Source organism: Abramis brama (genome assembly GCF_963993115.1).
Source record: "Abramis brama genome assembly, chromosome: 18".
In the NCBI taxonomy this organism is placed as follows: domain Eukaryota; kingdom Metazoa; phylum Chordata; class Actinopteri; order Cypriniformes; family Leuciscidae; genus Abramis; species Abramis brama.
Window position 1 is genome coordinate 31,785,668 of NC_139980.1, and position 144,179 is coordinate 31,929,846.

Below are 144,179 nucleotides of genomic sequence, written 5' to 3' on the forward strand. Positions count from 1 at the left end.
CCATGTGTAAATAATAGTAGCCAAGGGCATGGATTTAGTCAGCATACAAGGTCACAGCGGCAAAGCCAAAAGAAAGAGAGAGAGAGAGAGAGAGAAGAGAGAGAGAGAGAGAGAGAGAGAGAGAGAGGTTTGCTCATCTCATCAGAGTTTATAATTGTAATTGTATGTTCAACAGACTGTTCCAGTCAAACACTATAAAGCTCACCATAAGCACAAGGATAATATTTTACATATTCAAACAGTGGCCTATATTATATTGTGAACGTTCATTTTTATTTCCCCCACCACCCACAGAGGCAGTGTGTGTGTGTGTGTGTGTGTGTGTGTCTCTGTGTCTGTGTCTGTGTCTGTGTGTGTGTGTGTGTGTGGGGGGGGACATTCTAGAGAGAGATCACCAATGCATTAGTTAGACCTGCAGGCTCTCTGACACACACACACACACACACACACACACACACACACAAAAGCAAGTCCAGTGGTGCAGGTTGGGAAATGAAGTATATGCCTGAAGAGAAACACAGCACACTAAGACACCTGAAGCACAGGTGAGACATGAAACGTGCAAGTACATGTTCTGCACACAAACGTCTCTCTTTTTGTTTGAAGATTAAAGGAATAAATCACCCTAAAAATGATCATGTTGCTCCATATTTGTGCTCTTCTGCATTGAGTAAAAACATTAAGTGCCCATGAAGATGTGAAACTCAAAATAGGACAGAAAACCCATCATAAACATATTCCATAGGACTATACGCTATATATATTCCAAGTCTTCTGAAATCATATGATAGTTGTGCATGATAAGCAGACAGAAATTTAAGTTGTTATTCACTGATTATCTTTTGATGTTTTTGGTCCTTTTTGAAGCTCGACTGCCCCTGGTTATTGTCCACTATATTGAATAAGAATACTGGAGTATGTTTTACAAGAAAATACTATTTCAGTCTTTCTAAATTGTTACATTTGAAATCAATGCGTATTGCATTTCTTTGTAATTGTTTGTGATGTTTACTAGCATTTTCTAAGTGAAAATTGTTTCATAGTAAATCCTACATACATTTTTTGTGTAATTCTCTTTCTGTATTTTTGTATTGCATTTGTTGTTGTTTTTCCTGTTGTGCAATGTATGTGCGCTGCAATGCCTCAGTTTCCCCCAGGGATTGAATAAAGTAAAGTATTCTCTCCTGTCCTATATGCCTTGGTTGGATAGAAAAGACCAGGAGTTTGGAGGCCGCCAGGAGGGTGAGGAGATGATGACAGACTTTTCATTGTTGCCTACACTAATCCTTTAGATTGTGATGGCTCAGATTGTTTCTGTGTCTATGTTACTGAGAAGAATGAGTGTTTTCTGGATTCATAACCTTGACCTGTTTTTCTCTCGTCTCAGCAGCTGCTAACTCACAAACTTGCATGTAAGTACAAACACACACACATTCACAGACCTGATCACAGAATCAGCGCTATACATTTGGTAAATTCAACAGCTTCGTTTTTTTTTTTTTGCTCATTTAATTACTTTAAAGTATTGCAGAAGTTCATCTGAAAAATTAAAGGGATAGTTCACCCAAAAATGAACATTCTGACACACATTTACTCACCCTCAAGTTGTTTCAAACCACTTCTGTTGAACACAAAAGATGATATTTTGAAGAATGTTGGTAACCAGACAGTTGATAGCCATTGACTTCCATAGTATTTTTTTTCCTACTAGTGTTCAGAGAGAAACTCATACAGGTTTGGAACAAATGAGGGTGAGTAAATGATGACAGAATTTTAATTTTTGGTTGAACTATCCCTTTAAATATTTAGTTTAGATTTAATAGGTGGAATTATCTTATTCTCTCTCTTTTTTAAGGGATTTTAGTAGTTTTTCTGTTTATTTTTTTTTTAAATATCAAACATTTATTCATGACAGCTTGATGTGCGCAATATTTCAAAACCAATCCAGAGCCTTTGGGAAATTCAATGCCGTAAATGTTTCAGGATCAATAATGGATATAAGTTTTTAGTGTTGGAATTTTTGGGGCGAATTAATTAATTATTTTCTGATAATTCCACAAAGTTAATTGACAATTTAAGAGAGGAACTTTTGATGACTCTGTGTGTATTATCAGCTGAGATGCTGAGAATGACAAGTTTCCAAAGCAAATTCGAGGAGAAAAAGACTATAAGCTTGTTTATGATTGTGTGCGTGTGTGTGTGCGTGTGTGTGTGTGTGTGTGTGAGTGAGAAGAAACATCAAAGCTGAACTTTATCAATCATTTACTCACACAAACCCAATGATCCAAAACCACAAACACACATCAAATAAAACCAGTACCGCATTGGTAGGCATTACTGTGTGTGTGTATTTTTATGAGTCTGTGTTTGCTATACCTGGAGAATCGTATTGGAAAATTGCAAAACAAACGAACACCTTTATAGCCTTTCTTTGTGCTTAACTTCAATGCAAAATTTAAGTAACCCTTGAAGAATCTTAAATCAAATACATTACCTGGAGTGAGCTCCTTCATGTTCTTTGCTTTGAAACTCTCACAGAACCGCAGTGTGGAAGGAAGATGCAGAGCTGGGGTAAAAGCATGGTGAATGAGGAGGTCATGGGAGGTGTTTTGATTCAATGAAGCATTAAACAGAACTGAAGTTATGCATACAGAGACTGTACGCCACAACCATTAACAACATCATGCTCAGTTAATGAAAGATGACATTGATTAACCATTCTGCAAGAGGCCTACATTTACATTCAGTCATTTAGAGGATGGTGTTATCCAAAGCCACTTACAAATATTGCTATAGTTTATATTGCTATTCATTTGTGACGCATTAGACACATTCATCAAAGTGAACAATAACAACACCTAACCTTGTTGTGTTGTAGGCTATTATTGAATGTGCTGTAAAATGCCATTTTGCTAACTTTGATAATACTTGAAAAAAAACTGCATGTATCCATTTAACCTCTCGCCCTCTCACTAAAAATGGACCCTTTTCACATTTCCGGGTTTCTCAGAAGCGAAGTCGTCATAGTTGGGCAAACTTCTATAGCAATGAATGAGAGGCTACATTAAATATTTTTTTTGGGTGTGTGGTCCCATTTGCTATATATAGTATTTTCACAACTTTTAAAAAGAGGAAAAACATAGAGAGAGATTGATAACGGCAGTTAGAAGAGAGAAAGATGTCAACTTTACCATCACTTCCACAGCCAGTCTTAGAAACGCCCTCACAGCAGTGTAAACTAGTTTTTTTGTAATTTGATGCAAAAGTAATATAATAGGCTACTAAGTATAGTGTCATACATTTACATACATTTAAAAAAAAAAAGAGAATATAAAAAAACTTTTGCAGGATTTACATGCTGGCGATGACCGTTCAAACGCATCATCACAGTGTGTGAAAACGGTCCTCACTCACGAGGGCGCGCAAAATGATTGACAGATAGAGCGCGTTTATGATTGGTTAAAGTTTTCTGATTGGCTAAAAAGGCGGGCCGCTGCCTGAGGCAGATTTGCTATCTCAGGACACTTACTTCAGTGCTATCTCAGGTAGAGGAGCATGTGTTCGCTATTCCAAAATAATCGCTTACAGAACCTTTAAACTGCCTGATGAGACACTTTGCTTTTGATGTCCTTCTCGTCCACTGTGGACGCGTGTCATTGCCGTAGTAATCGCATATTTCCGTTTGTTTATCAGCGTGTTGTTTTGTCTTTCCCAAATAGTGACTGAAGTGGGGGTTATATTAAAAACGCCTCGATTTTTTCCACAGGCTGTGTCACGCTCAACGGGCTTTGACAAGCTCGCGCGCTGCTTATTATTCATGACGATCTCGAGCTGTTTCGGGATGTTGAATAGCCTATAATAATAATACACAGAGAGAGAAAAAACAGCTCAGGATCAAATGGGCCAATTCTCCACGCCTGACACCAACTGCCGCCGAACGGTCGGATCCTGCCAGCCGCTCCCGTGATAATGAGCGGGATTTGTTAAACAGTAAATTAATGAATAATGAAATATCCAGGTTGATCAGTTAGGCTCGCGCTGCCTGCGGTCATCCCGCCTCGAGCAGGAATTACGCGCGCCCGGCGCGTGTCTGGATAAACCATTTTTACAGTCCATTGCGTGACAGCGAGCACTGGGACCTGAAAGCCCAGACAAAGCTCTTCTTCCTCCTCTCATCCCGAAAAAATAAGATGATGAAAAATAGACCGCAATAGGCCTGTTCTACTTCAGATCCATTTTAGTGACCAAGTCAGGCCTGAGGTCTATCAAGCAATCGATATTTTATGTTTTGGCATTGTATTCATGCCATTGTGTTTTACCTTTCCCTCTTTTGATCATGAAGGATAAAATTGATTTTTAATGACCGATTTTCAACTTAGCCTACATATGGCTTCAACCAATCATGAATGTTTGGTTACAACTTTGGATAAAAGAGCTCAAAATTGTGTCAGTTGTTTCATACAATCAGGGAGCTTTTCTGTGGGCTATTGGTATTATAGCCCATTAGGCGTTTTGTTGATGCACATTTTATTTTTTATGCTCTGGGAAGAAACATCTATTGAATTTAGATGTGTAGGCCTATATGATTAAAAAACAGCTATTGTTTAAAGTCAATAAGTATTATTGAGTATAAAAATCAGTGATATTAGATAGGCTATGGGTTTGGTCTTATGGGCTTTTGTTGTAGCCTATTGTTTTGGTTTTTTCTTTTAGAGGTAATGAGAACCGAGTTCGAGGGAAGGATGAAAGATCTCGGCTTGTGTTGTTTCAGGTCCCGTGGGTAAGAGGGAGGCTAGTCTTTTTTTCTGCTGAAGAGAAATCTCTGAATCTCGTCGAGATCCACGTCGCTCGCGGACATGCGGGTGCTGCACCTGGGTCACAATACTTCACGCATGACGAGTCACGCGACGGAACCCGCAGGCCACGCGCTCCTCCGCATTAAATACACCAGCGCGAGCTGATGCGCGCGGGGTCTGACCTGCGGCCGGGATATGAGTTCACTTTACTGCCACGACCGCGGACACACACGCCTTCAAGGGATTGTTTTCGATCAATTTTGGCATTCTTTGCTTGCCTTAAAACGAGACAGGAAGATGCAGAATCAGAATTCTCATTTCCGTTTTACATTTACGATTCTTGTTGATTTCCGTTCTGTTGATTGCATTGTAAGTCAGTGTTTGATAATGAAAATATTACGAGATGTTTATATAATAATATTCACAATAATTTTAGCCTAAAGGTCTTTTAATGACCGATTTTTACGTTTTAATATATTTTTTTACAAATATCCCCTTCAATCTTTAGCTGATCCGTTTATGATTATAAACAACGCTTAAAGTCTAAATTCATATTCTGACCTAATATTTATTAATACAACTGACAGCACTGACATTTAATTGAATGCAGTTTGTTTATTTCTCATAGTATTACCTCCCTTAGTTCTGTTAGTTAACTAGGCCTATTAACAAAATAAATATCCAAGGAACAGTTTAAAGAAAACATTTATATAGGCTATGCTTTGGGTGAAAACATGTATTTTGGAGGTTTATGATTAAATAATTTATTTTCTAAATTCTGTAGGCTAATTACTAATTATAAAAAAACTAATGATATTGTTGTTTTTTCTGAAATAAAATAAAATAGCCTATCCTTTGCAAATCCAATGTTGTAAAATGATCGACTTTGTCTAAAAATGTACTTTTATGCAAATAAAATGATTACTAATGATAGGGCTCCGTGAACATAGCATATTATTAATCTGATATTTAATAGTTATTATGGACGTAGGCACTTTTTTATTAAAACTACTTTAATAAACGTTTTTGAACTGTCACATAAACGTGGTCTATGCATGAAACAAGAACATACGGGGTTAACCAACCACACTGCAACAACTACAATAAAACACGTTTTATTCTTATTTCGAGGTAAATGAAAATCACCAGACAAGAACCAACTTCTAGCCTTCACCACATAACACCGTATCTATGAAACAAAAAATACAAGATGCTATCTAAAACAAGCGTTCACCCACGCACAGAGACAGTCACAGATAGACGACCCAGTCTATTCCTATGTACATACGCCCATTAAATTAAGCATAAATAAATATATACAAACATAAATAAAAGAGCCTTCCTCGCACAGTAAACCAAATATTAACTTTGACAGACAGGCTATAATCCAGCTTGCGGGACTGTGAAAGTGCGCGCCCACGCCGGTTGAGGTGAGCGCGTAAAAGCTGCGCGTGGCCGTGTCCCAGCACGCGCGGTCACCTGTCCTTTCCTCAGTTTTATGCAGACTCTTTTTAAGTCTGTTTTCGAAAGTCTTCTTTTTTTTTTGTTGTTGACGCTGTCAACACCACGGTCAAAGCAAGCTTCCATTCAGCTGATGTAGGGTTGTAAAACAAATAATCCATATTTAGGCCATAAAATGTGTTTTCTTTGTCTATGTTGATTTAAGTCTGTGTAAATGTTAGTATACATTTAAAAAAATACATAAGCAACAGATGAAATGTCATTTGGTCAGCTAAGATGATTGCCATGTTAAAGGTAACCTGCTGAAAATGTCCTCACTCCTCACGTTTTTACAACCAAATGGCCAAGACAGACAGCACTAGCAAGAGCAGTTTCAAATACAAAGAAATACAACCAAAAAATACAAAATTGCTCTCATGTTCATTTCTCTTTCTTGCATTTTTGTAGACAAGCTATTCTGAATATTGCCCGAGAATATGTTAAATCTCAGAGTTTTGGTTTGTAATCTTTAAATGAATAATCAGTCTGAGGACTTCATTTGTAATGAATTGCTGTGATTATAACGTATATGTGAATCTTTGTCATAGATCATACTATGGATGTAATATCAGTGATGAACTGTAACGTAACTAGCGTGATGCTTTATAGTAGCACATTTACAGCCTCTTTTTGGCTAACACAATTTCATTGCAATAAATGCAATAAAATCTCCTAGATTTGAATAATTTGTCTCTCTTTCAAGCAATGGAGCAAATGTTTCACTTAACAACCACTTTAGTCTTTTACAGACAGATGTTTGTGTGAATTTGTATTACTGTAGTCTTGGCGAAGGCTGAATGGAATGTATTTAATATTGCAGAACTGTGCACCAATAATTTTGTATAATAAGAATAATTAAATATAGTAGCTAAAAGTGTCTCCACCAATGTCCCAAGCAAACCTGTCCTCTCATGTGCTGGCCATTACACTGATGAACACTCAAATATTAGGTATCAGATTCATGAGCATGTGTGTAAAGGACAGCCTGCGTCTAACATCATTTAAAATGTCAAACGTTTATACACAAAAACACACACTCACAAACACTCCTTGAATATGTTCACACTCGCACACCAATGAGATGAAGATGGTGAACGTGTCACAGCAGACTCGTGTCCTCCAGTCTCTCGTATCGTATCGTATCGTATCGTTCCTTTCGTTTTCCCGTGATCGCTTGTCCAATCTTCAACCCAGAATGTAAAACGCAATGTCATAAAACTAGAGTTTATAGAATCTCTGAACATCTCCAATGACTCCGCCTCCTTGATATCGTATTTCCACAGTTCATTTCCTGTGTTTTTCCTCTTTCTCTCCACCTTTGGAGCCGGGTCCGTCTACAGATGTGTGTCGGTTGGAAGTGGGGTTGTTCAGGAACATCTTGTCGAGGCCTTTAAGGGCTTCAGTCAGGTAATTCTGCAAAGCCGTGAGGGCGGCGCAGATGGCTGGAGAACCAAACCCGTGCGTGATGAAGCTAAAGTGTGACAGGCAGCTCTGGATTCCTGGCTCCAGGATGGGCGAAGGCCGAGAGTTTCCTAATGGAGTGCGATCCTGAGCCAACAGGTCCGTGAACTCCTTACACAACTGTCTGAGAAGAGAGGAAGACAGACGATTCAAATCACAGACCATCCAAAGAAACACAACTAAATAAATTTCTCTTTCTTGCATTTTCATAGACGAGCTGTTCTGAATATTCCCCGAGGTGTTGTAAAGAATGTGTGGTAACACTTTATTTTACAGTGTCCTTGTTACATAACGTTACATGTACTTACCATAGTAATAACAGTAAATTATGCATAATAACATGCAACTAACCCTTAACCAAACCCTAATCCTACCCTAACCAATCCTACATGTTGTTAATTAATATTACTGAGTACTTAAATATATAATTACACTGTAACAATGACACCTTAAAATAAAGTGTAACCGAATGTGTTAAAGTATAATCTGTTCATGATTAATCAGTTGTTGCACAGAAATTTGCACAAGAGAGACAATTTGTGTTTAATTACGAGGAAATCTTGCCGGAGATGGCGGCCAGAGAGTTTATTGAATACTATAAATGAATAATTAGAGGCTAATTTGAAGTGAAATACACTTATGAGCAATAATTACTTCTCACAGTGGAAAAAAATATAATGCTCCTTTCAACAATGCAATAATGCACTAAATTCATATGCTGTCTGATAACTTTTTGGTACTATATACTGTTAAAATAAAGCTTCTTTATTGGCATTTATGGTTCCACGAAGAACTTTTAACATCCATGGAACTTTTCCATTCCACAAAAGGTTCTTCTATAGTGGACAATTTTCTTTGAATTATTAAAATGTTAAGGAAAAAAAAAGGTTCTTTAGGGAACCAAAAATGGTTCTTCTGTGGGATCACTGTGAAACCCCCCTTTTTTTGGAAGCATTATTTTTAAGAGTGTATTGTGGGTATTGTTGTGTTTATTGTTGCTTGTCTCGTGTGGAGTGTCTGTACAAGGTCATGGATGAACTTATTCTGTTCACTCTAGAAGGAAAGGTTCTGTCATCTGTATTTTGTTTCAATTCATTTTTCAATTAAACAGCTCATAAACATTTTATCACTAGAAAAAAATAAGTGACCCATTAAACATGAAAGTGTTATGCAATCATCTGAGACATTTCTCATTGGATAGAAGGATATATTTTATATATTAAATATTTGTTTCTAAGTGTACACTTAAAAAAAAAAGGTTCCAAAAGTTTTTCTTAGCAAAGCCATAGAAGAACCATTTTTTGTTCCCCAAAGAACCTTTCAGTCAACGGTTCTTAAAAGAATTGTTTTCTTAGTGGGAAGAACATTTAATAATCAAAAGAACCCTTTTTACTGTAAATAACCTTTCGTGGAATGGAAAGGTTCCATGGATGTTAAAGGTTCCTTAGGAAACATTGCAATAATGCACTAAATTTCATATATGCTGTCTGTCAGGTAAAAAAAATTGTATGATATGTTTATTTTCTATTTGTATTGTAGAAAATATGTATTGTTGCTTGTCTCATGTTGAGTGTCTGCAAGGTCACTAGAGGAACTGCATTTCTTATTCTGAAATAATGTCGACTTAAAATGCCAATAAATGCACAACATTTTGCTAATGGGACAGTGTGGGTCTAGACATGCTCTGCCTATAGCAAGAGTCAGGTGGGTTTGAGGATCAATCACAGTTGCACTAGTATTAACTGTTTCCTATCCAATTCCTTCACCATCTACACAGCTGTGATCCAATCAGAGAATGTCATCACATTTTTCCTTGCACATCAAGCATGACAAATTCTTTATTCACATTTATCAGAACATATCAGAAGGTTTGTGCTTGATCTTCTGTATCAGTTAAGGAAAAGAGACCTGCTCGCTCATGGATTACAGTATACATTTTTAAAGAAATGAATTTAGGTCATAAGTTGAATTAAACAGTCAAATGGAACAGACGCCAACCCTGATTCTATTAAAAAGCCCACAACAGAAGCTGTCAACTTACTTCCATGGATATTCCTACTTATTTCTTTATATATAAATCATACATATTCTTTTAACTTTGTGTGAAATATTGATTATAAAGGAGAACCTCATACATAATATCAAAGCCACATTATAACTCTGAAAACCCTCATCCATAAATTACCAACACTGTGACTTTAGCATTTGGACATTTATGATGAAATAGATAGAATTAGAAAATAATTAATGAAAACTTTCAATATGTCAGACTCTCACTGATCAAACAGTAAAACACGAAAGATTGCAATTGCACTGTAAAATAAAAAAGATCAATCAAGTTATGACAACATGTTTTTATATTGCTTTAACTCATCGAAATAAGTGTTAATAAGTTTAAATTAAATTAAGTTTAATAAGTTTTACATTTTAAATGTTTAAACTTTTTTATGTTATACAAGATTCAACAATTTAAATTTACACCACAACAATTTAATTCAGTTTATTGCAATTTAAGTTGAAATTACTTAAACATGCAAGTTTATTATACTTAATTTAAGGCAGCAAACTAGCATTTTTTTTAAATGTGTATCAGACCCATGTTTGTGTCTCAATGTCTTGTATAATCATGATGTGATTGTTTAAGACATTCTTAATTACCTTGAGTAATAGAAAACACTTAGGAAAACAGGTGCTCTGACAGGTTCAGTAGCTCTGTTGTGTTGCTGGGAATCATGGGTAAAATACCTATTTCTCATCCCCCAATCACATTGTGACCAAAAGGTCTCCAAAAATATTTCTGCAAAATATTTTTTTTCCATTTTTTTTTTTTTTTTTACAAAAAGTGTAACATCTACTTTAAATGAAACTCCCCAGAGTTCATTGTCCATATGTAAGAGAAGAGATACAGAACTTTAGATCCTCAGAGCAAAGTCTGCATATTTCTGCTTCTGAGAGCAAAGCCCATAAATTAGAATAAAGCCATCAATTTAACTTCCAGTCTACTGGGAGAGTGTCTTTATCTGTCATTACAGCGGAATATGCCGTTCTCAGCGTGTTTCACTTCCTGAAAGAGGTAGTGCACTAAATATTCATGCCTTTCTTGCTTTGGGGAATCAAATAGGGGGGAAAAAATACAGGCAGAACTTTTAGCCATGTGCCCAGATGGCCTGACATACTAATGACCTTTCAACATTTGACCTCATGTCTGCTTACAGTTTAAATATGGATCTTGTGAGTATTGTGACCAAAGTATGATCCTATATTAATATTATCAGCAAGATCATTCATATTTTCTGCTCTTTAACACTTGCAGCGTTGAAGTCATTTGGCCTATACAACTGATTCATTGTAAATATTTTGAAAAAATGCATGACAAAACATGAATGCATATTAAATTCTTATGGTTTTAACAGCATGTAGGCTACCCAAACGTACTTGTGTAATCTGTTCGTATTATAATAATAATGCACTGAGGTGTAACGTATAAAGAATCCGAGCGAACGATCACACTTCAATCTCTAAAAGGTCATTTGTGACAAACAGTTCAAATGCCTCCAACTGGCAGTGTTGCAGAGCCCTGCTGTGGCATCTGCAGTTGTCTGGGCTTGTCAGATTTTTTGACCCACATTCGCTTTCACGTCTCAGAACCACAAACAGTCTTGTTGTCCAGTCGGGAGAGCGCAGCGCGTGAAGTGCCCGAGGCGCGTGCAGGGGCGGGGCGCGGGCGAGGGCTGACTGACGGGACTTTGACAGACAGACTGTGAAAGGAAAGGCGAGGGAGGAGGGATGACCTTAGGCAAAACTTCAAGGGGAAAGCTGGCACTTTAAGACTTGAAACATTTCACTTAAATATAATGAGTTTCTAGCTCGGTGCCAGGCTAAGATGGATAAGAGACGCGTGTTTCTACTGGGCCTGAACTGCCTCATTAGAAACCAGCTAAACGTGTCAAAACGCACCAGGCACTAAGCGGACAGCCATCAAAACGACACACTCCCCAGCAATCCGTGATGGATTCCGCATTCACCTCTAAATGTGGCTACACATTTGCTCAAGCGATTCCCAGCTTCCAGTGAAAGCAACGAATGCATAAATATCACTTAAGCATGCAACAAACACGTTGTGACACGTATAGTAGCCTACGTACTTTGTGGCGAGCAGCATGTTCTTCCTCGAGTGCAGTTCGTTTGGATCTGTGTGTTGTCTGTTCAGATATTCAGACACGGCCTTTGTAGGAAATTCAGTTTCACAAATGTAGCCAAAGTCCCGAGCCAAATGAACAGCTTCTCCTGGAAATGAAAAATAAATACAATATAGTAAAAGGGAATTACTGGGATACTGCACATTTTCGCATAAAATATATTTTATAGGCTACTAAATTACAGCCGTAGTAGCCTAGCTGCAATTGAACTCAACTGGAGGGAGATATTAACCGAATGAAAAATTGTGTTGCAGCATCAATAAGACAGTCACTCACAACAATAATTATATGAAATTAGCTATACTGGGTAAAATTTCGTTTTAGTGCTTTTCCATCTGTTAGCTATAACTATTTGCGCTGCATTAAGCAAGATAAGAAAATCAGATTATAGAAACTCTCAAAGCAATAAAATTGCATTTTGCATCATGATCGTGGTTCATTCGCATGTCCAAATTTTCATTTATGCTTAAATTGTAGCCTACAATTATTCAAGATGCACGATTAAACAGATACACGAAAAAAGAAATAGTTTTCCATTGGAATTGGTGATTATTTGATGAGGCTAAACTCCCAAACACAGAAAAAAATCGAGGACATGAAGAAAAGAATCAGTGAACATGGGATTCAGAGTCAAATGTCCTGCTTTACCTTCTACTAGAGACGTCAGTAAAGTGACATTCGCTGCTTTGCGTCTCCCCGCGGGCAAATTCAAGCCGATTTTCTCCAGCTTTTCCCTCAGTGATCTGCCGCCATTTTTCGACTTCGCTCTGATCAGAAAATGGATAATTAGATATGTTTCATTACGGATTGACAGCATGAAAATGTATAATTCAAAACTAGATATCTTATTGGCAGTAATAATAATAATAATAAAACTCTTTCTCTCTCTCTCTCAAAACAACAACAAAAACGCTATAAAAACAAAAACAAAGTCAGAAAATGCTAACAGCAGAAACCTGAAGTTTGAGTTTCTAATTGAATGTTGTTTTGTGTGGGTTTTTTTTTTTTTTTTTTTTTTTTTTCTTTAATGCATTGACCTCTACCACTGCTTATGGGTTCTGGCGGATATGTTGTTCTCACCTCCGCAAAACCCCGCCAAGCAGAGAAGCGTTCAGGCACTCTGGCGGAGACAGGCGTCGTTGGACCTCGCCAACAGTGACTTTATATTTGGATGTGGAGCTGAGAAGCGACAGGCGTCCGGGAACCGAGCAGAAAACCTCGTTCGCGTTCACGGAGATCCCACCGATCAGACCGTCTTTGTTCATCATCAGAGAAGCGACGCTCTTGTGAGGAACTGGAACTGTGCGAGAGAATCAAACAGAAAATTGAGCTATAGACCTACACTCACATAACTACTGGGAAAGATGACCGCTTTACACTTGCTGTGTAGCCTACTTGCTTCACAAAATGACCCCAGCGATAAAACAAGAGGTGGTACTATTTTAAAACAATGTCTAGACTAGTTACAGACAGCCTGTGAGAATATTATGTAATGTAAAATCTTGGCACATGAAAGCGCCGTGAGCTCGAGCCCTCGGCTGGCCAGGGTCACCCCGCACGCGCCCGGAGCTGCCAGCGCGTGCTCCTGTTTTCATACGTTAATTCCACGTTCAATAGAAAGCAAGCCAGAATTGTCTAGAAATTCAAACAAGCGCCGAAAGCCTGCAGTTTATGGAGTATTTTTTTAAATGGAGGTTAACGGTCATCAGCATCGTAAATCCTTTATTAAAAAAAAAAACAAAAAAAAAAAACATTTATGTAGCCTACATTTATAACACTATACTTTGTTACATTACCTTTGCATCAAATAATAAAAAAAAATAGTTAAGGGTGTTTCTAATACAGCGGCTGTGGGAGTTACTATCAATCTCTCTCTATCTCTCTTTTGAAATTTAATTGTGTAAACACTATTATTATAGTTTTTCTTTTGTTTTTTGAGCAAATGGGAACACGAAAAATATATTTAATGTAGCTAGTCTCTCATTCAACACTATATAAGTTTACCCAGCTATGACGACTTCCGCTTCTGAGAAACCCGGAAATGTGGAAAGGGTCAATTGTTATTATTCAGTTAATGATGTTATCTTAGCATGTTGACAACTGTAGCCTATATAGCTATCCATGGTCCATGGTCCAGTGTGTGCGGTTAGCAATAGTAGCCTATTCAATGTAATTGAGATTCGTTTTTTTTCCCAATTCAGTCACACTTTCCTATCAGCTTTTGTTTCCACATTGGCATTTCAACACTACTAGGCTACGCTCATTTGTTGTATTATCGATTGGTGATGGACACAAGCTAATAACATTAACCACTTATTTTTCACCCCCACAAAAACACACACTCTCACACGCTGACCGTCAAAGGACGTCTACTAACTTAAGCGCTAATGGGGTAACGAGCGCGTGCCCGTGGAGATCTCTACAGGGGATAATAGAGAAAACGAGCTGTAAACGAGCTCACGAGATCTGTGCTCAGAAAACCATCCATCACAGCTCCCACTTAAAGGCCTTCTCTTCTGGGAGGCCCGTGTTCCGTTAACTAAATTACCGGCAAACGTCCCTCATAACGGACACATATTAACACGAGCCCAGGGAGTGTTGCTGGAGCTCTTATGACTGCATGAACGCCTTATCTCAGAATAAATATGTCAAAACCTCCGTGGAGAAATTATGTCAACAAAGTGGTGCTTTGTGGTGATTTGCCCTACTGTGTTAATAATAGGCCTATGAATAAAATAAAAGAGACAGCTGATAAGAACTTACGCCTTCAACGATGGTCACATTGATTTCTAAATACGTTGTAGTTCGTTCCTAACAGTAGCAAGCCTATGTGATTTTAAAATAATATTTAATGGCCTCCAATTCCACTTGGTTTGAATGGGCGTCCAAAGTTAAGATAATAGCCAGGTGACATCATTTGAATACCAGATGTGGTTCAGCGCATGCGTAAAGGGGTGTGCTAAGGTGTGTTCACCTGAAATGACTTTTTGCCCTAAATCCATAAAGCAGTGATTATTTATATCTGCTCGTTTTCCAAAACGGTGCTGTTGATCATTGAAAAAATAAAAGTATCACATTAACGTAACTGACATAATTCTTCCAGCTATTTTTTCATTTACCTTTTTTAATGACTGACTGATCCAGGACGTTCATCCCGCCGTTTGCGTCCTCCAAAGCCTAAAAAGACATCATAATGTGAAAGCATTTAACGTTTGAAGAAAAGCCACAACCAATTATAAAAATTCAGATAACTTCAGGAAATTGACATTTTGTTTAGTTTAGAAAAATTAAAGTGAATTCGACCAGAGACTTTGCCAAAATAAATAAATAAAAATACATTTCAGAAAAAAAAAAAAAAAAAAAACTCGGATCCAAATAGTGACCATTAGCAATTGAACTTTTGCTTTTTAAAAATAAATAAATAAATAAATAAGTTTAGGTCTCATATTTTCCATTGTTTTGTCCAGAATTACAATTTTCCATTTAAGTTTTCTAAATGAGCGTTATTAATGGTCCTGCCTTCGTCAGGAAACGTAAACTAATCTAGATTTAATTGAAACAAAATAATACATTCTAAACAAAATCTCCCTTTGTCAAAAAAAAGGAAAGGATGGCAATTTTATAATTATTTTGGGAAGAGAGTCAGACAGTCATTATCCAGTCAACTGAACGGGGACAGGCCTTGTCTAAAAATTTATATTACCCAGAAACTTGTCAATTGACGAAATCAGACATGATGTGTGCAGAGAAATATTGATCAAAAAACAGATGGTTAGAAATGTGAACCTAGTAGACGAAGCCTTAACAGATTTGCTGTTTGTAATGTTTTCATTCCATTGCAACAATTCTTTTCAGTTAACAAGTTTTCTTTCCTTAATCCTTTTAAATATTATTTATCACGTAAAAATAACCAATTAAAATGTGTTTACCACGACAGCAAATTATTGAATATCAAGCAAGCCTTTAGGGTATTTTAAATATTAAGCTCCACTACTGCTACATATGTAGCCTATAAGATAGTTTGGACTCATTTTATTAATAGGATATTGTTCAGGAAATAATTCAATCTGTTAAAATATTTAGCTGTAACATGTCAACGAAAATGTCAACAGGTCAGAAAACAGCCTGAAAATATAGGCTACAGAATTGTCATAATAGAGCTGTACTGCAATTATTTAAAACAGTATGGGAAAAAAAATCAAAACTAAATGAATTCGTTAAATACAATTAGTAACTCATCTTAACTGCAAAAAAATCCCAAATGATTTATTCCACGTCTCTGTGCAATTTCTACACTGTAAAAAAATATTTTTGGTTTAACTTAAAAAGTAGGCTAAGTAACTTGTTTGCCTTAAAATTTTAAGCATACATTGAAATTTAAAAAACGAGTTAATACAATGAAGGAGATTGGTTTAATCAACAGAAACACAAAATATGATGTTATCTAAACCACATACATTATCTAAATTGATTTGGCAAAAGAAAAAATGTTGTGATAAAGCATGAAAACATTTTTTTTTTTTTAGCCTACAGTGTATCCTCAAAAAAGGATTGGTTGTCCAAGCCAAAAATCATAAATCATAACCAACCTGCACATCCTCCATGCCGTGCGCCAGGCCGTGAAGGGACAGCCCGTCTCCCATGCCCTCGAGCCCGTGATGTGCGGAGTGGAGCAGCACGTCCGGTCGGCGCACGGTCGAGTAGTCCCGCCGGGGGTCCAGACCCGAGAGTTGCGGTAAAGAGGCTCGAGGCTGCGGGAGTAAAGCTCCGCTCTCCGTGCCCACGTCCTGCCGCTGACGGGAGCCCCATGGGTGCTGCTGGGGCTGGTGGAGAGCGTTCAGAGAGTACGGGTCACTGACGTGCGAGTACGGATCCTGACTCTGGTGATACGGCAGCGGCTGGTACGGAGGGGGAAAGTACGGTGGTTGGAAGTCCGAGGACGGTGTGTGTGAGAGCGGCGGAGCGCTGGAGTACGGACCCTGAGAGACCGAACCCAGCTGGGACAGTCTGGAACTGTGGCTCGGTACCCCATCATGGCGGTCCTTCAAACGGGAAGAGAATATAAACACTGTTACATGCGAATCTATGCAAACATTTGTTTTAATGTTCTATTTGAAGAATAAAATAAACTTTTATGGATGTCATTGGACCGGATCCAACAATAGCCTATCGAAAGGATATTTAGCAACATATGGGCGTCCGTAGCGATCCTATAAAGCACATAAGCTTTTAAAATATTAATATTTTCCGACTGTAGGCTATATAACTCCTCAAAACATCACAAAAAATGGGGCAAAGTCATAATTAAACGGGTAACTAAGCTGCATGTAGGCTACTCGCAACATAATCAGTAGACTAAAAGCCACACGTCGCCTTTCCCACCGTGCGTTTTACAACGCAACAATGTTGGTGTTCTCAGACTCACCGTGGAGGAATACGTGTGCACTAACATCTGTGCGGAAAAGCGCGAGCCCGCGGTGAGCAGAAGGACACGCGACAGCACGATACACGCTCGCCTGAAGAAACGCGCTCCTTTCTCAACTCCTCATGACCACACACGGAACAAAAACTAGTTTTTTCAGCTCAAATGACTTCTCGTATAGGAACCCTGTTGCTCCAGGTCTCGGTTGTGCTGTTCCCGATCCAGAGTGCGCAGTGCTCCGTCCGTTCACTCGCTACACCTCCTCAGAATAATTGTTATTCATGACTCCTCTAATATTGCGGGAATACTTAAAGCAGTGGAGAGCAGCGGAGCGTGAAGGCGCTGCTGCTGTAAGTGACGTTCATTCAGGAGGAGGAAACACTCGTGCTCTGTTTTATTCCCCTCTCTGTTTGAGGTCCGGTATGCACGGGTCTAGACCTCTTTCTTTTGCTATTGTTGTCTTTTCTGTTATTGTTGTGTGTGCAGAGTCCATTTATCTCCAGCCAGAACAAACGAATCTCCGGAATCAGCTGCTTTGAACAGGGCAGATGGACTGAGGCCTCATTCACGAGCACTATACACTCACATACTTTAATATGCATTATAACCACTACATCAACTATAGCTATTCTGACACTTACACCATCCCAAACTCACAATAGCAAATTCAGATTCCACCATCATTTATAAAAAGAAGACATGTCAGTTTACCTCTTGAACAAAAATCCAAATTTGGGGGAAACAGTCTTCATACAACATTCACCATAACTAGCCAAATTATGCTCTTATTATTCAATCCTCAATAGTTTCACATCACAACACATGCATGAGTGTTTAAGCAGGCCCAGGTCTTTGACACACGCACTTATATGATAAAGCACTTTCGATGCATCATCGGGGTTTAGGCATCATAGCAAATTTGGTTGAACAAAAAAAAAGGTTGACGTAAAAAAAAAAAACAGAAGCAGGTTTAAAAATTTTACTTTTTGCACCGGGTGACATTTTAAAGTCCCCCACTAATGGAGCCCCATTAAACAGCTCGTATAATGGTCGATTTCACGGACTGGGGTCGAAGTGTTTAATTACGCGCGTGACGGTGACTGTGAGAGAAAAGCCATGTGTGACTCTCTGGGTCGGCATCCCGCGAGGCTTTTCCAAAAACCACCACGAGTCTCTCCCACGAGCTCGAGACCATTCAGGGGAATCCACGGGACTCCCACGCGTGACTCTGCGTCCTCTCCTTTCTGGACGCGATTCTCTCTCTTATTAATAAATCTATTGCACAAATGTCTCAAGAACATTTTTCAGTGCATAATTATGTTTTTCTTTTGTTTTTATGCCAATACTTAAATGCTTAAAATATCTAATTCAATACATAAAAAACAATACAAATGTGTAAAAGCGTCCCTCGATTTAAACACACAAAAAAAGCGGTTACAGGAGCCTATTTAACACATTTCTAAGGCTATCATTTACGTGGCTTACTGGGTAATAATGTTAAAAACTCTCCAGGAAACATATTAAAAATATTTTTTAAAGGAAATAAAGCAACCTGCTAAAAGTTACTACATAATAAAATGGTCAAATGGATTCAAGAATTATAGAAAAGACCGAAGTAAAATATGACAAAATGTTTTTATATTAAATATATAAATATATAGGCCTATCAATATCTTTTGTATATATATATATATATATATATATTTTTTTTTTTATTAAACCTTTATCATTTGATTTTCTTCATTATTGTAATAACCATCATAAACCCCATATAAAAAATAGACAAATATTTTAAGAAAAAAAAATCAAATCACGACCAAATGCAACGTAACTTTTGTCGTTATATAAATAAACCATACAGTGAAACAACACGGATGCGGATGCAGTTTGTAATATCTTCTCTTTACCTCGTATATATCTTCATACTTGACATTTTCCACCAGTTTCCACAGCATGTTCGCGCGCTGATCCCTGTATAACGAGTGCATTCATGTGAAGAGTGAAGATCTCAACTCTCTCTCTCCCTCTCTTTCTCTCTCTCACTCACTCACTGAAAACGTAAAGCTCATAGAAAAATCACCGATTCCCTTTCAGTGTGTTCCTCTGCGTGTGTGCTCGTGCTGTAGCGCAGTTGATACAGTGAATGTCTAATGTTAAGTGTGTTGACTTTGGGTTGCATGTAAAGCTGCTGCGGGGGGATTCGCTGAGACTCCAGCTCCATCATCAACTGCAAATGAAATGAACGTTTAACAAACGCTGCAGTCTGCCATTTTACAGGACTGAGTCAACGTGTGAACGGGGGATTTAAAGGAAGCAGAAGAAAAAGTATTAAACCACAAGTATTATAACCTCAAATAATCAATAGCTATCTACATTGTAAAAGTTATTTCAACTTAAATTACATTGAACTGACTTAAAAAAATTGAGTTAAATCCTGTATATCTTCTTAAAAAAAGTTGAAAATTGCTTAACTTATTTTAGTGTCAAAGCAATGTAAAAATATGTAGTCATAACTTATTGATCATCTAATTTTTTACAGTGTAGTTTTGATACATAGTTTCAGAAGTCACTCCACAGATATAGGCTATATAAACAGTTGAAAAAGGAAATGAGAGGTTGGTAAACTCTCAATTGAAGATATAGAAGGATAACCAACTGTTTATTCACTGAATAAGAGAAATCAGAGGCTTTTGATTGATCAGTGTTTTGCTACAACTATCAGATTTCTGTCAGTGCTGTAAGCAAACATTACCTCAAAGCCAATCGCATGAAGGGAGCGAGGTCATATGTCCACAGCTGCCTCTGATATAGGCCTTCAGATGCCTCGGTGAAGGTCCAGTGCGCCCCCTGCTGGTCACTGTCAAACTAATACTAGCCTACTTAAAGAGACAACAAAAACAACGCTTCGGGTTGAGGCTTTGACTGCCTGTAAATAGAATAACAAAATGTTTCAGAGGTTTTGCGGTGCGGTCAAAGAGTTTTACTAAACTTCATGATCTGAAATTTCGGACATCCAAAAGAACTCAATCCAGCTCCTGCAGAGTTAAGCCCCTGCCCTGCTCTATTACACACCTGCCTGCAACTGATCCTTCGCTAAGCCCCGCCCCTTGGATGCTGTTGATACTGAAGTTCATTAAGAGTTCATGAAACTAATCCACATGAATTGAGCTGTTTAGTCCAAATTTTCTGAAGAGACTCATCGCTTTATATGATGAACAGAATTTACTCTTTTATTCACATATAAACATCAATCAGCAAACATAAACAGAAGCTCAACCGAACCTGATTGACACAGGAGATCAAATCTCATTGGTTCTTGAGGAAGCTCAAACATGCTGCGTAATACCAGAATGAACCTCTGGTTCTAGCACATCAACATACCACAACTGATGTGTGAGTTGATGAATGTTTATATGTGAATAAAAGCCTGAATTAAATCTGTTCATCATATAAAGCATTTGAGAATCTTCTGAAAATTTGGACTAAATCACTCAATTCATATGGATTAGTTTTACGATGTCTTTATTAACTTTTTGATGCTTCAAAGTGATAGTTGTGTAGCTGTCAAAGGAGGGACAGAAAGCTCAGATTTCATCAAAAATATCTTCATTTCTGTTCTGAGGATGAAGGAAAGTCTTTGGAATGACATGAGGGCGAGTAATTAATGACAGTATTTTCATTTTTTGAATGAACTATCTCTTTAAATGTGGCTATTTGGTTGTAAAACTGTGGGTTGGATGTGACAAGCATTTTTTATCTATCCCTTTCCTTTAAGGAATTATTAAATTACTTAACGCGATTAATAACTGTAAATCAGAATTGAGGCAAACGCTTCTCACAGTCAGCTAGAATGAGAGAAGCACCATTTAGAACTGAATCAAGCGATTACTGAACAGAATTGTTTCTACCGAGGTACTGTGAACTTAGTTTTATCAAAACTACAATGGCCTGAATCAACACGCAAATGAAATGAAAACAAACATGAGTTTACCTTGAAGCAAGTTTTTACTTATTTTAAACATGCATAGACTAAACATAGTTAAATCCAAAACATGCATTAGTACCAATATTCAAAAAAATTAAGAATAGAGAGAGAGAGAGAGAGAGAGAGAGAGAACTTGCATCCTCTCGCTTGGCAACAAATTTTGACTATACTTTTTGGATAATTTCCGCTAAATTGCGTTCAAAACTGCGCAACATCACATCACTTAAACACATCAACGAATGACATTAGACAATGTCTGAACAAGAGCAAAAGCTTACCTGAAATGGCGGACAAAAAGTCTTTAAAGAAGTCTTTCAATTTATAAAACAGCAAAAATATTCGTGAGGTAACAAAAAATTATTGTGAATGGAAAACCAATTTATTATAACAATTACTGGTTGCCATTTAAATTATAATCTTGCTTCTAAAGATCAGAGAGCAATTTATTTAAACACAGACAGTGATTTAAAGTGTATCACCTTGTAAGTAGAACAATTCCTCCTTCCTGCACAAGGGGTCACTGGGTCACTAGAAATACCCTACAGTTTTCTATTTTGGAAGTTTTGTTACTGACAGTTAATTTGCATTGTCAACCTTTTTTCTACATCTCCTAATGTTTTCCAGAATGATTTAAAGAAACTAAACGTGTACTGTAGGACATTTTCGTCCCTGAGACTGTGAGTCTAACTGAGCTCACTGATCTTGACCCAATTTCAAGTGCTCTCAGATCTGTTGCATTGGCCACTGAGATGCTGCTTGACGTATGGATGAGTGAAAATAATCTGCGATTAATGTTTCAGGAGCCCCGCTGCCACAGAGAAAGTGCCAGACCCACACACACACTCACTCTGGGCATGTCTAGAGGCCATGACAGATGTCGGAGTTTGAGAGAAACTAGGCTCATTCTGCACAGACTGTGATTTGAATTTGAAACATAATCACACATTCAAATTCTCAGAGAACACAAACACACACACACACACACACACACACACACACACACACACACACACACACACACACACACACAGATTCTCACACGTGTGCACAAACTCACATCTCTGGCATTGCAAAAACATGTTTTACATAAAGCATAAAACTAAGAATATTAAACAATGACAAACAAAATAATGGTTTGTAAAGGTCTGGTTATGTTTTATCTGTGCACATTTTATATATAGCCTATATATTAAAATGTAATTTAAAAGTTATGGCATCGCATTGTCATTACACAAACCAGCCACAAGATGGCGCACGAGTAACATGAGAAAGATCCATTGAGTTCTTGTTGAAGACCTTCAGAAGAGGGCAAAAAGTCTTCAACAATGATAAACCTAATCCAGATGCTTTAGATTCGTCTTCTGGACACTGGACGATGACTTGTAAAAAATATTAATCTTCCCAAACACGTTTCCCATCAGACCTTCAAAGTTCTCTCTGTATGCGAACGTTTACGCTAAATCTGAGGGGGAAAAAATACTCACAAAGTGGAATAAAAAATGTATATTATTAACGTTATATTTGTAAAGAAAAAAAAAATGCGAATAGCCTAGTTTTTGTTATACCGCAAGTCTGTAGCCTAATTATAATTAGCTAGGCCTATATTTAAATAAAGCAATAATTAGCCTAGGTGTATAGGCTATAATATAAACATCTATCGTATGCGTAAAGAATACATTTAGACCTTCGTTTAATTTGAATAAAGTTGTATGTATGCTACTATTTATGATTTATTAAACTCAAAACCTGAACAGTTGGTGGAACAGTGACTCAATCCCTTGAGAAATAACGAGAAACGAGTTTCTTTAAAACATTGAATGTTTGTTTAAATAGGTATATTAAATGCTTATTGTTTGGTTTTGAGTTGCCTGGACTTTTCATTGTCATTTTACGTTTTGAACATGTAATGGTAGGCTAGGCTAATTAGTTATGCTAGGCTACTGCGTAAACTAGGTCGACTTGAAGCGGAACTTTGTATTAGAAATCGCCCAAACTGATCAAACACACTCATAAACAATAAATGCGCTAATTACTTGTTTGGGTTTTTCCCAAGATTGTGTTATTTTGATATTTAGGCTAAGTTCGTTAACGCTGACGTTGATTATAGAAACGTCCTCAGTACTGAGATCAGACAGCGGCTTCCTTCAAAAAATTGTGAATATGAATGTTCATCGCTTTTATCTTGTGAAAAGCTTATTCGCATCGATCTGTCAGTCAGTTATTGACTTTGTAAAGCCTTCTGGTGCAACAGCTTGTTGGTCTTTCTCTGCTGTTAATGATCTGTGCTGTTTGCTTATTTATCCCACATCAGCCTTTTTTCTAAATGCGTTATTTACATTTAAAATGTATTCTATCATAATGAAAATGTGTTTTGACCAAATAATCAAGTTACCTGTGTGATTATGGTTTTTGGAATGAATAAAATGTAACAATTCTACAATTCTGTAAAAAAACAAAACAAAAAATGTGTTGGTTTAACTTAGAAAAGTGAGGTAGGCATTAACATTTTGAGTTAATACACTTAAGGAAATTGGTTTAATCAACAGAAACTCAAAATATTATGTTATTTGAACCACATTAACTAAGTTAATTTTACAAAAGAAACAAATCATGAAAATAATTTCTACAGTGTACCAGCTTCTGCTCTCTCGTTTCATTATCATTATTTTCATTCATTATATTCTCAGTGTTGAATGAGTTTACTGGGTATTTTCATGCTCTGTGAATGAGGTACAAGTGTAAGTGAGTGAAGAAAAGCAAATACTTTCCCCCAGCGTTCATTTTAAAATTCGAACAGACTTAAACCCGCTAATAAAGGTCTTCAGGCTCATTGAAGGAAGGTAGATCTCCAGACAAAGGATGAGGAAACGCCTGAGAGGAAGGTCAGTAAAAGCCACTTATTTAACAGAACAAACATAGTTGAGTGAGAATTTTTGGCTATACCAGATTAAGTTGAATATGTGATTGATTAGGCTAATCATTAATGCATCAAATCCATAACTGTTGCACTGCAAATACACATAAAATATGATTTGTATTCACACAAGAAGCACATGAATTTCAAGCCCAGTCATGCGAGTTAATATAAGACTTTGAGCAATATGCTTTATTGAACACCAGTAGTTTGCATGTAGGGTTATTTCATATATGTAGTTCAAAGCCTACAAGAAAAGATTGAATTTATATATTTATATATAACATTTTTTACAAATGCAGTCAAGAGTTTGTGTTCTGGAACAACAGTGGGGAATGTCCGTTTCAGATGGTGTACAAAGTTTAACATGCACAATATACAGTAACTAACGCAACAGGGAAAGTTGCCTGTCATAATTTACAGTCTCAAACTGACCTCAAATTAGGTCATGGCAGAAATGGAATGTGAGTCTTTTAATAAAAGATATTGGATCTTTCAAACTTTAAGCAAAATAACTTATTCAATAACTTATAAAATAATGAAAATGGTTAGTGTTTTTTGCGTAGTGAGAATGAAACGACTGGTTTGTACATACAGGGAAAGCTGAGGTCGTAGGAAGTTATGCCAGTTATAGAAATAAAAGAATATGGAATAAAATCCCTGTAACCCCGCCCCAAGTAGCCACGCCCTGAACAAGGCCCGCCCATCAGGGCTCGGATCAGGAATCGGGAAAGCGGCCACTCTTGCGTCAGAGTCATTCTGTTTTCTCGATTTTACCGTCCTTCGTCTGTGCCTCGCTGGTTTTGCGCAGTGTTTTGTCCGAGTTGGAGTTGATCTGGCTGGTGTCTGGCGTTCCTGCGCTCTTATTGGCTGAGTGTTTCTCCAGGTAATTAAGCATTTCGCTGAGGATCGTTTGAAAGGTGCTAAGAGCCGCGCAAATCGCCGGCGTACCGAATCCATGCGTGATTAGACTGAAGAAGACGACAGAAAATGCTTATTAACAACAATACTTGCATTCGCATACATGTTTGCATGCAGGTTTTGACTCTATACCTGAAGTGTGTTAGATGTCTCTGAATGTCCAAGTCCAGAATAGGTGTTGGTCTAGAGGAACCGAGTGGAGATCGATCTTGACTTAACAAATCCTGGAATTCCTTACAGATCTGCCTGGAGACACAAAGCCATTCGAACACAGTTACAAGGACGCGTACGGAAAATGCATTGGAACGCTCACAATAAAACAAAAGCGCCATTCCTCATAAGTAATGCATAAAGGAGATTTAATAAGATCTTAGTTTTCACGTCACACACATGCATGAAAACACATTATTTCCTCCAATCCTCAGCAACAAAACCTTTTCCAAGATCTAATTCTCTAAGGTGCAGTTTCGCATCTGTTTTTGAAGATGTTCATATGTACACTCTTAAAAAGAAAGGTTCTTTATTGGCTTTAGTTTTCTTTATCAGTAGATCCATGTAGAACCTTTAACATCCATTCCAAGGTTCTTTATAGTGAAAAGGGTTCTTCTGATTATTAAAAATGTTCTTCACATTAAGAAAAAATGGTTCTTTTAATAAAAGGCCTTTTGGGGAACTGAAAATGGCTTTGCTGAGAAAACTCCAAAATGGAGTTTGGTACAGATTTTGGTACATATGAAGGTCTCATTATTTCAAAACTAAATGTCTATCTAATAAAGTGGTAAGTGTAAACAGATTTGGCTGAAAGCACTGAAGAGTTGCCGTCTTACTTGGTGGCCAGCACCATTTTCTTGCGCGCGTTCTGTTCCTTTGGTTCCGTGTGCTGGCGGGCCAGATGCTCCCCGACCGCTTTAGTGGGAAACTCTGTCTCACAGGTGTAACCAAAGTCCCGAGCCAGATGTAGCGCTTCCCCTACACACACACACACACACACACATGAATTCAGTTCATTCTCTAAATACTGCCTGAAAAATTGCATAGATGTTGCATCAATCTGTCTCATATCATTCCAATTCATTTCGAACTTCCCTTGAGTAATAAATATTATGTCTGTAGACTAAAAATATTTCCGACTTCTTCTTTTATGGTAGAAGAGACGTTTCAATCTTAACAGATTTCATCCTCAACAAAAATGAAGAAACTCAACCAGATGCTTTTCTGATGTAAACTCTCAGACAGCAAGGCAAACAACCTAATGAATTACAAAAATGCTTTGAAATACTAGATATTAAATCAAATGAAAACAAGTTGCCATTACATTTCATGCAGTTTTACTAATCTCAGAGTAAAATTGCTTTCTTTAAACAACTTCAACAAACCAAATCATTCATAAAATTAGTCACTGTACAAACGTCTAGCGTCATATCAAATTAGCATTGAACCAAATAAGCAAGAGCGTCTTCAAAAAGCAGCATTTTTAAAAGGAAAAGAGCACAAACCTTCCACTAAAGAGGTCAACAGCGTGACGTTGGCTGCTTTCCTGCGGCCTGCTGGGAGATTGAGTCCCAACCTGTCCAGTTTCTCCCTGAGGCAGCGACCACCGTTCTTTGACTTGGCCCTGACCCACACAGATGGAGAAAGTCCATCAGTAACACACTTACTTACACGCGTACACTGCATGTGTCACATTTAATATCCACATGCCCTTCTCATCCCGTCATTTCTTCCCAAAGCACTTTTACATTATTAAACCATAACACTCTACAAACCTACATTCTTAAGTGAGCACATGAGAACTGTAGCTGTGTGACAACTAAAGCGAGTCCTTGCATTTTTCAATGAATACAAATACTCAGGACCAAACAGGATCACAGTGCTCAGTTTGCTCATTCATGTCCATGCATCGCTACATTATGAGTTCGGGTTGCAATGTGCAAATATTAATTTAACAATCAATATCCAATTTTTCCTTTATATAGAAGGAATTTGTGAATGTTTTGCAGGTGATTCTTGTGTTTTTGCAGGCGTTAATGAACCTGTGCATTAACAGGATGTTTTGTCCTGTGTGTGTGTGTGTGTGTGTGTGTGTTTCTCCTCTCTTCTCGTCACTGGCCTCATTTCTGCTCTCCAGTCTGTGTCCCTCATCAATAATGGAGCTTCAGCTTCACTGTTCTCATTCCCTCTCCATCTCTCTCTCACATACAGCCACATTCTCTTCTTTATCTCTGGTTTAAGTGTCCATGTCCCATCTATTTTTCCTCTTTCTGTCGCTTTTAGATGTCTTGCATTGTTTTGCCATTGAACTATATGTAAAAAAGGAGTCTTCCTTCATATTTCAATGATTGGCAGTCTTCGGACTGAATGTAGCTAACATTGTTGTGCCAACCAACTCTTATCCTACTCTTATAGGACTTGTGTGCAAATGCTGTATGTTCTTAGTTGGTTCAGATTTTGATGCTTTAATATATAGTTTTTCTAGAGAGTTTCAGGTGTGTTAAAAGCGGGTCTCTTACCTTCTTAAAATGCCACCGAGCAGTGAGGCATTGAGACACTCTGGAGGAGACAGGCGGCGTTTGACTTCAGCGATGGTGACCTTGTACTTTGAGGTAGAGCTGAGAAGAGAAAGTCTTCCTGGTACAGAGCAGAACAGGTCTGTGGGATTCACTACACACGTGCCACCTGTACACAACAACACACAACATGTCAAATCTTTACAATGACCGGCGACGGCGCTGGCCTGTTCTGTTAGTGGGTGCAAATGAGAAAATCACCAGAAACTGAATAAAGCATCTGTCAGATCGCTGGGGGAAAAAAAAGATGCATAATCATTCATAATGCTTTTATTTTGCTACAGCCAACTATTCTGAAGCTGTGCAAATGTAAATGGGTGGTCCATGCGCATAAATTATATATGAATATATAAATGAATGTGTACTGTATATAGTTGGGTTAAAAAAAGAGAATTGGGCTCAGCTTTTTGCTTAATAGTTGATTTTAAAAGGTCATGTGGTGTATAAATTTACATGAATTCATAAAAAACTGAATTTTTAAAAAGTGAAAATATTCCATATTGTCATAATATGAGCTCATAAAACCTGCATGCATTGCATAATAAATAAAAAATGCTATCATTTTTAAATGCAGTAGCATTGCATTCCAACTTCACAAAGTTTTTTATGTTAACTACCTATATGAACAATTATGTTTTGTACAGGAGTTGTCCATTTGTGCATTTATCAAATATTATGTTTATTTATTAAGCTTTGTATGTCAAATCCATACTATAGATAGATCAGTTTATGTTGTAAAGATTTATAAATGACATGCTCAGACTGAGCTGGAATCAATGTGTGGCTACCTTATATAGCCACGTGTGTGTGTTTGTGTTTGAGTGTGGATGTGTGTGTTCCTGAAGGGGTTTTCTGGCTATAGTGGGCCTCTAACCTGCTCCTCATCAGTCACCCTAAAGCGCTCTGACAAACCCAAGATCTCTGCTAGCATGCAAGTTCACTTCACATTAATTCCACCCAAAATGTTTTGATTCAAAGTAGTTTGTATTTTATGTTGCCAAGGGCAATTGAAAAAGAGCTATTGCCGGTAGTCTGGTCGCGCGCGCCGGGCCCAGAGGCGATAGCGGGTATTTAAGCGCGAGGGAGAGTAGCCCGAGGCAGCGCGCGAGCGATCACAAAGCGAATCAAGCGCTTTTTGCGAGTTTGCCACGAAAATTAAAGAAAAAAAGACATAGGCCAAATGTCATTCTGTTTCTATTTCAACTGTAGCGGTGGTGTGTGTTTACACTCATCACCCAGCACCCAAAACACACACGCGAGCGCGCGCACAGAAGAGAAAGAGTGAGTGTGTGTGCGCGCGCGTGTAAAGGCGGGGTGAAGCTTGATCAAATTCCTGAAAGCTAAGAGGGATAATCATGATTAAAACACAGACGACTTTTCTAAGTAGGATCCTCGTTTCTTGAGTGATTTCTTTTGAAAAAGGTTATCTGAATATTCAACGAAGCCAAAGCTGCAGTCAGTGTGAACAACATTAATATGATCTCCACTGAATTTGGAGCCGCGCGGCATTAACATATCAAAGCGTGCGCCCGAGGCGCGAGAAGCTATCGATACCGGAGCGCGAGGTAAAGCAATGATTATTGGTTGTGATGGTTGGAGCGGCGGAGCTCGCGGCTAAATCCTGCACACCATTAACTGGAAGTGATGGCGAGCCCAACACCTAGACAGAGTTTATTAAAAATTAAGCGCCCAAGACACCGTTCGCTTTATGGCAAACTCCACATGTGTGTCGATCCGCTGCTGCTTTGAAGAGACATGCAGACAAAGATACGACTAATATTAAGAAAATATTACGAAACGTGAACACGATTCGATTCATCCACACAAGACTCGCGATTTTACAAAATACAGCGGCAGACAGAGAATAATACAGACGTTCTTCTGAGATTATCTCGAACGTCTGTCAACGGAGAATGACCTTGAGAAATGTGTGTTTTATCGGGGGTTGAACGTCTGAACAATATAGCCTACAGTCCCTTAATTATGCTTTCTCTGACTAATTAATTATCAATTTTCTCTGTATACGTCAGCTAGAAAGAAACTATAACAAACGTGCTTTAAGATTAAAGATAACATTAATTTCCATAAAATGCACGTAAAAAACACCAACATCTATTACAACAAAACATCAAAATAATTATAAAAATAATCTTACATTACTTGATATTTGCCTTCAAAAATGTTATAGAATAACGTTACGTTAAGATATCAATTTGCGCCTTTTTGCTTGAAGATGCCACCGAGAAAAAATTATTACATTATGTAAATACTATATGCATTGAATGTAGCCAAATTAATTACCGATACTGAAATGTGTATTATTTATTTCTTGTATTTATTTATGTATTTATGATGCAAACAATAATTTAAGAGTTAGGCTACAACAATGAATGTATTAGGCCTGTTGATTGACATTTACATTAATGCAATTCCTTCTGCCTAAGAGTTCTTCCTACAAAAAGATAATTAAAAAAATATTTCCCATAACTTTTACTAAAATGAAAATGACAAGTAAAAAGACCTACTTGTTTTTCTGTTTACATTTTTAATACAAAGGGGTGGGGGTGGGGGGGTAGTTTCAATAAAACTAACATTGAATTTTATTATTTTGAAATTAAAATGCTTATGCTAAAATATTAAATCATTGTCTTATCACTGGAAAGCAATTAATACATTATAGAAATATAATTTAGCGTATTTATTTTAGTTTTCTATTATTATAAAAGACTAAAATCATTTGAAAGAGGACTGACCTTATGAAAATTTCACTGACATTTTAACTCAGAATGTGCCAGTAAATTCCACAAATAATTACAAATAACTGGCAACACGTTGATTTAAAAGTGAATTAAAAGTGCATTTTTGAAGTAGAAAGACTGAATGTTCTTGTGTACTTTGTTTTATTCAATGCTTCGAAAAAAAGTTTTTTTTTTTTACAGTGTAGAAGGGATGAGGAAAAATATGAAATGATCAGTGAATATATATAAGTGAGTGTTGTGACCTTACCTCTCCGGATCACTCCTCCTTGGCCATTTAACACCAGTCCGCACTGACCGTCAACAGATCCCTAAACGCAGAAACATAGGCTATATTAACTTGATGATCAGTATTGAACAAATCTTATACATTCTGATCAGTTTTTGTGTTTGACCAGGCATGTTTGACACATTAAACAGACCACGTGGTTAGTTAAACTGCAGAAGGTAACGGAACCTGTTACATTGTAATGTCAGACAAAGATTATTATTTACATTCTCTTATCAGTGATGTCATCAGCTAAAGGAACACTGGATTGCATCAAAAGAAAAGAGTTAATCCGTCTCACGAGCCACGACCAGTCTGGAGGCCAAGTCAGACACACACATTCAAAGAAAAAAAAAGAAAAAAACGCATTCATTCACACACATATTTCACACACACACGCTCACATCCATACTGACACCATACTGGCGTGCTCTTGTAACCCTTTAACAAACTCCTGCTCTATTTTTCTTTTCCCCGCAGTTAAAGTGATTATAAAATCAATATACAAACCCGTCGGATCAGGCATAAATTACGCGTGTGCGTGTTAAAGGTGCGGCAGCTTCTATTGTTCCGCGTGCCAAATCTGTTTAGCGGCTCAAAGATGCGCCTGTGCGCACGAGACTGCCCGCATCTGTTCCGCGGCCTTCACCGCGCGCACGGTTTCATTCAGCACCAAAGAAAGGTCCAAAACCTTTTCACGGGACGTATGTGTTGCTGTCTGTTCTCCTGTGGGCCTTTTTTGTGTGTGCGCGCGTGCAGAATGTCTGAACACGCGACAGCAATACCAAAACTAATCTTTACGATTTTTGTTTTGAACACGCTTAAACTTCCACGGCTATACCATGCACAAAAAGTGATAAAAAATAATATATTGCAAAGTTGCATCGATATTAAAATTGCATTCAAATGAAAAATAGCCTATGTAAAATTAAATAGAAAACAAAGGCTACCTATATTGTTTTGGCCACATTATTTAAATAGGCATTGAAAATCCAAAAAAATCAAGATGGGCAAATCAAAAATTAATTATGCAACAGTTATAGTTTTATTATTAGTCAAAGCAATAAAAATGTATGTATTTACTTCACATATTTTATACTAGTCATTAATACCATTGCGCAATGCTCTAATCTTTTATAGAGCATTTTTAATTAATTATGTCGATATCATTTAAATACTCAATGTACTATTATAAATTTTATTCTAGGCAATAAAGTAAAATGTCCAAAATATCACCCGCTATCTAAATATTTCCTCTCAAATACATATATTTTATCTATTCAATTTCACTCTCTCGCTGCATATTTTTAGAAGGACTAGATCATTATTTTGATCTTAACATATTTTTGACTCACCAGTTAAACTTGAGCTGTTTCAGATGTCTGTGCATAAATAACCAGTTGATTGACATTAAGTCCTAAATTGGATAAACTACGGTGCTCTACTGTGGAGGATTTGCCTTTTGTTCGCACTTTTTCAAGCCCTTAATCCGCCTTTTAACGGAGGAAAAAGAAACCGCGGCTTTACAGCAGCGAGGCCCGACATACGCGCTGCTGAATTCAGACTTCTCAATATTCACTATATTAAATATGTAAAATCCGCCTGTTAAATCAACTGAAATATGGTGCTTGCAAACGTTTCAAAATATAGCTTTAAAAAGTATTGTTTCACGTGTTGGGAATTGATGCATTTTTTTTTCGTTTGCAGGCTACACAGCTTATTTTATTTTAATTTTAATTTTTTTGTTTTGTGTCTTATTAAATTAATTGTGCGAAAGCTAAAAGGCCGAAAAGAAAGTAATCGCTCGTCCTCGATTTTTCTTTTTCGATCTCTCCGGATGTTTAAGATTTTTTGTTGTTGTTGTTGTTTTTTGTTCAGGCCCTCGGGCACTAATTTCTTCTGTTCGGGCAGTGAAAGTGACTATATACAACATCCCTGAAGGCGTCGACTTCTCTTCAGCCCGCTTTTGAGGCGATGGCGACACATTTGAGTGTGTGTATTTTTGTGCTTGAAGTACGGTAGAAGTTGTACCTGTAGGTCATCGGCCCCCGGTGGAGGCAGCCCTAGACCCGCCCCGGGCAGCAGTCTTTGCTCGGGGTGCATGCCGTACTGAGAGCCGTGGCTCATGATTGACAGGTCATGCCTGCGGTACGCGTCCAGACAGCCCAGTTCCCGCCGCTGTTCGTCCAGGCACGAGGACTTGAGCGCGCGGGCGTTGTGAAGGTTGATGAAGTCCGCCGGTTCGCCGTGATGCAGCTGCTGGTAATACTGCTGTGAGTGATGGAGAGAGTTTAACGAGTACGCGTCCGGGTTCACGGCCGGGTGGCTGTGCTGGAACTCGTAGTGGAAGGACTGGTGGTGTAAGGGCGTGTACTGGTGGTTCGTGGGAAAATACGGGGAGGCAAATTCGGTTCCGGTAGCTGGGTATGTAAGCGGAGACGATGAAGAGTAAGCGACAGACGAGTTGGCCACAGATTCCAAGCATCCGAGTTGCATCAAACGGTAGCTGTTTGATCCGTCGTGACGTATCTGTGCGGGGAAAAAAGAGAAAAATATGAGGGATGTCATTTACACGCGCTCGCAGCGATCCGCGCGCATTTCTCACGCGGCGGAAACTCAAACCTTCCCCAAACACACAAACACACACAGCAGCTCAAAGTGTCTTTAGAAAAGTACCTGACGGCGATGTCATCTCTCCGTGCCTGGGAGGGAGTGCGTGAAACACACTGCAAACTGCTCCACGAGCTCACAGCGTTTTTTCCCTCCCTCACTTGTCTATCATTTGCCACGGAGTGTGTTATTTGGCTATATTATTATTATTACATCCGTGCAAACGACATTAAAAGCTTTTTGTCCCAACAATCTACGCCCGTTTCACTGCAGGTAAGCACAAGACACGATAGTATGCACTACTAATAGCCTACTTATTATAATAAAAAATAACGAGCAAATGGTTCCAATAACTGTGGAGATTTTTACATGCACGTTCGAGACCCGAAAAAGGCAAGTAGTAAAAGGTATTTTCACCAAACCCGAATAGGCTAGTATTTATCCTCGCCTTTGCAGCAAACTCCCCTCAGAAGTCTTAACTTCCATTCCGCTTTTCTAAGTGATCATACTTTTCCTCCATGCGATGCTATACGCTAAATTAAATGAAATTATTGTGAGGTGATAAGAAATTAATTTAAATACCTCCGCATCGTGCACCAGTCCCGGAAATGTGGCTGACATTCTCGCGATCCAATAACTCGATTTCCTCGCGCTGTTGGACAAATGAAAGAAAAAAAAATCCCCAAAATAGCGCGTGAAAATGAAATGTCGCCTCGCGCAGTCGGTAAAAGCGGCTGAAATGCCTCCCCTCTGCACAAAGCGCTCCCTGGCTCGGATTTTGTACTTGCTGGGTATTTCTCCGGCTGATGTCGTAGGTCCCTTGGTAATATAGAAGTTTTGAAAATTAAGCATCAGCATTGAGGAAAGGGAGGACAATAGAGAGAGCAGCCTCATCCCTGGAGACACGGAATAAATATTGTATCTTCGCCTAATAAGGAACCAAGTGCGCTTTCAACATTTTTGATGATTTTTGTGGACATTTCTTTAAGGTCGTTAGTGCTTTCTGTAGAAGGGCCAGTTTTATTTGTCTCTGTTTTCCTCGCGGCTTTACCTTTTACCTGCTTTTTGGATTTTTCCCCCAACAACACGTAAGTTTAACCCGGTGTATATTGTATCAGTGTAATTTTGATTGCACGATTAAACGTTATGTTTCGTTATTTCACTTGTTTATAGTGTGTATTTTAATCGGGTTTATTAATTTCTATTTCAATGAAAGATAGACACGTTGCATGAAAGCAAATTTAATCGGAAAAACAGTTCATAGTAGAACGAAAATTTCCTTTTACTTTTTCTTAATTATTATCACACAAAGCAATTTTTCCATTTTAATGGAAAAAATTCGTTTGGAAATAATGTTACGAAAACATTACACAGCAGAATAATATTTAATGTACGAATTATTTAAAGAATGTTTTAATGCTATTGTATAGGAATATCCTATTTATAGACTACCTATTTATCATCGGTTGTACCTTAAATAGACTAGGCTACACATTTTTTTAGTCAAATTAATTTAGTGTTTTGATACTTTCATATACGTATTTTAGCAATGGCTTTTGAACACATCGGTGCTCTCCGGTCACTTTTGATTCAGTTTAATCCTCTTGCAGCTAATTTGTTTCTGTTGTGTCGTTTACCGAACCGGGACAGTGACGGTCTGACCCACGCTGGAAGTATTTTGTGCACGTTGAGGATGATGAGTGGAGCGCGCATGGGGGGGTCATCGCTTAAATCAGCATGTCGGTCAAATTTATGCTTTAAGAACCACACAGGTGCATGACAAGACACCCATATTACCCACAGCCTGTGATAAAGGTCCGAAATATTAATAACTGTAGGCTATATGTTTTCCTAGGGAAATAAAACAGGTAGCCTAATGACGTTTAACAGTTCATAGGAAAGACTTTTGCTCATGTGCAAATGTGAGTGTGTGTTTAAGTGAGTCCCACTCGTTCTCAGTGTTTCTGAATGTCTCCTCCCTCCCCAGCAGCAAAATACTCAACTCTTTAGGTTTTGGTGTCTGCTAGAGGTTTGGCAGTTTTTAAGCGTTTAAAATGCTGATGCTCCCTTTATTTAACCCAAATTACCGCCATTACCGCGGGCTCGCGCCCTCGTGCATGAGAAGGGCGCACGGAGACGCCTCGAGCGCAAAGGGAGGATCCTCTCACAAACATACACATATACTGACGTATTTCGCTTCATAAATGTTTCACTCGGAAAACAACGTGAGAGAAGGGAAGCCTCTTTTTATTTTCATTTAATGGGCGAGCTAAAACGACTGATGTTATTTTAAGTAGACACATTATTGAGCTAGCAGGCCTACATCATTGTCCCTCTCTCTCTGGTAAACAAAACAGAAAGGAAAATAAATATATGGTCCATGAAGACCAGGACGAATTCAGATTAACATGGCACAATGTAGGCTAAATCAGCTAAGCTAATAAAATCATAGTGATTTTTTAATACATAAATAGGCTATAGCTAACAAATGGTATGTCGCATAACTAAAAACAGAATAGTGGAGTAAAAAGAGCTGGTTGTTGTGCTGTAAATGCACTGTAATGGTCTCGAAGTGACGGTGGATATGAATCGCCCATGGCAGGAAGGCTCTTATGAAATAACACGGTCTGGTTTCAGATATCTAAGGCCTCCAGGCAGACTGTAAATTACACGATGTGAGCGCGAGAGAACCTGTCCTCTCACGTGAGGGATTAGAAGCTTTCGCTTGTGTAGTCTGCGAGAGCTCGCGGGATTGAGAGAAGCACCAGTTGCACGGTAGACGGTCTTAATAGGGCTTAACGCGCACAGCAGCGGATGCACATATGCACGCTGTACCGGTCAGGGCTCGAGTCCATCTGTTCGGTCTGGATGCTCTCGAGATCGTTTCACCACGTAAATCCGCCACCAATCCATGGAAAATTAGAAATAAAAATAACAGATGCAAAATGAAACTTTAGAGGAGGTGTCCAAGTTTGGCCCAGAGTTGACTGTAATTGATTTAACATTGGATTAAAAGCGTCCCAAACTGTGACTGGCAGCTGGCTGCCACCAGATCATAAAGAACAGCAACAATCATAAGCTAAAACTGGTGACTCACAAAAGCCTGAATTAATTTCAAACCATATCAACATGCAAGATCGAAATGTTTTGGCCGACACTCAAACCTAAATGGTTTTCAAGACGAAAACACTGATATAAATCATGAAGACTGATATCAAGATCTGTGTAAACATGGTGTTTTTATCCAAATGTTTTATCCAACATTTAGCAAATTTCACGATGGCTAATCTATGAGCAGATCAGCTAGCTAAAATGCTAAATTGCTGGATATATGATCGTTCAAAAGCCACATCTGCTTATTAGACTTGCTGATTCAAAAACAGACTTTAGCCTATCTAAAAAAATAAAATAAAAAAAATCGAAAATGTCAAAAAGCTTCTGAGAACGTTCCTTATTAAATTATAGGCTGCACTAAAAAAAATGCTGGGTTGTTTCAACCCATGTTTTGGTCAAATATGGACAAACCCAATCGTTGGGTTTAAAATTTATTTAAAAAATTTAAATGTAGGGTTGTCCACATTTGACTAGCATTGTTTAGACTTTAGAGTGTAGGCTAAGTAGCCTACCGTGAACCTGGAAATATAGCATATTTGATAGAAACAATCAAAATGTTTTAATTAAACTTAGGCTAAGTACGCATTATGTTGACAATAACGTTTGTTTGACAAGTGGCCAAATTAAGTTCATCTAGTTCGCGGCTCAATATGGTGTCGGCGTCCGTTAAGTAACGGCTATTCAGCTTTCTGCACTAAAACACGGAATAAGGTGTTTACCAGATAATTCTAATTACAAAGTATGCAGTCCTCATCGATGTGACCTACATTTACCACACACACACGGTTTTTTATGCTAATAGATTTGGAGGGGGAGGGGCACAGCGTCAGTTTCAGCGCGTGGTGTATTTAATGAAGTGCTCTAAATTAATTTTCACTCTGTTGGGACAAAAACACGAGATATTTGGTTAATTTCATTCAACAGTGTACGTTTATAACATAAAACTTTATGTTTGACAAGTAGGCTAGACAATAGGCCTACATGATTAGAATCAATAAATTGACCTCAAACAACACACGAATAGGACTCCGGCTGGATTGTTCGTTCCTTTTCGTTAGATTCCCAAGTAGAATCAATAATAGTGAAATATGAAACTGTCATTTAAACTGTTCGTAGGATTTTAACTAGGCCTAGGCTACTTACACTCTCTAATAACGGTAACAGCTTTTCTCCCGTCTCCTATCTGTCAAAATATGTGCCGAATGAGATGTCTTGACAAATGACCAACTGCAAATTCATTCATTCGTTCATTCAATAAACAACACTGACCGTGAGTGTATTATTTTTCCTTGAGTGAACTAAACGGAATCTTAAAAATTAATTTAAATCTAGACACGTGCCAGATGCGCGCAAAATGAGCGTTAATTAAAATGAGCAATCTGCCAAAATAACGGTAGACCCCTGACACACACACACACACACACACACATGCATGCACGCACACAAACAAAAAGTCACAAGAAAGTAGGCTACTGAAGGCCTCAAAATGTTCACATTCTAATATACCCTACATCTTTAAAAATAATGATAATAGCTAATTTATAGGCCTTAATAAAATGCAGCCTACATAAAAAAGTTAGTCTGCTATGTAAAAATATAGGCTATTCAGTTAAAAGACGTGTCGAAATTTCTGACAAATTAAAATATTAAATTCTACATCTGAGCATCTGCTCGATGACATAGTATTTAACTTCTGTCATCGTTTATTTCCGTCTCATTTCTTCATTAGTTCCGAGTCAAAGGTCCGTTACAAACGGAGCGTTACGGTCCGGTGAACTCAACCAACTTCTGGATAAGCGACGCTCCGGTCAGTCTTAGAGCAATGTAAGAATCATTCCAACACTGTACATAACCACATCAGTTCTCAAATATAGGCTACCGCTTCAGTTTAAAGTCCTTTATGTGTTAAAATGGGATTCATCTCAAAATTCAAAAATTACCCCAACCTTAGAGGACAGCTTGTGCAGTTGACCAGCAAAAGTCATATTAAAGTCCAATTTCGGCATGGAAATGGATCAATACTTCATTATGTTCACCAGAGGCAAAGCTACAGTGAAGAAAACTCACTTATATTACATGAACAGCCTGCTTTGTTGAATGGCCATTTTAGTGACTGAAGATAGTTTGATTCTTTTAATCTAGACCCAGTTTAATCCAATTTCATCTAATAATCGAGATGAACTGTCGTTAGATCTCCTCTACTTATCTATCTTATTCTTAGCAGAGGTCACTCAACAAGCTAACAAAAACTATCATTAAAACAGTAGTTGTTTATAAAGAAATTCCTAAAGTTATAATCCAACCTACATTTATTAAAAGCTTTACAGCAACAGTAAAGCAGGTCACATCTAATTCAACACTAATTATGACATATATCAGTAAACCACCAGCAGCAAATACACAAACCATTGATGGTTAAAGTTGTTCTATGCTCTTAAAACTAAAAGTTCCTTATTTGGAATCAATGGTTCCATGAAGAATCTTTAACATCCATGGAATCTTTCCATTCCACAAAAGGTTCTTTATAGTGGAAAAAAAGGTTCTTTATATTTTTTAAAATATTCTTAACACAAGACAAAAAATGGTTCTTTTAACAGCCGTTCACTAAAAAGTTCTTTGGGGAACCAAAAATGGCATCACTGTAAAAACAGTAAAAAGTTGTAAAACACTGTAAAAAGAGTATACTACTTTATTTACTGTTTAGCTTCCATAAAGTATCTGCCATGAAAAATGTGTCCAGTTCAAAACCACTGAAATCTGATTCAGCTTAAACCAGTTCAAATGGCAACACTATTTCACTGAAATCCAATTAGAATGGATAGTACTCAAGTGGCATACTCATGTCAAAGAAGTTTATTTTTATATGCTACGTCAAATAAAGAAAATATTAAACTTAGTGACTATTGTAGTGCAACCTGTCCTCTCAAACACACAGAGATATTTAGTGCAAGTCAGTCAGTATTCATTCACAAAACAGTGTGCATTTATAAAAACATGTTGGAATGCAACAAAATGATGGTTCTCTGAATGCATGTAAATCCACAGTGTGTCTGCTGAGTGTGTGTGTGTGTGTGTGTGTGAGAGAGTGTCAGAGACCCTCAGGCCTGCACCAGAGGGCGGGATTAGCTGTTACGTTCATTCAGCACAAAATGGATTCCGATATCAGATAGAGCAGGGCAAGAGGTGTATCTCTCTCTCTGTGTCTCACACACAAGCAATATCCTCACTCACTCTCTCTCTTTCCCACTCTCTTATACATCCTGACTTTTGCTCTTTGATCGTGTAATTCCTTTGTAATCTGTTAAACGAGGTCGTTTTGTTTATGGATATGAGCTTAATCAGCAGCCAAAACAAGAGAAAAATCACATGCACGACACTTGAACACGCTGAGAAAGACAGAGACAGGCAGGGATATTGTTACAGGTAAACTCTGGGAAGAGCGAGTTAGAAGGTCAAAGGCTCCAAGAACAAACTTTTACTTGGGATGATTTGGGTTTTATTCCCCTTTCTGTTTATTAACAATCATCTGAAGCTGCCATTTACTAAGCAACAATCACTTGAAACATTTCTCATTGTGAAATCCTTCCAGAAACACATGGATGGATGGACAGACAGAAACGGAAAGAGAGCTGCAATGAAAAGACAGATAAACAGACTGACAGACTGGCAAGGAACATTCACAACATATTAAGCAGATCTGACGAAAGAGAGAAAAGAAAAAGCAGAGAGGAGAGAGAAGTGATGCTGTTGACTTCCTGGAGCTGAAGTAAATGAGTTTCAGCAGCAGTTCTGAGAAACGCCGGCTTGAATAACACCTTCACTGGAAACACAACTGTGCGGAGAGAGGCTGGAAAGTTTGAGCAACAGTGGCATCAACTCACTATTAGTCCAGTGCTAAATTTATTTCATTTTACAATTATTCATTTATCCAAAACAACTTACAAAATGAGAATAATTACAGCAAACGTGGTTAATCCAAGGAAGAAATAGTAATGTTTAACTTAAAAGGTGCTTAACCTCATAAGAAGACTGTGTGTGTTTGCAAATATACAGTTTCTACAACTGATTAAAATTGGAGTTTTGAATTAAGATTAATTCCACATAACCAGTGGGGGGAGGGGGGGAGAGAAATATAAACAAATTCTTACAACACGAAATTAGTAATTTTAAATTACGATCGATAATGATGTATATCATAATATAGTTGTTTTTGCTTTGAATAAGGTTTTATATCAAAACATTTGATGCCACTTAAATTGTATTATTTGTCACCAATTTCAGTTTAACAAAAAACTCTCAAGCTTACATAAGACAAGTAAACAGTCAGTGACAAAATTAGAACAAAGAAACGAATTACAAGCAATAGGACAACAAACTACAATAGAACAAAGACACAAATGAAATAGACCTACCTGAAAAACTTCAAGCACTAGAAAAAAGAAATACTACATAAATTGTATAAAGTAATAAAATGTATAAAAAAAACCCCTGCATAGTCTTCACTGTGTAAATTAAATATACATTTATTCTTATTAAAGTTACAAAAGTGATTTATTCAAGACCAGTCAGAAATTTTCTCACTTTTGTTGTTTGATTAACATTAATGACAGACAGCAGAAGATTTATTAGACTGCCATTCATTGCTGCCTTAAATTTTTAAGTACAATCAACTTGTTTTAAGTCAATTTCAACTTAAATTTCAACTTACGTTGACTTGAAAACTGACGTTGACGTGAGAACCGACTTAAAAAATGATGAGTTAAAGCAATGTAAAAACATACGTTGTCATAACTTATTGATCAGATCATTTTTTTACATTGTATTCACAGCAGCGCCATCTTTGATTTTTAACGGGAATGAAAGCGAGGCTGCGAGGAAAGACATACGTACATCTCTTCAGTGGGTTGTACTGTAATTGAATGCGTTTCTGGATTGTTCAGCTGACGAATCACTGCAAAAATATCTTTCCAAGAATTTCAGTAGAGACAAAAATCTCCAGACGACGAGCGGTGGAAAATTATAAGTGATCTAGGAGCTTTATACAGCTTTTTTTTTTTTTAAAGTGGATGGCGTTGAAAACACGGTAAGTCTATCCCTCACAGCCTCGCTTTCATAGAGACGCATTTTTTAAACGCTGAACTTCTTTTAACTTGAAAGCAGCATTTTTCAACTGAATGCCGGTGTTGTGCCGAATTTCGACCCCCTGCCAAATTATTACCCCCCTCATTGAAGTCAGTACCTGATTGCCTAATCCTAACCCCACCCCTAATCCTACCCCTCCCCCACAACTAATCCTAAACCTACCAATACTAGGGGGGTAATAATTTGGCAGGGGGTCGAAATTCGGCACAACACCGGTCATGCGCGGGACGCTGCAAAAGACGCGAGAGCAATGGTTTAATATGTCAGTCTAGCACGTGTTTACATTGAAAAACAATGGATAAGTAGCGCAGTGGAATGGAAAAACGCGTTCTATGAAGAGCGGCTTTACGTGCCGCACACATATAGCCTACGAAATGAGTTGTCTTTTATTGCGCTTCATAGGTTTAAAATCACAACGCAATGCTTTAAAACACATTCAAATGATATGTGACGTGCGCGTAACACCAGTTGACACATTTCTACCAGTTAATCATGTCTGCTCGTATATCGCCCACCTCTACATATCCAGATGAATGTTCTTTAAGAAAAAAACTTGTAAAAAGACACAAAAACAAATAAATAAATAAATAATAAATTCAGGAAACAATAAAATAATGCAGGAAAAACATCTCAGAAACAAAAATATCACCAAGCCCCCCCTCCACCTGGACACACCCACGTTTGATTGACTGACTAAGAGTTCGTCCAATCAGAGAGAGGCTGTTTGCACAGCACTGAACAGCTGGAGCAACAACACCAGGAAGACGTGCTCAGAAATTAATCGGGCTTTTGATCTATCAGTCATAATGAGAACAACACTCTTCTCAAAAAACACACACATACACACACAGAGAAGTGCACATGCTCAAAAATACACCAAATACACTACCTGCGCTCCCAAAAACACACACACTGAGAACCTGTTCAAAGGAAAGCAAAGAAATAAACAAAGGAGAGAAGGCAACCCCTCCTCTCCTCCGGGAATTTTACTATTCTGCACTTCTCGGCTTCTCTCATCCCTCTCTTCCCACAATCCTTTGTGCTGGGAATAAAGCTGCTGATTATGAAGCCCAGAGCACTGAGACTCTGCTCACCTGTCAATCAAATGGTAACCTACACACACACAAGCGCACACTCAATGTCAGATACCCTGTAATATACCATGTCTCGTATAGACATTAACACCGCTTCTGATAAGCACTTCGACACACAATATCAGGTGGCTGAAAATGACAACTTCCGTCTTCAGAGTGTGTCCGTTTTCCTGTTCTCATTACTGTTGTCATCACATGAGATGCACCAACATGGTCTTGGTTTAGTTTTACAGCTACCTGTTGGGTTTTACTTCACTGTATATCACGATGTTCATGTAACATTAAATGCTCACGTAATAATCTACAATAACAAAACTGTATAATTACAAGCAGAATAATTCCACACTGTAACATGAACTCTGTAATTAAACGTGATTGTGTGTTGTAATATTTTGTGTAATCTGCTGTATCGTAACATATGTACAATAACAATATGTGTAACTGCATGCTTTTCACACCTTGATTCGTATAATAAATGCTATACTATGTAAATGCACTGTAATGTGAACTTATTTAAAATGAATAATTATTTAAGTATAAAATATATACTTGTCCTTCCTTTTCTTCACAATGAAAAAGACAAAAATGATTTTACAGTGAGGCACTTACAGTGGAAGTAAGTGGAAGATTTAAAATGTGACATAATTTTATAAATGCACTTTGTTTTCTGTTAAAATGTGTATATTATTTGAGTTGTAAAGCTGTTTGAACCATCATTTTTCCGTTTTGGGAACTTTGCACTGTCATGAAACGAAGTTGTAAAATTCAATAACTTCACACAGAAAAGCTTAGAAAGTGATTGTTTCATTCTAAAAACATAATCATAACAATTATATTGTTTACATCTTGTGGCTTCACTATTAAAACAGTGATTATTTTAACATTTTACAGATAGCCAACTCTTTCACTTCCATTGTAAGTGCCTCACTTTAACCCAGATTTTATTTTCATTTATTTATTTTTTAAGAAAAAGAGGGGCACATGTTGACAAGTTAATGTTTGTGGTAATTAACATAATCCCACAAATGCTGTTGATTAAACTTCACTTGGGAATATAGTATATAGTATTGCACACTATCAAAAGTTGTGGGTTAGTAATCATTTGTTTTTATGAAAGAAATCCATACTTTTATTCAGCAAGGATGCATTTAATTGATCAAAAGTGAAAAGACATCTATAATGTTACAAAAGATTTCTTTTCAATTAAATGCTGTTCTTTGAACTTTCATTTATAACATAATTTTTAAAAAGTTGCAGCACAACTGTGTTCAACATTGATAATAATCAGAAATGTTTCTTGAGCATCAAATCATCATATTAGAATGATTTCTGAAGGATCATGTGACACTGAAGACTGGAGTAATGATGCTGAAAATTCAGCTTTGATCACAGGAATAAATGACATTTTAACATATATTCAAATAGAAAATATCTATTTAAAATCGTAATAATATTTCACAATATTACCGTTTTAAGCATTTCCTGATGCAACCTTGGAAAGACTTCTTTCAAAACGTTTGAACAGAAGTGTATGTATTGTAATCTCTAAATGTGGTTCCAGTGTTTCTTTGAGCTGTTTTACAGGTGTCATCTAGTCACTGATAAATGTTATCATAAAACCAGACTTTCTGTCTTTCATTAAAGAGTGCAATAATTACCTGAGTGGCAGGTCGTTGTGCAGTTCACCCAGCGCTGTGTGCTTTACACACACACACACACACACACCAAGAGAAGAGACTTTACAAGAGGTGTACGGTTAACTCATGCGGCCTGCTATGAGGTTTCCATAGAAACGGCTCTGTCCTGCGGCCTAGGTAATCCACAGGAGCTGAGTGTGAGAGTGTGTGCTGCGGTGCAGATGGGTAAATGTCGAGAGGAGAGGGACCCTGACCTGCCAAGAGAGCTGAATTAGTATTCACACAGTAGGTGAACCCCACTGTGCTCCCTACCGCTCACTCTATCTCTCCCTCTCTCACACACACACATATATCTGGCATACACTTTCATACATCTGATGATGTGGAAACACTAATAGTGCTGGAAGAAGACAGATCAATACTGCTCTTCTGCAACACTTCATTCCAAACATTCAGTTTCCAGCAAATGTGGAATCTCATTTCTGCACAAAGAGATAAACACTGATGAATAAACACATTTGAAACACACCCACCTTGCGTTGGTCTCAATTAACTCTTTCCCTGCCATTGACGGAATTTTCCGTCTTTCCGTGTTTTCACTGTTATGTGGTAGGGGGCGCTATTACAGTCATGATCAGAAAACACAGGAGAAGAAGAAGCAGAAACAAGAGATCTCATATGTACAAGTGAAACTCGAAAAATTTGAGTATCGTGCAAATGTTATAATTTTGATGATTATGGCTTACAGCTTATGAAAACCCCAAATTCAAAATCTCAGAAAATTAAAATATTACATGAAATCAATAAAAAAAAAAGGATTTTAAATACAGAAATGTCGGGTCTCTGAAAAGTATAATCATGCATATGTATATAGTTATATATACTAAATATATTAGTTTCACCTTTTAATTTGAATTACTGAAATACACGAACTTTAGTTTCACCTGTATAACGCGATCATCAACATCAAACAGTGTATAAATCAAAACTGCCTACTGTTACTGAATGAAAAGTCGACCGTGGATGAGCTACAGGACTGTGAAGCTTTGAGGGTGTTGATGGACTCGATCTACTCCGTCTGTGTTTTGATTATCATTCTGAATCCAATCCGGATGAAGTCTTTGACAGAAACGCTATTTTCTCAGCTTTTTGTAAAATATTTTGCTGTTTTATGAAACCCACATTCAAATGTTGATAAAAAAGAGAATGCATGAAGCTAAACTAAAACATTCAAAAGCAGAAGGTCTGTTCTTTCTTTTGATATATTGCTTGTTCAGATATTCATTCAGCTAAATATTCTGATGGCCATGAAACTTGATTAAATGTGAATAAAAAATGATTAAAAATGCTGGTGGTGGCTGGCAAGAGTTAAATAATACAGCAATCATCTCTTCTTTGGATTTTACTTAAGGTGAAGTATGTAGTTTCTGCGACACTAGTGACACCTAGCGGAAAAAATAACTCATATTTTGCAAACTGCAATTTGCGCGTCACATCGCTCCTCCAGCTCGTCACATCGCTCCTTTTGTGTGTTAAAGCATGTCTCAACAGGTAGAAAGCTGCTACTTTCAATAAAAGGTCCAACATATTGGCAATACTTTTAGAAGTGTTGTTATGTGTCATGAGTAAACAATTGAGTAAGCTAACGCTAATGCTAACGCTGCCTGGAGTGCATTTTTTCTTCACCGGGCGCATTTTTGGCATGGCGCATCACAACTATTTGAGACTGTCTACACATCAAAGTAAACATTATAAACTGTCTTTCTGAACGGGTGCATGATGATGTTGTATTAAAGCGTCCATTAGGGCATTGAAACTCAATGGCCTGTTCGCTTTGATGTGATCATGACCTGTGTAATCTAAATGCAGTGAAATATGGCTTTCACTCCTGTACCCGAATATGAACGTCTTTTTCCATGTAACGCGTCGTGGTCCCACACTGGCACACACCCTCTGGCTCCGCCTGCTACGGTAGCCACGCCATACACTCACACTATAGGCTGAGCTGGAAAGAGATTGACAGATCAGTGGCTAGTGGGGCTCAATGTTTACACTTTTGGGAGAGATAAACCCATTGATGACATACAAAGGCTACGTCTACATTAATCCGGATAGATTTGAAAACTGAGTTTTCGTTTCAAAACGCTCTCCGTCCATAATAGCGTTTTCCAAAAGTTTCTCATCCACACTGAAATGTTGAAAAACACTAAATTCACCTTACAGCGCATGCGCAAAACCTCATAAAAGCTCACTGAGATGATACAGATGGGACAAAGTTATCACGCAATTCTACTGGCAGGATCATTTTATTTAGCAAAATATCTCACCAATTCACTGATACGTCCAGATCGCACTCACTCACCATTGTACGTTTGGTCTAAAACACGACTGCTCTCATGTTTTACCGCAGGACAGCAAATGCGAGTCAATTTGCTGTCATCTTTGCAGGACTGTGATATGAAAAGTGTGCAAAGTAACATATTTTAGCAACTGTGTGAAAGTGAATAGCACATAAGAGGCACAATCCCGGTATAAACATGAATATCTATGGGTTCAATATGCGTCACATGACTAAACTTACTTCATCGTTTTTTAAATACCTCAGTTTTCTCAGTCCACACTACAACGTGAAAACCGCGTTTATCCACTTTGGAGTGTTTCCGTGGCTAAAAATGCCTTCTCAGTGTGGATGGAAGGCCAAAACGGAGAGAAAAAGATGCGTTTTCAAACGATAATGTATTAGTGTGGACAAGGCCTGATAGTGGTCAATGAACTATAAACTGGGTTAAGAGAATGTATTTTATCATTATAAAATCTTACATATGTCACCTTTAATTTGGCTGCCTTTAGAAAACCGAGCAAATTAACGGAGACAACGTTTAGGGCAAGAGAAAGTCGAGTCAACATGACATTTCAGCATTTGCAACCAATTTCACTTCAGTGATGTAATATTTTGAAGAGAACCCGAATGCTCAATGTCAATGAGAAAAAAGGTAGGGACTTAATCTACTGGGAACTTATTTGGATGATGAAAAGTGGGTGTTGCGTACCAGAATGCAGTCAGATCTGAATGCATACCTTTTAAAACACAGCTTGTGGCGTCGGCTGAAAAGAAAAGCATTTTCATGCACTGAAAAACTTCAAAAACATTTTTGTCTTTGGAACAACATGCATTAATGAGCTGCTCACAATCAGACTGGGAAACATGCATGAAGAAAGTAAATAAATAGGGTCGATTATGATTTCATGTGTAGAAAATAGAGCGCAAACACCATCGCACACCTGCAGGTGATAGGTGCGTGGGAAAAAAAGACCATCTAGGTAGGTCAAGTAAAAAAAAATTGGCCAATAACGAATTTTTGATACTTTTTTGCAAGTACGGATAGTGTGCGGGAGTTCTTTGTTTATTATGTGTATAAAATAAAAACAGAAAATGTACTGGTCATTTTCTTTTGCCAGGACATTATCCAGTAATATTACAGACATTTACATTAACCCTAAAACACAACAAAATGCAATGTGGAATTCAAAATACAGATAAAACACCAATACCGAAAATGATTTCACATTTATCTAGTTCATTGTGGCCTATTTTTACGAACTTTTACTACTGTGTGATTAACACACTGTTAACTGGTATGTATTCTGAGACGTGATGCATGAAGGCTATAGCTTAATAACTACACACACTTGATTCTGGGATCAGTTGGGGTCCACATGGCTATTGATATCTTCATAGTAAATAAATTGTAGGCTGAAGTTAGATGGTTTTAGATCTAGTTGAAAAACATGTTTCCTTCCCCTGATGACACTGCTGGTTAACCTAACATGGAGATGTTTTACTATGAAAGAAACTGGCTTCTTCTTGTGTGTTGGTCATTATGAGCAATGAAGCAACATGTGTCATCACATTTAAAGGAATAGCCAGAAAAACAAAAGGATCATTGGGGTTCTAGACTCAATTTAAAAGAACCATTTAGGCCAAAAAGATTCTATAAAAGGATACATTTCTAAAATTATGACCTGTTATCATGATTAACAGGTTATTTTTTCTAGTGATAAAGTATGTTTATGAGCTGTTCAATTCATAACATTTAATCACAATAAAAAATGAATTAAATAAAAATGAATGAATTAAAACTAAATGCATAAAACGATCCCATGAAGCCCTAAACATTTCTATATATGAGGTGCTTGAACCCTTTAAGGTTCTATATAGAACCTTTTCTTCTAATAGTGAACATAACACATACAAATAAAGATTCTCTTATTATTATACATTTATTCACTAAATAGAAATACATATTTTTTACTCACTCTCATGACGTTCCAAACCATCTATATGACTTGTCTTTCTTCTGTGGAACAAAAAAGGAGAAAATATGATTAGTGAATTGTGCTGGTCACTCTTTTCCTTGTATTTGCAATGAATGGGAACTAAAACTTTCAGAAAGGGATGCAAAACCAGCATAAAAGTCTGTTCAGGGTTCAGTCTGAATCATATCATATATAACTTTGAAAGTGGAATATGTTGCATGGACCACTTTTATGATAAATACAAATATTAATACATTGTACTTTTATTAAATAGATCAAAAGTGACAGTTAGGACATTTCTATTGTTACAAAAGTTTGCTATTTCAAATAAATGCTGTTCTTTTGAACTTTCTATTCATCAAAGAATCCTGAAAAAATAAATAGTATATCATTGTTTCACAAAAATATGAAGCAGCACAACTTTCAACATTGATAATAATAATAAGTGTTTCTTGAGCAGCAAATCATCATATTAGAATGATTTCTGAAGGATCATGTGACACTGAAGACTGGTGCTGAAAATTAAGCTTTGACCACAGCAATAAATGACATGTTAAAATATATTCAATTAGAAAACAGCTATTTTAAACTGTAATATTTCACAATATTACTGTTTTTACTGTATTTTTGGTCAAATAAATGCTGCTTTAAAATAATAATAAGAGACTTCATTCTTATTCTATAAAAATTTGATTAAAGTGATTCTATCGCCTCAGCAACATGTTTTTATGGTTTAGCACTGGACACTTCTTCCTACACTAATGAATCTGAGAAGTCAACAGGTTGAATTACGTGTTGGATACATCAGAGAGCAAACAGCACTAGTTTTAGACATTTAGAGAGCTGAATCCTGAACTAAATAGAAGCTAATCAGCAAAGCTGCCTTTAAAAAACCCCGAAAGCGATCTCATTACGATTCAAAAGGAGACTGACTTCATCCCTGATGAGCTAATGCTAAGCCCATGCTAAACGCTAGCCCTTTACTGCCCTGCCCCGCCACACCCTGATGCCCTTCTGCCCGCCTGCGCTTTGACGGACAGCTGTGGAGTTCTGGACCAACTCCAGCCAGCGGGATTACGCATGCAAGTAATCTCCCATGATGCCCTGCGGCCAAGCTAGGGCGTGCTGCGCCTCTGCTCCTTATTAATATGCATGAGAATGCTAATGAGCAGGAAGCACACAGGTGAGCTCGCTCAAAGAAGCCAGTCACAACACAGGAGCCGATATTCTAATTTCGCGGCGCAGACCTTCCCACTCGCCGCAGAGACAATATCACATTCTCTCACACACAGCATGATAACTCGCAGCTTCTCCGTGTGAGGAAGATAACCTAAACAGCCGACTGTCTGAAGAGACGCACGTCTGGATTTTGCAGAAACTCATTCCTGAAATGCAGTGTCACGGGTGCCAGTGAGATGTTTCATATCAAAACCTGGTTTTAGATAAAGGTTAAAGGCAAAAGCCATGAGCAAATTCCCTGAAGCCTCTATCAGTCAATCTGAGTTTAAACACACACACATACACACACACAATACTGTGACAATATTACTGCAGACAAGATGATATAAAGAATTCTCAAGCATCAGAAACATACAGTTGTGGTCAGAATTATTGGTTAATATGATCAAAGATGGCTGTATTGTTTATCCTGTTGATCTTTCATTCAAAAAAAATTAGCATAAATCTAACCTTTCATTTAAGTAAAATAATTAAAAGTGGGGGGAAACTCAAATTATGAAATAAATGTTTTTCTACAAAATGTTTTTCTTGTTATGATCTCTGAAGTATATTCCCATTAATATATTTTTTTTAGCGCATCAGGGTGACTAGGAACATGAAATTGTCCAGCCATGACTTCTTGTTTCACAGAAGTATAAATATGAGGAAACACAAAGGCCAAATTGACTGTTGAGCTTCACAAAATAGAAAGTGCATGTATGAAAATAGCTAAAGCATTGAAAATTCCCATTTCCACCATCAGGGGAATAATTAAGAAGTTCCGATCAACTATAGATGTTACGAATCTGCCTGGAAAAGGACGCGTGTCTATATCGTCCTAATGCACGGTAAGGAGGAAAGTTTGAGTAGCTGGAGAATAGCAGAGATTAGTTGAGTCTTGGGGTCAGAAAGCCTAAAAAAATGATTATAATAATAAAAAAACTTACATCACCACATTTTGTTTGGGAGGGTTTCAAGAAAAGTCCTCCTCGCTCATCCAAAAACAAACTCCAGCATATTCAGTGGTCAGACACGACTGGAACTTCAAAAGGGACTGGATTCTGGTCAGATGAAACTAAAAAAAGAGCTTTTTGGCAGAAAACCCACCAGATGGGTTTGGTGCAAACAGGGACAAAAAGTACCCCATGTTCACAGTTACATATACCACTGGATCTTTAATGTTGTGGGCCTATTTTTATGCTGGAGGTCCTGGACATCTTGTTCAGATACATGGCATCATGGATTCTAGCAAATACCAACAGATAAAAAATCAAAACCTGACGCCTTCTGCTAGAAATCTTATAATGGGCCGTGGTTGGATCTTCCATCAGGACAACGATCCAAAACAAACATCAAAATCAACACAAAAATGTGTTAGGGAGCACAAAATGAAGCTTCTGCCATGACCGTCCCAGTTCCCTGACCTGATGAGTGGAGTGAACTGAAGAGAAGAAGCACAAACATGGATCTGGGAATCTGAAGGATCTGGAGAGATTCTGTATGGAGGAATGATCTCTGATCTCTTGTCAGGTGTTCTCCAAACTCATCAGGCATTATAGGAGAAGACTCAGAGCTGTAATCTTGGGAGAAGGATGTTGCAAAAAGAATTTAATAAAAGGTTGCCAATAATTATGTCCAACGTGTTTTGGAGAAAAGTACTTTTTTTCATAATTTGATTTACCCCCCACTTTCAATTATTTTACTTCAATGAAATTTTTGATTTTTGCACATTTTGAATGAAAGATCAAAGGATAAACAATGCAGATTTATTTTTTACAGACATCTTTGATCATATTTACCAGGGGTGCCATTAATTCTGACCACAACTGTAACTATTAAGCAATTATATTCAGAAGTTGGGATCATCCTGGTATACAATACCAGTTTGGTGGCAGTAAGAGATGAAAATTCAGCTTTGCCATAACAGGAATACATAACATTTTAAAGTATATCCAAATAGAAGTTATTTTAAATTGTAATATTACTGTTTTTACTGTATTTTTGATGCAGCTTTGGTGAGCAAATAAAAACATGAAAAAATGAACAATAAACGAAAAAGCATTAAAAAATCTTCTTTTTTTTTATTAATAAGAGAGAATGGCTGCATCCAAAATCGCAAACTTCCCTACTATATAGTAGGCGACAAACAGTATGTGACAAAAGAAGTATGTCCGAATTCACAGTACTCATAAAAGAGTACCCGGATGAAATACTACTTCCAGTGAGATTCTGAAGTGTGCATATGATGGACACTTTACTATCCCATGAGGCCACGGGAGAGGATTTGTGAAGCGACACAACTGACGCTGGTAGGTCACATGATAATGTCAACATACTACACACATGCCTATATAGAACATACTTGTTTAGCCATCGTGAAGAACGAGAGTATGCGATTTGGAACATTCCAAATAGTTACCATGGTGTAACGTGTATGTTCAGTTTTGGTTTCATTTTCACTGTTCTGTCCCCGTTTTGCCTGCCTGTGTTCCCTAGTTAGTTTCCTTGGTTGTCAATTATTTCCACACACTTGTTTCTGTTCAGTTGATTACCCTTCCTGTGTATTTAAAGGGATAGTTCACCCAAAAAATTTAAATTCTGTCATCATTTACTCACCCTCATGTCGTTCCAAACCCGTAAGCTTTTTGTTCATCTTCAGGAACACAAATGAAGATTTTTTTGATGAAATCTGAGAGATTTCTGTCCCTCCATTGACAGCCACGCAACTACCACTTTGACGCTTCAAAAAGTTCATAAAGAGATCGTAAAACTATCCCTAACATTTATATGTGAATAAAAGCCTAAATTCAGAAAATTTTGACTAAATCTCTCAATTCATATGGATTAGTTTTACGATCTCTTTATGAATGTTTTGAAGCATCAAAGTGATAGTTGCGTATCTGTCAATGGAGGTAAACAACTTCCCACCTTGTTAATACAAACTTCCTAGGAGGAAATAAACCACCATTATTTGAGCCTTAATATGCAGGGAACCGAGACAGTGACTGGGATGCTAAAAGTCAAGTTCATCCTCAGGAGCATCTACATGTACTGTACGCCAATGTTAATGCCTCTATGTCAAATCTACATTTATTTGCTATTTGACTTTATGGCCCTATCTTACACCCAGCGCAATGCAGCAATGCAACGCAAGTGTTTTTTTGCTAGTTTCAGTCCGACGCAGTTATCATTTTCACGTCCTGCGCCACGTTGTTTAAATAGCAAATGCATTTGCGCCCATTTGTGGGCCCATGGGCTGCTGGTCTGAAAACGAGGTGTGTTCTGGCGCATTGTTGGCGCGTTGCTATTTTGAGGCAACAGAAATAGACTGCGTCATTGATCAACTGAAACATGGTCTTAAGTCAATGGCGCAATATTTTTTTTTATGTGGCGGGTCCACAACGCGCATACACTCTGCTTATTAAACACACACAGACGCACAGCAGCACACAAACATGCCAAATATTTAAAATAAAAGGATTACAATGTAAAAGATTATTATTGTGTACAAAAAGATATGGTGGAATCTGGCTTGTCCCGTAGATGTTCTGCTTGTGCACTTTTACCTCGCGCACGAGCAGATCCATTCGCGCTCTGGAGACGCGTTCGGGCTTTCCGCTATCAAATTCCGTCATGTAAATAGCGAATCTGCCTTGGCGCGAGTGCAACTGGCATTTGAAGGGAATGGGAGATGAGGCTCTGATTGGTTTAACGCACGTAAATCCTAAAACACACCCATTACTCATTATGAGAATAGGAACAACCCTTTTAGACCATGCGCCGGGCGTACCGACCATTTTTCCCATCGTTAAACTAGCAAAAGTGGATTCGGACACACCCTAAGTGCACTTGCGCCGTGCATGCGCTTACATCGTTAAAATAGGGCCCAATTTCTTTAACTCTAATCTGCATTAAATTACTGTGACAACTATTGGAAGACATTAAAAAGACTGTAAAGCTGCAACAGTTGCCTAAAAAAATTATCAAATAACCGTGACCTCAGCTGAAAAGGGAACGTTTTAGAGAAAGTTATTATAATGTGCACTTATGAATCGTTCACAAAAAGACCAGGAACTTCACTCTTAAAAATTAAGTTTTTTCATTGGCATTGATGGTTTCATGAAGAACCTTCAAAATCCATCTTACAAATAAAGGTTCCAAAAGGATGTTTTCGCAGCGTTGCCATAGAAGAACCATTTCGGTTCTCCAAAGAACCTTTCAGTGATCAGTTCTTAAGAGAACCATTTTTTTCATAGTGTGAAGAACATTTTAAAAAATCTGAAGAACCTTATAAAGAACCTTTAGTATAATGTAAAAGTTCCATGTATGGTAAAAGTTCTTCATGAAACCCCAGATGCCAATAAAGAACCTTTATTTTTAGGAGTAGTTTTTAATGCACAAAAGGTTCTTTATACCGGATTACTTTAGATTATAAAATGTTTTTCACAAGTAATGGTTCTTGAACTGTTCACTATTCTTCTATGTTTCACAGCAAAAACCCCATCTTTATTTTTAAGAGTGTTGTATTAAAAATAAGTAAACATGGACTGATCTTTAAAAAGTATGAACGATTTCCCAAAACATGTGAGATTGGTGGACAACGTAGAAATCTCTAAATGTGTGGAGAATGTATATAAAGTTATAGTCCTGCGTTTGACCCTTACCAGAATCATGTCTCTCATCGTTACGAAAGACTCTTCAAATCAGCCACTCCTGCAGGATAAAACTCCCTCTGTCAATCTAACCCGCTCCAGGTCAAACACAGTAACACAATGTCTCTTAACAAGAAACGGTTTCAGTCTGAAATGAGTTTATGAGCGGTGACGTGCCGTCCCCTTCAGCCCGCATAAGTACACAGCGCACTCACTCTTCAAACACACACTTGTTGTGTTATTGTACGGTAAACAGCAGCTGCAGAAAGCTACACACACGGCGTACTAGAGAGAATCACATTAAACAGAACGTTTGACACCGCAGACGCCTCGCATTACTCCTGCTGCGTGCGTGTACGATAACGCTTCATGATGCCTGACAGCTCTGAACTCCTTCCCATAATGCATTGTGCTGAGAGACACTCTAATTGATGACACAGGTGAGACTGCGCGAAATGATCGAAAGTGTCGTCGGGAGTGAGACAAAGTGTGCGAACGTGTTTGATGTTGATTACATATGGAGGAAGAAATGAAATCTTCAGTTCTCTCCGGATTTAAAAAGATATCATGAGGCAGAGAGGGAGAGAAAGAGAGAAACGGGTGGAAGACAAGGTGATGCAATCATCTAAAGAGGAGTTCTCCTCGTTCCTCGCGTTATCAAACGCTCCCTGAGATTTTATTCTGTTCTGTGGAGATCCGTCTGTGCGGTTTTGGGAATGTCTTTATCTAAATAAACCAAAAGGTTTCGCATGTGCTTTAATATAGTATAACACACACAGACGCAAACCTATGTGGTGCACGCGAGACACAGGCGGCCTACAGAGAGATGGGAAAATGTGTTAAAAAATATATATATATATATATATATGAATGTGTAATGTGGCCTGTTGCTTTTTTCAATTGTGTGTTGTAGTGTGTTTTGTGGGAGGTTGCAGAAATTCATGATATTCTGGAGGGTTAAAATATTCTTTTCTTTTTTTAAAGATTAAAATAAGAGGAGAATAGATAAGAGAGGAGAAGAGACAAGAAGACAAGAGAGCAAATGAAATGAAAGGAGATGAGAAGAAATGAGAAACACGAGAACGAGAATAGTGAAGAACAGATGAGGTGAGAAGAGAAGAAAGGAAAAAGATTAGAGGAGACAAGAGGCGAAATGAGCAGAGAAGAGAGAAAAATGAGAGACGAGACAAATTGAGAAGACACGAGACAAAAATGAGAAGGAAGAGATGTGATGAGAAAAGATGAGGGGAAGAGATGAAATGAGAATGAAGAGAAAAGTTAGAAAAATCGAGCTGACAAAAGAGACAAAAGGAGAAGAAATGCAATAAATATAGAAGAAATAGAAATAAATAAAAGGAGAAGAGAAATGAGACAAGAAGACAAAAGAGCAAAAGAGATGAGAAGAAACAAGCAACTGAAAGAAATAGTAAAGAAGAGACAAAGTGAGAAGAGATGAAATGAAAGGAAGATGAGAGGAGACAAGAAGAGAAGAAATGATCAGAGAAGAGACGAAAATGAGAAGAAAAGAGACGAGACAAAAATGAGAAGAGACGTGATGAGAAAAAATTAAGGGAGGAGATAAAATGAGAATGAAGAAAAAATGAGCCGAAAAAATAGACAAAATGAGACGAAATAAAATAAGAGACAAAATGAGAAGAGGTTAGACAAGATAAGACAAGAAGACAAACAAGCAAATGAGAGAAAGGAAAAGAGAAAAGATTACATGAAAAGAAAAGAGATTAGCGGGGAGGAGACAGGAGGAAAGAGACCAGAAATGAGAGGAGATGAGCAGAGAAAAGAAGAAAATGAGAGAGGAGAAAAAATGAGAAGGAAGAGAATTGATGCATAAAAATACAGAGATGAGAAAACCCGAGACAAAAGAAGAGATTAAAATAAGAGAAGAGACATGAGACGAAATGAGGCGAGATGACGTAGAACGGATTAAATGAGAAGAAACTAAAAAAATGAGAGAACAGACAAAGTGAAAAGACATGAAATGAAAGGAAAAGAGAGGAGAGGAGACAAAACAGACAAGAAGAGGAGGAATTAGAAGAGTCCAGAAGAGAAGAAATGAGCAGAGAAGAAAATAAGATGATGTGAGATAAGATACAAGAAAATCAGAGAGAGAAGTTGAAATGAGTGGAAGAGAATAAGCAGAAAAGAGAAGAAAATCTGAGATTTGCCTTGATCAATATAATCAGTCTATCCGTGTATATATATATATATATATTACATTACAGTTTTTTATTTCTCATTGATAAGTCTATTTTATATCATATACATTTTTTATTATTTTTTCTTTACCTAACACCTTATTTTAATACTATTTTTGTTAGTTAGTTTGTTAGTTATTTGTTATTGTTATATTGTATATTTTGTTTTCTTGTCATAACTTGTTTTTTGTAAAATGCTTTGGCAATATTGTATGTACATAAACACAATCATGCAAGTAAAGTACTTTAAATTGACAAATTGGTTAGACTTTATTTTAAGTTGTCTGTGTTACAGTGTAATTATATATTTAAATACTGAGTAATAATAATAATAAACTATGTACTTACTATAAGGTTAGGGTAGGATTATGGTTTGGTCAAAGGTTAGTTGCATGTAATTATGCATCATTTATAGTTATTACTATAGTAACTACATGTAACGTGTAACAAGGACACTGTAAAATAAAGGGTTACCGAAATAATTGAACTGAAAATAAGAGAAGAGACAAAATGAGAAGGAAGAGAAGAAACGAGACAAATGAGAAAAAAGAAAAGATAGGCTAAGCTAACAAACGAGACAAAACGAGAAGAAATGAAACAAGAAGAGATGAAATGAGAAAAGACTAAATGAGAAGAAAAGATATGAGACAAGAATAGTTGAAAATGAGAAGAGAAGACAGTGAATGTGAGGAGAGGGGGATGGAGGGAAGAGGAGAGGAAGGCTTCATGTAAAAGAGGGAGACTGAAGTTCCCATGAGACTCTCCATTAATTGTGAAGTGAAGGTGCCCTCAGGCCAACACAGGGGAACAGAATCACACACACACACACACACACACACACACACACACACACAGAAATATAAACACACTGACAAACACACACACACTGATCGACAAATACACACATGCACAGAAATATAGACACACACACACACACACACACACACACACACACACACACACACACTCTCTCTATAACATATGCAAAACATTTCTATAACGCTACAAACACACAAGCACAGCCCATATAATGTATCAGATTTACAGTGTAATGTGTGTGTGTGTGTGTGTGTGTTTACTCAGCTGTTAACTGCACAAAACTGTCCCCAGAAGTTCAGAAATCTGACACAAAAAAACTAAAATAATTATAATTAGTACAAAAGTACATACATATTTTTTATTCTACAAAAAAAGTCCAAAATGTTTTCTTTTAGAGTTAGTCTGTAGTCATCATAACTAGCTTTATATAGAAAATATATATTTTTATATATTTATATATATATATAAAAATTTAAAATATAAAACAACATTAAAAAGACTATGTTTTCATTTAAATAGCTAAATGAACTTGTGCTCTGTCTGACACTGGGATGTTGACTGAGCTGTAAAGCAATCAGTCCACTAGAGGGAGCACTGGGAATACAGTATGACATCCTCTCTCTCTCTCTCTCACACACACACACACACACACACACACACACACACACACACACACACACACACACACTCATGTTGGAGCACCTATCATTGTGAGGACATTCCATAGACATAATGGTTTCTATACTGTACAAAACCTGTATTTTATATTCCCTTACACTAACCCTACCCACTCATCACAGAAAACATTCTGCATTTATACATTTTTAATAAAACATTTTTTAGTGTGGTTTAAGCCATTTTACTAATGAGGACTCAGGAAATGTTCTCATAAACCACATTTAAGTTGTAATACCAGTGTAATACCCATGTCATTATACAAATTTGTGTTCTCATAAATCATATAAACAAGCACACGCACACAAACAAACAAACACACACACAAACATAATTTGGACCTATTAAACACATCAAGCATTTCATCAACGCATTATAGACCGACATGAACACAAAACCTGAAAAATCACCCGGAAAGCATCTCGTATTAAACAGTTGTGTTGTGTGTTCAGCACAGGTTTACTGACACGGGTTTACTCACACTAATCAAGTAGTCCAGGGGTCAATGCAGAGGTCAAGTCTTGTGCTTGAGTCCTCCATTCCAGCAAAATGTGTTCATCTCAGCCATGGATTATGAGCACAATCTTGTAAAACAAAAGTCACCTTTATATTAATGCACTTACAAAGGGCAAGACACTGCAGCATAACAACGAACCCAGAACATTTATTTAAACAAACACGACAATTAAATACCATGAATGAATATTAAAATTCATCCGATTTAAAGTAACAGTATATTAAACTCAAACCAGCACAGAAACGGTCAACAGGCCAAAACAACCAGGACAAATCTATAAAGATGAAGGTTAACACTGTCATTTACTTCATCATGAACAGAGACTTTCTTTTCTTTTCATGAATGGAATAATCTGAGTTAAAAACAACAAGCAAAGGCTGCCCATAGATTTACATTGTATATGCTTAACTTTCAGTATAAATTTGTTTCATTTACAAACTCAAACCGAGAGACAAGTAAAAATGATGGTCTGAGGTAATCAACATCAGGCCATAGATGTTATTAGGCTGCGTTCAACCTGGCATATTCCTAAACCAGCAGTTTCCAATCAAAATGGGTCACAGGTTAGTTCTGACAAGGTCACAGAGAGTGATATACAATGCCAAATATTAAAATGTTAAAACTAATCATATAAATGTGTAAAGTTAGGAGAGCAAAATACTAAAAGGCAGGAGAAAACACTTAACATATCTCTTGCTGATGATGTCAAAGGTTTTGTATCCAATCAAACAGGTGCAAACTGAGGTAACTTGGTAATTTCTCTAATACTAATATTTAACCCAGTATTTTAGTTTGGCTGGTAAATGAATCCTCTGCTGTTGCATGAATTTATAAAACAGTTAATTTTCCTATTAAGTCTGTCATGTTACATATTATTGGGTCATTTTAATGTCAATATTTGATTCTAAGCATATTGCAGACTTTTCTTTCAGATGGTGGCAATGACACCATAGTATAAACAATGCCTCTGAATGTCTTCCATTCACTTGCCATGGTATGTGTATGGTAAATTAAAAAAAATTCAATAACTAACTCAATAACTGATAAGAATGTAAATGTGTACATTGAAATGCAATGTAAGTAGCTTTGGATAAAAGCGTATGCCAAATGCGTAAGTGTAAATAAAAATCTAGTTAGCCTACTTTTTAGTGCTGTACTAAGTGCTGCTGCTTTAACAGATTTAAGTGTGAATTCAGTCCTGAGGAAAGAGAGTGAGTTTCACTCAGTGCTTCACAATGACAAACTGAGGAAGAGGAGGACATTGAGAGGAAGATAACAGGAAACACACATACACAGAGAGAGAGAGAGAGAGAGAGAGAGAGAGAGAGAGACAGTCGTACCCCAATGGAGCTGCTCTCTCCTGTTTCCCTCTCCGTCCGATCTCTCCATCCTGACAGGAGAGGCTTCAGGCATCTGCTGAGCTTCAGGCCACACACACACACACACACACACACACACACACATGGTAATGTCTAACCACATTACACACTCATAACAACAAATTCACGCTGTACTCTGCTGTTACGCACGCGCAGTGATGGGATTGTTTGACTGTGAGCGTTTCTGCAAACCACAAAATTCACTGATGACAGTAAATGCGTGTGTGTGTGTGTGTGTGTGGCCTGACGGCGGTCTGAAGTTTCGTCGCGCTCCCAGGGATGGCGAGTGTAAAGTGTGTTGCCGGGGGCGACGGCGATATGAAAGGTGGCTAATGAAGCACTTAGCATTTGAAGGCTAGCAGCGGACCGCGCCCGAGTTCCGTCAGTCCTGATTGGCTAACGCGAGGGCTAACGCGAGCTGAGTGGTCTTTTGTTGCTCGGCGACGAGCCCTGAGGCGACGCCCCAACCCTGACCCCTCCTCCCCCATCAACGCCGATACGATGTGACAACTTAGCGGGAGGAGAGAGTCTTTTCTCTCTCTCTCTCTCTCTCTGTTCAGCCGCAGAGGTCGTGTGTGTGTTCATCAGATCTGCTCTAAATGAATAGGAATGAGAGAATATCTGTCTCTCTACCTGCTCCTCTCCTCGGCCCGTCTGTCTCACCTCATGTTTCATTCGGTTGCTCTTTTGCCAACACCTGTCTCCCTGCATTTCACTTCTCTCGCGCTTCACCTCGCTCTCTTTTAAACGCAATAACTGTTTTAAAGGCAGACAACGCCAGAACCTCTTAAAGTCACAATTAAATCAAAATTGACAACTTTTTTTTTCATGGAATAAAAATGGATTTGCAGTAGCCTATTTATTATAAATTATTTATCCATGCACATCATCATTTTTTAAATTCATGTGCCCTCATCATTTTTAATCAAAATAACTTCCTCTCCCTCTTGCAGGGACATCTCTTCTCTGATGACGTGTTCACTGGCGCGAGGGCGGGACAACCTGTCAATCACATGAGACTGACCAATAGCAAACCACAACCATGGACAAAATCAATCCCGCCCTACATTTTTTCTTGTTCGAAAAGCCATTTCACTTGCATATAGTGATATGGTTAGTTAAAGATACATTTAACATGCTATTAAACAATTATGAAGCATAAAAACATTAATGAAGACAAAAATATCAAAGGAAAAACAGAAAATTTTCAAACCATTGTTTTGGCCAACATAAATGATTATAAAAAATTATAAGTATTTATAAAGAATAATCACTTAAAGAATTAACTACCATGCAAAAGGTAAGCAAGATTTTTTTTTTTTTTTTAGAAATGAATTCTAATTCAGCAAGGGTGCATTATATTGATCAAAAGGTACATTAAAGATTTATAATGTTTCTATATAACATTTCTATTCTTCAAATACTTCTGAAAATAAATATATCATGGCCCCCACAAAAATATCAAGCAGCACAGCTATTTTCAACATTGATAATACTACTAATAATAAATAATTATGGAGCAGCATATCAGCATATTAGAAGGAGTTCTATTAGTTAAATTAAAATAATAGTTCACAATCTTACTGTTTTTACTGTATTTGTGATTAAATAAATGCAGCCTTGGTGAGCAGAGGCTTATATACAAAAACAGAAAAAATCTTAGTGACCCCAAACTTTTGAATGCTAGTTGACTCTTTTCTGAATGCCAGTGTGGTTTTATTGTGTTCACTTGTTATTTATGTACAGAAATATTAATATTTTAATTTGGAACTGAATTCACACCAAAAAAAATAAATATATATATATCTTTTAATTTTTCAGTTTTTAGCATTTATCAATATGCATGAAAAAGACTAAATTAGGCTACTGCTAACAGAACAAAGATTTGAACTACTGACTTTTGACTCAAAATAGCCGCTGTGACAGCTTCCTCGTGTGGCAACTAGCCCTGTCCTTTCATTTTATAATAACTCTAACCAAACCATAACCCTTTATGAAAAGATGCAAAAGTGCAAAACTTTACCTTTTGCCTCTGAGGACAGTTTTGTCAGATTGAGTTCACTTCTAGGGGCAATTTTGTACAGCTAAGTAAGGCCAAACTCACATAAACTCACATTTTATGCCCAGTTGCATAAGCTGAATGTGTGTATTTTCAGACAGGCAGTGATAGTGAAGCCAAGTGCGGGTCCTTCACTGTGTGTCAGGGCAGAGAAGTGGAAAATTAAAGCCATTGACAGAAGCAGTAATAAACCATGAAAAAAAAAATGTGTGATGGACAAACGACAGTAAAAATAAAGAGAATGGCCCGTTCCTCCCGCGTGAGGCACTTACTTATCTGAAGACTTTCTCTGTTTTATTGTTATTGAGCTGAAAAAGGGAAAAATCACAATGTCTTGAAACTAGCAGAGAGCAATCCATTTCTGCACACACACACACACACACGTAGAGTTGTGTTGTTTTTAGGTTATGTCCCTTACCCTAAAACACTTTCCCTGTCTTTTATGTTTATTTGTTTCTCTTGTACTCGTGTTTTATTGAGTTTGTTATGGTCGTGTGTTTATTTCCACGACAGGCGTCCCAGCAGAGTCGACTTCATAATGTGTGTCTGAAACCCTTTCCATTTGAAATCAGTTTCACTCTCATTTCACTTTAAGTGACATTTTGGGGCTTTAAAAACATTTTATTGATCAAGATCCCGCTCAAGCCTCGCTAGCTTGATTTTGCTCTAATTTGTAGGCTAATTGGTCAGTTACACACTTCATGCATCGCACAAACACACACACACACATGCTGAAGAGGCACTTTTGTGAAGCTTCCTGCTCCTCCTGTTTGTTTAGATTTGTGGATATTGATGTCGTCAGCCAGTTCTGTTTATACTTAAGGGCAAAAATCATCAGTGCTTTCATCTTTATGATTACAAAAAAAAAAAAAAAAAAAAAACTGACACTGAGAAGAGAGCAGGAAGAAGAGAGTGATAAATTAAACATAAAGATCTCTCCTCATCTATAAATCCATACATCTGCATTAGAATAGACAATGACAGCGGTCAGCAAAACACTACAAGAACAAATCGATTTGTAGGCAAAACAAACCTAAATGACCTTCAAACTTTAGGCATGATATTGAATATGATAAACTAAAACAATATTCTACAGGAGGCAATGCATAAAGCAGTCAAGCAAAAAGTAAAGCATTCTTTTGGATGCTTTATATTAGGTGTATTAACTTATCTTTAAAAGTTTTTAATGCAAATGTACTTATCGTGTACATTGTTGAATTAACAGTTAAATGCATGATTAATATGTTTATAGTTGCCATGCAACATAGATGGTGCATCAATATAGAATTAATATAGAACGTTACAGAATAAAACCGGTGTAGGATTTACTTAACACATTGAATTAAACATGATATTTTGAAGTGGAAAGACTGAAACTTTTATACTCTTATAAAGACTTTTATACTCATGTATGTAATTTTTCTGGTTTTATTAAACTGTTCTTTGAGATTGTACGTGTGTTCAGCATGATGCATGTGTACAGAATAATGAAGGTTTGTGCGAGCGCGTGTCTGAGTGTGTTTGTGTTTACTGAGAGGAGATGGCACAGCGATGTCTCCTCAGCAGATGAGATCGGAGATGACAGGCCAACACTGCTCTTTGTCAGAACATGAGAGCGAGAGAGAGTGTGTAAAATTTTAATCTGTAGTTATTTAGGGTATGGAGGCGTAGTGAGTTTGTCTCTGGGGTCACGGGGGCTTATGGAAGAAAGTTGTTGGAGCAAACGGCACGAAAGTAAATGTCTGTGACAGCTTCCTGTAGCAAAACGAGTTTTAAAACTCTTGCTCGTTCTCATTTGGGGCATTCAGGATTAATAGTCCCTGTTTTCTCTGTCCCATCTCTCCACAGAAATCACAAGCTGCGGCGTCTCTCAACCGCAGGTTTAATCATATTACAATCAGACTGATTAAAGAACATGAGTGTGATCATGTCTACGGACTGATGCTGTGGCACACAGTGCAGCAATGGGTATAAAATAACGTTTTCTTCTGTAAAATAAAAAGAGAAATAAATTCTGACATCATTTACTTGCCCTCATGTTGTTCCAAACCTGTATGACTTTCTTCTGTGAAACACAAAAGAGGATATAATTTTTTTTAAATAAAATTTAACCCCTCTGACTTTTGAATGGACACAAAAAAGAAACCTTTAAAAAATAAATAATCAAAAGACAAAAAATGTATACATTTATATATATATATATATATATATATATATATATATATATATATATATATATATATAAATGTTTTTGTCATATATATATAAATTATATAGTTTATAAAAGGAAAATCATTATTTTTATGTACAATCAAATAGGTTTTCTTGTATTTTGTGTATTTTATATAAACCTTTATTGTAAAACGTCTCTATTTGCATGACTAATTGACTTTAAATGACTTTGGAATCTACAGGAGTTTGGAATATTTGGAATGTTTGGAATGAGGGTCATGTGAAGGTCACACAGCATTTCCCCTCAGTGACCTCTGAACTTTAAAGGGCCCTATTAGAAAATCAGAACGATCACAATTCTGTGATGTATTTTGGGAGACAGGTTTGTTATACTAATTGGTATGTAATGTTTTGAGATTAAAATAATTTCTCCTGTGGCAGTTTATTACGCAGATACGGGGACTGGTACTCACAAACAAACACACACATATATCAGTGATGGATTATTTTACGGGTCGGAGAACAAACCTATCAAACACCGCTGAGGTTTATGGGTAATTACTAATTAGATTCACCCAATTAGCAGCTGTTCAGAGCGGGAAACAGGTGCAAAGCGGGAGGAGAGAGAGAGAGAGAGAGAGACCAGAAAAGATGGAGGAGGGAGAGAAAGAGAGAGTTACAGAGAATAAAGGAAGGAGAGAAACTGAATCTGGGAGGGTTTCAAACACAAACTCCAGAGGGACAGAAACAATTCAAAGAAGCCTGAGATAACAGACATGCAAATGAGGAAAGCATGCACACACACACACACACACACACACACACACACAGAGACAGACACACACACACACACACACACACACACACAGGTTTATAGACATTTTTCAGTGTAATGTGATATTAAATTAAAAATAATGTAAATAATACACACACACACACACACACAAAGCCGCCTGTGTAAAGCCGCATGTCACTACATGAAAGTTCACCTATCCGTCCCAATTAATTCTTACAGTAATCCGTAATATTCATATTCACAGCAATTATCAACATGTTACACTAAACCTGTGGTTACTCCTCTAGGACACCTGTGTGAGCTTGACTTTATAATTTCACTAAAAATCACCAAAACACCATCTGAGTTTTGGTGGCCACAATAAGTAATATATTCCCACTTAAACACGTCTGAATGTGATTGTGTGTATATACAGTAGTCAAGATTTTTAGTGGGTCAAAACCTTTTAAATCAAAGTCATACATGAATTTTGAACAATACCTGTTCTTAGGACAACTTTGATGAACTTTTTTGATCCACTTCAAATGTTGACTACTATATATATATAAAGAGAGAGAGAGAGAGAGAGAGAGAGAGAGAGAGAGAGAGAGAGAGAATGTTTCTAATGCTTTAATAAATGTTACACATTTTTTACCATGTCAATAATACTACTTCTCCACAAAAAAAAAAAAAAAAAAACCCGCAAGAGAGACAGACAGCAAAAGGGTAAAGAGGGGTAAAGTAAGATGGTAAAAGAAAGCGAAAAGGCAGGAAGGCAGAAAGGGACAGTGCAGGACGACAGCAGGTATCAGGTGGGGGGAATTATCCTCCATCCCCTAATTGAGGCCCCCTGAGTGTGTCCATCCCAGTGTGTGTGTGTGTGTGACCCTCTGCTCTTAGCCTGAGGCAGTGGCTGACCCCGCCCACCCTGGCCACACCCCCTCATTAAAACACTAATCCCTCTATAGCACCACATGCTCTCCTCACAACACACACACACACACACATTCATACTTTAGTGAGTGTGAGTTATGATTGTTAACAGCAGCATTTACCCCAATCATTCAGATCAAAATAATACACACAGCCATTCAAAAACACACATTTCAATGATTGTTTAACGCAATGAGCAAACAAGAGCAATAAAGACAGAAGTTCTTCGAGCCTTTAAAGTGTGTTTAGGATAAAAGTCTGAATTACTTTTATTGTTGTTAAATGCAGTGTGTTTCACTATTTATAAATGTTATGCCTGTGGCATTGTGTCATTAAGTTATTCATTTAAATAAATAAAAAATGTCCCGTTATAATTATTACACATAATATTTTTTAATAATAAAAATGATACATTTACATTGTGCAATTAGCACAATTACAATAAATGTATATATATATATATATATATATATATATAAGCAACAGGCATAAAATGCATTTAAATGTTTATGTATTTATTTTATGTATTATAATGTTATAGGTCTTTGCCAATGTACAGTTTTTTTAAACCATGTCAATAAAGATACTTTAATCTTGGTAGAGAGAGAGAGAGAGAGAGAGAGAGAGAGAGAGAGAGAGTCACATCATGTGAGACCTATGGAAAACTAAGACCTAAGATCTAAGAAGGCCGAGCAAATCGATTACACACGACAATAACCGGCACCAGATTGTTCGTGTCTCCTAAATGAATCATGTGTGTGTGTGTGTGTGTGTGTGCTCCTGGGCTGGATATCACTATAGTTCTCTTAGTTTTAATATTCTTGCTCGCAGGCATATGCCACAGCCTCTCTCCTCTCATCGCCATATATATTAATAGCTTTATCTCCCCAACCGAAGAGCGCAAATAAAACACAAATGAAAGAATCCTCATGCATATAAAACACGCACACACACACACAGGAGTAAATGCCAGTCAAGGTTATTGGTCTCATTTCCTATTTTCTGCTCTGGATGTAAATTCAAATCTCTGTTTGCAATAACACCTTCAAATTCAATCCAAACACCTGCAAACTCAATCAGTGTGTTTTCCCGAGTGTTTGTTACAGCCGAAACCAGTAAGAATTTCACATGGAGATGGTGAAGTGTTTCGCAAGCTACATGAGACACTGATTTATTGAAAATTTTGTGTTTTCTGCATTGTTACGATGATTGTCTCAGTTTGCTAAGGTACGATCAGATGCACTATTTTTTCCAGGTGGGTGATAAAATGCCAGAACAAAATTGCATGGAATATCACCAAGACTTGATGCTGGACTCTTTATACTCGGGCCAGTGAACAACCACCCATCAACACCCTAGCAACCTCTCAGAACACCTTAGAGACTACAAAGCAACATCCTGGCAATGATTCAGGAGACCTCATAGCAACACCCTGGCAACCAGCCGAGCATCACTGCAGCGAGTCTTGCATGCAAACACCACTAACAGTTTCCTCATCTAGTTCTACTTTCAGAGTTAAGCCACAGTCACACTAGACTTTAAACATGCAAAAATCGTAAAAAGCATTCACAAAATGACGTCAAAGTCTTTTTTTAAAACACAATTCAAAAGATAATAATACATAAAAATAAAATAAAAAATGCAATCTACTGCAATGCTGCAATCCCTCAGATTTAAAGTTTCAAATAGACACGGGTTCTTTTAATTCAGATTAAAGGTCACGTTTTTTTGGCATATCAATCTTCTATTGGTCACGTGATATGAATTCGCAGGTCAGAGTTCACTGGACTTGAACTGTGGAACGCAGTGCATTCGCATGCGTATGAATGGAAGTCAATGGAACGAAATGTGGTGTGACCGGCCCTTTAATACACATTTAATGGCACAAATACAAGCACACAGAGAAGAAAAACATTCCCTTTGGTGCAGAGATACACACGTTCTGTGTTTATTTGGGCACAGTGTGTGTGTGTGTGTGTGTGTGTGTGTGTTAAGTGTTTTCGTATCCCACAGTGCATCTGTCTTTGTTCTGTTGCCCTACTGCAGTGATGCCTACCACAGCAGCAATTGTGAATCTGCACAACAAACCTATACAACACCTGATTTTAAAGCTTTCACGGGTTTATTGAAATGTCCTATTAGAAAGTCTTTCCACACAAGATCTTCATCTTTATCTTCATACATATAGATCTTCATGTCTCAATTGTTGCTCTTCGACGGCAATATTTAATGGAGAGCGATGAAAATGTAGGCTACTGAGTAATCCCAGATCTCAAAAATGTCTCAAACTCTGCTCAGATTTATTAAGATATTAATGTTTGACCTTTCATTATGAACTCAAACATTTCTCCTTGCACTTTCATAAGATCAAATGAGCTGAGCTATTCAATTACAATTAATTTTATGAAATTTTATTCATAATTTTTTAGGAATATTATGAGAAAGATTACTATAAAATTGATACTGAAACATAACTGAAATGAAACATAAACCCACTGAGTCACAGATATTAAAGAGCAACCTCTGAGCTTCAAAATGTTTATCTAGAAACTGCAACCAAATCTCAATATGAACTCAAATATGTCTCATCAAATTCTGCTATCCACAATGATTTTATACCTCTTCGTATATATTTTCAGTACATCAACAATTGTCTCATTTATGTTCATTTCTATTTCTATAATGAATTTTATGAGAAGTTGAAACTTCAACAAAAAATAACTAAGAACTTCTCAGATTCTTCCAATACCAAATAATCTGAAATATTCACTTTCAGTTGTATGTCAACAATTGTCTAATTTCTGTCGATTATTTATATTATTCAAATGCCAATGAACAAGAAAACAATCTGACCTACAATCCACATTCATTTTATACGGTAGCTCTAAACTTCTACTGTACACTACTGTCAGTAAGATTTTTAAAAAATGTTTTTGAAAGTCATTAATGCTCACCAAGGCTGCATTTATTAGATAAAAAATACAGTAAAAAAAGGTAATTTTGTGAAAAAGAAACATTTGTTATTATTATGAATGTTGAAAACAGTTCTGCTTCATATTTTATATGGAAACTGTAACTCATTTTTTTCAGGATTCTTTGATGAACAGAAAGTTTAAGAGGACAGCATTTATTTGAAACAGAAATATTTTGCTACATTATAAATGTCTTTACTGTCACTTTGTATCAATTTAATGCATACAAGCTGAATAAAAGTATTAAAATCTTACTGACCACAAACATTTAAACAGTAGCGTACGTCAATATTCGACTCATTTTTATTAGTAACAAAATGAATGCTTGAACAAAACACAACTAAGAACTTTAAATCTCCAACTACTGCTCACTTCCACAGCTCTTATTTCAGAACAAATCACTGATTCACACACTCATTTAAAGGGTCAACAATGTCGGACTCGTTCTAGACTTAAAGATTTGTGCTTCCTCCTCTCCACTCCTCTCCTCTGGCTGGCCGGTTCTCTCTGAAGTGTTAGATGAAGGCATTTGTCTGGAGGGTGGGTGAGGTACAGCCCTGCGCGCGTGAGTGTGTGTGTGTACGAGTCAGTCACAGAGATCTCTTCTCAGGCATCCTGACAGGTACAGACGCTCCGTCCGGCTTTAAAGGGAATTCCAAACGAGCCTCTGACAGGAGGCCTATTCCGTCTGTGTGTGTGTGTGTGTGTGTGTGTGTGTGCGGTTTGCACACTACTGTGAGGGAGGGGGGACCTGCAGGGCAACACAAATACTGACAGCGAGATCAACCAATCAAATCAGACCCCCCCAGATCCACCCAGCCAACCCATGAGCACGATGCTACGCAAAGTCCCGCCTCCAGCGCTGAGTTATGCAAATGAGAATACTGATTAATCCACCTATGCATGCTGGGTAACTGCTGCATAAATTGGCTGTCTGTCAGCACAAACTCAGAAGAAATGCACACACACACAGAATCTCTCCATGACACGCCATCAAGGCCTGTCCGATCAACAAGAAACAATGGAGGAAGCAGTAATTGGAGAACAGCGCTGTGTGTGTGTGTGTGTGAGACTAACCGTGGCAGCGAGGATGTAACCCGGGCCGTGAGTGTGTGTCTGGCGCAGCTCTTCAAAGCTCAGGCGTGTTGTTGAACGGCATTAGCTGCCTCTCAGAGCGCTTTTAACACGGAGCGAGGGATGACAGGCCTGCCACAGGAGGAGGGAGAGAAAAACGAGTAAACATGCGTATGCAGCAAAACAACAGTTACCTGAACAGCGAGATCTGAGCGAGCGCACGCACACACACAAGAGCAGTAGAGGAACATGTTGCTTACTGCCAGGTGTGTGAGTGTGTGTGTGTGTGAGAGAGTTGTTTGGTGGCAGTTTTAAAACAGACATTTAGAGCATTTCTGTTCCAGTGTGTGAGTGTTTTATCTGCATTTGGATGACTAATCATCACACATAGAAATAACATCATTTGAACAGGCCTAATCAAAGATCATACAGCAGTAACAGTGCAAAAGCATATTTTAATATAATCATATAGAAACAAATATGCCAAATGTTTTTGCTCCTATATTTAATATTTTACTCCTTATACCATTTAAAAGTTTGGGGTCAGTAAGTTTTTTGTTTTTTTTTAAATGTACTTAAAATGTCACAAATGAGCAATTGTTTTTGTTTAGTATTTTTGTCTGTAAAATATCAAAACAAAATTATAGAACTATTCAGTGTTATTAAAAAAAGAATCAAATTGTGCAATGGGTTCAGATCTTGTCAGATCACTTGTTCAGAATCAAAAGAATATTGTGCACTTGGATGTTATAGATATCCCAAAACGTGGTTGTGGTTCGGATCTGGTCAGATTTCATGTGGTGTATCGCTCCTCAAGCTACAACCAACTAAACTAAAATCAACTAAAAAAAAGAATCCGATTTTTTGCTGCCTGTCGGAACGGGGGCCTCCAATGAAACTTTCAAAGATTTGATGTCGTGAATCCCGCAAACTTTGTCAAATCCAGCAAGTAGGTCTTCCTCAGAAGGCTCGTTTTAGCAACCTGGGAACTCGCAAATACTTTTCCAGACGGACTGATTTAAACACGCACACCCTGACTTGTGCAAATCAACCAATCAGATTAAAGCTTGTGATTGTGAAAGCGCTTGCCATTTTTGCATGCAATATAGATCAGACGGTACATAGGCATCTCCTTACCATGTGACAGAGCAGGTGGATCAGGTGTATGCTGTCACTGTCCTCTCTTTCAGTTCTGTAGAGACATGCACACACACACACACACCCCTGTGAGGCCGCTGGCAGTGAGCTCGGGTTGGATTAACAGCAGGATTTGTTCCCTGTAGCTGAAGTCAAACAGAGGAAACTCTCCTACATTACGCTTTTAATTAGAATCATCATCTTACATGGCTCAGAGACGAATCGGCTAATACACTAATAACCCACACACAGACAAAGAGCATTAAGTAATATCACACCACATGGTTAAACGTTAATATTGACATTTTAGACATGATACAGTCTTAAGAATAAAGGTTGCAAAAAGGGGGGTTTTGCCATAAAATAACCAGTTTTTGTTCCTCAAAGAACATTTCAGTTAATAGTTCTTAAAAGAACCATTTTTGTTCTTAATGTGAAGAACATTTTGTCCACTAAAAACAACCTTGTGTGGAATGGGAAGATTCTTAAATGGAAATATTTCTTGAGCAGCAAATAAGCATGTAAGAATGATTTATGAAGGATCATGAGACACTGAAGACTGGAGTAATGTAATTGCCATCAAAGGAAAAAACAAACATTTTAAAATATAATCAAATAATACATATTATTCTAAATCAATAATATTTCACAACATTACTGTATCAAATAAATGCATTTGTGAGCATAAGAGTTCCTACAAGAAACATTAAAAAATTTAAAGAACCCTTTTCCACTATAAAGAACATTTACAGAATGCAAAGGTTCCATGGAAGGTTCTTCATGAAACCATTGATGTCCATAAAGAACCTTTAGTTGTAAGAGTGCAAGGCTAGAAATGTAGTTTATATTTGTTTCGCCAAAGAAAATGGTCCAAAAAGTTATCTTTTCTCTGCACTCTTGGAAATCCATTTGTCCAATCAAATGAACGGAGCAGAACTAAATATCAGCAACAAAATCTCTCTCATTTATGCCACTATCCTTAACAGCTGAGTTTTTCTTTTTGCCATAACAGGTGAAATACAACATGTGGCCATTGTCTCTGGCGTATGACCCCTTGTGTGGGTTTGGTCGGTTCCTGTGGCTTTGATTCGGGAGTGCGCCTGCCATTCCAAACTCTCCTCTGGAACAACGCATTCCGTTTGAAGTGCTGATCCCTGCTTCACCTGTGAGATCAATACGCTCCCGTTCAAAGCCAGATCGGCTTCATACAGCACCAGATCTTTATTAATTTATAGAAACTTCTTGAAACTTTCTCTAAAGGGAAGCCTGAAAAAAAAAAAAAAGAGAATGAAGAGAAAGCGAGAGAAGAGAGAGAAAAAAGAAGAAACCAGCACGGAGTGGGTGATTAACTCAGAGATGCCTTTGACGGACAGCGAATTCACATGATCGGCCTGAGCGAGAACGAGTGGAGCTTTAAATGAGACCGCATGTGAATGAGCAGCTGAAATGCATTTGAACCAGAACCAATTTTCTAAAATTCAATTTCAGAACCAAAATCTAGGTCAAAAATGTATTACATTATCTTAAATTATATTGAATTCTTAGGGCCAATATTTGCACCCTACATTCTTAAAAATAAAGGTTCTTTACTGGCATTAATGATTCCAATAAAGAATCTTTAACGTCATCCACGCAATCTTTCCATTCCACACAAGGTTCTTTATAGAAAAGGGTTCTTCAGATTATTCAAATGTTCTTCACACTAAGAACGGTTCACTGAAATGTTCTCTGGGGAATCAAAAATGGTTCTTCTATGGCATCGCTGCAAAAAAACAAAAAACAAAAAAAAAATCCCAACAACTTTGGAACCTTTGAAAGATTTTTCAGGTTAATTTTAACTTTTACATTTTTATGGCAATTAGCGAAATTTAGAGTTTTTATTTTTGCCATGTTAACACAGACAGTAATTGTTTTACACAGGCACATGATGTAATTTTAGCATTTATAGATAATAATCTGAGTTTCTGCCATTCTAATGGGAATCAGTCGATGTTTTTCTCCACCAGCCGGGATAAAATTCCCAGCTGAATTATCTGTTTGGTAGGTAATTCAGCAGGGAACAGTAATTGAATTTTTGCCTGAATCCCCATCTCTGTGTTAACATGGAGGAATTGGCCCAAACAAAATCTTTTTTGACCACTACTAAACGCCATAGGGCTGCTATCTGACATTTTTGCAGGTAATGAGCATTTGGGAATTTAAATATACTGTAGGCCTCCGTCCCTAAATTATCATTCCTGTATGGAGTCACTCCTGAAACCATTGGTTGACCATGATAACAGAGAAACAGGGATGACATGCTGATTTTACAGACATCATCCTAACAAGCAAGCACAATCTGAACAATGCTTACGAGAGCATATTTTAATATAATAATGTAGAAACCTAGAATATTATGAAGTATACTAAATGTTAGAAATTTTTTATATTTTACACTTCCATTCAAAAGTTTCATGTCAGTACGTTGTTTGTTTTGTTTTTAAATTAATGTTTTTATTCAGCGAGGATGCATTTAACTGATCAAAAGTGACATTTATAATGGTAATAAAGATTTCTATTTCAAATAAATGCTTGAAAAAATCCTGAAAAAAATGGTATGAACGTTTCCACAAAAATATGAAAATCCCCATTCATTTCATTCTAACATTGTATGACTCTCTTCCTTCTGTGGTACATACCAGAAATTATTTTTATATGCCTTAATAATTTTATAATTATTTATATGTCCATACAATGAAAGTCAATGTTGTTTGGTTCCATTCTACAAAATTTCTTGTTTTGCGTTATGCATGAAGAAAGAAAGTCAAACAGGTTTGGAAAGACATGAGGCTTTTGGGGGGAAGTTTCTCAAAAATGTCTAATTTCTGACCTTAATTTTAAGAGCTGTGATTTTATAGTCCAATTTGGAAGCGTTCCAAGGCTTCTATGAATGTTTGAGTATGCGTGTGTGAGAGAGAAAAGTAACTGTGAAAGAGAGAGAGAGAGAAAAACCTGTGTGCGCAGAGCTGGAGATCTTCATTTCTTTGTTGTCAGATTTGATGATTTTAGAGAAATTACCATCCCTGCATTCAAAGGAAATCTACCTCACACTTCCATGGCCTGCGGCACGGAGGGAAATAGAAGGTTTATATTTATTTTTAATTATATCAGTTTATCAGGAGGCGTAACATCAGAGCCACATCTGATTTTATCTCTTCTCTTTCACACCTGAGGGAATATTAATACAAACAGCCATTCCAGCTCTGATCGTTGCCTCACACACGCTCTAACACACACACACCGGCACTTTTATGATATCATTTCATCATCCGTCGTTCTCGCAAATAAAAACAAACCACAAGATCTGTGTTTATATTCCAAGCTTATAAAACACACCGATCTATCTAAACAGCACACAGTGCGAACACAAACACACACGCACACACACACCCCTTAAGATAGAACGTGTGTGTGTGTGCATGTGTGTGTGTGTCCACAGGAAAGACAAACCACACATGAGATCTCTTTAATGTCTTACTTGTTGCTCCTCGACAGCAATGAGATTTTATGTAGAGCAAATTAAGACTTGAAATTGAAATCTCCTGCTTCTCAGGTGTTTCTCAACAGACTGAAATTGCTGAAATACAGTAAGGTATCCAGCTATAAAACATAAAATGGAAAATCTTTTGCCATTTAACTTGATGAGAAATGTTTGAGCTCATATTGAGCTTTGATATCAGTGTTTAGAGGACAGTCTGAGACATTGGCTACGTTTACATAGACACATTTTGTTTAAATCAGAATGAAATTGATTAGATTGATGAATCAGATCAGGGTTTACATGAACACTAAATAAAGTGATCGGGTTGATGTCACAAGACTCATATCAGATTTGATCTTAAGACATGCGCTCACTGCACGAATAATTACCTCCTACCAATTCTTCTTTACTTTGTTTTAAAAAGCAGATTTCACATTTATCTACTTGGTCCTGATTAGGAGAAGACGAGCACACAAAGCTGTAACTAGTCCGGATATCTAGGGTCCATGTAAACCTTCAAAGGTAAACTCTTTTCAAACTCTAGAGGAGTTGCATGTAAGATCAATGTGGTCTCCGATATTTCTCTGCAATTCTACAGACACAAGATTTTCCAGTTTCATTTTTGTATCATGAGCTATGTTTCCATCCACACGTTTTTATCCGAATTAAGTGATATCGAATGAAAAATGCCTTATGGAAACAGTAAAATTCGATTGAATTTCATGAATATCGACTCAAATGAAATACGTTCGGTCTCATCGGATTTTATCTTGATCGATATACGGCTTGTGCGATAAACGCTGATGGAAACGTTATTTGCATAAATCCATTTTGCCTAGCAAAACTTTGTTCGCAAATGTTTGCTTGAATGTTGTGCGATTCAGTGTGAAAATGAATGGAAACACCTTAAAATGTCTCAAATCAATTCGATATACCAATTTGATCGCAAAACAGCATGTGACGTCATTACGCACATTTTTATTCGCTTTAAAGCCGTTGGATGGAAACACACTTTCACCAGCTTTATTCGCATGAGTTTTTTTACCGAACTTCAGATAATTCGATTGACAAGTGGATGGAAACTTAGCTACGTACTCTTTCTGTATTTCAACAATTTGAGTCTGGTAGGAGAAACATCTTTGGACAAAGTTGATCCTTAAAATGAAACTTTAACTTGAAGTTTTCTGAGATGTGAAAAAGCAACCTCTGAGCAATAAGACTTTCCTCTAGGAACGTTTCAAGGTTTGTGCAGCTACATTCAGTATTCTGGATGGCCACAACACCCACAATCCCTTGCTGCAGAGGATCCCTGTGAAGACGATTTCCCCAGATGAGATGAAGGTGACCTCTGTGTCAAACGCTCTTTCTCTATCTCCAACCTCAATATATCAAAATAACTTATGCACACAGACACAGTGTCTTTATGTCTGTTACAGCAGTGCATTCACATGCTAACATTGTCTCAGGGTTTCCTGCATTCGCTCTCTCTCGTCACCTTCATCTCTGTCGCTTTTCCACAGCCAAACTACTGTAAGTGACTGCTACTCTGTAACTTGCCCACAAACAAGCCTGGCGTACTGCAAAAAGTCTTATTCATGGTATTGAGAGCATCTTTATGCCACCATGAGCTGCTTTTGAGTCAGACGTCAAATATGTAAAAATATATAAACATATGTTACCGGCAAAGTGTGAAATCCCGGTATTGTATAGAATGCCTAGGCAATGTATAGAATTCCTGATGTTTTTTGCAAAAAATACATTACCTAGGCATTCTATAGAATGCCGGATTACACACTTTGCCGGTAACATATATAATTCCAAGCAATTCATTCACACATAAAATTGTAATTTTTCTAAAGTAAGTCAAGGGAAATAAAGAGAGTGGAATCAATCAGCGTGCGCCATTCAGATTTGAACTGAGAATGTCTTTTAAAATGTCAGTTCAGTTCCAGAATTTGAAATTAAATGTGAAGTATAATTAAAATGAAGTGAATGTAAATGGGGGGTTTTTTAATAGAAAAGCTAAATTTGTCGAAATGGTGACTTGACAAAGCCTTGTTTGAAAGATTAAAAGCCTTAATATTTGAAGATTTATCGGGCTTATACTGCAGACAGACAGACACATAGATAGATAGATAGATAGATAGATAGATAGATAGATAGATAGATAGATAGATAGATAGATAGATAGATAGATAGATAGATAGATAGATAGATAGATAGATAGATAGATAGATAGATAGATATTCGGACAGACAGACAGACAGACAGATAGACAGATAGATAGACAGATAGATAGACAGATAGATAGATAGATAGATAGATAGATAGATAGATATTCGGACAGACAGACAGACAGACAGACAGACAGATAGATAGATAGATAGATAGATATTCGGACAGACAGACAGACAGACAGACAGACAGACAGATAGATAGATAGATAGATAGATAGATAGATAGATAGATAGATAGATAGATAGATAGATAGATAGATAGATAGATAGATAGATAGATATTCGGACAGACAGACAGACAGACAGACAGATAGATAGATAGATAGATAGATAGATAGATAGATAGATAGATAGATAGATAGATAGATAGACACGACAGACAATCAGGCCCACAGACAGACATTTGTCTATGTATTTATCAATATTGATGCCACGAACGTAATGATTTGTCTAAACAATAGCAATATGTTCAGATTCGTGTTTTGAGCTTCACACTGTGATTCTTTGAACACATCAAAGACAATCCAGGAATTTGATTTCTGGGAAAAATCCACCTTTAAGGCGTTTTCTGGGCTCTGGAGGTGTTTTGACATGTCCTGACATTTGTGCTTATTTCTTTTATTTTCTTTTGTACTTACTTTTCATGGCTAAGGTCTGATTACACTGTATTCAGAACAAACTTACATATACGAGCAGCATGCATGTTAAAAGTATGTTTATTTGAGAAAATGATGTTTATGTGTGGTTAGTGTAAAAACCCCAGCAGTCGTAGTCTTCCGAGTGCAGTGACACGGGTTTGCTATTCCGCACGTTGCCGTGACCCGGCGCCGACGCTTCTTGGCTTTTTCTTGGTTTTCCCCGCGGCGCTTTTCTGGGGGGCGGTGGAACAGGGCAAAGAGCGTGAACCGGCGTGTGTTTGTGTCTGTGGGGAGAGCGGGTGACATTTAGAAGCTGCTTGGGGTTTCGTCCCGTTAATATCCAAACTAATTAGCCTCAAAACGCAGCGGCGTGGAATCGCTACCCAGCCTAGCAGCTAAAGCACTCGCGAACAGACCAGCACACCCCCACAAGCTCCCCAAGAATCACAGTCCACACGATCTGTGTGTGTGTGTGTGTGTGCGCCTAGATTACAAATGTCAGATAGAGATCGTAATTATAACTTCTCAGCTGGTATATCAGTCAAAACGCTGACACCCTCTCCCTGTCTCTCTCTCCGGCCTGTGCTGCGCGGTGAGGGACGATTGTCATGATGTTTTGACAGGCTGGTCAGAGCTGCAGTCCCTGTGGTTTCACAATTATGCAGCAGATCTCAGCTCACACCCCACTGCCAACAGATACAGGCCAAGAATCTCAATGCAGCTACACACACACACACACACACACACACACACACTCGCACACACAACACACACACACACACACACACACACACACACACTCACACTCGCACACAAAACACACCACACATACACACACACACACTCACAAACTCGCACACAAAACACACACACACTCTCTTTCTCTCCTCCTGCTTTTCTCCAGCCTGTGGCCTCCACTCCCATTAACAATTTAGCAATTTTCTTATTTGTCTTTTATTGTTTCTTTCACACTATTGTTTCACACAATCACTTTCATGTTTATCACACTCTCTATTTTTCATAAATGTGTCTGAGAGTAGAGGACTAGAGGATGTGTATTTTCATCATTTAAGGTAAAATAGGATCTGTCTATGTCCCTCCTTTCAAACATCTATCTATCTATCTATCTATCTATCTATCTATCTATCTATCTATCTATCTATCTATCTATCTATCTATCTGTCTGTCTGTCTGTCTGTCCATCAATCATATCAAAACTGAAAATTTGGATACTCAAATCACCACTGTTGTTATTGCTAACCACAACTAAAACTATTAATCATTTTAATTGAAATAAAGCTGATCTAAATTATAAATATTACATGGAAAAATGTAACTAAGTTGAAGTACTAAAAGCAATAAAAATGAAAAATATATAAATAAAAGCTAAATAAAAAAATAAAAAATAATAAAATGACAAAAGCACATAAGATTACTAAAACTTAAATTAAAGAATTATGAAAATAAAAGATTAATTTAATAAAAAATAATTGTATTATTAATTTATTAAAATATGAATTGTAATTAATTTCTAATATAGCTAATTCTAAATATTTTAAATAACATTATAGTATATAAATAATACTAGAATAACACTGCAAGACACACTTAAAAAGCCTTTAAGTTACTGCATTTGATGCAAAATATAATAAAGTATCCTTATATAAAGTTTTCAAACAAAATATTGCACAAAAAGGAGTTTAGGTTTTAAATAATAAACAATATATACACACTGTTAAAACAAAAGGTTTCTGGTTTCCAAATGTTGCATAGGGCTACTACACTTGTACTAAAATCAAATGAAAATGCCCCTAAAATCTGATTGTTAATAGGAAATGTTGCTCCAAGAATAATACAAATGCATTGATCCAGAAACAAAGTCTTATTAGGAAATAAGAAAATCACAATCACAGTGAAATTTGAGAGAAACTGACTTCATACATGCACTAAAAATGATCTCGAGATGAGTTGGAAAAAAGCGGCTCAGAAAAGTGAAATTAGTTCTGAGAAAAGCTCCTGCAGCGTTTGAGCACTGATGACACTTGCTTTGATATTTTGTTATCTAATGTAATGATATCCAAACATTTTTTTTCCATAAAATTAACTAAATTAACTAAAAACATCTACATTTCAGAGTTTAACAACATCGAGTGAAGCAGGTCCTACTGAGCCGTTCCTCTTCCATGTGCTGTATTAAGCATAGATGGTTATGAAGGCAGATGCCCTACGAACAGAAGTGTGTGTGTGTGTGTGTGTGTGTGTGTGTGTGTGTGTGTGTGTGTGTGTGTGTGTTTTAGAGGGTGGGGGAAGAAAGCGAGAGACAGTGAAAGAGAGAACTGGGTAGAACCTTGCCTCAAGCAAAAGCCACTGAACAGTTAAGAACTTCCTGTTTCACTTCAGGCTACGAAGAAAACGCTAACCACACATGATGGAATGATGGCCTTTCATCCGTCCGAGGAAAAGAGGGAGAGAAAGAGAGGGAGCCGGTGGAAGAGAGATGTTCTAAGATCCTATTTTCTTGCTGTCTGTGTCAATTAGTCTGGTGCCTTTGTGTTGAGCACAGGTAACCGTTTAAAGGCCTCAGCGCAGCGTTTGGACTCAATCTGTCCGGCTCGCTTTGGGTGGTCTGAGAGGAAACCGGGGAGAACAAAAGGAATATGCACATAGTGTCATAGATGTTTGGATGACGGGATGCGGTCAGGTTTTGGTTAGACTGATCGCTGTATGATGAGATCTGTTCCCTAGTTCTCTATGACGTGAATCAGTATATTGTGCACAAATTTAGGCTTTGATTCACGATTCAGTTAACTACTACAACAAGTCCCAATATATCCATCATGCTTCTTTTAAAATGTCATTTATTGCTGTGATCAAAGCTGAATTTTTAGCATCATTGCTTCAGTCATCACTGTCACATGATTCTTCAGAAATCATATTAATATGCTGATTTGCTGCTCAAGAAATATTTCTTATGATCAATGTTGGAAGAAAATCTTTTGTAACATTTTAAATGTCATTATACTGTCACTTTTAATCAATTTACTACATCCTTACTAAATAAAAGTATTGATTTAAAAACAAATCTCACTGACCCCAAGCTTTTGAAAGATAGTGTATACTTCACTTACAAAATTATAATTCAACATACATAAATGCATATAAATAAAAATAACCACCTGTATAAAATAGGGATAAAAGGTTGCAGGAGAGGATACAGAAGAAAGATAGTTATACACAAAATGTATTTTAAAAGATAGAAAATAAGGTCTTGTGTCTTCTTAAAGAGATGATTCACCCAAAATTAAATTTGTCATCAATTATTCATCCTTTGATCCAAACACATATCTTTCTCAGTCTAAACACAACATTAGAAAACTTGACGAGTTTACATGCAAGTAAAATGAAAATAAAAAAAGAACACAAAATCACCATACATGTGTTATAAAATAGTCCATTAAACTTAAATATTATAAGACTTACAACAGCTTATATTGCATTATGAGTCATTTAGACCACTTTTAAGATTCCTTTATGGTTCTTTTGCATCTTTTTTGACTCCAATTGCCATTCATTGTATAAGTACATGGAAACAAGCATGTAAAACAGCCTTCATATGTTCCCCTTTGGTGTTTTGCAGAAGAAAGATAGTCAAATAATTTAGAACGGCGCATGAGAGCGAGTAAATGATGACTAAATGTTCATTTTGGGGTGAACTATTGCTTTAATTTAGCATTAAACTGCCGTGAAGGGCCTGGTGCGCGGATGCTTTAAGCGGTCATGTAATACGTGTGTTTGTCTGAACGGCCAGCAGCTGATATCTGAATCCAGACCCTACGATAGCTGTTCACTCTAATTTCAGAAGCTAAATGTTTAGCTATTAGCGAAGCCCTTTGATGTGTCAAACAGGTTAACAGGTACATTTTCTGCTTCATGAAACAGTTTTAAAATGCACACACACACACACTGTGGTTTAAGGCAGATGCTTAGAAGTGCAAATTGGCCACGTCTGTGGGCTCTGATCAGCGGATTGTGAGAGTTCGTGTGTTTGCCATGTATTTCCCAGTGATGCTGTGACAGGGGTTTTACACGACGCCTCGAACCCGGCTCAGGGACGAGTTTCAGGCACTACATGCAACCTCTGCCTCACTCTCTTCTTCTTTACCTAATTCGCTCTTTCCTCCAGCTTTCTCTTTCTCCTTATTTATGACGACCTCAGCGATAAACATGAGAACACCTGCCACTGCATCCACGGAGATCATATAACTAAGGAGACGCTGCATTTTGGGTCAGGTGGGTTAAGCAACGATCAAACTACTAGGTTACATTTTATTTTACTTGAAATAAAACTCGACGCCATGATGCCAGGGTGTTAATATCCAGTTGCTAGGGTGTTCTGTATGTTATACAGTATGGTGCTATATGGTTGCAAAATGTTCTGATGGGTGCCAGGGTGTTGCTATGCAGTAGCTAAGGTGTTCTGAGGGTTATATTGTATTTCTATGTGCTTGCCATGGTGTCCTGGGTGGTTGCCAGGGTGTTGCTATGCAGTAGCTAAGGTGTTCTGAGTGTTTTTTGTATGTCACTATGTGGTTGCCAGGGTGTTTCTATGCAGTTGCTAATGTGTTTTCAGTGTAATGTAGCTATATGGTTGCAAAGGTGTTCTGATGGGTTGCCAGGGTGTTGCTATGCAGTAGCTAAGGTGTTCTGAGGGTTATATTGTATTTCTATGTGCTTGCCATGGTGTTCTGAGTGGTTTCCAGTGTGTTTCTATGCAGTAGCTAAGGTGTTCTGAGGGTTATATTGTATTTATATGTGCTTGACGTAGTGTTATGAGTGGTCACCAAGGAGTTGTTATGCAGCTGCTAAGGTATTTTGCATATTTTATGCTGTAGAATGTTGCTATGCAGTAGCTATGTTATCTAAAGTCTCTAAGATGTGGCGCTGGTTCCACGGAAGTAAGTCTATGGCACATATGCTATATTTTCACCTTTTATCGTCTAACGGCTAAAAACAACTTTAGAGTCGCTAAGAAAAATTATTTCACATCCACATCAAGCTGCACAATTGGAGGCATCATTCATATTTGTAGCACAAGGAAAGCTTTTAAAGTCGAAATGAATCATCAATATTCACTCCATTCATACATACCTCATACATGTTCCAGGTTTTATTGGGAACGATTCATCAGTGCGCCTTATTTCAAAGAAAAAAACCTTAATTTAATTAAAATTAATTGCTATTCTTCTGAATCAGCTTCAATTAGGACTTTTACCATTTCACTCAGAAAACCAGCAGAATACAGGTGTAAAATGAGCCCCAAATGACAATTCATGGGGTTCGCATAAACTAGGCCTATGAACAACACCACTGCTATAGTTATCAGACACAGCGTGTCAGTGGGCAGGTCTGAGTGAGGCCCCTCCCTCTCAGTACACCAGTGGGCGTCGCCAAACAAGACTCAGACTCCTCCCCCTCCCCGACAGCAGTGTCAGGCTTCATTATGTGGTTTTTTGGTGTGGTGGCAAATCCTCCCACTCGACACACACAATCGCCCACAGTCAGGGTGAGCGTGTTGTATGTGTGTGTGATGTCAGTGCCACAGGCGACTACTGCTCATGGGCCAATCTACCCAACCTGTCACTCTTCATCTGTCTCCCACACACACACACGCACAGGAATTCTGCCTGAAGCATCCGGGTGGACACATGGAAAGTGGATTTTTGTACAGCACTTAGCAATATTAGCAGACTCAAGACAGGTCGTGCGTGTGTGTGTGTGTGTTTTTTTGGGGGTGCATCCGAATTGTGATGAATTAGCAGTATGCTTAATGTACATGTGTGTGAGTATTTCACTTACCTGCTTCCTTTAAAGCTGAAATGTGTCATTGTTTGCTGTTTAACACTGTTCTATCCCAGGTTAATGAGCAGTGTCTGTCCCAACGAGCTTGACACAGCAACCTTGGCTCAACCATTGCCGGACCATCCGTTTTGCTGACCTATGGATGGCAGAGGGAAGTTCCCGCAAACCTGATTGAAAACAGTAACATTAGTTTTGCAATTACTAAGTGACCAACTAAAATCAACAAATGAATTCTCTCTATATAAAGATCAATATATTTGATTAAACCCAAGGTCTTTAGGATTAGGGTAGTCAAACATGATCTCCTCATGTTTAAACATTGCTGTGAACAACAAATCATTATCAGTGCTTAAATAGTAAGCATTAAAAATGTTTACAAAATAAAATATAGGCCTAGATATATAAATATTATTAAAAAAAATCAGTAATATGAAAAATACATTTAAAATATTCTCAAAATAGATGTTCTATATGTCCAGTAAACTAAGGATTTAGTAAAATGAAAATAGAAGTATAAGCATTAAAATAATTATAAAAATATAGATGGATATGAATACATAAAAATATAAAAAATAAACTAATTATTTTAAAAAGATATTCTTTTTATAGCCAATAAACTAAGGATTCAATAAAATGTATATTCAAATATTTCTAGATAAATATTTTAAAAAATATAAATCATTTAAAAGTGTTTTACTTTGAAAAGTATTCTTTAAAAGTATTCTTTTTGTATGGCCAATAAACTAAGGATTCAATAAAATCAAAATAAAATGAAAAGCCTTAAATATATTTTACAAATATAGATAAGATTAACTAATAAATACATTTAAAAATCATTTTAAAAGTGTTGTACTTGGAAAAAGTATTCTTTAAAAAAGATTAATTTGTATAGCCAATAAACTAAGGATTCAATAAAATCAAAATAAAATTAAAAGCATTAAAATATAGATATTTTAAAAATACAAATAGAAAAAAAAGAATAAATACTTTTAAACATTTAAAAAGTGTTGTCCTTGAAAAAGTATTCTTTAAAAAATATTATTTTGTCTAGCCAATAAACTAAGGATTCAATAAAATCTAAATAAAATGAAAAGCATTAAATATATTTCAAAAATATAGATATTTAAAAATATATAATATTAAAAATCAACTAATAAATAATAAAATATGTTTTTTTTTCTTCTTCTTTTTAAAAAAAGCTATTCTTTTTCTGGCCAATGAACTAAGGATTGAATTCTAATAATGCACTGTTGAAAAACTGAAACTCTCATTACCAGTGGAAAAGGACACACACATGCACACACAGAATGCATTAATTTAAGCCAAGACTCTGCCTGAGTTTAACTACTCACCACCAGTCATTCCCAAAACTACAGCTCGACCTCATTGCCCCAGGATATATATCCCACACACATACACACACAGGAGAGCAGCTCCTCTCACACTCCCATTAATTAACCACATTAACATACGAGCACAATGACCCAGTCAAATGACCCGGGGCGAGAGCCGTTCAACTTCATTAAATGTGAAGCCGTCACCCTCCGCAGTCTCTCAGCGGTGCTATCATCTCATTCTCACCGCCACATAACTTCATACGTCACTCTCCGATTCAATGTGAGACATAAACAGGCCAGATAATTAGAAGCGGTTTAATAATGACCTGCAATAGACCAAAGACCCTTCATAACATTTTCTAAAGAGCTGACATTGGTTTATTGTTAAGTTTTCTAGCAGTTTTTAGTTCTACACCTCCCTGACCTTCATATCACATGCCTGAAGGCGTTTCAGAGCACTTTAAACTGGTTTCAAAGCAAGAAAGAAAACAACTAAATTTGTAGTTGAACTCTAGTTTTCGTGAACTCTCAGATGCTTGTTCAACATCTGAACAGTTATTTCTTACAGGTCATCTGATGTATAATATATATATATATGATGCATTCTCAACATTAACAAGTTGTACTGTGATATTTCCAAAGAATACATGGAAAAAAATAAACAAAAATAAAGAAAGAAACTAGTTCAAATGATGCTAGTATTCTCAACTGGGCCAAAGGTTGAATCACATGAAAAATTAATCTCATGATTCAGACCAAAATCAGAAACCAACCATTAGTGTAATACAAAAAAAGAGGCCATTTTCATTCATTTAATGTGAAAAAAAATCTCAAGAAAATTTGTACTGTTTTTCTATGTTCTTGCCATGGCTGAGTGTTTGCATAAGTAATATTGAAAATATCATCACACCTTGAAATTATGCCGATTTTTTATGTAATTGTGTCCATACTGTATTACAGAAATGAATTGCACCATAGTGCAAAAAATGCTAATGGTCCTATAAACTGGAAAATGCAACTTCTTTTTGTTTTCATTGACTTTCTGGTGAACTATAACCCAGACATTTCATTATAAGATTCACCCACAAATATACACTTCAAAGGTTTGGGGTTGGTAAGATTTTTTAAAAATGTTTTTGAAAGAAGTCTCTTATTCCCAACACGGCTTCATTTATTTGATCAAAAACACATCCAGTGATGCAAAGCTGAATATTCAGCATCATTACTCCAATCTTCAGTGTCACATGATCCTTCAGAAATCACTCTAATATGATGATTTGCTGCTCAAGAAACACTTTTATCAATGTTGAAAAAGTTGTGCTGATTCAGATTTTTGTGGAAACTGATGCATTTTTTTCAGGATTCTTTGATGAATAGAAAGTTCGAAAGAACAGTGTTTATTTAAAAAGTGGATTTTTGATCAATTTAATGTTTCCTTGCTGAGTAAAAGTACTTCTTTCTTTCTTTCTTTCTTTTTTAATCTTACTGACTCTGACTTTTTAATGGTAGTGTGAATTTTACACTGGCATTGTGTTGCAGTTAAAGACTTTTTCACAACAAAAAACAATCACAATCAAGCAGACTCACTAAAGAAGTCAAGACAAATCTCGATTAAATTGTAGGAAGTTTTGGATTTACTGGTTTTAAGTAGCTGTTCCTGCTCAACTCCTGTCTCCGCATCAGATCATGTTAACTCCCATTTGCAGTTGCCAAATCTCATCAGCATTTATTTGCTTAAACTACAGTTAGCTCATCTTTGTTGCAGCGCTAACAGTTGCTGTCGCTCACGTCACCTCAAATCGCCAACTCTTTGAAAACGAATGACTTCCAGTGGTTTTGTCGCTGCAAATCGATGTCAGTGTGAACGACCCTCAAGCTCTTTCATGAGAAGAGATATATACAAGTAGTTTAACAAGTGCACAACACAATATTCAGCATACTGTGACAAACACAATAATGCTCTATAATATCACACACTAAACATTATGGTTGTAATTGTGGGTATGATTTACGAAAATTTTCAATACGGGTCTTTTGGTTCAGCATGCAAACGAATGCAGAGTTATTTCAACCACTGCATCTGAAATCACACACTTCCCTACTATATAGTAGGTGAAAAACAAAAGAACAAAAGAAGTATGTCCTAATTCACCGTACTCAAAGAGTCAGCAAAAAAGTACCCGGAAGACCGGCGAGATGTGATATATATATATACATATGTGCATATGATGAACACTTTACTATCCCATGAGGCCACGGGAGAGGATTTGTGAATAGCAGTGAAGCGACATAACTGACGCTGGTAGGTCACATGATAATGACAATATGGTTAATGTAGTACGTCCTGATTACATCCATACATACTTTATTAGCGCTTGTGAAGTACTTACTTATTCAAAATCAGTACCTACTCAAGAGAGTATGTGAATTCGGACGCAGCCCCCGTGTATATCGAAATACTTTGATGTTGCGAACACATCTGAAACGTACATAGTGAGCTTCTGTGGGAAAAGTGCACAATCCAAGCATAACTTACATCTTATGGTTGTATTCTTATCTGTAAATGTTAGAAAGCCACACCAGTATTTCCATTTTGTATATAAAGGATCATTCTGACAGCAAGCGAGTCTCCATTAAACTTCACAGACTTTGCTGAAGAAGCGCCTAACAGACAATAAAATGTGAGCGCAATAATTAAGTGAAGTATATTTTAAGTAAATATACATTTTGCTAAAATATTTTTCCAAAAGTGGAAGTGCTTTCAGATCTGGTCTCCCATTTACAACAGCACCACAAACTGCAGAAAGATGTGTTTTGCAGCTGGTTGCAGGAGTATTAACAGATTTTTTATTTAAGACCGTTTGTTCAGTAAAGCACTGTTTAATTAAGAAGAAAAGAAGCAATTTTATATCGTGTTTCCCCCCCTGCTGTACGGAAAACACACCGAGCCGTGACTTCAAAATTTTGGTACTTAGCGAATCATAATTTTTGTGTGCCGTTACACCACAAACTGAACATCAACGCAGAATTGATTTCTAGCAACAGTGTGCGCATTTTAAAGACAGTGTAATATGCATGTGTAGATCTGGCAGACAGGTCTGTTAGTGGTCACTGCGGCGGCTGCACTCGGGTTAGTGAACGCTAACCGTACGATTAACAGCGCGGTCATGACACTCCTGCACACACACACACACACTCGTGTTTGAGTGGTCTGCTGCGGTCACTGCTCATTTCCTGCCCCCCAGCTCTGTTCCCAGGGTTCCTTGGGGCGACCTGTCTGGCCAATTACCTGCTGAGCTGTAATGAGCTGCCAAGAGCCAAACACACACACTCAAGCACAGATTCCTACTGTATCCACATGAATTATTTTCTCAATCCTCACATAAATGCAAACACTAATTCGGTCTTCCTCACACACTCAGACTGAGGGGCGCACACACACACACACACACACACTGCGGTTCAGGGCCAGAAACAGAACGACTCTTATTCTCCAGTGGTCAGGTTTAATGAAGCCGAGTTGAATTAATGCAGGGAAGCTGAGCTGAGCTCCACAGACGGATATAGAGTGAACGTATAGAGCTGAGGAGATGTATAGGGAATGACAGAGAGACGGGGATGAGCTGAGAGTGATCCTGGCAGAGAGAGAGACGAGCGCAGTGTATAAGCAGAACCGGTGGAACGGCACGATGCCTCGATCACCTGAAAAACTGACATTATTGACATCTTTGAGACCCCCACACACACGTTCTCATACATACATGTATCTAGTCCTGTGAATCTCATGAAACCATATCAAGGTCACATTTCATGCAAAAATCTAAAGAAAAAAGAAAGAAAGAAAAAAAATTGTAAATAAAATGAAGCCTGTTTTTAGGACCCGTATGATTTTTTTTCTATTTTTGTTGTATAATCTGTATTACTTTCATGACAATTAAGCTCATTTTGACCCCAAATGCTCATTACTGTAATGCATCTGGATATTTTTTAAATAAGAATACACTCTAAAAAGTTTTACTATGATTTACAATTTTTTTTTGGTGAAACATTTTTGCACTATAAAATATTGATTACATTTTAAAGCAGTGAAATCAATTACAATACACTGTATGAACTGAGTAAATGTAAGTAAAAAAAATTAAGTAGATATATATGATACATTAACAATGCATCTGGTACATTAACAAATTAAATTGAGTAGAAATAATTGGGGAAAAACATTCAAAATATATATATTTATGAGTAATATTAACTGTTTTTATTTATGAGTAATATTAACTTTTTTTATTTTCTCTAAACCTTTGTAAAATAGTATTCCATAGAACCACCGGCATACATGACATTGGCCTATCAAGTAAATGATATTCAGAGATTTTATTAAATTAATAAAGTTAAATATTACTGTGATATTTACTAAGCCACAGAATTATTTTTTAGAGTGTAAAAACAATAAGTTTATTTTATTTAGCACTTTTTTGCAAACCCAAAGTCGCTTTACAAAGAGACAATACAGATACACTGAGCGTAGATAACATACATAAAATGAACATATCATAAAGTTAGGGATCTTAGATAAAAGAAGATATTTTTTAAGGTGGGTTTCTGAAACATGTAATGAGGAGAGGTCACGGATGTGTTAGGGCAGAGATACAAAAGGTCCTTCCACTAAGCAATGCTAGTACCGTGGGACCAACAACAGATGATCTAAGTGTGCGAACTGAGGCGTAGCAATGAATCAGATCAGAAATATACGGGGGGAAAGACCTTGGAGGGCTTTGAATCTGATAAGAAGTATCTTGTAATGAATAGCCAATGTAGTCTGTTCCATAGCCATGTGGGTAACACACACACACACTCATTCACACACACACCCACAAACACACACACATGCACACACATTCTCTCACACACACACACACACACACACACACACACACACACACACACACATATATATTTCTTTCAAAATTACAGTCATGAGAATGTTTTTTTTTTTTTTTTTTTTTTTATTATTATTTTGTAATTCCCATTATTCTCATGATGATTGTCATTAGGTTCTAATTATATTCTGTTATTGTTTACTGTATTACAGTCCAAAATACTGTAGTATGATAATAATAATTAAAAAAAATCATTATAATTTTAGAAGTTTATTTTTGCATTATGGAAAATGTTTAGCTCTCATGAAAATATTGACCTTAAAATAAGAAAATTATTCTTATTCTCTAAATTTCTTTGTATTTTGGGGGGGTGAAACATGAGCTAGACAAGATATTGGCAGGTTTCATAAGATTCACCAATTCATCAAATACACACGTCGAGTCACATTTACAGAATGATTCAGAACTACTTACATAAATATTGTTCACTATGTGAAATGTCACTCAGACGCTCATCCTGACACTAAAAACACTGAACTCGTGCAAAGGATGATGGGAACGCTCTGACAGACAGCAGGCCATTTAGCATCCAGCTCACCCAGACAACACACACCCCCACCCCCCCCACTGCTACAGTGCCTGGGGGGGTTTCCACGGTGACGGGCCGTGTCAGCGTCAGGCGCTCAAATCTGCCAGTCTGCGCTAAGGCCCTGCCATCTGATTGGCCGTTGCATGCTGCTATGGAAACTCAGGCGGAAGGAAGCATGGAAAGGGGGGCGGCCACGCCAAGCGGAGTGTGTGTGTGAATGTGTGTGTTCTGGTCTTTCCTGGACATCCCTGCCCTCATGGGACCTCTGATGCAGATGTTTATAAAAACCTGAAAACTGGTGAAGTTTGAAAAATGCACGACAGAGACTAAGATCAGCTTGTAAGGTCTGTTTATGTCTAAGAGAATCAGCGTCTAATCAACCACTGTAATGCTCCACTTGGCTGAGTAACACCTGCTAGTGACCAGCTTAAATGACCAGTTAAACCCATCATTTTGGTAGTTACGGTATGTAGTCCTGCTACTTGCAACAATAACCATCTTAACCAGCTTGTACCAGTAACAGACTAGCACTGCACATCTAAACCAGTTGGGCCATTCTATAAATAAAATAAAATAAAATAAAATAAAATAAAATAAAATAAAATAAAATAAAATAAAATAAAATAAAATAAAATAAAATAAAATAAAATAAAATAAAATAAAATAAAATAAAATAAAATAAAATAAAATAAAATAAAATAAAATAAAATAAAATAAAATAAAATAAAATAAAATAGGTTAAGCTAATCAAATTAAATTTGAGGAACTTTTCACAGTTTTGTACAATTTACACAAATGTTTTGTTTAAATATCTTGTGTAGTACTAAATTAAGTAAACATAATAAAAATCCAAATTAAATTATTTTAATTAACTACTAGGTACCAATGGCGCATTAAACATTTTAAACATGTTAAACTTTTACTTAATATATGAAATGCATGGGATGAGTAGCCATAAAAACTCATTAACATAATAGAGAATTAGAGATTGAACATTAAACACCGACATGCCATTACTTTTACTCCAAAAGACATAAAACAACACTTTATAGCTTGAATTTAAATCATAATTTAAATTAATTATTAAAGTGTATTCTCCTGATCCATTTTACAAATATAAACGTAATGAAATTATGTTCCCAACTTATGACAAAATGTTCAGAACTTGTGTTGATTTAGCTCATTTTAACAAAGTAAATTAAGCAGTATTATTGGAGTATCCTGTTATGCTTGTAAACTTTAATTAATGTGAATTCAGGTTGACTCTTTGCCATTGACATGACTGGAAAAAAAGTGCCCCAATCAACCTGAATTCACCCCTATAACTTGACTAATATAATTATAAGTTAACTAAAGCCATTTTTCACAAAAGTGCTGACAGTTAACTTGCATGTTAACTCATTACTCGCACATCTCTTACTAGCTGGCAACCGTTACACACGTCAACCTAATCATTTAGATTTTTTAACCATCTTTAGATATTTTGATAGTATCAAATACTATTGCAAGCAAACTAAACCAACTAACACCAAAAACATCACAGAATTCATCAAATCCACGGCTAAATACTCACCGATATTTGCGCTGCCGTCGATTTCCCTCCAAAATGATGTCACTTCCTGTAGGATGACATTATACAGGAACTGGCTTTTGTTTGTTAGAATGATTTTACAAGACTGGAAAGAGAAAACAGAATGGAAAGTGTTATTTAAAAAAAAAAAAAAAACAATTAAATTAAGAATTAAAACTTAAAACACAACTGAAATGTAAAAAATGATTAGGTTTTACTTAAAAAAGAAGAAACACACACACGTAATGAAATTTTAGAAATAGTGAAATTATTTTTAATTCATGACTATGTCATCAACATATAATATGATTTATTGTGAAATTGTGATTTTAATATTTTATCCAGTTTATTACGACAAAAAAATTTACTTAATATAGGAAAGTTTCTGTTTTCCACACAGCCAATCGCAGTGTTTCTCTGTCCATTTGCAAATATACGTGGATCACCAGCTATGAATATGATCAGAATAAACAGTATCTGAAAATAACCTTCCTGATTTATCCATGAAGGCCTCGGTTATGGAGACTGTGGTTGAGAAGAATCGGTTGAAACTGCCTAACTGAATTTCCTACTGATATCCAATCCAGGGAAAACTGACCCAAGGAAGCTAGAGGGGTCAATTTGTGTCTAAGGGAGTTTGTGTGTGTGTGTGAGTGTGTTTCTGGGCTGTTGCGGACTGGTTAACCCTTAAGTGTTTTGCCCTGAGGACGTCATTAAATGTTCAGCAGCACACCTGGGAGGAGCTGCAGATAATATGAGCGACAGACTCTAAATGCTACACACACACACACACTTATATATATAACTCTAGTCTGCCATATCCATAATTGATGGTTGCTTTTTATTTGAGGTACCGTGGGACACGGGACTGCAGCCTAATTTGATGAGAAATCGTTTTTTAAGGTTGTTACTTTGGTTTGACACGTCTGCTTTGAGCCGCCTGCCTCCCTCTCAACTCAAACAGCACTCCGCTCTGATGGAGGAATTAAAGATACATGTGAGAATAAATCTTACATGCAGGAGAGAACAGTGCAATATAGCACATAAAGGTGTGTGTGTGTTGGTGCATTTTGGTGGATGGGACCAAAAAGAGGCAAACAATTCCTGAAAAAGTCAAAGCAAAAGAAAAAACGGAGCTCTACATCAGGATATTAAATTCAAACCAGCTATTTATTATTCATATTATTATTTGTGGTCGTGTTAATTAGTTAAAGAAACTATAAATTATGCGTGTGCTCATTATGATAATGGCATATGCAGAGCGAGCGTCTGTCGAGGGAGGGTTCAGACCTTGACTCCACAATCGCAGCATCTGAATGTCTGATATCTCACGCTTTATATAGTGCATAAAAATGCCAGCATTACGTTTTTTTTTGCGTGGTTTTTACATTTTCGGAGGAAAATGCGAGTTGTGGTTGGCCAAACAAAACTGAGCTGTGTTCTGAATGGTTGCTAAGTCACTTAGAGGGATAGTTCACTCAAAAATGAACACTCAGGGATCATTTACTTAGTCGTTTCAAACCTGTACGACTTTCTTTCTTCTGTGAAACAAGAGAATTCTTTTTAAATAAATGTGCATACAATAGAAATCAAAGGGGGTTGTTTCTCAGATGAAACTCAGTTATACAGATTTGGAACACATAAAAGTATACGATAACAAAATTGTCATCTCTTTAAATCTGGAATAACCTTTATGTACCTTTATGTGAGCCAAATGGTGTAAGATATAACGGATTGCACTTTGTAGACTTTTTTTTATTGCACTTATACTGTAGGATTCTCTGATGTTATTTCGCTGTTATTTATAACAATGACAAATAAAGAACAAATTCAAATTCAATTCGATAAACTACTTTCACAGTAAAAATGCCCAAAATATACCACATAGTAACCAATGCAACAACTTGCTTGATAAAAATGGAAATACAGTAAAAGAGAATGTATGCTATATTCTATAATTTAGCGAATAATTTCTTTATTTGCTCAGATGGAGAGACGCTATTTTGTTCAGCATCTGTCCAATTTGACAGCATTTCTTTCCTCAGTGTTGATAATCATTTTAAAACCATGCCTTGTTTACAAATGAACAAATGACCTACAGAGCAGAAAAATGCTGACAAATTTATGAAAGCACTTTATGATATTCTATATGCAATGTTTCACCTGTTTTATTGTTCACCAGGCAAAAAATCACTTAGAAAAGTAAAAGCAAATCATTTAAGAAATCAATTCTGTCTGTTGCACACATACACAAATGGTGCCATTGTGCATTTCTGTAAATGTAAAAGCCACTGTGTTAAAGTTTAACACTTAGGAACACATTTTGGAGGTTGTTTAAACCACTTAACCTGATTAGGAGCAACAGATGCTAGTCTTAACAAGCCCCACTAATAACTAAATAATGAGTGCATGTGTTTATTGGATGGATTTACTGAAAAATATAATATCTATAGTATGTTTGTGCCTGAGTTTTCCTGTAAAGCAAACAAACATTGTGGTGTAGGGGAGATTTCAGAGACAGTCTGACTAAAAACAGGAAGAAAATCAAGAATATCAAGATGTGAATTAAAAAACTGCTTTAGGCCTTTATACAGGAGCTTAGATTTCCTCAGGGACACACTTTACTGTTGGATTGTCCATCAATATTTAAGATGTCTGTAATCGACAGTCAAAAATATGTTTAAAATCAGCCCTGTTGGGTTTGAGGAAATCCTGTGTTTATCTCATAAAAACCACCTGCTTCAGATCACAATCCAGCGAAGTTCGCTCTCTTAAGGCTCACAGACGAATCGGTAGATAAACAAGCGTCTCTTGTGCATGTGCGGGGTTAGGATCTGCTCACCTCATGGGTTTACCAGCTCAACCACAACATAAACCCAAGCCTGTGGAGAAACATGCATTTATGAGCCACATAACCATATCAACTAACAGATGTCATAGTGTGAATTTCATGTGATCTCTGTAATATCCCAGCTGTTTCTATACACAGCAATGAAATTCAATAGAGAGTATTTGGAGAGTGTTGGTATTGTTAAAACTGTTTACATTTTTGGTAATTGAAATGAAGTAGAAATAAAATATAAATAAGAGTGAAAAACCTCATTTATATATGAAATGTTGGCTTGGCAACTAAAATGACTAAAAATAAAATAAAATGAAAGCTATATATAGACATAGCTAAAATAATAAAAAGCACATAGCAAAATTACTAAAACTTAAACTATAATTAAAAAAAAGAAAAAAAAAAGAAAGCTAATTCAAAACTCACAGTTTCTCAATGTCACACATTAACAACTGTGCAATCAAAAGTCAGATATCTCAACATGAACAAACTTCTGCAAAATGATCTAAGCCTTTAGCTCTGCACTACATGTCAACAGTTGATTCATTTGTGACTATTTTCACTCTCTACATAATCATTTTAATGATAATCACTTTTAACATTTATTTGCAAAAGAGCTTGACGATCAGTTTTTACATAATTTTACACATTTGCATGACGAAAACTAAAACCAGATTCCCTGGGAATTAAACCCATGCTCTTGGTGTTGCAAGCATGCTCTACCGTTTGAGCTCCAGGAAAGCTTTGCAAATAGCTATGGCAAGTTTAAAACAGGGCTTTCCACATGTTCCAACCAAACTTCTTGTTTTAACAGGAAATACATTAACACAAGAAAAACATGTGCCAAAGTGCATTAAAGGGATAGTTCACCCAAGAATGAAAATTCTGTCATTTACTCACCCTCAACTCATACAGGTTTGGAACAACATGAGGGTGAGTAAATGATGACAGAATTAAAACATTTTGGGTGAAATATCCCTTTAACTATCAGTCTTTACATAATTTTACACGTGCATGCTGGAAACTAAAACCTGAAACTACAAACAGTAGCATATGCATGTTGCTCTATAAATACAGATTTCACAAGTTATCACAGTTATAAGTCACACAAAAAGTAAATATCATCAGCCATTCATAAGGCCTCATGAAAGATGCCATTTAGCGCCCTGTAAATACATCTGAAGCCTGTGCTAAAGGTGTATAATGATGTTTACAACAGCTGTATTAAAACTGCATGCGCTCACCTGTGTTAGCAGAGGCTAGTCCCTCTTCCCTTAGGCAGGTTATGGTTCTCGCTCACAGAATGGCCCCAGGCCTCGGTTCTAACACACTCATCCAGACATATCTCCGTTCAGCTCTCCCTCCACTGTCTGCCGCTCTTCATCTCCCTCTCTCTTTTGCTGTTTTCTTTATAACCAATTATACCTTCCTTTAAAGCTATTACCACTTGTTGTCTCGTCCCTTGACCACAGTGATCCCTTCAGATCAAGTAAATGGTTTTCAGCATGCTGATGGGTGCCATGATTAAGTAAAGACTGATAATTACTTGCATTATTCTGTATTGACGTATTTCAATAGTTGGAGTGGAACACACACTTTTAAAAAGGTTCCAAAAGGTGGTTTAGTTACACTTTATTTTAAGGTGTCATTGTTACAGTGTAATTATATATTTAAGTACTGAGTGATATTAGGCAACTACATAGGGTTAGTATAGGATTAGGATTTGGTTGAGGGTTAGTTGCATGTAATTATGCATAATTTACTGTTATTACAATGGTAAGTACATGTAACATATGTAACACACTGTAAAATAAAGTGTTACCGGGGGTTTTCATGACGATGCCATAGAATAACCATTTTTGGTTCCACAAAGAACCTTTTAGTCAACATTTCTTAAAATAACCATTGTTTTCCTTAGTGTGAAGAACATCCTTAATAAACTTTTTCCACTTTATAGAACTTTTTGTGCATTGAAAAGGGTTCTATGGATGTTACAGGTTCTTTATGGAATAATAGATGCCAATATAGAAACTTTATTTTTTAAAAGTGCACGTAAAAGGCTATTTTTAAAGCCTTTAGTTCACATTAAAGACATTTGCCTCTATTAGATACTAAGAGTCTTGCTAAGAGACATTCTTATTTTAGACAACATACATATTATACCAAAGCTAACACAAATGGATAAAAACTTATGCACAAAACAGAATTTTATTCCATATATGCACATTATGAAGTGTTTGTTTATATGCAATACATTGCTAAAATGTTGACTCTTGAATGTTTGAAGAATATCCAGCACATACAAAGCTTATGAATATGGTGTCTGCTCTCTTGAAGAAGTATAATGCTTAAAACAGAATGAGATGACGCGCTCTTTCTCAGATGTGTTGGGGTGTATGTGTGTCTTTGGAGGAAAAATGTACATGACAAGTTTAGAAAAATAAGAGACAGATACTTTTAAAAAACAATCCTCATTCGAAATTTATCCATTTTATCACATAAATCATCAAATGCAAAATCATGTGCATCTGTTGCAGCCAAACTCATTTTTGAGCTGCTCGCCCCACAGAAACCAATCGCTTTGATCACTATATTCAAGAGTTGTCTGCACAACAAAATAACAACGAATTTTTAATGTCCAGTTTATTTTACTTTATCCGCTTTTTTATTTGTTTACATTTATTTTATTTTTATTAGAGCTGTCAATCGATTTAAATTCTTAAAGGGATAGTTCATAACTTATAGGGACGTCTAATGTCGTTTTAAACCTGTTTGTCTTTCTTTCTCCTGTGGAGCACAAAATAAGTTTTGAAAAACGTTTCAATGTTGTTTTGAGCCCACGGACTTTCAAAATATGTTGGTTTGAGTTCAACAGAAGAATAAATCATGTTACTGTACAAACATAATGATGTTTATCCACGTGCACATCAGTTCAGATCAGCTCTGAATCAGTTTGTAATCACAACACAAAATAGAATGAAAAAATATCAAATTAATAAACCAAGGTTGTTACAGTTAACTAAAACTCTTAAAAATTAAATTAAAAAAAATTAAAACTTAATTTATTTCAGCTAACTGCCAAAACAATATTTCACATTTTAATTTAGTTTAACTTGATGCACTAAAATAAAAATGAATATAGACATACAAAAAACTACTAAAATGACAAGAAAACACACAATAAAATTACTAAAACCTTAACTAAAATTAAAATGGAAATAGAAAATATTTAAAAATTAGTCAAACTATATTAGTATACAAAATAAGACTGAAATAAAATTAAAACTTAAATATTTTTTAAAAACATATTTAATTAACATTAACTTTGAATGATTTTTAAAGAATATTTTGTTACTATTATTGTCACTTTTCTAATGCATGTGTATAAATGCATATAGTATGTTAAAACATTCATGAAATACTTTGACATGTTGAAGCTGTGACAGTATTCCAGCCATAGCAGCGCTTTGAATGCTGTTGCTAACATGTAACATAACCGCTACACAGGCCGCGTTGTGTTACGATCATACCGGGCTTTAGGGCGCAAGGCCTGACGGGTCACGATCCCGACGTCACGCTCGTGGCGATCCGAGACAGAAAAACACACTCACTTCAGACGATAGTCTTGTCTCTTGCCTTGCACTGGCGTATGACGCTAGGGGGCTAATCCACATTTTAAAGCTAATTTATGGAGATCCGGTAAGCACTGCCTTTAAACATGCAGTCAAATTAATATTCAAATGTAATTCCTCACCTAAAGAAATAAAACATGCTAATGGCATACTAATTTAGTTGCAGCTGCTGTAGCTCAGAGGCTGATGGTCTGATTTCTCAAGGCCGAGTATTTAACTCCGCAGCCAGAGAATAAAGACAGAATATTTCTTCCCGTAAATGAATTAGTAAACAGCAAGTACGTGCATGTAGAAGCGCCGGTGTCGGTGGATGTAAACGTAGGCTGCTGGATGTATTCGTGTCAGATAGTTTGTTCATTACTACGCACGTCCTCTCGGGCCAGAAAGGGTCACGTTTTAACTTCAACCTCGTCTCACGCAGGGAAACTATTTTTTTATGCAAAGCTGATTTTAATTACGACTTATAGATGTGGATGAAAAAAGCAAAAGGCAACGAATGGTTCGGATTGGCTGGGAAGTTGCGCATTAGCCGTCACCACCTGTGGCTGTTTTCAGTAATGGCTTTTCATGCGGTTCCGCGTGCGTGTCTAGGGGAGGATGAATAAAACAAACGAAAATATGAAAATATAGACATTGGTTTGTCATTGTGCGCTGTCCTCCAGGGGTGCAATCTGTATTTGCATATTCATACTTTTGACCGGGTACATAAATAATTTCCTTCTCTCCAAAGGTTAGGACTCATTAAATAAAGTCCAGCAACTAGAGAGAATATTTTATATTATTAATTGTTTTTTGTGACGCTGCATGGAGCTGTTATAATTTATAACTGACCTGAACTCTCCTTTCTAGTTTCCACTCGGGTTACCACTGAAAGCCAGTTCACCTTGGGCAATGACAATCTCCAGCTTAACCTCTCAAAGAGCCGCCACAGGGCAGTTCCTCCAGCCCAACAAACAGCTCCTCCTAGATCTTCCACAGGGAATTGACTCTGCACAAATGAATCGGACCACAGAATGAGTGCTTACTGAGCTTTCGAAGAGCAGCCGGTTAAACAAACCATTTATGTGAACCAGAAACAGATTGAGGGATGCTGATGTGGACATCGGGAGTTATTGAGATCAAGATCAAAAGGTGAAGCGTGACATTTCTGCACGATTGGGATGCGTCCGAGAGCTTAATAATGCTGCTTTCGGAGAATGCATTCCAAGGTAGGAAGGCATAAAGGCACGTCCAAATCCAAAGTTAGCTTCACTTTCTGTCTCCTGAAATACCTTCATCTGAGTGATTTTTGAAGGCAGCATAGATGTATCCTTAGCTGCCTTTGATATCCCACAACCCTGTGCTTTCCATTCTGTGACAGTTAAGATGAAAAAATTACATTTGAGTCTGAAAGTTGCGGTTGATGGTCAGTTTGTGACCAATGTTTTCCACTTCTAATGTGATGTCTAGCAAGAAATTACAATTGTAGTAATTATATTGTGCTTAGTTATCACCAAAGCGCTCTCTATTTTGCGGTAGATCATTAAAGCCTTACGATGCCTCAGATATCTGTCTGAAATCTCTTAAACGCTGAGAAATGCTGCCTCTGAAGGCAGTCGTGGCCTAATGGTTAGAGAGTCAGACTTGTAACCTGAAGGTTTCTGGGTCGATTTTCAATACCGGCAGGAAAAATGTAAGTGGAGGAGTAACATGGATGATTTAAATGCAGAGGACAAATTCCAAGTATGGGTTACCATCACTTTCAAAGTCATTGCCTGATAAGGCAGTAAAGCAACAAGTCAGCTGCCTGAGTTTTCAGACGCAGTCGCCCCAAACTCACGCCATTGGTTGAGCCAGTGTCACTGCATAAAATGACAATATTTTAACATAAAAAAGACACACTTAGGCAATAAAGAAGAAACATTAGGTGACTAACCTGTGGTTTCTCAGGGTTGATCCTCAACAGCACCCCATGGATGAAACAATCTGGATCAAACTTTAGTTGAAAGTTAACATTAATGCATGCAAATATCTATCTATCTATCTATAGCTCACTATAAGGATGCAGTCATGGTAAAGCTGAATTTTCAGCATCATTACTCCAGACTTTAGTGTCACATGATCCTTCAGAAATAAATCTAATGCTGATTTGCTGTTCAAGAAAAAAAATCTTATTATGAAATGTATTTGAAATTGAAATATTGTGAAACATTAGAAATGTCTTTACTGTCACCTTCGATCAATTTAATACATCCTTGCTGATTAAAGGTATTAATTTGTAAACTGTACTATTCAAACTTTTAAACAGTAGTGTATATGTGTATATTGATTACTTTTCTGCTTAAAGTTGGATATATTAAATTATTACCAAAATAACAGTTCAATCCTGATGGTTCAAATGGTTGGGGAAGCCTGACGTTTCTGGCAAAGTAGAAATATCTGAAAGAGAAAAAAAAAATGCTTTCCAGTTAATTCTATGGGATTTTATGCTTTAAACTTTATTTTTTACGAACAAGCCATGACTTTATGAAGACAAAAAAAAAAAGTGTCCAGGGTGCTCAGGGAGTTCAGTCAGATATCTGAAGGTGCTCTTTGGGGTCGGGAATTCAAATAAATGTGGAAAAGAGAAAATCCAAGGCACTCTTCTTCAAAATTATTTAAAAAGTCTTTATTTTACTGGCTATATAGAAGAGTGCCTTGGATTTTCTCAAAGCCATGTCTTTACTTCACTGAAAAGAGCATCAAAAATCAGACAGCAACAAAGTTCCTCGTGGTTACCATCTCATAATCACAACGACGAGAATCACCACAAAATATCAAACCCACTTGAGCAAGATGTTTGCTTCAAGGCCTTGTCAACAAATAAGATTGAAGCATTTAGCCATTTTGTGGCGCTATGCACAGAAAGCGGTTTTGCAAAACCAGTGTTAAACACCAAAGAATGAAGCATCTGGAAAACACTGGACTGCTTGAAATAAGATGTTAAATAAATTTTTGAAGGGTACAAATTCAGTTTATGTTGAGTGAAATAACATCTGACATGCAAGTGTGTGACTTGTGTGCTCAACACGTTTCTATGTCCATTGCTGTCTCTGTGTTTTAAATATATTTGTTGATTTCAGGGCGAATAATAAATCGGTAAATCAACTTGGTCCAGACGGCTTTAATCTTAATTAATTACCTCCCAGTTTCTGTGTCTCAAAAATAAAGTTGTGCAATATTTATTAAATCACAAAAAAAAAAAAAATTGAATGTTGAGTGGGGGAAAAAATCCTTGAAATTTTCATCAAACGTATTCTAATCAGGCAGTCGTCAGGTCAGCTAATGAGATGGCAGGAGTGAGGGCCTGACACTGCAGGCTCTGCCAAATGACTACCTCCCTCCCTCTCTCTCTCGTTCTATCAGTCCGTATCGCTCTCTCTCTCGCACGCTTTCATCATCACTGAAGCTCATTAGTCCATCTTTCAGGCTTCCATTTGATTATAGTTTCACTTTTTAAAAGTGAAAAATATTTCACTCATTTACTCTCATTAGTCCTCAAGGTCATCGTTTGAAGCCGCTCCTGTCAATGTAAGATAAATCGACCCTTCGGATCCTCTCCCTCTCTCGCTCATTCTCCGCGTATCTCCTTCAACGCTTCAGAAACGTCTCTCGCTGTCCTTTTGCTCCAAAGTTACACCGCTGTAATCATCTCTTCCACTTGTCCCTCCGTTTCGCTCACACCATCCTGACAGAAACTAGCGGAAAGGCAAAGTGGAAGACAAAGACACAGAAAAAAGTGATAAAGTGAGAGAGACTGGCTAAGCATACTACTCTTACTATTTCTGCCATATAAAGATATATCACAACTAGTATGAGTAGTATCCGGTATCCAAATTCAGCCAGAATTTAATGGATTTCATGGTTTATATATATTTAGCCTATACAGTAGCCTACAAGATTGGTTTCATGTTTCTGAAAGAAGTCGAAGTCGATTATGCTCAGCAATATTCAGTAATATTATTACAATTTAAAATATAATTTATTCCTGTGATCAAAGCTGAATTTTCAGCATCATTACTCCAGTCTTCAGTGTCACATGGTCCTTCAGAAATAATTTCTGCTCAAGTAACATTTCTTAATATTATTATCAATGTTGAAAAAGTTGTGCTGCTTCATATTTTTTGTGGAAACACTTTTTTCTGGATTCTTTGATGAATAGAAAGTTAATTTATTTGAAATAAAAATCTTTCACACTATAAATTTCTTTACTGTCATGTTTGATCAATTTTTTGTAAAAAAAGATCTTACTGACCTCGAATTTTTGAACTATACATATACATACAATAGACATACATCATGGAAAAATAAAAACAATTATTATTATATTAAACTACTGTCCTAACGTTTGGGGTCTGTAAGATTTTTAGAAAGAATTTAAAACTTAAAAAAAAAAGTAAAATAAATTATGTTTAAACTCATTCATCAAGGAACTCTGAAAAAAATGGGTAGTTCAATACAAAAAGAAAGTAATGGACTGAATAATCATAATACAAAGTCTGACACACTACATGAGTGTGTTTCTGCTAAGCTCCTGTGTAAATGTATGTGTTTTTTGTGTCTTTAGTTGTAAACGTGGCGTGTGATTGAGGCCTAAGGCTGACAGGAGAAATTAAAGCACAATCGATATTGACTGATGTTTCTTCCCCTGGTCTCCACCAGTCACTCTGTGTGTGTGTGTGTGTGTGTGTTTGTGTGTGTTGTCATACTCTCATTACTGGCTGTTTTAGGGATTAGCAATTTCTGTATTAATTGCTAATTGCTCTTAATGACATTTAATGGCTGTCAGTCAGTCCAAGTCCCACCCCTCAGCCTGTCAATCAATCTCTCCCAGGTGAATTAACGCAAGTCTCGTGTAGCCAGAGCTTCAGACTGACGGCAGAAGGACTCCATCACAGCTTTCATTGGCTAAGGACCAGAGGCCGTCTGACTGACATGTAAAGCAACCAATCACAGTTCTTTTTGTTCCACATCATGTTTGGGGCGTGAAAATGTAACATCGATGTCGTTAGACCGGTTTGTAAAACTCTTGGACGTATTTTAAAGAGTGTAAGCCGTGAACTTTACTTTTTTTTCCCTCTTTGTATATTTTTCCTTTTATAAAAATAAAATTTGACTCACTTGTATATTTTAAATTAAAATAATAAAATAAATTAAGAAATATTCTGTACTTACACATTTTTATATTTTCATTACGACACAATTTCATTGGTTTATTAAGCCATTTAGGGTAAGACTTTAAAATAAGGTCTCGTTTGTTAAAATGAGTTAATGTATTAACTAACATGAACTAACAATGAGCAATGCACTTGTTACAGTATTTATTAATCTTTGTCATTCATTGTTTGTTCATGTTCAGTGTATTAACTAATGTTAGCAAATACAACTTTTGAGTTTAATAATTGGTAAATGCTGAGATTAACATTAACTAAGATTAATAAATGCTGTAGTAGTTCATTCTTAATTCATGTTAACTAAAGTAGTTAACTGATGTTAAAAAAATTAAACCTTATTGTAAAGTGTTTTTAAAACAACCCCAAGTCATGACTTTTATGATTAAAAAAATAATAATTTAAAAATATAAATGTATAAAAATATTAATTAAAATTGCAAACATTGTTTTTATAATTACTGTCAGTGCTTACATGGGATGAGTAGTCGATTGCATCTTCAAAAATGTTTTCCCTACGATTTTCAAATACTTTTTGCATCAAATCAAAGTTTGTTCGTAATGTCTGGTTGGTCTGGTTTATTACTTTGAATTGCTATAGAGAAATTGAAAGCGAAAAATACTTCTGGAGCCAAAGCAACTAAAAAATGTTTCTTGTGAAAAAATATGGTCTTGTTTATGTATGTGTGTGTGTTCTGAAGCTCCGCCCCCAACCAGGGTCTCAACCTCATATTTAAAATATCAGACAAAGTGCTGTGATGTCACAAAGAATCAGTGTCCAGCAAACTCCCTATGTGTGTGTGTTTGTGTGTGTGTGTAAATGTGTGTTAGAGAAAGAGCTTAACTGAACCCTTTTTCCTGTTATGCACTCTTTTCTTTTCTTCCTCCATCTTACTGTCACTCTTCGCTGTGTCCCATCCTTTCCAGCCTCCCTGTCTCTCGGTGTCTTTAAGCTGCTGAATGTAGGTTGCTCTGCACAATCTATAGGCCTCAGGGATACAGCAGAGAAGAGAGAGAGACAGAGAGAGAGAGACAGGGCACTCAGTCAGTGTCTGCAGATGAACATGGTGCCCAGAGCGAGACAAACAGGAAGCTCATCGAGCATCTCGAACCCTGACAGCACAATCAGCCTGACACTGCAGCCATCCACACACATGCACACGTTTATTTTTTCATTTGGAGTCTAGTCCATGCGAGGACACACACAGACATAATGTACATTTACTAAACCTGTCCCTAAATTAAAACTGATTTTTTTTAAAAAAGAACACTATTTTAAACGATTTTTACAAATAAAGATTCACAAAGTGATAACTGTAAAAAAAAAAAAAAAAAAAGTAATATAGTAGAGTACGTTTTACAAGAAAATAGTATTTCCGTCTTTTTACTTCAAAATTTCACGCTTAATTCATTGTTACACTTGCCGTTTCTTTGTAATTATAAAATTTACAAGAAATTTCTGAGTGGAAATTGTTGCAAAGTATACACCCATTTTTTTCAGTGAGATTTTTTTTTTTTTTTTCAGATTTAGTTGACTTGAAGCAAGGAACAAATCTGTATCGAAAATATAGCTAAGTGTGCACACGTATCACTATATAAATAAGGATATATCATAGACTTCTGTTATTTTTATACAAAACTAATTATGAACATTACACACACTTAAGCCCAAACGGATCCCAAACCCTAAAACATTTGCATTTTTATAATTACAATAAATAAATAAATATATTTAGGCAGGTGTATTTTGTGGCTCGTTTCTGGAGGTTTTAGTTCCTTTAATTAAAACCTCTAAATGAGGACATTTAATAATAAAATTTAAATTGAAAAAAAGAAATTGCTTGTTAATTTTACAAATAATTGCTAAGAAAGTGCAAGTAACATTGAATTAAGCATCACATTTTGAAGTTGCATGTAAAATTTATTTTATTTACGGGTTTTTTTCGTCACCAACGCAGGTTGTTAGCTTTAACTTCTGTACAAATTTGTACCCAAAGTACACACATATGCAAACACTTAGCTATCTAAATAAAGATATTGCAATGGTTTCATAATCATTACCAAAGCTTTAACCCATAATCTTTAACCCAAAGAACCCTTTTAGAATTAAAACATTTAACTTTATATATGAATATTTGTTGCAACTGAGGATGTCCCTAAGGATGGTTTTTATTTTTAGCTAACAATATTGTTAACAGGTAGCTATAGGTAAACCCACACGTTAGGAACAAGGGAATGTTAACTTCTGTTATTTTTATATAAAGCCAAATACGATTCCAGACTATCCCAAACCCTAAAAGAAACCACCAAGTACAGCTAAACCCTGCACACAAGTACAATGTTAACAAAGACACACTCTCATCCATCATAACACATTAACTCAAGTATAGTTAAAGTGATCCTGTCTGAGGAAACGTTCAGAAACCGATATAAGGACCCCTGACTCTCACACATGCACACACCGGCCTCAGACTGAGAGCAAGGACTGCAGTGTGGCAAAAATTTTAGAAGGATGAAGTGAGTGTGAGTGAGTGAGTGAGTGAGTGAGTGTGTGTGTGTACATTTGGAGGTGGGGTCTGGGGGGAGTGTGTGTGTGCATGTGTGTGTGTTTGGGGTGGGGTGGGGGGGAATGGTGTCAGCTGCACAGGCAGCAGAAAGCAACATCTTAATAAAACAGCCCGAGGCAAAATCCCATTAAAGACTTCACAGAGCAGCCAGGTACACACACACACACACACACACACACACACACACACACACACACACATACATACACACACACAATATACAATACATCTGTCTGTCTTTGTGTATGACAGTGTGTGAATTCATTTGGACTCTCTCTCTGTGTGTGTGTGTGTGTGTGTGTGTAGGGTTACAGACCTCACTGCGACCTCACTACCTTCAGATGCGTTCAGAGAATACCAATAAGAAAGAACAATTCTTTGATGTATTGGTGAGAGATAGAAAAACTTTTTCTTCAGTGCGCATACATTTTTTTTTTTTTGGGCAGCCGGATTGTTCAATATTTCACTATATTTACCTTTACAACAAATCATAGAGGGATACAGTTCTGTGAAAGCAACATTCTGGCCAAACAAACACACACACACACAGTTACAAATGACGATTCCATTAGCATTTTATGTATGGGAGGCAGATGAGAGAGAGAGATTGAGAGAGAGAGAGAGAGAGAGAGAGGGGAACATTAGCACAGTTAAAAACATCCACATCTGTCAAGAGCGCAAATGGGATGTCGGTAGGGAGGGGGTAAAAAGAGACAGACGCAGAAGTTAAAACTCTCTGGCTTTTTCTGCCCAAACGCAGAACTTCACGTTTTTGTAAACTATTGTTATGACAGCATGTCACTTCGGTTTGAGCGTCAGCGGTAGCGCGCGGCGCGGGCTGAGCAGGGCGGTGAAGCGATCTTTAGCGAGACCCTAAGGCTATTGTCATAAAGCTCAACGGCGCTAACAGCCAACTCTAATTCACTTGTCAACTGCCTGATAAAATACTGCACAAATGCCATTTTAACTGAAGCAGCTAATAGGGAAGTTTATATGTCTTCTAGTGCCGCGCGTGCGTGAGAGTCTTCACACTAGTCATCATTCTAATCTAAAGCATATTAGAATAATCAGGCAGAAATAAATCACATCTGCATTATCTGGTTAAGTTGATTCGGTTAAGTCGCCTGTTAACCCTTGTAATCCAGACAGCCAACGAGTCCTGACCCGAGCGTTAGACTTTGAAAGCTAAACTAAACCTTTAATCTGAGTCGAGATACGTTAAGAGCTGCTATTGACTCCGGCGCTAATGAACACGGCTCTACAAACAAGTACAGAATTGGCTGCACTGAATTTCAAACTCACCAACAAAAAGATTCGTAAAATACACGTGTATAGGCCTATGTGATGTGAGTGAGGCGTTTAAGTAAAATGAGAGAATCGTAGGGAGGATGTGCTGGTGTTTATCTGCACCTGGAGGCAGGAAGAGAATCTTGTCTCGTTATTTCAGTCAGTTAAATATGTGAACGCTTATTCTTAAGACATTAATCAATGAGTTTGAATTCTGAACTACAGTCTATAGAGGGAGACTGTAAAGACACTGAGGTGTAGCAAAGGCTGAAGAAACATGGTAGAGTAATGGTATTTATTTTATGATTATTATAGGCTATGCAAATACCATATATCCACAAAAACAATCAAAGGGAGCTATATTCAACAGAATAACTGAAAGGAAACAGGGATGCTTGGATCTAGACACAATGGCCTACTGTAGGCTACCTACTTGTTGGAGTAATATGAGGTAGTAGACTATTCATCAAAGTAACTTTGTATTTTCATCTGATGTCATCCTTTACAAGGATACTGTGGTGGTGGCACCATGTTTTGTTTTGTTTTAACCAAGATTCTTAAACATGGTAGGCTATTATAATAGCGCAACTGTCAAAAGTAACAAAAAAAAAACAAAAAAAACATGGCATGTTACAATGTCATCAAAAACATTGCAATGCTGTAGATTTGTATCCGGGTAAGCTAGACAAAACATAAACTAATCTACTTAGATTCTAAATCTACTTGAAGAGAATACAATAATAGGCCTACCACAGTAGGCTACTTTTTGTTAGAGCCCAGTTGGTTTGTTGACAGTGTGCTCGTAACGCCCCCTGCTGGCGCGAACCGCAGCTCTGGTATATTAATTAAACTCGCGCAGCTTCCGGGTTAGAAGAGCGCGCGAGGGCTAGAGACAGGTGAGGCCCGGTGGAGCTCACGGTGGCGCGAAGCCCGAGGACGCGCCGCACTGATGCCGTTTCTACCGTTTAGAACTGATGTTAAGTCACTTTACCGGGAAGTCCACCAGCAGACCTGATAAACAAGTTAATGAACGTGGAGAAAACGAGCGTGCACACGCGCGGCCGGTCAGTATTACTGTGGCAACAGCGACATCTGCTGAGAACTGATTACTCTCCCTTTCCCGCCAAAACACCATATTTACCTTTACTACAATAAAAACTGTAGTAATTTAGTATGATTCAAGACATAAAAAAAAATTTGTTAAATAAAATGACAAACATTTTGAAATCTTATAAGCTAATATAAGATTAATTACTTAACTCACATTAACCTTCTGGTCAATACAGCATTTCAGTTATGCTAAATTACACCATACAGGAAAAATGAGGATCAGGAGAACATATGCCTTACTCATTACTGTCATATGTCACCATATACATCATGAAGCCATTCCTTCTGCAGTTAAGCTATTAAATAACACTATATATTATTATTATTTTCCTCTTTCTAATTTATGTGTTGTTATATTATGTTCATTTGTCATTTTACTGTTTGTTTTATGTGATGCAGTGGCTGTATTTTTGAGCCCAAGACAAATTTCCCTCTAGGACAATAAAGTATACCTTAACCATAACACTTTTTGGTGTTTTGGGATGCTACCTCGTGGTGATGTAGCAGAAAAATTCAAAATCAGCTGTTAGATTCGCATCAATATAGACTGTACATATCTTTAATTCAAATATATTTACAAATATACTGCATACTTTCTCTACGGTGCTTGTGGCACATGGTAAAACAAACATTTCCTGTGGGGTATTACCCCAGGTAATATCTCTAATAGAAATTTCTTCAAATTGATTCACAAGAATGCACCACCAAAATACTTTTCAAAATACCAGACAAAAATACTGTCTCAAAATGATGATAGCTCCCTTAACAAAGTGAATGGGCCCTTTGTGAGAAGTGATTTAGTTATTTTATTTACAACGAACCTTCGAGAAACGCCCTTCCTGCGGTGCTTTCAAGGGGTGCAAAACTGCCTAAAACTCCCACAATGTAACATAAAATCACTGATCATCGGCTGCTAAACAATAATAGTAGACAAGCACATTTGCTTATGATATTTACTGTGAAGCTGTAATTGTAAGGCAGTTTGTATTGTATAAAGTGTTATATTAAGAAAATTGATCTAATATTTCATCATGGGATTTTAAATATGCACGATAATAATAATATTAATAAAATCATACCATATCGATCCTGGTGTGCACAACATTGTTGAAAACTGTTTCTCTGGACAGTCATCAGTGTCCCAATGCAAAGTTGATCAAGATCCAAATTCATCTTCTCAAGATATTGATTTGCAGCTTAAGACAATTTGGGAGGCACTGGCCCTGTGAACGCTTCTGCTGTTGTGGAGAAACTTTCATTTATAGAATCAGGAGAAAATTAAATTCACAGTATTTCATTTTAACAAAGCAGTGAATTTAGTTTCTGAAATCAAGAAGAGCCTCTTTAAAAAGATTAATTTGATAAAATGGTGTGTTCATGAAGTTGAATCACACAATTTACATCTGAGATGCGTCATATGTGATGTGTTCATGTGTTTCTACATGTGTGTGTTAAAATGAGTTGTGTGTAACATACACACATGTATGTTGTTTTGATTGTGTGAGATGCTAAAGAGTGACTTTCCTGTTTGGTGTGCTTTTTCGTGCATGTTCTGGCTGGTGTGTGTGTGTGTGTGTGTTTGAGTAATGGTACCTGTCTGGAATGATTGACTCTCAGGAGACAGATGAGTGGTGTCAGGCTGTCAGCGTGAACTCTATCACACCAGCGTGTCTCTTTCAGACGCAGAGAACAGAGAGGATAGACAGACAGACTGAAGGAGTGCAGTTCTGTCTCTCTGTTTGCTTTTCGCTCTGCTCGCGATCTTTTCCCTCCAGCCCTGCACATTAAACAATTTACCCAAACTTTCCTCGCAGTGCCGGAGCGAACACAGGCACTAAATGTTTTAGCTCGACAGTAAACAGGATCTCAGATCAGATTTTAAACTCATTTAAATTCACATTCGGCACTTGCTCTGTGTGCCAGGCACTAATAATATGCTAAAAAACATCAGATATTCAAAACAGCTCAAAACACTTTCAAAATTATTCATTTCTGACAGCGAGAAAACAAAGCCTCTGAAGAGCAATGACAGCGGATGGAGGGATGAGCTCGAGAGATCATGGTGAGGTGTAGGCCGGGCGATGAGGGGTGATAGGTCAGAAGGCCCGGAGCAGAAGACACGCTGACCGAAGAGAACCGTCTCAATAGAGGGTACGGACGGGTCAGAACCACAGGGTCATACACAGAGGGAAAGAGAGAATGCTTTTATTATTTTTAATACTACTGGCACCTAATTATTTTCTGTCGCTGTTTTTTGTGTGTAATGATTCTTGTATGTATATGATAATTGTATGTAAAACAATCATGCCAGAAAAATACTTTTGAGAAGAGGACCATTAATCGGAGGATGGATGGATGGATGGATTGATAAATGGAGCTTTAGATAGATAAAAAAGAACAATAGATAGAACAACAGACAGAGAGATAAACAAAAAGGCGAGAAACTTAGTTTGTAGTTATAACAAATGTATATGCAGTGGATCGATGAACAGACAGACAGACAGACAGACAGATAGATATAGATAGATAGATTAACAGACAGATAGATAGATGAAGAGACAGACAGAGAGATAAACAGATAGACAGATAGATAGATAGATAGATAGATGAAGAGACACAGATAGATAGATAGATAGATAGATAGATAGATGAAGAGACAGACAGACAGATAGACAGATATAGATAGACAGACAGATAGATAAAAAGACAGATAGATAGATAGATGAAGAGACAGACAGATAGATAGATGAAGAGACAGACAGACAGACAGATAGATAGACAGATATATAGATAGATAGACAGATAGATAAAAAGACAGATAGATAGATAGATGAAGAGACAGACATATAGATAGATATAGATTAGATAGACAGATAGATTAGATAGACAGATAGATTAGATAGACAGATAGATTAGATAGATAGATAGATTAGATAGACAGATAGATTAGATAGACAGATAGATTAGATAGATAGATTAACAGACAGATAGAGAGATAAACAGACAAACAGATATAGATAGATAAACAGACTGATAGATAGATGAAGAGACAGACAGAGAGATAAACAGATAGATAGATAGATAGATAGATAGATAGATAGATAGATAGGGATAGATAGATAGATAGATAGATAGATAGATAGATAGATAGATAGATAGATAGATAGATAGATAGATAGATAGATAGATAGATAGATAGATAGATAGATAGGGGATAGATAGATACTGTTGATAGATGAGCATCTTGAGCTTCTGTCATAACATTACTTTGTTTAAAATCTTCCAAAATCCTAATTCTGTTTATTTCCAGGTTTGAATAATAATCTCCAACTTAGGCTCAGACTTTTGGATCCCACTGTATAATGTGACTTCTAAAGGGAGACAGAGAAATGGAGAAAATGTGGGGAACATAGGAAGGGTTCTGAGTTAACAGAGAACAGCAAGGTTATAGGAGTGAACGAGAAGTGTATTTGAGAGCTAAAGTGCGTGTGTGTGTGTGTGAGAGAGAGAGAGAGAGCAGCTCTGAGACTAATTAAACGAGCAGAAGGCAGAGAGTGTTCTGAAGAGAAGCCATCGCTGGGCCGGGACTGAGGTAATGATGGAAAAAAGGATTTAGTCTATCCACCATCGCTCCATCCTCTCCTCCCTTTCCCTCGTTATTGAGCAGGTGTCCGTGTCCCAGCACAGTGTGTATGTGCGTGTGTGTGTGTCCCGACGGAGGCTTTCACAGCTCTCGGCTCTTGTGACTGTATCTCCTTCACCGGGGCTCAAACTCCCATTTACTGAAAGATACTGTATGTACAACATAAACCACAACCAACTGGCAATTCACACACAAAATCATCTCACGCAGTGCTGGGGAAGCTATCTATTTCACACTAAAGCTTTAGATGCAGGCTTCAGGTTTTCCAAACTTGTAAAAACTTTTGAACTCTGGTATAGTTTACAGATGGTTTGAATGCAATCCATCCTCAACTGTGGAAATGCACCACTATTATGACTCTTTGCTTAGTTGCATGTTCCAGGCCACACATTGTTTTTATTTATTTAAAATTGTAAATGGTATTTTACTATAATAAGGCATTTCTGAAAGCTGAAAATGTCAAATAAATTGCCCTCTTGCAATACACCAGCGGCAGAAAAATGCTAGTGCGTGTAATGTTCTTGTGGTAAAACCAAAGCTGCAAAACATGAATAAAACAGCGACACTGACATCTCGTCCTGAGGGGTTTACCTAGTAAAAAAGCATGTACTAGTATTCACGGTGGTACTCAGTGGTACAATAGGGAATCAAGCTCAGGACCAAGACACTGAACCAAATATGGAAAAAAGCCTGAAACTAGTTTGCCAGGCCACAAGCTACTCATAATTTCAGTAGCCTATTTAAATCTAAAACTGCTTTTCCACTGTTGGGCCGATAAAAACGGTAAGGAGCGATCCCAGTCATATTTCCACTTGAGCCTGGTTCGGCACGGCATGATTACAAACCGTTCTTGGCCCTGAATTCTCAGCACGGTTGTCTACTGTTTTAAACATTGATAATAAGAAATGTTTCTTGAGCAGCAAAGTGCAAAACAAACAAAAACAAATTAGTCTCAGATTCCAGATTCCTGCAAGAGAATAGTTTGGCATATATGACTTCAATTTTTGTAATAAACAACTAAATAATGTAAATATTAACCAGTTACTAACCCCTGGAGTAGATCTTCCTTAGAAGCTCTCATTGAAGAAGCCTGGGAACTTGACTTTGTTTTCTGGCGGACTGATAAAAACCTGTGCACCTGAATCCTGGAAATTGTGTGAAGTCAGATCGGCCCTTAGCATTTTCAGAAAGCTCTGTGCATAAATCAGACAGTCTATAAACAGCCTTTTGGGGTTGGAGACCAAGACACTCCTACAAAAAAAAAGGTTTTATAGGTTCTGTCAGGTGCTTCATACAGTATATGGAACCTTTTGGAGGCAGCAAAGTGCAAAACAAACAAAAACAAATTAGTCTCCGCTGCTCACCAAGGGCATTTATTTGCTCAAAAATACAGTGAAATAGTAATATTGTGAAATATTATTACAATTTAAAGTGCCCCTATTATGCTATTTTTTAAAGGATCCTGGTTTTGTTTTGGAGGTTTGCATACATGCATCAAAAGTAAAAAAATAAAATAAAATAAAATACTTTCATTTTATCATAATATACTGTACATTGCACATCACCTCATTTCTCAAAGACTCTAAAGGCCCTGATATACTTTAAGCGAAATCGAAGAACGAACTGATGTGACGTAGTTTCGAACAAAATCAGGCCAAAATAAAGTCAATTGGAATTCGTCTTTGGAGTTCAAAACAACTTGCCACAGAGAACTTTCCAGAAAAGTTCTCTCAGGCTGGTAAACACCTATTTACAATACGCCGCTAACAGTATTTCGCTGCTCACGTATTTCAAACTTCTTTTTACCCCTAAGCAAAGAACGAAAAAGAGCTTGCCGTGAGTATATCGGGGCCTTAAAATGACTCGTCCAAAGATACATTCTCTCTAAATCCCTCCGCTCCGCGAGCCTGCTCTGCTCTGATTGGTCAGACGGCCCAGTCTGTTGTGATTGGTCTATCGCTTACAGCGCGTCTACGAAACCAAACACCCCTTACCATAACCATGAACTTCAGCTTTGGAGGCTTCCTAAAGCTCAGCGATTGTACACACTGTAAAGACAGTAACGATGGCGTTGATTTTACCATATCAATCTAAGCGCGAGTCTGATGATGAAACATAATAAGAACTAGTTATTCAACCCGAACCTCCATCGCAAGGACGACTCAAGGAGGACGTTTCTCAGTGATATGCTATTCAGTTTGTCATACATTATGAGATGTTGCAACTGTAAATCCTCACCATCAGTATTAACATCAACAAGTTTATGTCCATCAACAAGCCGATGTGTATATTTCTAATTTATTGAGGTGCATATGTGGGTACTGTATCAATAACAGCGCGTACATTAGCCGAGCACTAAAGTGAATGACTGATGTAACATTATAGTTTGTATAACAAATCTTGCTCCATTCTTTATCATTACTCAAGAACGTCAATCTGCATAAATAGACACAGTTTTAAGTAATAGTGGCCCACAGCTGCTTAGCAGAAGTATTTCAGTAAGACAGAAAGTTAGCCAGTTAGCCAGAGACCAATAAAATATAAAACTACGTATTTTGACACCCAGTAGAATAAAGGGCCTATACATCAATAATTAATTATACTTGCAGGTTGTTAGCAAATTGGTCCAAATAAAGTGTGTACTGTCCCATCTTTAATGGATAAGCCTTTTGCAAATCCTGCGTTGACCTCGAGAAGCAGTCGTCTAAAGTTTATACTGCTGTTGTATTGCAGTGGTAATTTTAACCACTGACTCTTCAAATCCTCATCCTTTGGAAATGTTTACAAAGAGAATTTGCTTTTGCAGAGCAGAAAACAGCGTCTTCTCGACATGTACACAACACAAACCAGCTACGGTGTATGAGGGCGGGTCAAAGTAGACGCTGTTTGCCCGCAGCCAATGAAGACCATAGCCGGGCATTATGCAAATTTGGTACATTGTTGCGAATGAATGTTACAGAGGACTGGAATTACTGACGACCTGTTTCAGCAGTTCAGAATCTAGTCTTTCTTTTGAGAGACAATAACTTTATCATGCACTTTGATCTTTAAAACTTTGCAGACCTTTTACATTCACTAACAGCTATTACACGCTGCATGAAAGATAATATCTGAACAAGCATAATAGGGGCACTTTAAAATAACTCTTTTCTGTCTACCTATATTTTAAAATGCAATTTATTCCTATGATCAAAGCTGAATTTTCAGCATCATTACTCCAGTCTTCAGTGTCACATGATCCTTCAGAAATTATTCTAATTTGCTGCTCAAGAAACATTTCTGATTATTATCAATGTTGAAAACAGTTGTGCTGCTTCATATTTTATTGGAAACCGAGATACTTTTTTTCAGGATTCTTTGATGAATAGAAAGGTCAAACACTTTGCAACCTACTAAAGTAAGTGAGGACTATATATATATATATATATATACACACACACACACACACACACACACACAAATACCTGTTATCATAACCAATTCATTTATGTGAAAAATGACAGAAATGTTCAATAGATTTGGCTGTTTTTGAAAAGGGAAACATGTCTACATATGAATACACACAATGAATAATATAAGCTCTAATAAGACAGAGGAATCAAGGAATTCAGTGACAACATGATAAGAGAAGCCTGTGGAAACCTACATCTAAACATGCGTACGTCTGGAGCAGATCTTGTTTTGCAGATTATATTACAGGTAAAATAATAAAAAAGAGAAAAATTCAGTCTCTTATCACCTTGTCACTGAACTGCTTGTATTCACAGTCTTCTTTTAGCATATTTTATTCAGCTGACTGGTGAAATGAAAAAGCAGTTGCTTTTTTAGCCTTATTTGTGCTATAAAACAAACAAACAAACAACTTTTTGTTTGTCTTTTTTAAAAATAGCTAAATATATCAGCAAGTTTTCTTAATTTACCCAACTTTGACTCTTCTAAAAAAAAGTTTTTTTCTGAAAACAAAATACATCAAGAAAAGCAGACCAAACCGTACCTTACAGCTCAAGTGCAGCACTTTCCTCTTGGCTTGTTTCGCCACACTTTGGTTTCCGGTTCATACAACGATGAGGAACGATTCCTGCAAGAGAATAGTTTGGCATATATGACTTCAATTTTTGTAATAAACAACTAAATAATGTAAATATTAACCAGTTACTAACCCCTGGAGTAGATCTTCCTTAGAAGCTCTCATTGAAGAAGCCCGGGAACTTGACTTTGTTTTCTGGCGGACTGATAAAAACCTGTGCACCTGAATCCTGGAAATTGTGTGAAGTCAGATCGGCCCTTAGCATTTTCAGAAAGCTCTGTGCATAAATCAGACAGTCTATAAACAGCCTTTTGGGGTTGGAGACCAAGACACTCCTACAAAAAAAAAGGTTTTATAGGTTCTGTCAGGTGCTTCATACAGTATATGGAACCTTTTGGAGGTTCCCAGCATGGAATCGTTTTATGGATTTCATTTTAATTAATTAATTTAGTTTTAATATATTTTTTATTTTGGCAAAATTTTATGAAACAGCCTGTAAACAACCTATTAACAGAAAAAAAAAATCATACAACCTGTTAAACATGAAATTATTATGCAATCGTTTAAGAACCTTTTTGGCTTAAAACTGAGTCAAGAACCAGATATGTTTTAAGTATATAAACTCTGATGCAACTTTCAGAAAACAAGGCGTAAGACCTTAAGTCAGTGTACAAATCAAGTAAGAATGTTTAAGAATGTTTATATATTTGTACTGGGAAACAATCGTTTAAGACAAATAGAACCTTTTCGACTTAAAGGGTTCTTTAAAGGGTTCTCTTAAAAAAAAGTCAAGAACCCCAATAAACCTTGTATGAGTGTACCCAGAGTGTACACAGGGTATTTCTCTCCCTCATATACCAAAGCACTTCATTCATTCAAATCTGAATCCTGCCTCTAAAAACTGACAGACATAAAATGCACATGAAAAGACTTTTTTCAAGCTTCGAAGTCTGTCGATGGCCCATCTGTTTGCCGGTAGCCCAGCGCAGTATTGCAGCTTTGAGTATCTCCTGCGCTGATGATGCTCTCTCACCAAACACACCGGCCCTCTCAATGTTCCCTTCATCTTGTCAGCTCAGAAAGGCTGCCGGTGTTTTGATGCTGCTAGCAGTATGACGCCACAGCCAGTAAAATGCCAGAGGGAAAAATGCCCTTAAGGTGTAGTATCCGCACTCCTCCCTCCGTTCACTAGCTTAACGTCTATAAACAGACACTAAACGCTGGGTCTCCCTTTCTGACAGCCATTTTAAACCAGACCTCACATGGACCTGCGGTTCTGTCAGTTCTGCTGACAAGCTTCACTGTGCTCAGCAAAAATGCTCTTTTGAAGTAATTGCCTCTTTGTGTGTGAAACTTCACATTTGGAAGGGGTGCTTAAAAAGAAATGTCTCGTTTTGAAGACATGCTGCACATTATGTAACACTGTTATTGATCAAAACTAGGGCTGTCAAAGTTAATGCATTAACACGTACAATTGATTAAATATTGACTTCATTAATGCATTTAATCAATTTTATACTATAACTGTTCCATTGTATTCTACTGTATGATTACTCAAAGCTGATTGCAACTGAACAGTACATACTGTACATCCACACACAAAAGTAAAACATAAAACAAAAGCTTTTCAGGTTGCTTATTAATAAATCAAATCTAGATGGGATGTTTAACACAAGTAAAGTCATTTGCACTTTTCCTATCGTGAATATAATCATGCAGCTTTGCAATGAGCATTATAAATATATATATATATATATATATATATATATATATATATATATATATATATATATAAATATATATATATATATATATATATATATATATATATATATATATATATACTTTTTTTTGTGGGACAGGTAAGAAGCATTGCATAAATTCACGCAAGTGTCATTCGTGCAAATTGTCACAGCTAATAATTACACACGGGACTGTTTTCTTGGAACTGAATCCATCAGACTAGGGTTACAAATCAAGATTCAGGAAGACACCATATTTAATTTGATGTGAAAAAAAGGGACATACATATATTTTGGTGTCAAACGTTCAGCTGATCCAAAATTAGGCATGTTTACATAATTTTTGTCAATCAGACACATATAATTAATAGATCACATATAATCAGATTTCACATATAAAGTTGTTTATATGAACCCTAGACTTTGCAATGAATTTCAAATATTGCATTTACATGTGCATTTACTAATGAGCACATGCATTATATGAACCCTAAACTTTGCAATGAATTTCAAATATTGCATTTACTATTGAGCACATGCATAGTGCAATCGCTGCGTCCGCTATAATGTCACCAGAGCAGCCATTGAGTACATAGTCGATTTTGCCTTGATGACACACCTAAAAATAAAGCTGCCAAATACGTCAGAAGAGCATTTAGTCTGACCAGTTTGTAAGATGTAAGATATAAATAAACATACGCACATTTGTAAGACATAAAATGTATGTAAACATACGCATCACGGCACTGAGTAAATAGTTGGATTCAAGTGTTTACCTGCTTACATTTTTCCAATCCGATCAAATGTTAATTCGGATCAAGCTCAGTTGAACCGATTGCTTTTCAGTTTGGATGAGCAGTCAATCCCATGGTTTAGTTAACAGATTAGTTGAAAACGGCTCTGAAAAACTAAAATTATATGTGTAACACAGTTACAACCTACTGAACAGACTGTTGTTTTCATTTGTGCCAATTCCTACAGACAAAAACCTTTTCTAACCGTATCAGGACTTGGCATCCTAATACAAATGTGGCTGAAATTATCTCGAGTAAGGGTGGTGAAGCGTGAGACACAATGTGATTTATCATATCATCCCAATCTTCACGCTGTCAGGACACCGCTGCAGGACGTCTGTGGTTCAGTGAAAGTTTACGCTCGCACCACGATACGATCTCGACATGAATTCAGAACAAAAGAGCTGATTCTCCAACCTATTAAAGAATCTGCATCAACTGTTAAGAGACGGTCAAGACTCTGCAGTTGTTTGTGTGAGATCACAGGAGCATACCATACAATACAACTCACGTGATTGTTATACGGCTATCGGCATCCTAAACGATGCCTACAAACAGATCCGGGGGAAATGCTTAAAGTAGCCGAGACGTCGGTTTGCTTTCTGTTGAGGGTGGTGGGTGTAAGGTACAAAAGAAGACTCGGACTTGCCACAAAGGGTTTAGATGAGAGCAAGACAGACAGGACGGGAAGCGCACAAAGCCGAAGGGGCGCAGGATGATCTCGGCATGGCGTGCGACGCTAGGCCTGCGCATACACACACATACACAAGAACTGGCGCATGTTTGAGGCCGAGCCGAGCACAGCAGCATTAATGTAGAGTGGGACTCAGGTAGCAGCCTGCTGTCAATCATTCATCCATCCACCTGACTAATTGGCTTCTTACCCTCTCTCCACCCGGCTCCTGTGCTAACCGCTCGCCTCTGGCAAAAATGCAGATGAGCGCTGGAGAAGGCGTCTGGCGGAGGGAGGGAGAGGAGAGGAGGAAAACTGCAGCTTTAGTTAATTATCTCTCTGAGTCAGTCTGTCCGACAGCAGCCCACACAGCGCACTTATGCTAAACAGCAAAGCATCCTGGGAATTGGAGTGACAGCTCATTTTCCTCCTGCAATTTTATATGAAAGGTGCACCAGAGACCTGCACCCCTCCTTCTATCCATCCATCCATCCATCTCTCCCTCTTCTCCTCCATCCGTTCTTGTCTTTTTCCCCTCACACTTGTTCTCCCTCTCTTTCTGGGTGGCGAGGACTCATGGGATGTTGGTGTGGTAGCTGTCAGTGACACTGTGTATGCCTTCTCTCTCTCGCGCGCGCTCTCTCTTTCTCTCTCTCTGCGCTGACAGCGGCTTGTTGACAAACGCCAGCAGTCATCTCGGCACCCTGGGAAATCTCTGCTACCATTTTGTCAGCAGAATGACAGAAGCTGTTAATGTCTCAAATTCTCCCCGTGACAGAGAGCCATCTTGTTGACAGTGTTTGACATTCGGCGCTCAATTCATGTCGTCCATTTTAATTTATTATATTTTTTTGTGCACCAGATCCAACCCCCCCTTCACTTTCTCTCTCTCTCTCTCTCTCTCTCTCGCTCTCTCTCTCTCTCTCACACACACACACATGGATCGCATGGCTCCTCGGCGGAAAAATTAACAGTTACTCGATTTGTCTGAATGTAGCTGTGGAGCTGCTAATGATTTTTGTCCGGTAATGAGAATTGTGTCAGTGTCCTGTTAAAAATGAAATAAATCCTTCGCTCTGTATGAATCCACCGGCATATCTCCTGCCAGCCACGATCGATGCAATTTACAAATTAGAGTTGGGGAAAATTATTCCCTCTCTGGGGTGTTTAAAGCAAACATGCTGAAGACAGGAAGTTCCAAAGTAAAAGAAAAACGAAACAATACGCAAAACACAGCGATATATCAAATATATAAAACGTACAGGACTACTTCTGTATTAAATGCATGGTCAAAATGATAATTCATACAGTACATGTCACAGACTCTCGGAATTGGTATTAATAATATTAATGTGGAAAGTAAATGTTTTCAGAAATGGCAAAACTAGGCATCGATGTTTAATAGTAATGACTAGGAAGTTCATCAGCATTCTGATTGAGTCTAGTAGTTGTTAATAGATGAAATCTGAATAGAGGCAGATGGAAATTTGAGGAAATTTGTTGCGTTTTCTGAATGAATTGCACTTCAACCACAAATAAATGTGCATGAGACACAGTACATGTCATAGACTTTACAACCTCAAATAAAATTGGCATAAATAACATTAATATGATACAAGCAAATGCTTTTAGAGATTTTTTAATGACTAGGAATTTCATCTGTGTTTTGGTTGAGTCGTGTTGCTTATAGGAATCTGTGGAAATTTTATGCATTTTCTGTGCAGATTTGGAAAGAAAATCAATTTCTAAATGTAGCTCAGACTGTGTATCTGACATCCAAACCAATTAGCCAAAAAAAAAAAGTTTAACAAGCGAGGGGCGGAGGATATGTAATGATGGGTGTACCAATTCTGTGGGAAAAATGCAGTATGAGTCTGACGGAGAATTATGGGCTTTTATGGCCTAATTGTGGTAAATATGTAGACGAGAAGGACCTGATCTTATACTAATAGATAACAGCGACGTCTGCAGGATTTCTTCTGCGGGTACTCAGAAAGGCCTTTTTTGGGGCATAAAATTCAATATATGTAAAAAAAAAAACTCAACTCTGAGAGAATTTTTTATTTTCTAGTTAGTTTAGCATTCATGATGTAACTAGCATTTCTATAAGACTTAAGATTCTGAGCAGAACGAATGTGTCTCTAGACATGTTCTATAGATTTTACAACATGAAAATGGCAAAAAGGGGGAAAAAATTGTCAAAGACATCCGTCTAGCGCATGTCCACATAAGAAAACAACTAAATGTGAAACCGAAACTAAACTTTCGGTGTGAATGGACGCTAATTGACATGACACAGCAGTAGCAGAATTTTCTCAGTTACCTCTAAATAGTAGCCTTTTGTTTCAATTGTTTGTAGGAAAATATCCACTTCGTCCAACACTGTTTGTTGTTAGTGTTCTTAAAGGGATAGTTCACCCAAAAAGGTTTTTCTTCTTCTCTACACTGTAAGTCAATGGGGTCCATCAACTGTTTGGTTACCAACATTCCTCAAAATATCTTCTTTTGAGTTCAGCAGATGACTTGGCTTGGAACAACATGAAGGTGAGTAAATGATGACAGAATTTTCATTTTTGGATGAACTATCCCTTTAAGTAGCCTATATTGGTGTTGTTTGTTTGTTTTACTGACTGAGAAACCGCTTCAGATGTTTCCGATTGAGTGCAAATCGATTCAGGCCGTTTTGCTAACACTTTCTGTCAAATCACAGACAGAAATACAGGACACACAAAATAACTGCTGAAATATTCGGAAAAGCGTTTCTCATGTGCTCATGGTACGCACATTACAGCTGCGAGTGAGAAAGCACTAATCTTGGATTCCTTCCCTCATTTAAGTGTACTAAAAAACTGATTATAGGATCTGAATTCACACTAACCGGTCTTGTTGAACAAAAGATCCATCCAATTAAGTCTTCAATCCCTGCAAAGAAAAGTCAAAAGTTGGGGGGTGTTACAATTAAGCAGCTTTTTACGTACACATATATAGTAAACATTGTTTAAATGTTTCAGTGACCAAAAACATTAGCTAAATTCATTCTTGCGAAAACAAGTTTGCAAGGTTACAATAGTAAGCAGTTGTGTGAGCTCTTCCTGTTAGAATTAGTATGATGAAAATCTCACACACACACAAATTCACAGTAGCAAAAAAAGTTGTGATGTAAAGCATCTTGATGGTTGACACTTAGCTAATTGCGCTAGAGGCCCCAAAGAGCTCACTGGGTTGTGTGAGACAAACCTCAATAAATGACTGGAAAAATCACTTAAAAATTACTTTAAAGGGTCAAAGGTCATTGAATAATTCACACACTGCAGCCAGGGTTGGTCTATTACAGATTAATTCATGTTGGTCTATTACAGATGAAAAATGACAAAACCTCACAAAAAATGGTAGCAGATGATATAAGCTTCCATGGTATTGATGATTAAGTTAGGCCTAACGTTAACGTTACCATATTAGGCTAATGTATCTTGGTATTCAGATATTACCCCAAGTTACCTGAGAATGCCATGTTGGTACCTACTTAGTTAGCAAAACCCTCCCAAAACAAATGCAAACCAAATATTATTGAGAAAGTGAGTCATGAAACTACAAAATCAACATCTGAGCTTAACAACTTCCTTTATATTCTCCACCTGTTTACTAACGGGAAATTCCCCCAAACGAAGTTTAGAATACAGATTTTATCCTATATCGGCTCAACAATTACCTTCGGTTCCCAGGAGCCTGAGCAGGAGTCTTTTAAAAATGTTATAATATTATCTTCACAGGCTTGTGTTTGTCATTATGGCCTCGCAGCGGCAGCCGGTAACCGTTAAACTCGTGAAAGCGCGCGGGGGCCGCACGCGCTCCACTTTAAAGCGCGCGCGAGAGGTTCTGCAGGTGCGAGCGCGAGCAGAAGGACGAGATTAAAGTGTCTGCCTCCACCTCTCTCTCTCTCTCTCTCTCGCTCTCTCTCTATTTCTCTCTCTTTCACCTCCATCTCTCCGTTTGACGGGGTGAGGAGTGTGAGGCAGATTTGTACCGACAGCACCGCGCGCATTCTCCAGTCAAACGGCATAAAAGGCGCGCGGCTGATCAAAGCGCGCGCTGCGGCGCCCGTCTCGCGGGTTCACGACGTTTGAAGGTTAAAACAAAACAAAAAACCGACACGCAACCCGCTATTTACATTTTACTCCGTTTTGCATCTGGATAAAAACATTTTTTCTCTCCACCTCACTCCTGTTCAAAATCTCTGAAGCGCTCCAAAAAACTTTTCTGCACAAATAACAACATTAATACGCAAATATAGAAGTAGGCTAGAGGCGTGATAAATATTGGAATTAATTCGTTTAAAAATATTTTAATGAAGCCGACGTATTGCGGAATGTGAAATGATGGCAAACGAGCAATTTGAAGGAAAACAACTTGTGTCGGGAAGGGGGCGGGATGAAACGCATCCGTGTCGCGCGGAATTTTTTTTTTTCTTCGTTCATCTGGGATCGTGACGCCGTAGCGATTCAGTCCAACGGCTATATTTGTAGTTCATCTTCTGAGGAGTTGAAACGCTCGTATTTACACACCAAGGGATTCACGGCGCAGTAGGATGATCCTCTGGGTGCATATGATACAATTACACACTCAGTAAACAGCGCTTCGCTTATGAATGTGCGCAAATACTTGCGCTGCACGTGACGTAACGCTGCGTCAACATCAGGCAATCCGTCGTTAGAGCGCCTTTATTCTTCATGTGACTGAGGGCTATATTATTATAAGTTTCATTACAATAACATCACCAAATATATTTTATATATGCTAATTGTTAGTTATATTTATACACCCCAAAAAATCCAAAACGCTACAAAAGTAGAACTAGAACCTGAGCTGTTTAGCATTATAAAAAACTCATTGTGTCCCCAAGGAGTTTCAACCCATCATATATATCCATTACCGGTAATAAAATGTGCAATTCATTAAACATAAAATATATACACACACACATAAAAAATGTATATATATATATATATATATATATATATATATATATATATATATATATCCTCAAAGGTCAGAATGCATTATATTATTATATCCCTTGTTTTGTGGAATGACCCATAAAGTGTTACCAAGCAACTAACATGTTATAGAACACACATCTTATAGAATGTAACATGAAAAACATGAACGTAACTGGCAATTTCAAATGATTTTTATTTGTACAAACTGTTAGAAAAGGTTCAGAGGTTCACTTGCTTGAATCTGAGGCACACGTGTGTTTAAGTACGTAACCTTTGTCTTTATGGCTGATCTAGAATCAGTCCTTCTTACAATCCATTTCTTAAGAGCTAAACGCCATAAACTGACAATGGATCTGCTAATATTGCCGTATGAAACAATTTCAGATCCAGCTATTTAAACAGCAATAAGAGACCCAGCTGCTAAATTGATAGATAAAATGATCTTTATCCGGAGATTAGAATGCTTAGAATTAGAACAAAACATAAAATAATCTAGAATTCTTGATTCCATATCATATCCCCCCTTTCAAAATCAAATGTGAATTGTATCCTTCTTACGTAATGTCCAAATTTAACTGGCCTGGTTTTAAGTGCTATATTTAGCATGCAAAAAATCATATTTATCATATCTTTTCCTCAACATGTTCTCAAATAAAGCTATAGTACATTACCATTTACATCCAAGCATCATTTCAAATTAAGAACCTCCAGATAACTTTCAGGAACATTTCTTTTCAAGGCATTACGGCACGTTAGTATTTACAGAAACTATTCGTGTGCATGTACAGAGCATTATGATGTGTGGAAGTACGCAGATTACTGAGGATAAGCTTCAATCACCATAGCATGACCCTGCAACACACATACAAGAGGATGTTATGAGGATATTTCCACACGTGTGAGAATCTGTACAGTACGTTGTAGAAGTGATCGTGTCACACACCTGTCCTCCAGCGGCACACGCTGCCACCAGACCGTACTGACCACCCTCTTTCTGCAGTCGGTGAGCTACGGTGGTCACCAGTCTACAGCCGGTGGCCCCAAATGGATGCCCGAGAGACAGAGAACCTCCCCATGTGTTAAACTTCTCCATTGGAGGGACACCGACCTGAGAAAACAGAGAAACAATGATCATGAGTTTTCATTTTCATCAAGATCATCAACATTATTATTGCTCATCAACAGAAGGTTTCCAACCAATTTCGAGTCGACTAGTGAAACATCTTAAGCAACCATAAATCAATGCATAAGAAATATTGAGTTTTGCATGGTAAACGCAACTCATATTTTCTTTAGAAAGTGAAAAATACTCATTTATAAAACGTATCATATGATCAGATTTGATCCTAAATATAGAGCCCTATGATTTACGCGATAAGGAAAACGTTGATAGAATTGCGGAATCCAGTCATAAAAATGGAACACTGTACAACGCGGACTTCGTCAAATTTTTCCAATAAAATTAAATCCAGAAAACTTAAAATAGAAAACACAGAATTTCGTAAAAATTGAATTTGAGAAAAAAAAAACGTGATTTTGGTTAAACTATTAATAAATTGTAGGCAAATTGTGCAAGTTTCATGATTTCAATTAATTAGACATGCGTTTTATTTATAAAATGGAGTAAAAAAAAAATTAAATGGAAAAAAAAACGAATCCAGAAAAATGAAAGTGGAAAAAACAGAATTTGGGAAAAAATGAAACGGATTTCATAGGGCCCTATACATACTATGGATTTTATACATCAAAAGTGAGGAACAAATCAGGATTTATAAAGGCAGAAACGGACGTGAAAATGTTCCTATATGTACGTCAACTGAAGACCATGCCTACAAACTTTTTGCCATAAAAGTAATACAATTAATTCAACAATTAACTGTTTATGAAAATGTAATATAAATAGACAATCACAATATGCATTTATATAATTATGTGCACAAATAAGCATAATATTAACTGTTTTTTTAATAATTACATCACTGAAATTTATATTTATATATTATTTATATTTATAATATTTATATTATTTTTCCTGAAAATAATAATAATAATAATATATGCCTACACACACAAACGTTGCACAGAAACCGAGCCATATACCGCACACAAGTTTTCAGAGCGCGCTTGGGTTTCCTTGCCCATTGATGATGAGTGCCATACTTCCTCTGATCCATTAGGAGATTTATGTGGCCGTTCTGGTGGATCTGATGCACTTGCGTATGAATTTAAAATGAACTACTACAATGCATAAGGAGAGATGCATTTAGGAACATTTGCATACGTACGTTTTATAAATCATTTATAGTTTCTGAACATATACATCCGCATTTAAGACCATTATACGCACGTCTTTATAAATGAGGGCCCCTGGTTTCTATAATTATTCTTTATTCGTCTGATGCTTTCTTACTCAATGTGACATTTATTAGCACTTGAATCCCCCTGGAGTATCCTGAGGTTTAGTGTCTTGCTCAAGGGCACAACGGTGATAGTTCATGAATCAAACTCTCTTGGGCTTTGAATGCACAACCTATGGGACAATCTTTAAGCACTTTTTCACACCACCTAGTGTGAGCACACACACACACCTACCTTAGATTTTCTGCCCATATATGTCTGAGCGAACCAGTCAGAGTCCATTGCCTTCAGGTTTGCCATGATCTGACCCTGTAAAAAGAAACAATAAAACTGAACATTAACACCATTCCGTCACTAATAACTGTTAAGTAAGTGTCTGTAGAACACAGGATTTTTAAAGCAGTATCAATGGAAAACTTGAAGGTGATGCTTACAGCAAAAGCTTCATGAAACTCAAACACATCAATGTCGTTCAATGTCAGTCCGCTCCTCTCCAGGACTTTTGGAGTGCTGTAGGTCGGCCTGAGAAAGAAAACAACCCAGACATGAGTGTGTGTGACATGAGAGAGCAAGAGATCGAAACAGAGAAAACACACACACTGGAAAAAAACCCAGCACATTTACATACTGTATTTAAACCTCACTTAATATTAAAGTTGACACAGATTACTACTTTTCATAATCAATGCAGAATCAAATTAAATTAGTTTTATTTCTGCTTTTTGACACTATAATGATCAATGATCAATAATCAATATAATATATATTTTAGACTACAGCAGTAAAAATATGTACTTCAACAACAATAATAATTACAAAATAATTATGTATGGCACTATGCAAAATTGTTTTGTGATCTAACTAGCACTTGAGTTACACTACTGTTCAACAGTCTGGGGTCAGGAATTTTTTTTACTTTTATTATTTTAAATTAATACTTTTATTCAGCAAGGATGCATTTAATTGCTCAAAAGTGACATTAAGATATTAAGCAAAGCAGCAGCAACTGTTTTCAACACTGATAATAATCAGAAAAGTTTCTTGAACATCAAATTATCATATTTATATGATTTCTGAAGGATCATGTGACACTGAAGACTGAAGTAACAATAATGAAAATTCATGTTTGATCACAGGAATAAATTACATTTTAACATATATTCCAATAGAAAACAGTTGTTTTAAATTGTAATAAAATTACTGTTTTTACTGTATTTTTGGTCAAATAAATGCAGCCTTGATGAGCAAAAGAGACTTCTTTCAAAAACATTTAAAAAAACATGCAAAAAGCTAAATAATTTATGCAAGCAATAAATGACTTAAGCTTTGTGCGGGAACCAAAGTAGAGTTGAAAGTCAAAGTGTCAATATTGGTCAAATATACTTGCTTAACTGATTATAAGCCTGTATCTATTAAGAATGACTACTAGGAAATATAGATAGAATATGAAGAAAATGAACCTTTAAACAAAAAATGGCAAATGCGTAAATGTAAACCTACACAAAACCTTTCAAATAAGAATCTTTACCAGAGAGAGTCTCTGCAGACTGAAAGAATGTCAGTCACAAACTCACACGCCACAACACACCTTAACCACAACAATAACAAAACCCACAGCACAAAACCTCACAGGCCTGAAAGAGAAAGAGAGAGGAAAGAAGAAAAGAAGCAGGAACTCACCCGAGAAGCAGCTGGTCTTTTGGGTCTTGAGACACGTACACAAAATCTCTGAAGGTAAAAACACAGACATTCAGTAATTTCAACATCAGCACCACGAGCCGCTGTGTGTCAGAGATGAGCACATGACGTCTGTCTGCTGTAATGGGACACTATAAACACTGATCACTCCACAATATCTTCAGCAAAACATCAGATTTACTTAAAGATAAAATTAATCTTTTTCCAACATTAAAATACACCTATACCAATTTAATGTGCAGCAACAATTTTATGGTTTATTTCCCCTAAAAGAATAAACACTGATGTTAGTTAGAAATTCTCACTATGGCTTGAGGGTTGAGTGAATTATTGGATAATTTTCATTTTTGAGTGAACTAACCCTTTAAATTCTATAAATCCGTTTCAATAAATACCCATTGTTCATGGGTAAATTTGCACAGATCAGCTAAATTGTTTAGGAAAATACAGATGTCAGTGAGATGCTTCTGGTGATCGTTTTTAAATGCAAGGCATTATTTTTGTTTTTGTACCTGAGATATGCTTTAGGCTTGTAACCCATAGCAAGAGCTTTCTCCTCTGACATGATCAAAACTGCAGACGCGCCGTCAGTCTGAGTGAAAACACACACACAGCGAGAGTTCATCTTTGAGTGACAAAACTGACAGATGTTCCTTAAATTAAAGGGATAAAAACAAACCAGATAAACCCGAATTATCTCAGCTAAACTGACCAGGAAAGAGGAGTTTGCGGCTGTCACGGTGCCGTGAGGCTTGATGAAGGCGGGTTTCAGTTTGGCCAACTGTTCCATGGTGGAAGGACGAATCCCGTTATCTTTAGACACAATATCCTTCCCTGTGACAAACACATCATCACAACAATCTGAACTGTTTAAATCAAACTTATGCAACAGACCTGTCAATAAAAAGTCTTGTTATTTCTGTTCAAATCATTTGCGTATTGCACTTTCACAAATTGCCAGCAAGCTGAATTAATGTTTTTGGTCAAAAACTGAAATGAATTGGCCAGTGCTGTGGTAATTGTGTTAATTGTTCACCTGGCACTTTGAAGTTGATGACATCACTGAGCAGCCCGCTGTCTTGAGCTTTCTTTGCAAGCATGTGAGACCGCAGCGCAAACTCATCCTGCTCTAAACGCGTCACACCAAACGCAGCCGCCAGACGGTCCGCGGAGTGACCCATTGTCTCGGCTGTGGAGAACTCGGCCACTGCCGGCAGCTAAACACATTCAGAGACGGACATTTAACAGCTTTTAAAGAAGGGCACTCAACAATACCATATGGACTGTATTTAAAGCAGACTAAAAACTGAAATATAGATGTCCTAGATTACATTTTATAATACAGATAGTTATATCAGACTTGTGATAGTCTGTGTAGAATCAGTCAGAATGGGTTGAGTTATCAGCTTTCTTTATAGCTGTTTAGAATTTATAGCCGTTTCTTGCAAAATTACTAGCTATTTTTGCTAATTATCTCTGTAAATAATAATAAATGATAATATTATATATAACGTAAAATAAATATTGAAAAACTATAAATGTAATTTTTTAGAAATGGAATTTTAAACCTTAGCTTAATTAGAACTTCTAAAGTTTATATTTCCATGTCTAGTTTTTTTGCCTTGATTTGCTGTAGCATATCTGAGCAGTTACTATTCTACGATATTCTGGTTTCTAGATATGAAACGGGTCCCTCTGCCCTTCGCTCAGGTGAGAAATGCACTATGGGTAAATTGTTTTCTGTGATGTGAGCAGAGTACCTTAATGATAATCAAATTGAGGTGCACTGGGGGTAAAATGTGAGGTGTATTGTGGGTAACGTAGTACCTCAGGTGCGAGGTGAGCGAGGCGGATGGAGCCCAGCAGAGAGAGTCGAGCCCCGAGGGTCTTTGCCTTGTTGAGTGACAGCATTGTCTTCCGCATCTTCCGGCTGTGGCGAATCGGAACGTCAGACATAAACTCGACCCCACCGGCGACCACAGTATCACACTGACCGGCAGCGATCAAACCGACACCTAGAAAACAAATTAACAATCAACTGTTAAGTTGCCTCTGCTGTAGAATGTTAAACTTTAATGCAACTTCAATATGTTTATGCAAACTAACCGATCATGGTTGTTTAGAGTTATGTGTTTAAGTGAGTTACATGCATTCAATAACCGCTATTGTCACAAAATGTGTGTGTTCAGGACCTGTGGTCATTGCTTGGTTGGAGGAAATACACGCCATCGTCACCGTGTGAGCAGGAGTCTTATCTGAGAATCCAGCACCGAGTGCCGCCTACAAGAAAACAAATCAAAATGTAATTCCAAATTAATATCGCTCCTAATAATTTTATACTCGGAAACCAAGCAGCAAAAGTAATGTTTCTAAGAAAGGGTCTTTCATTGATGATGGGACACAGAGAGCTGCCAGCACTGTTTGCCACAAAAGAAATTCAACTTAAAATGTCAAAGGAAAAAAAAAATATATATATATATATATATATATATATATATATATATTCACAGGAGCAGTAAAGTCACTTTTTAACTATTTACGTATTTAAATATATGTTATAAATGTGTTCGCTTTATGTTTGAATGCATAGTATGTGCTGACAACCTCCACACATGAAGTTCCTAATGGAAAGATAAAGCTCTTTCATTGAATTGAACTGATAAACAGGAATGTGGCAAAAGGTTAATTCAGTACCCCACAAACAAACACTGTAGTAATGCTCTGTAATAAGATGAAATCTCTGTACAGATGCCCACACTCTCATTGGTCAGTCTGATAGCAAGTTTCTCAGCAGCCAATCAATAAACACAGACCTGACAAACTAAAAATAGCTTCAACATCCAAATTCTATTTTAGAAATCATCACAGACTAGAGGACAGACTGACCTCTCTGGCCACATTACTGGTCTTCACTTCCTGAATAACTTCTCCATAGACAATATAATCAACAGCTTCTTTAGGGATACCGGTTCTGTTTAGCAGACCCCTGAAAGAAAAACACAGACAGACAGTTAGTCCTGAACATTAGAGTGATGAGTGAATCTTTATACTGTATGTATATGTTATTGTGTGTGGTGACGCACTGTAATGCAGCTCTGGCCAGATCGTGGGGCATCAGATCAGCGTATCTAATAACAAACACAGAGACACACAAAGAATGATCTCACAGTTTTTTTGCAAGGCATCACTGCATTGATATTCCTAAGGCTCTGTTTACACCTGGTATTCAGATGCATTTTGGTCGATTAGATCACAAATGGACGACACTAAATACAGGTCTAAAAGGTTTTGAGCTCGTCCACTTTCGACCACTTCCAGAGGAAGTTGAAAACACATTCGACCGGATTGCTTTTGTAGTGTAAACGCTCATGTGGTCGAATGTGCTCAAACAGCCACTAAAGACCATCTACTCTCCGTCTACTGATCTAATGTGGAAACATTATGGGAAGAGCTCTAGCCAGATGGGATTTAAACTTTTATGAAGACAAAAAAGTGTCCAGGGTGCTCAGGGAGATCAGTCAGATGTTTGAAGGTGCTCTCTGGGGTCGGGAATTCAAATAAATGTAGAAAAGAGAAAATCCAAGGCACTCTTCTTCAAAATTATTTTAAAAGCCTTATTATTTTATAATAGAAAATTAAAAGACATGGGGAGAAGCAACCCACGCGTAGCGGCGCAAACAGCCTTCTTCAGGGGATTTAAACTTTGTCGGCTGAAGACCCAAGTTTGGTTTGAAGATGAAAAACGTACCAAGATCAATTTTCTCTCACCATTCCTGATTTCTAACACACACTCACAGCGCAGAAATGAAAGCTGGATGAAGCGGTTGAAAGTGGACATTAAAACATCTACCTGTGATCCGATTGACCAAAACACATCTAAATACCAGGTGTAAACAGGGCCTAAAACATTCTGGTCAGAGTTTATCCTAAACTTGCAATTAATTCAGCCTGAAACATTAATGTGTAGTTTGTAGTTAAATTGCGTGTCATATAGTTTTGGGTTTTGTAACCTTAAAGTTTGAAAATGACCTGTTACCTTAAATGTTTGTTTGCACAAAACCTTAAACACCTTAAATGTGACTATGACTTTGCATAAAAGTGCCTGCCAAATGCATGAATGCAAATGTTATTTTCTGCCAAATGCATAAATAAGTCCTTTTTTCTTAAAAAGAAATCTTAAGCTGACTTCGGGCCAACAAAATGGATTTCATTATTAACATGACAGTTAAAGTTTAGCTTTGATTTGTCCAAATATCAGATGCATCCAATTATCCATTATCAAAACAATGCTGCTTTAATCTCCTTTCTCCTCTTTACAAATGATTGTGTGATTTAAATTATTTTTTTTGTTTCAGTTTGAATTTCACTTAAACACTGTGTGCAACTTGTCAGGCCACGTCTTACGTGGTGCCAGACAGCAGGAAGGGGGTTCGGACGCCATCCACCAGAACGATGTTCTTCATTCCTGGTTTGGCCAGCGTCTTCTTGCTCTTTGCTATTTGGTTATAAAAGCAAAAAAACAAAAATATTTAAAGAAATGTGTAATTTTTCTAATGTAATATTAAAAGTATTTATTTTATTTAGTTTTATGAGGACCTTATAGAATACAGCTAAACAGATTGCTATAGATACCTTGAGCTTGCAGATGGACAGATGTGCTGAGAGAACGAGCAGCTGAAGAAGAGAAACAGTTCTAATGAGTGATAATGACAACTTAAATGTTCAGTAATCTGCTTAATGTGAAGGGTTCATTAGTTCTGTGGTGACCTAGGACGTCTTACCGAACTGGGCAGTCTGCACAGATGTCAGTGGACTGCTCCTCAGTGAAGTCAACAACATAGATGCCATCTTTGATTATCTGGAAGGCTTGAGCCAAATGTATAAATGAATATTCAAAGACTATTATTTCAAAGCAAATGCTGCAGGATATTTTATATTCACTAACTCTCACTTTTCTGAAGTCAGCTGTTGTGTTGGTGATTTTTAGTGGCTGTATGGATATTTGCTAGGTGTAGACCATCAGATTAACTATCAACATGCTCAACTAACCACAAATATACTGAATTACTGACTTGTCTTCATGTTCAAATGACATTTTATTGTATAGTTTAAAACTATTTGCTTGAGAACCCTTTGGTTGAGCTATCTTTCTTTTAAATAAATGGCACTTGCTTTGACATTTTTCATCAATGCAATGACTTTTAGACACTGTACAAGTGTTGCTAAAGTGTCGAGCTACTATTCATACTTTAACCTGTTAAGTATGTGATAGTATTGATGATCTGGTGTATGTGTGTGTGCGTGTGTGTGTGTGTGTGTGTGTGTGACCCTTCACCTACTTCTGTCAGTAGACTGGACAAGGACAAACACACGCATTACACACTTAAACAGCTACTTAAGATATTGGTATCATTATAAAACAACACTGACCGTGATATAACCACAAATGACAGTAAAGCAACAGTAATGAGACATTAAAAATAACACTTTAACACACATAAACAAGTACAGGGATTCATTCTTCCGTATGCCTAATAACCCCGTTTAAGACATTCATCAGGATTTATCATATACACACAAATTGTCATGTAATATAAGTAGACAAATTATATTTTTACCTGCTACTGTTGTAAATGTGGAGAGAATGCGATGTTAGACGTCTAGCGTCTATCTAATGACTACAGCAGTGCACGAGCCGCAGGACCCCGCGTCAACCTGGCAACCCGAATCACTGCCTGAGCAGGGGAAAAAATCCCGCGGATACTTACTTTACATATACATATATATATATTAAAAATGCCATTTTATTGACATCAATGTACACCAAGGAATAAATATAAAATGTTACTATATGCACTAAATGAGGGTGATTTGGTTTTATTTAAAGGCGCTAAGTTGGCAGCCTAAATGGCGGCTGCAGGGGCTCGCGCTCATGCTCGCGCTTGTCAGTGCGTACACGCGCGCTGACGGTGACGTCTTGTGAGCAGGATGGCGAGTGCGAGACTACTGTTGTCGCGGAGCTGCTGTTCAGCCGCGAAAACTGTCACAGGTGACAAACTTATAATTGATAAACGTATTATTGTGCATATCAATTATATTGTTTTATATTGTACTTGTATAGCAGGAGTCCTAACCACACTTAAAAAGTGCTAATAAGAAGAGAGAATGAGGTGACCTGCATGATTGAACTTTCACCTAGTTTTTACAGTACTGGTCAGTGGGTCACAGTTGAGCAAATATTATTATAGTAATAATTGTGTAATGTGTATAACATTTTAAATTATAATTATATACACGATTAGTAATTTAAAATTAGTTGTACAGGTGTGTGACAGGTTACCATCCAACTGTGTTTACAGTTTTTGTGACTGAAATCATAAAAACATTAATACAGATGCTCCTTTAAACAATTTAAGAGACGTATTTGCATTATTATTTATATATATATATATATATATATAAATGCAAATAACAGAACGTCTCTTATATATATTATATATATATTATATATATAAATATATATATATATATTTATATATATATAATAGTAATGTTTCCAAAATGTGTATATATATATATATATATATATATATATATATATATATATATATATATATATATATACGTACATTTTGGAAACATTACTATTTTCAGTGTTTTTGAAGGAAGTCTCTTATGCTCATCAAGGTTGCATTTATTTGATGGGAAATATTATTACAATTTAAAATAATGGTTTTCTATTTTAAAATATTTAAAAATATAATTTATTTCTGTGATGCAAAGCTGAATTTTCAGCATGATTTCTAAAGGATCACGTGACACTGAAGGCTTTGCATCATATAAATAAATTCTATTTTAAAGTATATTCAAATAGAAAACCATTATTTTAAATTGTAAAAATATTTCACAATATTACTGTACAATATTTATTGATCAAATAAATGCAGCCTTGATGAGAATAAGAGACTTCTTTTAAAAATATTTTATTATGTAATACATGTAGCATCAACTGTCAATAATCGGTTTAATAAAAGCCTTTAAAAACTGTTTAATCAACAGCTATATTACAATTATAATATTTAATGTAAATTGATGTGAATTTGTTCAATGTTTGTTGTAAGTTTATGATTTCTTTAGTATTATTTTAACTAATACAAACTTTCTATGACCTGCTGGCCTCTGATTGGACACACACAGACAGGTGTACTCGCACACAGTGTGTGTTTGGTCATGTGAGTGTGACAGGTGGGGTTGAATGGGGGAACTGGGGCAGAGGCCATGCGTGTCTCCAATGACAATAGGATTCTGGGCCAAAGATGTTGTTTAACAGAGACCCCAAATTTAATTAAATATATTATCTTTAAGACTTCCGTGTGGTATAAAACATATTTACCTTACAATTTATACTGTAATATAATACAATATATATAAAATATTGATTATAATCTTTTAGGGCCAAAAAACTTTAAGCAGAGCTTATTTACATGGAATTTATTTTATTTTATTTACAGCTACATTTTATTAGATAAGATACATTATATAAGTTAATAAATCACTTGTTTAATCATAAACACAAACCAGCTTTTTTCCGATACAATATTCATAAATGTTACTTTGTTAAAAGGAAATAACCTCAGTGTGGTTTGAAGGACTATGTGACTTTCTCATGGAAGTTTCATGTGGAGCTTTAGACTCGTGTGATCATGTTTATTTATGTTTTTGGGTCATAGGTCATGGACGGAGAAGTCTATCCGTATCATCAGCTGTACTGGGTAACTGTTAAAAACAGAACTGATGAATAGAAATATGTTTAATGATTTCTTTTTAATCACTCATTTGTCTCTGTCTGCAGCTCGCACTCATGTCAGTTATGAAGTCAAAGATAATGTTGCTGTGGTACGAATCAATGATCCAAACTCAAAGGTGTGTTCTGTTCTCCCATGATTCCTCTGATGTAATAATGTCAGTGTTTAATTATTAAAAGTTTAATCAAAGTGTTGTTTATTGTTCAAAAGTTAGGGATAAGTACACATTTTTTTAAAGAAATTAATACTTTTATTCAGCAAGGGTGCATTAAATTGACCAAAAGTGACAGTAAAAGAAATGTATAATCTTACAAAAGATTTATATTTCAAATAAATGCTGTTCTTTTGAACTTTCTATTCATTAAAGAATCTTGAAAAAAATTTATCACGGTTTCTACAAAAATATTAAGCAGCACAACTGTTTTCAACATTGATAATAATCAGAAATGTTTCTTGAGCAGCAAATTAGAAAGATTTCTAAAGGATCATGTGACACTGAAGACTGGAGTAATGATGCTGAAAATTCAGCTTTGCCAGTTCAGGAATAAATTACATTTTAAATATATTCCAATAGAAAACTGTTATTTTAAATTGTAGTAATCATTCACTATATTACTGTATTTATCATCAAACAAATCAGAAATATTAAAAATATTAACACTCCAAACTTTTGAACTGAGATTGTATATAATTAGTGTGTGTTTTGTAGGTGAATACTCTGTCCAAGCAGATGCAGGCAGAGATGACGGAGGTGATGAATGAGATTTGGGGGAATTCAGCAGTGAAGAGCGCCGTCCTCATCTCCAGGAAACCAGGATGCTTCATCGCAGGAGCCGACATCAAGTACCACACACACTCTCACACACGCAGATTGGTTAGACCTTTTATAGAGACTCGTATTCATCATTATCTTCATCTTTCAGTATGATTCAGGCCTGCAACACAGCGGAGGAAGTGACATCACTGTCACAGGAAGGACAGAAGATGTTTGACCAGATTGAGAAATCCCCCATCCCTATTGTGGCTGCTGTTAACGGCTCCTGTCTGGGCGGTGGACTGGAGGTCAGCACATGATCATGTGTTTATTTATTCAGTTGTATTATTTCACTCTTATTTGTTTTTAATAAATCATTAAATCATTTTTGAGATGCCTTTTAACTGTGTGAACAGCAGTGATGTTATTGTTAACTAAAAACGAATAACATTTGTCAGTGATTAAAATAAAGCATAAAGCTAAATTTTGATGGAAAACTTTCGAAAATTGTCTATTGAGAAACTAAAATTGAGAAACTAAAATTTCTAAAACTGAAATGAATAATTAAAGCTATGTAGAAAAAATTAAAACTTAAATGACAAAAATAAAAATGACAAAAGTACATAACAGAATTACTAAAATCAAAATGAAAATTCATACTCTATAATAAATACTCTAATAATACATGAATAATACTAAATTAACTCACAGTTAAGAAGTGTATAAATGGTTAAAGATACAATAAAAAACAAAACAAAAAGGTATTATAATTCAGCATTATTTATAAGTCAGATGTTTCCTTTATTTGTATACTGAATAAAGGTTTGTTCACGGCAAGAACGATAACTATAACGATAAAGATATAGTTCTAAAATCCCTTAAAATATAAAAGAAGACTCCACACCGCAGCAATAACTATAACAGGACAGAGAAACAATATAGTTGGAATCACTTTTTTCCAGCTGATTAACGATTAAAAACATTGACAGCCAATCGGAATCCATCCTGCTTTAAAGAGCTCGAGCATTTAAAGCGGCAGACGATAAAACTACAGCTTGCACTTGTAATAAACAGAGCGATATATCGTCCGGTGGTGTGGACGCTAATATACTTATTGTTATAGATATATTTATATATTTACCGTTCTTGGTGTGAATGGGCTTAATAAAGAACAGTGTCATATGATAACATGCAGACTTTAATAATATTAAATGAGACAATAAAATTCACACGTGGTTCTCATTTCTCTTGTTCTTTCAGTTTGCCATTGCATGTCAGTACCGTCTGGCCACTAAGAGTAAGAAGACGATTCTGGGCACCCCAGAGGTGATGCTGGGACTTCTGCCCGGGGCTGGAGGGACCCAGAGGCTGCCCAAAATGGTGAGGACTTTACTGACGCTCCCTAACCGCTCAGATGTAGACGCTCCCGAACTCTGAAGGGTTTCATAATGATGTTTGTGTGTCTTAGGTCGGCCTTCCCACTGCGTTTGATATGATGCTGACCGGCAGGAACATAAGGGCAGATAAAGCCAAAAAAATGGGGCTCGTACATCAGCTGGTGGATCCTCTGGGTGATTTAATCAATTATAATAATAAATAATTAAACAGTCCTTCTATCACAGATGAATCATGTAAACATATTCAAGGAGGTGTTATCATGTTTTTAAAAGATAATAAAGTTCAAAATAGTATTTATAGGCTTAACTTCCTTTCCAGAACACTGTTGTTGTTGTTAACTTAGACTAAAACTATTAAAAATTGTTTAGTTACTTAATGCTGAAATAAAAGAAAATATAAATTTAAGATGAAAAATTTAAACTTATGAAATGAAATTGAGAAATGTTGCCATCGCGACTAAATTAAATGTTTAAGTTTCATTTACTTGTATTTCAGTTTTAGTTCAACTTAAACTAAATTTAAGCAAGGGTTTAAAGTGACATTCAAGCTATTTTAAGACATGAAGAAATTATTTTCACTGGGAAAAAAAAGTTTAAATATGTAATTTTGATTATCAAAGATGAGTTTTAAGGGATACAATTATTGACTGCAAAAGGGAATGCAAGAAACCTTGACTAGCTTTTAAAGTGGACTTCAGAGGAAAGATTAAAAGCTGCACAGGTGCAGAGTTGAACCCCTATAACGTGTTTGTGTTTTATATGGCAGGTCCAGGACTGAAGAGTCCAGAAGAGAGGACCATCGAGTATCTGGAGGAAGTGGCTGTTGATTTTGCTAAAGGTCTCGCTGGTAAAAAAGTCACCATGGAAAAGAAGAAAGGACTCGTTCAGAGTAAGACAAACACGTGTGTCGAGATGAGATAAGACAGACTCTTGACTTGTCTGTTTATTAAAGGGCTTTTTATTGTTTTATAATCTGTTTTTCCAGAGGTCCAGGATTTTATAATGGGTCTGCCGCCGGTCAGGAAACAGATCTACAAAACTGTCCACAGCAAAGTCATGAAACAGAGTAAAGGGCTTTATCCTGCACCACTGAAGATCATAGAGGTAAACGCACACGTGCACAGGCACACATACATGCTCAGGCGCTCATGAACTCACAAGTTTTTGTGTGTTTTTAGTGTGTTCAGACGGGCATTGAAAAAGGAAACCCTGCTGGATATCAGACTGAATCTCAGGTCAGTATCATCCCCTGAACGTGGCACATCCAATCATATTTCAGGCTTTTACTAATTTAGTATGCAAAGGCCTCTAAATGATCAACATGAAAAACCTGTCGCACACAATCTACTGCATGCCTTCTGTCATTTGATTGATGGATTATTCTTTTTTAGTAAAGAATAAGCTATCAAGAGTAAATTAATGTTGTGTAAATGTTTTTAACCGGTTGCATGTTTTATGTTTGGATTGTATTGTATGTTGTAACTTTGATGATTAATTGTATATGCATCCTCTGCTGCCTATCTTGGCCAGGACACTCCTGTAAAAGAGATTTTAATCTCAGTGAGTCTTTTCTCCTGGTTAAATAAAAGTAATAATAGTTATAATATTATTTCATGTGTTAGGCTTTACAGGTTTACTTAAAATAACTTCAGCATAATTTATTCATGCAGCCCGACTTGTCTGTTTTCTAGAACTTCGGCAAGCTGGCGATGACATCAGAGTCCAGGGCCCTGATTGGCCTGTATCATGGTCAGGTGGCCTGCAAAAAGAACCACTTTGGGCACCCCGAGAGAGATGTGAAGTATGTCTGATGGGAGGGGCTTAGTGTTATGATGTCATCAGGACATGGGTGTAATCATAGATATCATATATAAAGGCTAGATGTCTCGTGCGCGCTGCTGGCCAATGGAGGTCGACGTCCGCACGTGGCGGCCATCTTGCGGCAGTGTGCTCGCTCACTCGTTTAATGGTGCAAATACTTTTAAATAACCATAACTTGCCCAATTTTCTACCGATTTTCAAACGGTTTGGTTTGTTATAAACGTCAGAGATGTAGTTATGACACTACATACATACACTGCATACATATGAAAAATTATAACATACATGTTCAAGCATTCGGAATTATAGCCACGTTAATAACGTTTGTAAGAAACCAAACCGTTTGTAAATCCGTCAATATTTCAGCGAGATATGAGGATTTGTGTGCATGCTGATCACTCACCTTAATGCACAGAGCACTGACATAAGATGGCCGAACGGTGATGCCGGAAGTGACTGCGCCATAAGACATCTAGCGTTTATATATGATATCTATGGGTGTAATAACTGATTGTGCTTTTTACACTTTTTAGAAAGTTGGCTGTCCTGGGGGCGGGGCTTATGGGAGCAGGCGTTGCCCAGGTAACGGTAGACAAGGGTGTGTCCACCATCTTAAAGGACACGGCACAGGAAGGACTTGCCAGAGGTCAACAACAGGTGTACAAGGGGTTGGTGTAGCACACACAGAGATATTATCATGATAGATATAATATACAAGTACAAGTTAGTTTTTCAAACCCACTTGACTTGGAGACATCAGCTGCAGGTTATGGTGTGAGACAGCAGAGGGCGCTGCACTCCGTGACATTAGAAAGAAACAATTACAGCTGAGAGCCACCAGATGTCAGTGCTGTGATCTTTCAGGCTGTTATTCTTTTAAAATTTAAGCATAAAAATAAATACAAATATGAAAATATCAAACTATTGAAGGTATTGTTCACACAGTAATGGCAACCCTGGAAATATCTGAGTTTTTTTTTTTTTATTATTGTGATTTCCAAGCCTAGAAAAAATCATGGATATTTCTATTGTGAACAATTTTTTTTTTTTGTAGATATTTTGGCTAGAAAGGTCCCTTTGTAAGTGCATTCTCTATATTTATTTGTAAAAAAAAAAAATGTTTTATTAATTTCTTGTGTTAATATATATATATATATTTTTTTATAAAATACTTTCATTTTTATATATATATGTATGTATTGTAAATTTTAAAATCTATAAAAATAATACAAAAAAAAAATTGTTTTCCATGTTAAACTAAGATGAAATAAAGGGTTTCAATTTTTAAAATATTCACCATATTAAATATATGTTTCCATTTAAATTGATATATGCATAACTTATATTAAATCTAATAAATACATTTCATTGTTTCTTTCTCAGGCTTAACGACAAAACAAAAAAGAAGAGTCTGACGACGTTCGAGAGAGATGGGATAATGTCCTTGCTGTCGGGACAGCTGGACTACCGTGGTTTCGAGAATGTGGATATGGTCATTGAAGCCGTGTTTGAAGACCTGTCAATCAAACATAAAGTGTTGAAAGAGGTTGAGGCCGTAAGTTCAGCTTTGTGTTTGTGTTTGTTGAGTGTGATTATACAGGCGTGCTGGTACATTTCTAGTCGTGTACACTACTGACCATACCTGTCCTGTGTGCAGGTGATTCCTCCTCACTGTGTCTTTGCCACCAACACATCCGCTCTGCCCATCAAAGACATTGCAGCAGCCAGCAGGAGACCTGAAAAGGTGCGCATGTGTGTGTTTTAATTGTCATTAGTCAGTTCTGAAGGAGTGATTTATTGCAAAAGTCTTAAAGGGATACTTCACCGATTAGCATTAGGCTTTGTATCAGTAGAAACCCGGTAGTATTTTCGAATGGCCGTGCTTCCCTCCCTCATGTCCCCCTGAGACGAGAGATTTCTGTATTGTGTGTCTGAAAAAAAACCTCAGATGACGCAAAAATGTTCATTTAGCTTCATCTGAGGCTTTTTTTGTCCAGAGGCGAGAGACTACAGCCAGTAGGAGGAGTTCATCCCGCATGTGTTCAACCCGCCCATAGGGGGATCTCACGTTAAAACGCCGTATTTTCAGTTTCGAGTCGACTAGTAGCCTAGTTGCATCATTTCTTCCGATACTGCCCTCTGTAACCGGTAGGCGTGGCTTGGGAGTGGCCTCATAGGGCAGCGAAGCAAGTGCATTCTGGGAGTTGTTGTCTTTCATGCACATGAGCCAAAAATACATTTTCTGGCTTTTCTCAGTCTAGAAGGCACCGACTTCTAAAATAATTTCACATTTCTACTACCTAAATGACCCAATTTAAATACACATTCATCTTTCTAGCGGTGAAATATCCATTTAATTCTGAACTACTTGTGTGTTATGTAGGTGATCGGGATGCATTATTTTTCTCCGGTGGATAAAATGCAACTGCTGGAAATCATCACCACAGATAAAACATCTAAAGACACAACAGCATCTGCTGTGGCCGTGGGACTTAAACAGGGGAAGGTCATCATAGTGGTGGGGGTAAGAACACCTTCTGTCACATGTTTTCAGTGTTCATCAGGCATCAGTGAGTGACTGTGTGTATATTTTAACAGGACGGGCCAGGGTTTTACACCACTCGTTGTCTGGCGCCCATGTTAGCCGAGGCCATTCGTGCACTGCAGGTAAATTCCTAGATGTTTGATTTGGTCATGCAAAAAATGATCTTTATTTGTTCCAGGACTAAATTTTTTATTTTTTGGTCCGGACCAAGCGAACCGAACTACAAGTGTGAACACACCCTAAATTCTATATTTAAAATATCACCTGAATGTATTTTAGATTTTTTTTTGTATTAATCTTAAATGTTTTGTATAGATTTTGGTTAACTGTGTGACTTATACACTTTGTTCTCGCCGTGAAGATAGCCTTGATGTTGGCATGGTGTTTAAAATTAAAAAAATAAACTGCTTGTTTGTGGTTAAAAGGTGCTTTGTGAAATGTGAAGCACCAGGGAATTTTATTCAACTTTTTAATTCAATAATTTAATTTGACTGTTCAAAACTATTTTTGTTCTATGAGCTAAAATGAGCTCATCTTCCTGTGTCATCACTTCGACTGCAGGAAGGAGTTGGGCCCAAGAAACTGGATTCCCTGACAACAGGATTCGGGTTTCCTGTCGGTGCGGCGACACTTGCTGACGAGGTCGGTATTGACGTGGCGGCTCATGTTGCAGAGGATCTTGGCAAGGCTTTTGGAACACGATTCGGAGGAGGAAATGTTGAGGTCTTGAAGATGATGGTCCAAAAGGGGTTCAAAGGTACATCTGTTAAACAACATACAGCTTGATCTTCATGAATGATTAGAATTAAAGAGGGATAGTTCACTCAAAAATGAACGTGCATCTGACTAACGACTTAAAGACTTTTTTTTTAACCCTGTGGTGAACATCAAGTTTTAAATGTTGTTTATATCTCCATATGGTGTTTTTAATGTGCTTTAAGACAAACCATGTGCAAGTTCATAAGTCAACACCACTGAGTATCTCTTTAAAACTGCGGTGAACCAAAGACGCGGTTTGAAATCGCTGGTGTTTCTGACATCACAAACTACCTTGTAACCAATCACGTCAACGTGCCGGCATGCTTTAGCATATCATTAATAGTGAACTAGCAGGGAAGTCTCGAGAGATGCCAGGTTATCCCGGTATATTTTTCTGTTGATATGAAAAATCGGGTAGATTTAGCAATAGGCTATAGCGTGTGTATTATATATATTACAATGTTATGATGAACTATATGCCTTTCTTCACTGACGTTCTGAGTTGTTCAAAGCGTTTCTGATGATTGTTAGAAGGCAGATGCCTGACTCTGAGATGCGAACTGGAACATGGTTTGTGTAACATTAGCAACACATTAGGCAAAAGGCTAATCA

The 144,179-nt window shown here is 37.0% G+C and overlaps 4 protein-coding genes across 8 annotated transcripts in view; 1 reads left to right on the top strand and 3 right to left on the bottom strand.

Annotated features, from left to right (window-relative positions):
* Positions 1 to 5,895: 5,895 nt before the first annotated feature.
* On the bottom strand, positions 5,896 to 19,527 carry tfap2b (transcription factor AP-2 beta). Of its 2 annotated transcripts, none has more exons than XM_084090340.1 (7): positions 19,286 to 19,527; positions 16,546 to 16,998; positions 15,076 to 15,133; positions 13,037 to 13,256; positions 12,605 to 12,723; positions 11,903 to 12,044; positions 5,896 to 7,881 (listed from the first exon to the last, which is right to left on the bottom strand). In XM_084090340.1, exons 1-7 carry the CDS (start codon positions 19,364 to 19,366, stop codon positions 7,581 to 7,583), a joined length of 1,374 nt encoding a protein of 457 aa, XP_083946466.1. In that variant the 5' UTR covers positions 19,367 to 19,527; the 3' UTR covers positions 5,896 to 7,580. The 2 variants fall into 2 exon arrangements, with proteins under 2 accessions (XP_083946466.1, XP_083946467.1); XM_084090341.1 differs by lacking the exon at positions 19,286 to 19,527 and adding an exon at positions 17,382 to 17,845.
* Positions 19,528 to 24,444: 4,917 nt separating this feature from the next.
* On the bottom strand, positions 24,445 to 83,602 carry tfap2d (transcription factor AP-2 delta (activating enhancer binding protein 2 delta)). 4 transcript variants are annotated; one of them, XM_084091867.1, is made up of 9 exons: positions 83,550 to 83,602; positions 48,704 to 48,744; positions 32,821 to 33,318; positions 30,772 to 30,832; positions 27,709 to 27,874; positions 26,695 to 26,813; positions 26,026 to 26,167; positions 25,331 to 25,444; positions 24,445 to 25,248 (listed from the first exon to the last, which is right to left on the bottom strand). In XM_084091867.1, exons 2-9 carry the CDS (start codon positions 48,722 to 48,724, stop codon positions 25,032 to 25,034), a joined length of 1,338 nt encoding a protein of 445 aa, XP_083947993.1. In that variant the 5' UTR covers positions 48,725 to 48,744; positions 83,550 to 83,602; the 3' UTR covers positions 24,445 to 25,031. The 4 variants fall into 4 exon arrangements, with proteins under 4 accessions (XP_083947993.1, XP_083947995.1, XP_083947992.1 ...); XM_084091869.1 differs by lacking the exons at positions 48,704 to 48,744; positions 83,550 to 83,602 and adding an exon at positions 58,762 to 58,864; XM_084091866.1 differs by lacking the exons at positions 48,704 to 48,744; positions 83,550 to 83,602 and adding an exon at positions 33,982 to 34,407.
* A 41,001-nt stretch (positions 83,603 to 124,603) lies between these two features.
* Positions 124,604 to 134,339, bottom strand: hadhb (hydroxyacyl-CoA dehydrogenase trifunctional multienzyme complex subunit beta). The gene is made up of 16 exons (XM_084091181.1): positions 134,105 to 134,339; positions 133,268 to 133,352; positions 133,119 to 133,160; positions 132,891 to 132,981; positions 131,570 to 131,614; positions 131,373 to 131,472; positions 130,679 to 130,766; positions 130,314 to 130,501; positions 129,523 to 129,703; positions 129,199 to 129,320; positions 128,999 to 129,078; positions 128,469 to 128,516; positions 127,223 to 127,310; positions 127,023 to 127,097; positions 125,374 to 125,538; positions 124,604 to 125,282 (listed from the first exon to the last, which is right to left on the bottom strand). The coding sequence occupies exons 2-16, from the start codon at positions 133,332 to 133,334 to the stop codon at positions 125,247 to 125,249; spliced, it is 1,416 nt and encodes a 471-aa protein (XP_083947307.1). The 5' UTR covers positions 133,335 to 133,352; positions 134,105 to 134,339; the 3' UTR covers positions 124,604 to 125,246.
* Positions 134,340 to 134,430: 91 nt separating this feature from the next.
* hadhaa (hydroxyacyl-CoA dehydrogenase trifunctional multienzyme complex subunit alpha a) overlaps positions 134,431 to 144,179 on the top strand; it is an 11,344-nt gene continuing 1,595 nt past the window's right edge. The window contains exons 1-17 of the mRNA XM_084091872.1: positions 134,431 to 134,535; positions 136,217 to 136,258; positions 136,339 to 136,409; positions 137,001 to 137,134; positions 137,215 to 137,353; positions 138,306 to 138,425; positions 138,514 to 138,616; positions 139,209 to 139,331; positions 139,428 to 139,546; positions 139,621 to 139,677; positions 140,134 to 140,243; positions 140,797 to 140,931; positions 141,647 to 141,818; positions 141,921 to 142,007; positions 142,647 to 142,787; positions 142,862 to 142,930; positions 143,370 to 143,565. Of these exons, the coding sequence (XP_083947998.1) occupies positions 134,475 to 134,535; positions 136,217 to 136,258; positions 136,339 to 136,409; positions 137,001 to 137,134; positions 137,215 to 137,353; positions 138,306 to 138,425; positions 138,514 to 138,616; positions 139,209 to 139,331; positions 139,428 to 139,546; positions 139,621 to 139,677; positions 140,134 to 140,243; positions 140,797 to 140,931; positions 141,647 to 141,818; positions 141,921 to 142,007; positions 142,647 to 142,787; positions 142,862 to 142,930; positions 143,370 to 143,565 (1,879 nt within the window). The 5' untranslated portion in view covers positions 134,431 to 134,474. The remainder of the gene's footprint in view (positions 134,536 to 136,216; positions 136,259 to 136,338; positions 136,410 to 137,000; positions 137,135 to 137,214; positions 137,354 to 138,305; positions 138,426 to 138,513; positions 138,617 to 139,208; positions 139,332 to 139,427; positions 139,547 to 139,620; positions 139,678 to 140,133; positions 140,244 to 140,796; positions 140,932 to 141,646; positions 141,819 to 141,920; positions 142,008 to 142,646; positions 142,788 to 142,861; positions 142,931 to 143,369; positions 143,566 to 144,179) is intronic.

Bases quoted from the DNA above. Each gene is read 5' to 3' on its own strand.
- tfap2b (XM_084090340.1), bottom strand. From the start codon at position 19,366: ATGCACTCGTTATACAGGGATCAGCGCGCGAACATGCTGTGGAAACTG. The intron at 13,257-15,075 runs GTAAATGAAAAA...TCTCTCGCACAG, and splicing joins TCAGTCAGTCATTAAAAAAG to TTCCAGTTCCTCACAAGAGC. The intron at 7,882-11,902 runs GTACGTAGGCTA...CTCTCTTCTCAG, and splicing joins AACATGCTGCTCGCCACAAA to ACAGTTGTGTAAGGAGTTCA.
- tfap2d (XM_084091866.1), bottom strand. From the start codon at position 34,293: ATGAGGCTGCTCTCTCTATTGTCCTCCCTTTCCTCAATGCTGATGCTT. The intron at 27,875-30,771 runs GTAAGGTCACAA...TGTTGTGTACAG, and splicing joins AGGAGGAGTGATCCGGAGAG to GTGGCACGTGTGTAGTGAAT. The intron at 25,249-25,330 runs GTATAGAGTCAA...CGTCTTCTTCAG, and splicing joins AGACATCTAACACACTTCAG to TCTAATCACGCATGGATTCG.
- hadhb (XM_084091181.1), bottom strand. From the start codon at position 133,334: ATGGCATCTATGTTGTTGACTTCACTGAGGAGCAGTCCACTGACATCT. The intron at 131,473-131,569 runs GTGCGTCACCAC...TTTTTCTTTCAG, and splicing joins CTGGCCAGAGCTGCATTACA to GGGTCTGCTAAACAGAACCG. The intron at 129,704-130,313 runs GTACTACGTTAC...GAATGTGTTTAG, and splicing joins TCGCTCACCTCGCACCTGAG to CTGCCGGCAGTGGCCGAGTT.